Source organism: Marmota flaviventris, chromosome X (genome assembly GCF_047511675.1).
Source record: "Marmota flaviventris isolate mMarFla1 chromosome X, mMarFla1.hap1, whole genome shotgun sequence".
Lineage (NCBI taxonomy): Eukaryota > Metazoa > Chordata > Mammalia > Rodentia > Sciuridae > Marmota > Marmota flaviventris.
Window position 1 is genome coordinate 5,101,636 of NC_092518.1, and position 144,179 is coordinate 5,245,814.

Below are 144,179 nucleotides of genomic sequence, written 5' to 3' on the forward strand. Positions count from 1 at the left end.
GTAGAATCTCTCCTTGTTGATTCCTGGGTCTTTTTGTTATGACCCCCAAGGATCTGAGATGGATTCCTTATCATCCTGTATGACCAGAAGTTTGTGACCTGGAACTGGTCGTTTTCTCAGGGTGACTCAGTTTCTTGTTGCTAGATGTCCTTGTTACTGCTCGAGTGGCCATTTTTAATGGATACACAATATTTTCTAAGGATAAAAAAAGGATGGTAGAAATAGAACATCACAGCATAACCCATTTGCTTTCTCCCATATCACATACATATACAACAGTTTCAGAATAACATTACCAACAGTGCCAACAATAATAGAATTACTGGAAACTGAAATTTTTCTTGCAACTCTTTTAGTACTTAAGGAATATATAGCCAAATTACTGTGATGGGGACTAGGTGTATAGCTCAGTGGTAGAATCTTGTGTTCAATCCCCAGTATAAAAAAAATAATATGATATAAAACAACTTGGAATATTTCCTGTTTGGCCTTTTTGGGATTTTTATGATTTGGTCTTTTAAATTTTATCTTATAACTATATAAAATATTGACATGGTTCCAAGGATAAATATACAAAAGAAGGTATATTCAAATGAGTCTAGTGTTTATTCTTGCCATTCTACCTTGTTCTTTAACTCACCTTGACAGTAAACCATTTAAGAAATATTGTTTTCCCAGGCATTGTTTTTTTAATGTTTATTTTTTTAGTTATAGGTGGACACAATATCTTTATTTTTTATGTGGTGCTGAGGATTGAACCCAGTGCCTCAGAATGCGAGGCAAATGCTCTCCCTCTGAGCCACAATCTCAGCCTCTGGGCATTGTTATTTAATATAAACAGACATATAAGCATATATGTGCATATATACAAATATACGTACATATGTGCATGTATGCAGATATGTACACATATATACATGTGAGTGTCCATACACACATATGTATTCGTGTTTTTCTCCTTTCTTGGATAAATGATAGCACAATAAACACACTTTTTTCCACCTGCTTTTTCATTTAAAAATATATCTTGGGGGGCCAGGTGTGGTGCAGTACAGGGTCAGAGTACTTGTCTAACTTGTATCACAAATATACACTATATGATATATATATATATATGCATATATACATATATATGTATATATATGCATATGGGTATATATGTATATGTATGTGTGTGTGTATATATATATATATATATATATATATATATATATATATATATATATTTGCATCCATTCTAAAGGCCACCAGAATCTGTATTGGCTACTATAATAATTTCCCTCTAATATCTGCCCCCATCTTTGTATCACCCACTCTTCTGTGTTCCTCTCCATCTTCTCCTCTCTCTTATAAGACCTGTCTTTGGATTTAGCTCCCACCTGGTTAATCCAGGATAAGCTCATCTTGAGATTTTAATTTAATTACCACTGCAAATACTTTTCAAATAAGGTCACACCCCAAATTTCAGGTTATCATATCTTTTGGGTTACTAAAAGGGCCACCACTCAACCCATTAAGAACTACCTTGTCCCTGCACCCAAATTCACATCCATTGTACATGCAGAATACATTTCTCCTATTCCCACACCCTCCAAAGTGGTATAGGTAGGTATTCTTCATTTCCTTTTTCCCTTGCACACTGCATTATTGGCTGTATGACAGTTTATTCAGCCGTCTTCTGATTGGTTCTAGTTTATGCTATTAAAAATAATATGTTCATCTTCTGCAGACATCTTTTCACATTTTTGCCTTTATTTCTGTGGAGTAGATCACTAGACATGGGATCTCAGGACCAAAGGGTAAATGCATATGGAATTTTGCTAGGTCTGACTGCCTCTCCCTTCTACCGGGTGTGCCACTTGTGTTCTCACCAGTAATGTATAAGATAGTGTCCCTGCAGCCTTACTAATAGAATGTCACATTTGTGAGTCCTTGCCTTGCAGAAGTGAGAAAACAGAACAGTCTGAATCTATGTTCATATGAGAGAGTCTGCTTTCATTACAGAGGCTTGTAGGTAGCTTTCAGCATCTGTCAGCACTAGTCTTTCTTCCTTTCTTTTTCAGTGCTGTCTTGGCTATTCTTGTTCATTTGTTCTTCCAAATGAATTTTATAATCAACTTGTCTAGCTCCAGGGAAAAAAATAAAGAAGTCTTTACTGGAATTGCATTAAACTTAAAAATTTGGGAGGATTGACACCTTTATGATGTTGAATCCTCTTATCCAAGAATGTGTTGTGTATTTCCATTTGTTTAAGACTACTTTTGTGTCTTTCAGGAATGCTTTCCAGTTTTACTCATACACATTTCAGATATTTCTTGATAGGTTCTTCCCTATTTTGTTTTCTGTATTTTTACAAAAAACAATATATATATATATATATATATATATATATATATATATATATATATATATACACACACACACACACACAAAAGGCTATTTTTCTTTTTTTTCCAGACTTCAGTGAGAAAGCTATGTCTCAGTCTGTTTTCTGTTGCTATAAGAAAATACCTGTCACTTGATAATTTATAAAGAATAGAGATTTATTTAGCTCATGGTCTTGGAGGCCAGAAAGTCCAAGAACATGGTGAAAGCATCTGCTTGACTTCTGGTGAGGGCCTTGTGCTGTGCCACAACATGGCAGAAAATTGAACAAGCAGAGGGGTGCAGAAGAGAAAAATGAGGGACAACCTCACTTTATAATAGCTTGCCCTGACTTGTCCCTTTAGAGATGCACTAATCCCTCTTTACAACCTAATTACTTTCTAAAGCCTACCTCCCAACACTGCCACAGTAACAAATTCCAATATAACTTTTGGAGGGCACAAACCTTATTGACTTTAGGGGGTGAATCATGCACACACACACTTATAAAGGAAACATCTATCAATTTGTATTTTCTTGAGTGTTTTTAACATGAATGTTACTGACTTTCAAAATTGTCTTCTATATCTACTGAGAGGAACATATGATTGATTTGTAGTTGGTTTGCCAGTGTTTATGATTTCTGCATTTATATACTATAATAAATTTTTAGTGAAATCTTTGCCAGGTAGAGAATCAATTTCATACTCCATAAAACAACGTGAAAGTTTTTATTTTTTTCTCTGGACTCAGTGGATAACTTTGAGAGAATTCTACTAAGAAGCCGTCTGGGCCTGCTCTGTGCTTATTATTTTAATGTTTTCAAGGGTGCTCTTTAAATCACTTTCTCTATTTCTTTTGTAGACATTGGTCTTTTAAAACTTGTCCCAAACTTCTTTAAAGAAGTTATTTTACCTATGTTTTCCAATTTATCTGTAAAGAGCTGTAGAGAGCAATCTTTTTAAAATTTAATTTTGTTTATTTTTGTGCTGGGTATTGAAATTGGGGCACACTATCACTGAGTTATATCCCCATTCCTTTAATTATTTACTTTGAGACAGGATCTTGATAAGTTGCTGAGGCTGGCCTTTAATTTGTAATCCTCTTGCCTCAGCCTCCTAAGCTGCTGGAGTTACAGGCATGTGCCACTGCACCCAGCCTTTTTTTTTTTTTATAATTTTCTTCCTCTTGCTGCTGCTTTTCCTCTTCTTATTTCCACTTTCTGTACTGTATTTTCTTCTTGTTTTTACTTGATTAGGTTAGTTATTGAATTAAAAAAAAACTTTTCTTCCTGTTTTTCGAAGAGAACCAGCTTTTGGTTTTTTTTTCCTATAGTTTTTCTTTTTATGACTCACAAAATACTGCTTTTATTTTTGTTAATCCTTCTTTGTTTTCTTGTGTCTTATATAGTTGCCTTTTTGTAGTTGTTTGAGTTGAATGTGTTTATTTTTTACTTTAAAATCTATATCATTAGTGCTAGGGTTGAAGCTGAGTTTTAGAGTACTTGCCTACCATATATGAAGCCCTGAGTTCAATCCCCATTACCACAAAAAGGAAAATTTACATCATGAAACCAATTTAGTATGGCAAATTTTTCTCTGTCAACTGATATGTTGAGTTTTCATTATCATTATTCCTAAGAAATTCTATTTAACTTCAGACTAATTCTTCAAGCCAAGAGATGTTTATTGCCATGTCTTTAAAATGTTTTTCCAGATGTAAAGATCCATACAAATTTTTGTTAATGTCTAGTTACTGCCATCTAGTCAGACAATCCTATTCATTATTTTTATTCTTTGGAATCTACTGAATTTTTCTTTGTGGCCTATGATATAGTCAGATTTTGTGTCTATTTTCTGTGACAAGAAAGTGCATTCTGTATAATTAGGGCTCAGAGATTGATTGATTTATACATAGATCTGTACATATATACATAAAGGATTATTTTCCAGGCCTGCCATTGAAAATTATCACAATATTGGTGACTTAAAACAACAGGAATGTATTCTCTCACAGTTATGGAGGCCTGCAGTCTGAAATCAAGGTGTAGGCACAGCCATTTCCCCCCAAATGGCTCTAGGGTAGGATCCCTCATGCCTCTTGCAGCTCCCAATGGCTCCAGAAATTCCTTGGCCTATGGCCACATCACTCCCATCTTTGCTTCTGTGATCATGTGACTTCTTCCCATGTCTGTCTCTCTCTTTCTCTCTCCAAATCTTACTCTCTGTTCTCTTATGAATAGATAACCGATCATTGGATTTACAGCCCACCCCAAGTTTCATCTTGAAGATAATTAATTATATTTGCAAAGATGTTATTTCCAAATAAGGTCATATTTTGAGGTTTTGAGTGGACATGAATTTGGGGAGCAGAGCACACATGAATTTCAGCCCTCCCTGCATACCTAACTGTACATCTCCAAGCTCTACTTTGCTGATTAGTGGTCATGTTGACTGGGTGTTCTACATCTTGCTCAGGTCTTGTCTACTTGAGCCATCCCAGGTGCATCGACCGATGTGTTAGTGTTTCTATTTTCCCTCGTATCTCCAGTAGCTCCTGCTTTTGAAAGCTGTTGCTGTGTAATTAGATGCAAAAGCATTAATGAATCTTAAGTATTTGTTACACATTTTAGCCTAGAGCATTGTGAAGCATCCCTCTTCATCCCTCTCCATGCTTTTTGGTCTCAATCCCATCCCAGATATCAAGAGTGTGATAATAGCTGCTTTTGATTTAATTTTTTTCCTTGTGAATCTTTGTAAGTCATCTATATTTGGTACTTTTGTTTTAGTTACACCTTTTTCTCCAACAGATTAATATTATATTGTGCTTTTTTAGATATTCTCAAAATGTTTTCTTTTAGCAGATGGTTTAGTTTAGCAATTTACATTTATTAATATTGTTATTATATAAAAATACTCTTATATCTGATCTGGGGGATATTTTCCAACTTTTGCTTGGCCCTGCTGCTGGCAGTTGTGGGAATTTGTCCCAAGACCTGGTTCATTCTTTTTGGCTCTCTTCTATAATCTTGATAAACCCTTTTATTTCAGAGATCCCCTGGTCTCAAGGGCTTTGTTTTAACACTGTTGTGACAAATGATAACAAACTTAATGGCTTAAAATACATATAGTTATCCTTTTATATTTGTTTCTAGAGGTCAGAGTTTAAAATGTGTCATACTGGGTGAACATCCACGTGTAGACAGGGCTGTGTTCCTTCTGCAGGCTCTCAAGGAGATCTATTCGCTTGCCCTTCTAGCGTCTAGAGGCTGCTTATGTTTGTACATTTATGACCCCATCCTCCATCTTCAAGGCCAGCAATGTAGCATTTTCAATTCCATCTTTCTGATCACTTTTCACATTGTCACACTTCCTTCTCGAACTGACCCTCCTGCCTCCTTCTTATAAGGACCCCTATGATGATAGTGAACCCATTTGGATAATCCAGGGCAACCTCATCATCTCAGGATTTCTAATTTAATCACAGTTGCCTTTTGTCATAAAAAGCAACATATTCACAGGTCTGTGATGAGGGGTGAACATCTTTGGAGTTCACTGTCCAACCTACCTCAGAAATATCCACCTCTGAAGTATTTGTGTTTGTATTCTAGTATGTATGCTCTCTTGCATGCATCTCAATTTTTGCTTTGGAACAAATGACCAGATAGTCCCTTTCCCTCTTAAGACAGGATTTGTAGGCTCCTGAAGAAGTCCGAAGGCAGAGGCTCCCTATTTTGTGGCATTTAGAAGCATCTTGCCTGAGACCTTTTGCTGGAGGCACACAGTCTTGTGGAATCCATGCTATTTCATCATTCCCACCAATAGCCACTCTGGCTACACTGCTTTTTCTACCCTGCAATTATAGGCAGAATCCCAAGGGTAATAAACACAAATTGTTTTACTGCAATGGAATTAGTTTAACAGAGATGATTTTGCAGTACTGTCTAATAGAATTATCTGGGATGATGGAATTATTCTCTATTTGCACCAAAATATTATAAGCACTAGCCACATGTGGCTCTTAACACTTGACAGGTGTCTAGCATGACCGGGGAACTGAATTTGAACTTTAAATTAATTTCAACATAAGTAGCAACTGTAGCTGGTGGCTATCCTATTAGGAGAGTGTAATTTGAGAAAAATCATATTTCCAATCCAAAGCCTTGGCACAAATTAACAACTCTTTTTGAAGGCCAGGCCAAGAATGACAAAAGCAGTTCCTTATCTAGGTGCAACAAAACAAATTACATCTATGGCCCATGTACAGTGAGGAGGCTATATAATGAATATCATCATGCCTCACTTTCCAACTCTCCATTCAGTGTCGTGAAGCCAGCTATGGTGGGAGAATTTATACCATGGGAACACAGCAAATGTTATAAATCAAGGCTCTGTCTGCTCTCCCCTTGGATAACTGGGTTGCTTGACGTTGACCTGCACACCACTGTGCACATGACAATTTGAAAAGGCAGTCCTACTGAGTTGCCCTAGTGCAATCTGAGTTTCTGGCACCCTAAGAAAGAAAGGAGATGCTGTGAGGCACAGGTTTCTTGCCAGAGAGGAAAAATTGAATTATTTCTTGGGAGAAGCAAGATTTCCCTCAGCCCTGAGAGCTACACAGGATCTTTTCTCAGTCTTCCTAGATGGGCAATGTCCTTGACAACAACTCCACTGCAAACTACAGAGGGATTTTAAAAGTTTTGTTTGTCACATCAATCAAGGCTATCCTTTTAGACAGATGTCAGTGTAGTATAGTGTGAGCTTTACAGCTTTCTGATGTCTGTTGTGATCTATAAATGCAGCTTGGAATGCCTGGGGAAGGCTAGATTGCATATTTTTGTATTCCATGTCATTTACTTCTTCCCCACATCTTTAATTTTTTTTAAGTTGTAGATGGACATAATACCTCTTTCCTTCTTTCCTTCCTTCCTTCTTTCCTTCCTTCTTTCTTTCTCTCTCTCTCTCTCTCATCCAGTGCCCTTACATGTGACAGGCAAACGCTCCACCATTTAACAACGAGCCCAGTGCTTCCCCCCACACACCCACCTCCCTGCAGGCAAATCTTTTATGATGTTGGCCATATGCACAGCACCAAGCTAGATGTGGAATTCATTAATTCATTCATTCATTTCTTTGGGACAATGTATTCAGGTGTAAAAGCTCAGGACACAAAGACAGATGAAATAGTGATCCTTACCTCTAGGATTTATAGACTCACCATTTATATAATATTTTTTTGTGTGATGCTGGGGATTGAACACAGGACCTTGTGTGTGTGTGAGGCAAGCATTCTACTGACTGAGCTATATCCCCAGCTCCCTATAGAATAATTTACCAGATACTCAGAGCTGAAATTTGAAAGAGTTAAGATAGGCACTTGTCTTGGGTGCAAAATTTAAGAGGGCACCAAAAAAACATCAGTAATCAAGATAAAATACTATTTTTTAAATCCAAAATTGATACAAAAATTCATGAGGCATAAAATATCAAATTTAAAAATAAAGACAGGTTGTTGTTTGAGAACCATGCATTGTTGTACAAACATAACAGTCATTCCCAACCAGCCTGGGCTTATAGGGCCCACATGTCCCTTAAGGGTGGGTTTACATGAATTAACAATGGCATGCAAATAAATTGGGCAACATGGAGCTTTATATATAGTTTGTGTGTTTTGATTTTACAGTCTATTAACTTTTTCCACTTGGTTCAAGGTATGGGAGATTATTTCAATAAATGTATATAGGGGTACACAATTTTCCTTGTATCTTAAGTTCCAACAAGGCACAGCTTGCTCTTTCCAGATAGTTTACTTAAGCCTCATGATGCCCCCAAATGATGAATACAATTATTCTTCCTCTTCTCCCCTATTTTGCAGAAAGAAAAATGAAGTTTTACAGAAGCCTGGCAAAATAGCATACAGTAATATTCTATAACAGTCATGTCACAAGTCAAGGTGGTACATCATTAAAGGAGCTAATATTTGGCTGAGAACATTTTGGGATAATTTTGTTTCTGGTGTAACAAACATTGGGTCCCCAAGGCAGTGCTAAATGCTGGACTTTCAAAAACCGGTAAATTCAGCTCCCTCCAACAGCTTGAGGATTGATATGAGCAAGTGATTGGGGTATAAAATGGTGAGAGTTGGTGATGAACCTTTTTCCCCCAAGGAAAAAACCCAGGCACCCAGTGTAGAACCCAGTTTAACCACAGCATGCTCCTGCCAGGGAGCAGGAGGCTGATGTCAGGGCTGTTTCTGAGCCTGTCCGCAAAATGGGGACAGAGCATCAACCCTGCAGTATTGCTGTTAACATAATCTTGAGATAATCAAATAATCCTGAAGATGAATGGTGCTTTGTACACTATACATTTGCTGTATGAATACGGGGGGGGGGGTGTTGAAAAATGTCTGTTTTAAACATATGTGGTGCATTACAAACATAGGAAAGTTTCCCACCTGCCTCTGAGGCCCAGAGCTAGTGTATGTACAGACAGGTAATTATCCTTCTCAAGTGCCAATAAAACTATATTAAAAGGATTTATGATGAAGCAGAGCTTCCAGCATATTATACAATGGGGAACCGTTTAAAATGGCTGGGAAATGAAATATTTGGGGCATCAAATTATACTTCATAACCAATTTTAAACCAGGCCTTCTCAGCCTCAGCCCTATTGATAGTTTGGACTGGATCATTCACCATCATGGGGCAGTCAGTTCTGGGCATGTTTAGTAACATGTTTAAGAATGTCCCTGCTCTCCACTCACTGGATGCCAGGAGCCAGGCACTGTGCCCCCCCCCCCCCACACACACACACCAGCAGTTCCTGAGGGTGGCAGCTGAAAATGTCCCTAGAGGAAAGGGAGCAACATCACTCCCCATTAAGAAATGCTGTTCTACTAACATCATTAAAATGGCGATATTACCAAAAGTACTCTATAGGTTTAATGCAATGCCAATCAAAATTCCAATGGCATTTCTTGCAGAAATAGAAAAAGCAATCATAAAATTCATCTGGAAAAATAGGAGACCCAGAATAGCAAAAGCAATCCTAAGCAGGAAGAGTAAAACAGGCAGTATAGCAATACCAGATTTTAAACTATACTACAGAGCAATAGTAACAAAAACAGCATGGTACTGGTACCAAAACAGGCAGGTAGACCAATGGTACAGAATAGAGGACACAGAGACCAATCCACAAAATTACAACTACCTTATATTAGACAAAGGTGCTAAAAGCATGCAATGGAGAAAGGATAGCATCTTCAACAAATGGTGCTGGGAAAACTGGAAAGCCATATGCAACAAAATGAAATTGAATCCCTGTCTCTCACCATGCACAAAAGTCAACTCAAAATGGATTAAGGAGCTAGGAATCAAACCAGAAACTCTGCATCTAATAGAAGAAAAAGTTGGCTCTAATCTCCACCTCGTGTGGTCGGGCTCCAAATTCCTCAATAGGACACCTATAGCACAAGAGTTAAAATCAAGAATCAACAAATGGGACTTACTCAAACTAAAAAGTTTTTTCTCAGCAAGAGAAATAATAAGAGAGGTAAATAGGGAGCCTACATCCTGGGAACAAATTTTTACCCCTCACACTTCAGATAGAGCCCTAATCTCCAGAGTATACAAAGAACTCAAAAAATTAAATGATAAGAAAACAAATAACCCAATCAACAAATGGGCCAAGGACCTGAACAGACACTTCTTAGAGGAGGATATATAATCAATCAACAAATACATGAAAAAATGCTCACCATCTCTAGCAATCAGAGAAATGCAAATTAAAACCACTCTAAGGTACCATCTCACCCCAGTAAGAAAGGCAGCCATTATGAAGTCAAACAACATCAAGTGCTGGCGAGGATGTGGGGAAAAGGGTACACTTGTACATTGTTGGTGGGACTGCAAATTGGTGCAGCCAATTTGGAAATCAGTATAGAGATTCCTTGGAAAGCTGGGAATGGAACCACCATTTGACCCAGCTATTCCCCTTCTCAGACTATTCCCAAAAGACCTAAAAAGAGCATACTACAGGGATACAGCGTCATCAATGTTCATAGCAGCATGATCCACAATAGCTAGACTGTGGAACCAACCTAGATGCCCTTCAATAGATGAATGGATAAAAAAATGTGGCATATATACACAATGGAATATTACTCAGCACTAAAAAATAACAAAATCATGGCATTTGCAGGGAAATGAATGGCATTAGAGAAGATTATGCCAAGTGAAATCAGCCAATCCCTAAAAAACAAATGTCCAATGTCTTCTTTGATATAAAGGGGGCGACTCAAAACAGAGCAGGGAGGAAGAGCATGAGAAGAAGATTACCATCAAACAGGGACAAGAGGTGGGAGGGAATGGGAGAGAGAGGGGGAATTGCACGGAAGATGGAAGGAGACCCACACTGTTATACAAAAAATACATATAAGAGGATGTGAGGCGAAGGGGAGAAAAAAAATAAGAGAGAGAGAGAGAGAAATGAGTTACGGTAGATGGGGTAGAGGGAGGCGAGGGGGGATAGGAAGGGCAGCAGAATACAACAGACACTAGTATGGCAGTATGTATAAACATGGCTGTATAATCAATGTGATCCTGCAATCTGTACACGTGGGAATAATAAGAATTCATACCCCATTTGAAACAAATATATGATATATGATATGTTAAGATCAATGTAATGTTTTGAACAACTAATAAATTTCTGATGTTTAAAAAAAAAAAAAAAGAAATTCTCTTCTAGGGGCTGGGTATGTGACTCAGGAGATTGTATGCTTTGCTGCATAAGGCCCGGGGTTCCATCCTTAGCACTGCAAAGGTAAAACAACATAAAGAAACAAACACTATTCTAATCTTAGAATTTAACATATTTTCTGTTTTTGAAGATTTAACTTGCTTCCAGTGCTTTGAGATCATAAATAATTGCAGCAAACTTTTCCTAGTTGATTCTTTCCCACCTGTCTCCTCTCTGCTCCCAAACAAGGCAAATTCTTGGCCATAAATTGCTGGAGCAAATGATGTCAAAAGCTGTCTGGGACCCAGAATAATTGGTCAAATTATGCATACTTGTAGGCTTTGGGAAGGAATTATTAAACTGGCCTACCAGAAAGATGGTTCAATTTACCTCTTCAAGGGTGGTGTTAGGTTTGTTTTTGTTCCTATTTGTTGTATTAAACTTTTCCAATTTGATAGGCAAGGGTGGGGTTTTAGAAGAGTTATTTCATTCTGTTCAAAATTGCATGGCCTAGTTTAGGCTTTTTCTAAACTATTTGTTGTGACTTTTTTTTTTTTTTTTTTTAAATAGTTGAGCAATCACCTGGAAAAAGAGAAGGTGAAACAAACCTGTTGGGGAAAGCAAAAACAAAAACCCCAACCGCCCTGGATGAGGAAGGTGCCTGTATTTAGTCATTTCAGCCAAGTGGAACACAAAGCAAGGCTGTAAATACAGTTTCGAGGTCCTCTTCTGGCCTCAGGGGGGCATATTGTATATCCCCATCCCCCAGGGATTCAGGGAATTGGTGTCCCAGTCGTTCACGCAGCCCAGCCTCTGGCGTGGGGCGGGGGCGCGTCTTGTATGGGAAGACTAAATTCTCTTTGGATACAAATGCAGCAAGGGTGGGGGGCGAATGACACTGGCACTAGGGAGCTGCGGAGTCAAGAGGTGACCAAGGCCGGCTGGGCTGGGCTGGGCTCTGTGGTTGGGTAGAGCACGTGATGCTCCCAGCCTGCCTCCCGGGCCCTCTGGGCGCCTGAGGCTGAAAGCGACATTTGCCTCTGGCAGGAAAATGAACTTGTCAGTTTCCGCTGGCATCAGACCGTCTACCCAAAGGAGCGACGGATCGGGGTAGCATTTTAGCTTTCTATCTCAGGGATCTGACAGCGAAAGGTAAGTTGTTTGTTACTCAGAAAAACAAACACGAGAGGAGTGACTGAGAAAGCCACACTGCCACTTTGTCGATTAAAAAAAAAATCTAGTCTTGAAAATAATATAGATCGCTGCGAGAAGCAAGGGCTGTATTTATTCCCAAATTAAAGATTGAACGACCGAAGAGAAAGTTGGTTAATCTGGAGCGAATAGTGGGAAAGGGGCCGAGGTTAAATATAGAAGGACACGAAAGCTGCTGGAATAAATAGCAAGTTAACTTAGCTCTTTAACTCTAGCCTGCTTGTAAAACAATTTATTTCACATTTCTCTCAGGGGTGTGGGAGAAGGGAATGTTAAAATTATGATTTAAACTCAAGTGAAAGCAAATTAATTTACATGAAACTGGAATATAAATAACAATTTCTGCTTTTGTCCTTTTACATTTCAAAAATGTTTATGTGGTTTGGAGAAAGAAAAGATTGTGTACTGCTTAAGTTTGAAATATGCTATTTCAACTTTATGAAATGATCACAGTTGGAATCTTTTAAAGCTTCCTAGGCAAGGCTGTTTCAGTTGTGAATGGGAAATATTGACATTGTACATATTTTTTTGTAATTGTAAAATGAATCACTTCAGAATGTGATAAAAATTAGAAAATGTGAAATAATCCACTATTGTGAATTAAATTTTTCATACCTGAGAAATTAAATGCCTTACCAGAAGATTTAAGGAAATAAACAGATATAATTCTGCTCATGCAATATTGTTTTATTTTAAATAATCAATTATTTTAGTAAATAGTATTAATATGTGGTGTCACTATTTTCCCTTTGCAAATACAAATTAATATTGGAATGCAGCTATTGAGAGTAATTAAAGCATCATTCATAATTGCATTTAGTATAATATTCCTTAAGGAAATGCTTTGATAGTGTTTGATGTAATACTTGATATATGATTTGAATTATTGAACCTCTACATAAAGTATGTTCATGCATATTATATCTTAAGTATCATTTTGATTTGCACAAAATATCTCCCTACTGCATTTGATAAATGCCGGTTTTTAAAATGAAACACTAAATTGTATTTCCTTTCACTATAATCTCCTATTGCTAGTTATTTCGAAATCCTTTTACAGGTTTGGAGCCTGTGATAATTTGGGTGTCTCCTTCTGTGTGGTTTGTTTTCCATAATTCCTCGTTAAAGGTTAGGGAAGCAGCACACTTAAAGCAGAATGCCCTGAGGGTGGTCAGAGCGAGGCTTTCAAGCCACCGCTCCTTGCTTTCCCCAGGCGTTCAAGGTCTTTCCCTCTTCGGATCTCCCCTCCTAGCTTCTAAGGCGTCACGTGGCAGCGTGGAGCCCTCCTCCCGGTGACGTCACGGCGCTCACAGCCGTCGCGCTGAAGAAAGGATGCTCTAGGATGCTGTCCAGGTGGGCGGCCGCGCTGCGCGATGCGGCACTGCAGGTAAGGGGCGCTCGGCGCCCGGACGCGCTCCCCGGGGCTCCCGGTGGTGCGGACTCTGCAGTCGGAGTCCCAGCGGGTTGGCCTAAAGCCTGGCAGCGTCCCCAGAAACAGAAAGTGGGGCCTCTGCCCGCTGTGGCGCCTGCTGCCCACAGCTACAAGCTGCTGCTGCATGCATCAGGCAGGGAGTGGCCTGGTGCAAGTCCACGCGTGACTTTGAGTCTTGGCGTGCCCACACTGAGAAAAAAGGGTAGGGGCCAGACAGAAAGACAGGACCTCATGTTCAGGAGGGGAAAAAATCTGGAATGACCACAATATATGCATTCTAAGGAAGAGATGGGCTTTTAAAAGATAACCATCAACTATTTTTTCACTGTCATTGTGCTTAAATAATGACACATTTATTAATTCTCTTTAAAGGGGATGTTCTCAGTAATTAGACTCATGTCTTTTAAAACAAAAGCTTGCTGGGAAATGGCAGCTTCTTGGTTAACAATTTAAGGGCCAAATGTGCTAAGTTGTTTTGCATTTTGCAGTGTTCCAGTATTTAAATGTGTTTTTTCTTCCAGTGTTTTCAGTAGATTTAAAAATAACAAGATCCAGTAAAATAGAATAAAATAAAACGCAGTTTCCAAAGGTAGCATGCCAGTGCCTGTAAGAGATGGCTACATCTCTAAGAACAAAGTGGTCTTTAGCAGAGGGTGAGGGTGGAGATGACACCAAACCCTAAGGATTTCCAGCATTCTTTTGAATCCCCTTGCTGAATAATCAGCTTGCTGAAGGCAGGGACCTGATGACTCAGCAACAAATGCAGTGGGTCAGGTGACTTCAGTTCCAGCATGAGCGTTGTGGGGGGATTTTAATGGACTTTTCCCTACCCTGTTTACATTCCTTTCTCCTGGTCTGTAGCCAGAACATGCGTGGGCTCCCTTAGGAGGAGAATGTGCCATTCTTTCCTGAAAACCAGACCCCTCTGGAAGCTGAGGCATCAGTAAATGGTATTGGAACTCACACCATGAATAATTTGCCCCATAGGCAACTTTGGGGGACTGCTAAAACAGTGCTATTTTCATTGATAATTGAAGAAGTTTGAGTTCTTTTAGAGTTTGTGTTACTGCAGTAATTCAGTAATTTGTTTATTGCACTTTTTTTTTCTTTGGTTCAGTTGGCTATAAGAATAAAGGTCGGTGGAGGGTGTAGCTCAGTGGTGGAGCATGTGTGGAGCCTGTGCAAAACCCTGGATTTAATCCACAGCATAATTAAAAGGAAAAAGAAGAAAAAAAAAACAATGAAGTTTCCTCAGGTCCCCACCATGGCTTCTCCCCAGCAGAACAAAGCAGGTGATGCAAGTAGATTTAATAGAGATCTGGACTCCACTTCTGGCTTTTTGACTATGTAACCTTGAACAAGTCACCTGGTGTGTTCATGCCTGTTTTCTCATCTTGAGAGTAACAAAGGAATTGGGATTAGGTTTTCTCAACCTTAGCACAGTTGGCATTTGGGGCTGGGGCTGATAACTCTGTCATGGGGACTTTCCTGTGCATTGTAGGATGTTAAGCAGCATCTGTGTTCCCCACCCACTAGATGCCAGTATCAATTCCCTCCTGTCAGTTGTGACAACCCAAAATGTCACCAGACATTGCTACATGCCACCTGAGGACTCCATTGCCCCCAGGTTAAGAACCTCTGATTTAGATGATTTTTTGTTTGTTTGTTTTGTGATGCTGGAGAGTGAACTTAGGGCCTCACATGTGCTAGGCAAGTGTTTTGCCACTGAACCACACCACCAGTCTCTAGGTAATCTTTAAATGTTTTTTGGCTACAATAAATCAGAATTTATTTTTCTATGATTTGTTCAATGTGGAATCCTCTGTCAAAAATCTGATTCCCTTTCATAATATTAAACATATTGAAAATGCAGTGTGAAGTGAAGACGTTTTTGTACTGAGGGTTTCCAGAAACAGTCAAAAGAGGAGGAGGAGGCTATTGGTATGCCATTTGTAGTTGGAGGTCCAGCCTATTAGAAAAGGAGAGTGTTGGAGGAAAAAAAAAACCTCTAGACAAGGTGTGCTGAAACTGTGACCCTGCATGCATCCCCATGCAGGTTAAATCTCAATCTGGGGTAGACCCAGCAGCTGAGAGGCCACATCTTCGTCTGCAAGATTGGCAGTAACAGTCTGCACTCAGAAGTGTCCTGAGGATGAAATGAGAAGAGATGACATATTGTGCTGGTGTCAGATGTGGTGAGGACAGGATGGTAGTGATGTCCATAGAGATAGGAAGAGGCAAACACAAACTGCCCATAGAACCGGCAACCTGGAGAGTTCCTCAGTGTGGTGATGGTCACATGCTTTAGGCTTTAGTACAGAGCCTGTGTCTAAAGGATGTCTGTGTCTGTATTATTGAATCTCTCAGAGCAGTTGCCAAATCTATAAAATAGGACCACTGTTCTTGGTCATCCTGATTCCTTGGCATTTGGAGAAGACTGGAAGGTGGTAAGAGGATCTGCAAGTTGGGAAACTCCCTGGAGACAAGCAGCAGTGATGACAGAAGTGTTGCAAGGTGTGGGATGTGTTTACTATAGGGCGAGGGGATGATGAATTTAAAAGGGCCAGAAAATATTTCCTTATCCCTCAGGCCTGGGACCACAGTGTGCCTCTCCCCTGCATCTCCTTGCTGCAAGGTCACTCACTGTCTGGCTCTTCCTTCCTTGCCCCATAAAAATAGTCTCCTGTGAGGATTAGAAAAGCCCTCCTGCGATAATGTTGGCCTTTAGTGAGAAAAGGCTGCTGCACCTTAGGCTCAGGCAATATAGCAGCTGGTCCTGTTCACTTTATAGGCCATTTTCCCCCAGGCTTCTGCCCTTAGCATTCAGGCTGCTTCTCCTATATCCAAAGCAGCCCTTCCAAACTCTTGTGGCCCTCAGAATGGCTTGGCACTCTCTCTCTCAGTGCCATCTGGCCTTGTCTCTTCAACAAGTCAGTATCATGAAAGAAAATTAGAACAAGGAGGAGGGATATTCTTTATCAGATGACACTTCAGAGATTGAATAGTCAAATATAACTTGTAGCCCTTGATTGGAACCTGGTCTGAACAAACATGTGTAAGAGGCATTTGGGGGAACACGTGGGAACTGTTTTATGTGACTGGCTCTTAGATGATACTAGGAAACTAGTGTTGATTTTATTAGGTGTGGTGATTTGTGGTGTGGTAGGCAGCTTCTGAGATGAACCTGTGACCTCTGCCCCTGGCAGCCACAACTTTGCATAATTCTCTCCCTTTGAGTTTGGGCTGCACCTGGCACACAAGTCACATGAATATGATATAGCTGGCGTGAAGGGATGGCACTTATGAGATTAGGGTATAAAGAATCTATGACTTCCGCCTTGGGTATGTTTTTCTCTATTGGACCAAAGGAAGGAGCTGCCATATTATGAGCAGCCCTATGGTGTGGGAACCCAAGGTCTTCTGTCCAACAGTTTCCACACTCATCCCCAAACCAAGACCTGTCAGTGGCATAAGTGTCCTTAGCAGCAGATCCCTCAGCCTCTGCTGAGCCTTGAGATGGCTGCTAGCCTCTCCTGGATTCTTGACACAGAAACAGTGAGATAAGCCTCTTTACTTCCTGCTGCTAGGTTTTGAGGTAATTCATTCCACAGCAATAGCTAATACATGTCTTTGTGGAAAAGAGTCTTATTTTTTGAAAATGTGTGTTGAAATTGAGATGAAATATCATGATAGCAATAATTGGCTTTTTTCTTACATTTTTTGAAAATCTTTATAATATATGGCTGAAGACAAGTGAATTACTCTCACACGTCATGCTTTTACATTTAGACTGCACATATCATGTAGCCTCTGGAAAGTTCCACTGCACACTCATGAAAGAATGGGCTTGAAAGAAGACAAAGATTATTATAATAATATTTTGACATCATGGACCCTGTGAGGTGTCTTGGCAACCCCAAGGAGTCCCTAGACCATACTTTGAGACCCACTGCTCTAGATCAGTAATTTACTTTTTATTAAAGGATTTTAAATCTCTAATTCTTCAGTTGCTTAGCCAACCATCAGAGGCAATAGGGGCAAGCCTTGACTTAGAGGCTTTACCCACACAGAATTCAGAACACAAGCACTGCTGTAGACACAGTGCTGTAGACACACAATAAGCTTGCAGTGAACACAGGAATAAAGTTATATAAGGAGTAGTCTTTTTCCTGGTCTGACATTTTCAGGTTGACCTTTTTTTTGTCCTTTTTTTTTTATCTCCTAAAAAAGCATGTATAAATTTTTTAAGGGAGTTGGGGTACTAGGAATTGAACCCAGGGGTACTTTACCACTGAGCCACATCCCCAGCCCTTTTTAGTTTTTATTTTGAGACAGGGTCTTGCTAAGTTGCTTAGTGCCTTGCTGATTTGCTGATGCTGCTCTTGAACTTGTGATCCTCTTGTCTCAGCCTCCCAAGTCGCTGGCATTACAGGCATGTGCCATTGCAAGAAGCATGTATAAGATCTACAAAAAATTGTACCAAAACCACACATACACACATGGGTGGGTGTCCATACACATATAATCTAAGAGAATAAGAAAATATACTAATAAAATATTTTACAAATGCTCAATGGGAGAAGTGATCAAAACACCTTCCCTAAGTAAAATTCAGCATTAATTGGAAAAAAAATTGTATTCTTTCTTCTCTTGGTTTGGTATAAAATGTAGTTAAAGCTTTTATATGCCTGTGATAAAACTATTTTTCCATATTTTATGTAAAATAGTAAGGAAAGCTAGGCAGTTATGAGGACTTAAAATCATAAAACAAGTTTAGTCATTCCTCACCTGAATTTTTTTTCATTTTCTTTTTTGGCACTGAGGGTTAAACCCAGGTCCACTGTACCACTGAGCTACATCCCCAGCCCTTTTTATTTTTATTTTGAGATAGGATGTTGCTGAGTTGCTGAGACTGGCCCCAACTTGTGATCCTTGACTTGATTATGACAAATGAAGACAGAATATTACTGGTACCCCAGAGGATCCTACCCTATCCCACTGTAGTCAAATCATCTTGCAAGTGGCAGTCATCATTCTGATTTCTGTCAGCATAGGTTTTGTCTATTCTTTACCTTCACATAGATGGAATCATACAACATGTTCTTTCATATCTGGCTTCTTTCATTCAACATGATTTTGAGATTTATCCATGTTGTTTTGTGTAGTAGTAATTCACTAATTTTATTGTAAATAGTGCTTTTAGAGATAAAATGGGAGCATTTGATACATCATGCTTCTCTTACTACTATTTTTTGGAGACTGTTTTGTGTCAGCATGCCCACAGTATGTTCCACTGTGGGACAGTACAGTAATTTATTCAACCAGTTCTTGATTGATAGACATGTGGATTAAGGCATTCTTTTGTAATCAGTAATAATGGTATTATATGAATGTAAAAACTCTCAAGAGGAAGAGATTCACTAAGATTAATTAAATGAATAGAATTCAGTTGTTAGAAGTGAGCTTTAAAATCAAAGCAACCCTTATATTTTACATATGAGGAATAGATATCCAGAGAAATCAAGTGACTGGCCCAAGGTCACATGACTGATCTGACAGAGCTGTGGAATAACCATGGTGTCTCATGTCCTTACAGAATGATCTTTTTTCTACTCTACACTCTGTGAGGACAGAAGCCATATTTATCTTATTTAATTCTATAAGCACAGTATGTAGCACATAGCAGGTGCTCATTAAATATTTACTGAATGAAAAAATAAGTGATATATTAGTGTTCTGAGAAAGACCATCCATATCATGAGAACTACTAAAGGATTTCCATAGGTCATGAGCCTCAATATTCATCCAATCATTTGCTCATTCACTACCTTAATTACTTTTTAATTCAGCAAATATTCCTTGGATCCTTGCTGTGTGTCCAGGTCAGTATTTCTCAAGCTTGATCTATGGACATTTGGGGCTGGATGATTCTTTGTAGTGGGGGCTATCCTGTGCACTGTAGGGTATTTATCAGTAACCCTGAGTTCTATGCACATAACAACAGCCCTACAGTTGTGACAACCAAAAATTCTAGTCATTGCCAGGTGTCCTCTGGCAGGCAAAATTGTTCCCCACTGGAGACAGTGATAAGTCTAGGAGGTGGGGGTACCTGTAGAAGCAAATGGACAAGGCTCATGACCTTGAGGAACTGTCATTGGAGTTCATGAAAGAGGAAGTTTCTGTTTCATAGGTTGTGCTATTCAGTGGGAAGAGTAGGAGGCCAAGGAGGCAGTTCTTGAAAATAGGGTGACCTGTTGTTGTCTGAATTGAATGTAAGTTTGAGAGCAGAACCTTCCCCAGTGGAGGTAACTTTAAGTCCTCCTGAAGTTACAGAAAAGGGGAGTCCTGGAGGGATCAGGTCAGGCCCTTTGACCCATGCCAGGCACAGTCCAGCAGTGAGAGTCAAAGTGGTGAGCAGGAAGTTGCTTGGGGTGCCTCTGCCTGAGGACAGTGTCCACATCTGACCCCTCAACGGTAGCTTGTATGCCTGGGGTTGCACTTGGGGATTGGCTGATGCAAGGTCAGTACAGTGAGGACTGTTATGCCCATTCCTTGGGGCCTGCTTCTCACCTGGCCACGGGGACACGTTGACTCATCTCTTGGTGGTCGATGCTGCCTGTACTTGTGCCTGCCCAGCAGTTTCACAGGGCTCTGTGGCCTGACCATGTTTGTGTGCTTCTCAGTTCCTAGCTTCCTTTCTGGTTGCTTTGGCTAAATGTGAAACTTGTTTTCTTCCTCCAGTGTCACCCTTGGAGGCGCTGGTTGGACTGAGGCTTTGTGGTCAGGATAGAGGAGGTCAAACCACAATGAATTATTTTTCTTCTTAGCTCAGTTATGCCTCTCATCAGTGACCCTTTCTCCTCAAACCTGTGAAATGACTGAAATTTCAGCCTCTATCTTGGCTCCAATGGCCTTGTTCTTTTCTCTGAGGCTAGCCTGAGGACAGGAAGGACACATCACAACTGTGTTTAATGCTTCCTGGTGTAACCTTTACAAACTTGCCAGCCGTGAGTGTCTACTTACACTTTTTTAAATCTCTGAGGGGGTGCGTACAGGTAAGCAGCAAATAGATTGTAGTGGAGGAAAACTTGTCAGAAAATGGTCAACAGTCTGAGGAGGTCCCAGGAGAGGAGGAACATGGGTGATATTTCCCTCCAGCACCATCTTTGGAAGCCATTATGGGTCAAATTATGCCCCCCTCCAAATTAATATGTTGAAGTCCTAACCCTCAGTATTTCAGAAAGTGACCTGACTTGGAGACAGGGTATTTACAGAAGTAACCAACCAAGTTGAAATAGGGTGGACCTCTAATCTACTATGACAGATGTCCTTACAAGAAGAGGAAATTAGGGCACAGACACACACACACACACACACACACAGAGGGATGACTATGCAAGGACACAAAGATGCCATTGGTAAGCCAAGGAGAGAGGCTTAGAACAGATTCTTCCCCTTAGAACCCTCAGAAAGAAATGATCCAAATGATCCTACTGAGACCCCCATCTTTTACTTCCAGCCTCCAGAATTGTGAGACAATAGTTTCTGTCATCTGAGGCACCAATATGTGGTACTTTGTTGTGGATGTCCTAGAAAATGAATACAGCAGTGTTGTTTGTGGATGTGTGAACCTTTGCCCACTTGGGAGATTAGAAGGTAACCAAGATGACTTGCATAAGCTCTTTTACACAGTATAGGAGAGATGTGGCCCTCCAATGCCTTCTCAGTGGAAGCAGGTGGCTTCCAAGTCTAAAGGTCTGAGGTCTCTTAGGTCCTTGTAGAAGAAGGCCCTTGGGGTCTGGGCTTGATCCAGCTCCCCACTCACCATCTGTGACACTTATCCTCTCTTCTGCCTTAGTTTGCTTATTTGTAACATGGGCTTGAGGGTGACAATATTTGATTCACAGGGTGTGAGGAGCCCTACTGACTTAATCCATGTGAAGTGCTTAGAACAGCACCTGGCATCCTGCTGTCGATGTTGTTATTGGAAGGGGTGTCTGGGGAAGTTCTACATTGTTGGCTCTTGGCACTGGAAATACAGAGACCTCATGCCCCCATCCTCTGTGGAGTGAGGGTGTGAGAACACTGAGTTGATTGTGTCACCCGAGGCCACATGAGGTTGGCCTCATCTCCTTTCCAACAAGCAGGCTGGGTTTCAAAATGGGACAAATAGCTGTGTGAGCCTGGGGCCATGGGAAGCCTGCCATGGCCCACAATAGCTCACCCAGTTCATATGAGGAAGACTATAGTAGAAGGGGCACAGAGAGTGCTGGAGGGGGACAGGGAAGTGGGCCAGGGAGGAAGGAGAAAGAGGAAAAAGGAAGTGACTGTCTTTCCACTTTGTGGCTACAGGCAAAATTATGAAACAGGCCAAGTTTAATTCTCCCATGCCTTTCTGGATATTTGTTTGCTCCAAGCCTTCCTCCCTATTGAAACTGTCTTTGGTCCTGTGGCCCTTGGCCCCTTGCCAGGTGGCCACCATGGGGCTCCTGTCATTGTCAATGCCTCATAATCTTATATCTGGGGAACCCAGCCTGGTGTTTGGAGGGTTGGCCCGAAAGGGCCAATAAACCTCCTCACCATCCTAAAGGTATCTGCATTTTTAAAAGCAAGACTCCATGATCTCAAATGAATTTGTCATTCCTGGGGTTTCAGGCAAGGCAGAAAAGTGGTGTCAGGCTTCTGCTGGTGTGGTTGCTGGCCTCCTAGATAGTCGCTGATGGCCTCACCTCCTGCCTCATGGCCTTGTGTAGTCCCTTCCTCATGCAATAGCTTGGGACTGACCTGTGCAGACTGGGTTTCATCCTTCTTTGTAGTTGTGTATAGTCTATAGTTTTCTCTGCATATGATGTGTTTTGTTTTCTCTCACTGCTTTAAGAGACCCTCTTTTTCACTAGCTTTAACAATTTGATTACAATCTGCCTGGGTGTGGGTGGGTGTGTGCATGTATGTGTGTGAGCATGCACACACATGTGGGCTTGGAGCTCAAAGAGTGTCTTTTTATTTTTTTAATTTAATTTCATTGTTTAGCTGTAGATAGACATGATACCTTTATTTTATTTATTTGTTTTTATGTGGTACTGAGGTTCAAACCCAGTGCCTCACATATGCTAGGCAAGTGCTCCCCCACTGAGCTGCAGCTCCAGCCCCAACAGAGCTTCTTGTATCTGTGAGATTATAGTCTAGTAGTTCAAATTCTTCTGTAGAACAGCATTTTCTATAGTGAATGTTCTGATTAGCTTATCAAAATTTATTTCAGAGAAACATCTTGAGAGAGTTTAAGGGATTTTGTAGGTGGGTGGAGATGGAACCCAGGGCCTTTGCATGCTAAGCCACATTCTACCACCTAGTTACACCCCTGGCCCCTTGAAAGGAATTAAAAACCAACTTCCCTCTTGATCCCCTCCCTCCACTTGCATGAGAACAACAAAGAGGGGTTTGTCTTGAGGACTGCTTGAGAAACTGGCAGGTTGTGGCGCTTATAGCCTCTGTTCCTGGTTCAGAGTCCATTCCCTTGGCCCCAGAAACTTTGTGTCAAATGCCTGCGGTGGGGTATCAGTCAGGATGCTTGGTTGCTGCACTTGGCAGGATGTTTGTATTTATCAGCTCAACTTTTTTTTCATGGGTGAAAAATAATAAGAGAAAACTCAAGATAAATTCAAAAATTAAAAAGCAAATGAAACAGAACCAGTAGGGGAGAGCAAGTTCTGCCTTTCACACATGCCTCGCTCAGATTATAAAACTCACGATGGTGCGTTTTACATGTCTCCTGACCCCAGTTGAGTTTCCATAGTAATTTTGTCCTCTCTGTGTGCACAGATAAAACATTGTTCTTATATCCACTCTTGAGTATGCCCATGCAGAGATGTCTAAAGCATCTGATTGACTACTTGATAGAGTTTCATATCTATAGGTTGATATAGTATTAATTATACTCTTTGTAGAATAGAGATAGTACATGTGGCTGGCTAAACTTTTTGGGTTTAGTAAATATTATTACTCCATAGCAGGGTTCAGCAAATGCTTCTTTAAAGGTCTGGATAGTAAATAGAGTTGAGTAAAACAGGCCTCAGCTCTCAAGGAGCTCACAGCCAAACAGAGCAGCAAGCAAGTTTGAAAATTATTATTCCAACAAAATGCAGTTTATGAATAAGATCAATATGAAAAATATTTGTCATTAAACACAGTGGACAGGATACAGGGCATGAAGTAGAACTAGAGGTAAGGAGGGAATAAAAGATTATACTAGACTACCAGTTTGCATGTGGGCCCCGGAGCAGCAACATCAGCTTCCCTGGGAGCTAAAATGCAGAATCTGAGGCCCTGCACAGCACTGCTGAAGCCAGGAGCTTGACATGTGGTGGGGCGGGGCCTGGAGCTGCCCCATCCTCCTGGTAGTGCTGACACAGGCTCAGGTTTGAAAACCACTGACCTGGGCAGTGATCTGCCACCAGTGTTCTGCTGGGGGGCTTGTGACAGGCCATTTTGGTACTTAGATTGTCCTTTAGATGCAGAGGCCTTGGCACAGCTTGGCTCTTTTTCTTGGGGGACTGATCATCCATTCCTATCAATAAAGTGTATCAGGGAGATTCTCTGAATTCTTACCTGGAGGAAAAGTTTTGCTTTGTCCATTAATACTGCATAACCATTCTTCTTTTTTAGGGTTTGTCCTTTTGGTGTCATTTGTTAAAACTCTTTGTCTGGCTCATAGTTATGAAGATTTGCCCATTTCTATGAGATAAAAAACCCCAAACAAAAAACCCACTCACATGGGTTTTACAAAGGCCAAGGTATAACTAACTGAAGAAATGTATGGTACTATGTGATGCTGCCTGTTTGGGTGGTCTCCCAAGTGGAACTTGAGGCCAAGTTTCTAGTGCAAGGACTGTTTGGGGGAGGTGCAGGGACTCCTAGGGGCAAAGCAGGGAAATGAGACCAGGAAGGGAAGGCAGCCATCAGCTATCAATGCTGTTCCTGCAACTATGACCAGAGCTTAACTCAGCATTTAGGAAACTCTAGGAAATGATGCTTGCTATTTCAAGACCCTCAAGATCACCTCTGGCCCAAGAACTCAGCATGTCATACTCATGGCTATGATTTATTACAGTGAAAGGATACAGAGCCAAATCAGCAAAGGGAAAAGTTCACAAGGCAAATCCAGGGGAAACCAGGCATGTGCTTCTGAGAATCCAGTTGGAGGTATGCAGGGCTTGCTTCATTCTTCCTGTGAGTTGACAGCCCTTGCAGAATGTTGTCCACCAGGAAAGCTAGTTAGAGACTCAGTATCCAGGGATTTTATTGGTAGCTGGTTACCTAGGCACACTCTGCCTAAAATGTATCAAAATTCCAGGCTCTTAGAAGGAAAGCAGGCATAAATCATATTTGGACAGTTTAGGCACAGTGATCCATTCTTATTGGTTCTGAGAATGGCAGGAACCCTTTCCAAACCCAAGTTCCCAGATGACAGCCAAGGGCAAGCAGACATCTTAAAGAGAGCAGCCTCAGGCCTGCTACATTGTCTTTTCTGCACAGGTACAAAACACAGGCCTGGAAATGACCCAATTCAGTGGGCAGGAGAGTGGAGATATTTTGACATGAGTTCTGCTTCCAATGATGCATTTCAGGCATGTTATGTGAATAAAGTTACTTTCTGTGGGTCTCAAACAATGCTGTCAGGCACAGGATACCATTGGAAACCAGCTGGAATTTATCAGAAGTTTTGGACTGATCTAAGTGTGCACTGGAAACATTAGGTGCAGTAGTCACTCTAGAAATTGGGTGAGGACACAAAGCCATGTATACAGAGTGATTTGTATGCATATGGTCATGTGGCAGTGTTACAACTGTGGGTGAAGTTATCAAGGTCAAGGCTTCCTACCTAACATCCTTAGGATGTGGCAGGAATCCCTGCTATAGGATATTGCTGAGCCAGGAGTTGTAGAAAGAGCCACAGGTATATACCTCCTTCTGTTGTCTGCCTATTAGCAAGGAAGGGAAAGTGTGTGTGTGTGTGTGTGTGTGTGTGTGTGTGTGTGTGTATGTCAGAGTGTGTGTAAGTACATGTGTGTATAAGAATGTGTGTGAGCATTTGTTTTTATTTTTTTTATTTTAGATAAAACACACGTTTATTCATTTACTTAAAATTTAGGGGGAAAAAAGAAAATACAAATAATATGGAGATTGTATGGAGATAATATGGAGTTTGCTCTGTCTTCCATAATAAAAGCCCATATACTAGGTGGCTTAAACAACAGAAATTCATTTTCTCACAATTATGGAGCCTGGGAGTCTGAGATCAAGGAGTTGGCAGAGTTGTTTTTTCCTGAGGCCTCTGTTATTTGCATGTAGGTCAATGTCTTCTTCTCATGTCTTCACATTGTATTCCCTTTTTGTGTACCTGTGTCCTATTTTCTCTTTTATTCTATGTTTTTCCAAGCAATAACCTTTGATCATTCTTTTTTAAATAATTATTTTATTGTTACGTATTCATTTTTCATTTATTTTATTTATTCATTTATTTTTATGTGGTGCTAAGGATCGAACCCAGTGCCTCACACATGCTAGGCAAGTGCTCTGCCACTGAGCAATAGCCCCAGTCCTCCTTGGATCATTCTTTAGTTGGCTATTTGGTTTCAAAGGTTTAGTCCATGGTCAGCTGACTCCATAGCTCTGGTCCCAGGTAAGGCAGAACATCATGGCAGAGGAAAGCTTCTCAGTTCATGACAGCCAGGAAGTAGAGCTCTTTTGTTTTATTTTTAAACTTCCACTTTTAATGTTTCAATTTTGAGCAGCACAAATAGGCAGATAAAGAAGTGTTTTGTTACATCCTCAAACATTGTGGCAATTTTTTTTGGCCTCCATCCACACAAGCAGATTAAGAGAACACAGCTCTGTTATATAATTTGAAGACAGTGATTAATTTGTCCTGGACTGTAGGGCTTAAGCATGGCTTATTGTATGCACAGAGACTAATGGTCTGAATAAAGGTAGGCCAGAGTATCCTCATTCTGTGCAAGCTCTGGTTTACTCCCTGTTTCAGAGAACTGAGTGGAAAATGAGGAGCTGGGGACCAGCTTGTCTGGCTGTTGGCAGCTCAGTGGGGGCACCTAACGCACCCATGTTTGACTGTGGAGCTTAGGTTCTCTGAACTCCCCCCACACCCCCGTGGCCTACTTTCAGCCATTTTGGGGTGTTTATTTTAGATATATCTTCCATATATGTTGCTGAATATCTTAAATAATTATAAAATAAACAACTGTGTCACCACCCTACCACCCAGGTCAGGACCAAATGTTTACATTGTTGGCATCTTCTCTCCCTATCCATCACTCCCCCTTCCTCCCTCAAACCACTCTTCTGACTTCTACTATGCTTGTATCTCTGATTTGCTTTGTAGATTTACCACTAATTATGCATTCCCGGAAAGTATAGTTTACTTCTGACTGTTTTTGAACGTTACATAAATGGAAACACATAGTGTATATTTTAATGTGTTTGGATTCTGTTGCTCAGTATTCTGTTTAAAAGTTGTCAGTTGCAGGTATCTTTGGTGATGTATACATAAATCAGAGCAGGCTAGAAGAGAAACCAATGAAGGTGTCAGAGAAACTGCCACAGGTTGGAGAGGGGATTATTCTGGTGATCATTTCTTGGGGTGGAACTGGAGTCTTGTGCTATGTGGCAACCTGAGGTAGGGGCTGCCCGGCAAGCCTAGGGGAGGAGCACAGATGAGAGGGCAGGGTAGGGAGGAGGAGCTAAAGGTTGGAGCCTAGATGCAGAAAGATGGAGGCAGTCCTCCTATAGGTTGTTGCTGACCTGTGGACTCTAGTGGAGCTCCCTCTGGTGGCCATATGCTACTATGACATTGCCTCTGAGCCCAGGGGCACCCAGCCTGGTGGCCTTTACAGGAGCCGCCAGCCAGCAGAAATCAGTCCTCAGCTCAGCACCTTGTGTGGTCCACTTAGGTTGCAAGAAAAGGAGCTTTGAAAGACTGCTTGTGAAGAGTTATTGGAGCTTCTAGAAAATATGTAAGAAATGAAAATTTTGGGGTGTTTATTTTTAGATGCCATCTGACCAATCCCTGCCTCTGAGCTTAATATTCTCAGGTCCTCTCCTGAGGTTAGTGGTTCTAAAATTCTTAGTGTTCTGTTCATTGTGTTCATCAGTACTACAGGCAAGCTCTAGTTGCAATGATCTTGAATACTTTGTTAGAGCCATGGTGTGATTATTTTTTAATTAAGGAGCTAAGGCACCTGGAATCTGGAAGCATTTGGATCGCTGATTAGTTGGAGAAATCTTTCAGATTGTAGGATCTCAGAAACCTCAGCATATATGTGTGTGTGTATGTATTAGGAATTGCCTTTTATTTTTCTAAAACTTCAAGGTTGAAATGTTGCTAATGATGTCCAGTAGTTGCATTTCGGGGATGCCATCCTTCCCTTAAATAATTCTATGAGGAATGACTATAGCTATTTATCTTTTAACTTGTCCCAGTGGATCAGGATGATTTTCTGGGTCCTATTGGTAGGTAAGAGTTGTAAGTGTACTGGTAGCTCGGGTTCCTCCAGGTAGGTAGCTGTGGTATAAACAAGGGGCCAACAACTCAGTCTGCACACAGAATCCAGTCCCTTAATTGTTTTTGTAAATAAAGTTGTATTAACACATAGCCACACCCCTGCATTTACATATTGATGGTGGCTGCTTTGTACTGTAATGGCAGAGTGCAGAAATTGCAACAGAGACCATAGGACCCACAGATCCAAAAATATTTCCCATCTGGCCCCTTATGGGAAACATTTACTAACCCCTGACTATCAGTTCAGCCTTTTTGAGAGGACAGGAAGGAGAAAGGTGGCCAGAAAGGCTCAGGAGACTCAGACGAGATTTTAGTGGCAGTTTCTCCCAGATTCACTCTGGTAGAGGACTCTGCTGATTGCCAGCTTTCCTTGCAGATTGAGACTTTTTCATCTTTGAATCTGAATTGTAACTTTCTGTTCAATTTGTCCAAGTTTTCTGGGGGTTAGTTAAATCAGCAAATAATATGACATGGTCTGATTTGGGAGAGGATTGCTGGCATAAAAATTGTCAGGTTCCTATGGCACCTGGCCACTGCTGGGCAGAGAGAGAAGGGGGGCAGGTAGAAGGTCACAATATGTTATGAGTGGGTGTAAAATATGTTGGCAGAATGCTGTGTAATGTCTCCAAATGGAAAACTACCCAAGTATCTATCAACGACAGAATGGAGTAGTACATTGAGGTTTATTACCATAGTCAAATAACACAGAATAGCCCAATCCAGGTTACCACCTACTTTTGTACAGCTCATGAGCTAAGAATGGTTTTTGTATTTTTATATGTTGAAAAAAAAAACCTAAAAAAGAATAATATGTTGTGACATGTGGAGATTATATAAGATTTGAATTTTAATGGCCATAAATAGTTTTACTGAAATATAGCTTCAGTCGTTAATCTGTATACTGTCTCGGCTGCTTTTTAATGACAACTCAGAGTTCAGTAGACCCAAAAAAGACTAAATGGCTTACAAAGCTTCAAATATTTCCTACCTGGCCCTTGGCCAGCCCACTATAAGGCAAAGAGAATGAACAAATAGTAATTACACTCAATAGCATGGGTAGATCTTACCACATAATGTAGAACACAAGAAGCTGGAAACAAAAGATTTCATTTATATAAAGTTCCAAAACAAGCAAGAGGAATGTATGATATGAGAGTCAGAATAGTGTTTACCATTAACAGTGGGACAGGAATTGGAGGACCATGAGAAGGCTTCTGGGGTCATGTTTTCTTCCTTGGCCTGAGTGCTGGTTTGTTGAGGGCCACAGCCAGTAGTGATGACGCATGGCATTTTTGCCAGAGTGGTTGAGAGGTGACACCAGCAAGCCATTGAGATGATGATGGTTATGTTAAGCTGTGTATTCAATTGTATATTAGACCCCTGCTGTCCGCCTCAGCCTGCTACTTTGGGATTCCTGGGGAGTTCCTGTTGGTTGGGGAAGTGCCGGAGGAGGGATTTCCGGTTGGTGTGTGGTGTGAAGGAGTTCCTGTTTTGAACCTACAAGGCTGTGTGGCGGCTCAGTTATTTTGTGCCCAGCCAGACTGAGGCACTGGTTAATTGGGTAAGTTTCCTTTGTGAAAATTTGTGGAGAGGTATACTTATAATTTTTGTATTTTTATGGATAGATATTTACTTCAATGAAAAGGTTACTAAAAATGTGATTTCCAGGACTGTGTATAGTTCAGTGGTAGAGCATGTGCTTTGCTTGCATAGGCCCTGGGTTTAACCACGAGCACAAAACAAACAAATCAGAAAACAGAAGTGATTTCCATCTGACAGCTCCTCCAGTGGTTAAACACCAGTTTCCTGTGGACCCAGAAGTTTCACTCCTAAGTGTATGCCCAAGAAAAATGAAAACATGTCCACGCAAAGACTCCACAAGAATGTTCATAATAGCATTATTCATATCAGCTTTAAAGTAGAAGTAACCCAAATAGCTAGCAACTGATGAATGGATAAACAAATGTGATATAGTTACACAATGGAATAGTATTTTACAATAAAAAGGAATGAAGTACTAACACAGACTACAGCATGGGTGAATCTTGAAAATGTTAAGTGAAGGAAGCCAGACACAAAAGGCCACATATTGCATGATTCTGTTTATGGGAAATGTCCAGAATAGGCAAATACATAGAGAGAAAATAGATCAGTGGTTGTCTGGTGATTGATTGGAGAAGGAAGTGGTATGGGGTTACTTTTAGGGAGATAAGAACATTCTGGAATTGGATAGTGGTGATGTTGTACAAGTTTATAATTATACCCCCAAAACCTCACTGAATCATAAACATTAAAAGTGAATGTTATAGTATATGAAATATATCTAAAAGAATGCTTAAAATAGATTGTGGCTGTACCTACCCTGTGCATCTATACAAGTCAGAAGGAAAAGATTCTGAGGCCACAGCCATCTTGTTTATGTTTCTGCTGCTATTTTAAGTGCAGATAACTTGAAGGAAGACCTGGATTTTCAACCAGGTAATACAGACCCATCCCCTGGATCCAGACCACTGGAGTAGCACAAAGCAGTGTTTCTAGGATTCAGCGAAAATGGGCATGTTAGATCTGCTACTTTTGTTTACTAAAACTGCAGTTCTCAGAAAAAAGCAGGACAAACTGAAAGATTGTAGATAACTCACTTCCCAGACATCTCCTGTGATTACATCCAACTCCACTCCCATTTCCCTGATCTCTGTTTTCCTTTGATCTGAGGGGAGAGAGGGGAGAATCTTTGCAGCAGCTACTGTTTTGGGTTCCTATTGTCCAGCAAGGACTGTTGCAGGTTACCACAAGACTCCACTGCCTACCTCTAGGTGTTTTTTTAATGTATATTTGTCACTCTCTTTTGGGTTACACTTTTTGGTTCTTGCTTGATTTTGAGGATAATCATCCAGATTATCTCAGAGTTTTAATTTCACAGACACTGAAGAGTTCAATCTTAGGATTTTCTGTTTTGTAATGACTGATAAAACAGCTGGCAATGAGATGACTCTGAGATTTCTGGATTTTCTGTTTTGTAATGACTGATAAAACAGCTGGCAATGAGATGACTCTGAGATTTCTGGAAAGTTCCACAGGCCTAAACATTATCTGTGTCAGAGACAAATAGTTTTGATGAAAGAAAAACAGGTTTGATTGTCCCAAAGCTGGTAAAAGAAGCAGGTACTAACTTTTAATCTCTGTTTCCTGTGCTAGGGAGGAGGTGGGGAGCACCTGAGAAACAGCCCACTCTAGGGCTCTGAGTTGAGAAAGGAGATGTGCTGAGGGCCAGGGAGGGTCATTGGAGGTCACACAGTCAGACTGGGGATATGTGTAAATCCCTCCTTAAGTGATCTTGCCACTTTGAATAGAGTTATATTAGATTTGAAAGATTTCCTTTCAAATAGGCCTCTAATGAATGAAAATACTTGGTAAAGTTTTAGGAAAAAGATTTTTAAAGTCTTAGGCATAGAGTCATGATTTAATGGCTTCAGTGATTACCTTAACTGCCTGTAGAAGAATTGGAGTTCATCAGGTCCCCCCCTGTCAGCTGCAGACTCCAGAGGAGTGATTAGATAAACTTTGGAAATGAGGCAATATGCAGGGCATAAGGAAAGTGTGTTTTCATGAAACACCTATGATTTTAGGTGAACACTTAAACAGAGCATTAACTACACTGAGTACAATGTGCTTTACAAATGTCAGCTCATTCAGCTTTGTAACAACACCTAAGGCAGGTGCTGCTACTATCCCCTTTTCATAGATGGGGAGGCTGAAGCATGGTAATGTTCAGTAACTTGCCCCAAATCACACAGCTAGGTAGTGGCACAGATGAAAGTTGGAGCTAGGTAGTGCTGTGTCAGAGTCTGTTTCTAGCCTCTCTGCAGTGCTGCTTCTCATGAAAAATGCTCAAAATATAGAGGGAAAAAGCACAACAATAAAGAAATAGCTATATCACACTGCCCATTTATTTTAAAATGCATCTATGAAAAATATAGTAATATGTTATAGTGATTCACTCTCTAGGGTATGTTGACAGATAATCATTGTTTTCTTCTGGATACTTTTCTGTATTTGTGAAGAGTTTTTATAAGTTGGGTGGTCAGTTTAATTTTTCAAAAATAGCCACAACAGAATGTCTGGTTCCTGGCTGCTCCTCCAGAGCCTTTCCATTTCCCCACCCAGAGGTAGTGTTTACTTTCTCTCTACTTGGACCTGGGTGGGCTTTTGTAATTGCCTCAATGGATGGCATGTGGCAGAAGGGCAATTGCCTGACTTCTGTGGCTAGGCCAGGTGGTACCATACAGCTTCTGCCTCATCTCTGTCTGGACAAAATTACTTTGGAGACCAGAGCCTGCAAGTGAGAATCCATGCCACCTAGTGCCACCATGCTGAGGTGGACACATGGAGGTCCCACATGGAGAGAGAGATGCCCAGGAAGCCCCAGTTGCTCTAATCCCCAACTGTTGAATCTTACAGACCAGACACAGAGGTGTGAGTAAACAGGTCTTCAGATGACTCCAGCCCTGTCTGGCCACAGCTTTAAGAGAGACCTCAGGTGATAACCATCTAGCAGAGCCCAGTCAAACCAAGGCAATATAAAGAGATGATTATTTCTAAGTTGTTGTGTTGGGGGATCTGCAATAGATTATTGATAGGGCTTTTTTTTTTTTTACTTTTATGGTTATATACAACAGTGATAGTGTAAAGGAAAAAGGACAGAGAGATTGCTCTTAGTCCTGCTGATTCAGGATGAGAGAAAAAAACCTGCCCAGCAGACTCCTAGGCTGCCATGCAGGGTGCACCTTCCTCCCTGTGTCCTGCTCTTTACATAGTAGCAGCAGGTCAAGGTTCTAACCCTGTTCTTTTTTCATATTTTTATTAGTGCAATATAATTATATATAATAATGGGAATTGTTGCTACCATTCATATATGCACATGATATAACAATATAATTTGGTCAGTATCATTCCCTAGTATTTCCCCTTTCCCTCTTCTCCTCCCTCCCCACTGGTCCCTTTCCTCTACTCTATTGGGCTTCCTTCTATTTTCCTGAGATCCTCACCACCACCTTTCTTTTCCTTGTCTTCCACACATGAAAGAAAACACATTACTCTTGACTTTCTGAGTTTGGCTTATTTCACTTAACATAATGCTTTTGAGTTCTATCTGTTTACCTGTAAATGACATAATTTCATTCTTTATGGCTAAGTGAACTCCATTATGTATATATAACACATTTTCTTTATCCATTCATCCACCGATGGACACCTGCCTCTTCTCACATGTGTTTCTTTTCTCTCTTTCCTGAGTCTTTTATCCTATTTGTGATGAAATTAGATCTTAGGCATTTTTGGTGAGTGCATAAATGGAATCTACAAAACTTCTGTAATGGGGCCTTGCCTCTGTCACCCCAGTGATTCAGAAATACACACACATTTAAATGAACTCAAGATATGTTATTGAACATGAACTCTGTACTGGGCCTGGCAATGGAGATGCAGCAGGTATGCAGTTGTTGATGACTACAGAGGGTCTCCCTGGAGTGGGAAGGTATTTGTTGCCATGATGTAATTGGGACTTCTGTGAAAGACTCTTTGAGGAGGCCAAGGAACGTGCCTTCAGCAATTTCTGGGAAAATTAATGCTAGTTGCATAGATGGGGATGAATAGAACAGAGTTCTGGAGGGTGAATGGGAGCTTTCCAGACAAAGGAGAGAAAAACTGTTCAAAGTGGAGAGAACAGCACATTCAAAGGAATGGGTTTCTGCCTGATATTTGGCGAGACATGCTGAGAACTATGAGAAGCCTGTGGTAGTGGGTTCTATATTTAGTCAAGCCTTGATTATACTTAGAATCTGTCCTGCTTGATCTTGATCTGGGTGATTTCCTGCTTTTTTTCATCTTCTAGAACCCATTACATTATTGCCAACAGTCAACTATACAAAGTCCAGGTTTCCCTGAAATGATACAGATCCCTGTTCTGAGGTTGAGCCAATACATTCAGAGTTGCTTTCAACGTCAAAGTCATAAATATATTATAGATGCTATCACAGTTAACACATGCTTCTTTTTGTTGGGCCTTGGTGGAGTGAATTTTACTGGCCAGATTCTGTTGTTATCACTTGCTGTTGAAGACTTTGATCTGGCATCTTGAGGTCTTCATGTTGAGAGACCAAACTGGCTGATACTTTCTTGCTTTGAGGGATGAAATAAAAGACTAGGTGTCTTGCAGGCCTCCCAAAGTCCCTTTGTAGGTAAATAATGGTTATGTAGGAGAGATGTTATCTTGTCAGGCAGGATAACACTAGCATGGATTAGGGCAAATTCTGTTCCATCCTTCTCTGCTGGTGGCTTTGTCATTTGTTGCTATTGTGACCCTTCTCCCCTGGAGTTGGTCTGCATTGCCACAGATAACTTGACTTGTCTTCCTTTTCCTCTTCCTTGGAGCCCAAGAAAATTCTCTCTCTTATCAGTTGTTATGATGCCCCTAGCTCCTCCTCACCTCCTTTGCTCCTCCCCCTGAAGCATAGAGACTCTGCAGATTAGATCATGTTTATTTTCCTCTACCAATTTTGTGCCTATTATCATGCCCATGACATGCTCCATCAAAGTTTAAGGATGTATTTGTTCTCCAGAATGACTTTCCATTTCAAGCATTATTGTCTGGAGTTGTTGCTTGTCTGAAGATTTGGTTTAGTTTCAGGTAGTATCAACTCCCTTTTTTTTCCCCATAAATTCTAAGTTTATTATAAAAAATCCTTAACCAGCTATGAACCACTAAAAGCATTCCTTAGATAAAAGTCCTCTTAGCAAATATCATTAGTCTATTTGCCAATAGGTCCCAGTTTTTAGCATGTTTACAAGGAATTTAGAACTAAAGTTTAGCTGTTAGCTTCTTTCCCATCTCCTTAGACAAGGTGAATGTGAACAGAGAAAAACATAAAGGAATGATCATTACAATATAGTTTTTAGCATAAAAATTAGAAATAACCTGAAAATCCATCAACAGGAAAGAATCTTCCAGTCCACTAAAAGGAAATTAATACCTTTCCCTCAAAACACCATGTATTGTCCAAGTTGGTCTTTTCCCTTCATAATCCAATATCCTGTAGTCTCTTTTTTTTTTTGAGGGTAAATTTTTTTTAATTGGTTGTTCAAAACATTACAAAGCTCTTGACATATCATATTTCATGCATTAGATTCAAGTTGGTTATGAACTCCCAATTTTACCCCAAATACAGATTGCAGAATCACATTGGTTACACATCCACATTTTTACATAATGCCCTATCAACTCCCTTTTAACAGAAGGTTCAAGTCTCTGCAATTCTTTTCTATGCTCTGAGCTTTTCCGACCAGGGCTCTGTCCATCATCTTATTTTTCCCATTAGAAATTTTCTTTACCACATATAATAGGAGATTATGACCATCTTGTTTCTGTAGAAATCAGAATGAAATCTCTGCTTTCTAATTTTATTTCTTCCCTTATCTTATTGGTTATGTTATTGGTTGCTACTGACTTATGCAATATGATTCTTCCCTGGGCCCTCATCAATGGGTGTAGTTTTCAACTTGACACAGCTCAGACCTCAAACTTTGAGAGTTTTAAAGTAGCTGAGTTGCACATATGGTCAATAAATCAATCACTGTGGCCACTTTATTGCTTGTAAGTTGATTACCCTACTTTGCCCATAGTGACTTTTCAATTTGATTAAAATGCAGTTTTATCAGGTGGTGGTTGAGTCCTCCAGATACATAAATACATAAAGCAATAGGAGAAGTGTGCAGTCAACTATTTTTATGACCACCTTCAAGTTTTTAACCAGCCATTCCAGCACTTTTGTGGTCCTCGTCTTACAATTCAAATTTCCATACTCTATGCCAAAGTCATTTTTTATTTAGTGCATATTCCAAGCTCTTGTGTCTGTAACAGTGTATTATTTCTTCTGCTAACTGGGGTGATCATCAGTCCTGCTGCAAAGCATTTTCTACATCTCAGATGAGCTCCTATGTGATCTGTAAAGCAGGCTCTGATGGCAGTGGAACAGGAAAGATGTGTTGGTTCATTCCTGATTGTTTTCTGGACCATAGGAGCCCAAATGTGGGAATGGAATTGTTATCTTAGAAAAGGAAGGGGACTTCAACTTTCCTTCTGTTCTAGCAGCAGGAGCCATTTTAACTGTATCTTAAGAAAAATTTAAAACGAGCATCTGCACTGGGGCTCCTTGCCCAGGAGAGTGTGCCCACAGCTCTGCATGGCTCCTGGCAGGTTCTCCTGCCTTTCTTTATCCATCTCCATATTGGCTCCCCTAGTGCAGAGGGTTGCTGCTATTTGCAGATTGCTTTGGCTCCTACCAGTGAATTAAATTCTCATCAGTATTTTCACTCTGCTGTTACTGTACATTTGGAATGTCAATGATGAAACTACGTGGACTACTACCTCAGAGGCCTCCTTTATCTCTCAGGGAAACCAGTTATCTGTTTGGTTACAATTTGGGGCCTCTTTATCCCTCACCTTTTGTGACCTTCCTTTTGCTTCACTTGAGGTTTTCCATAAATATGTGTAGTCGATCCTCAATTGCAGACTCCTTATTTGCAACTTTGCCTATTTGCGAAAATTTATTTGTAGCCCCTGTGTTAGTCAGTTTTCTGTCACTATAACAAAACACTTGAGATAATCCACTTTAAAGGAGAAAAGATTTATTTTGGTTTACAGTTCTGGAGTTCCAGTCCATAATCAATTGGTCCCCTTGCTTTGGGCCTGTGGTGAGGCAGCACATCATGGAGGGATTGTGTGGTGGAACAAAGCCACTCACTTCTTGCTCACTTCATGGCCAGGACAGGGGGGTTGGAGAAAGGAGCCATACCCCCAGTGTCCTAAGGATCTCCCACGAGGCCCCACCTCTTTTTATTTTATGGTGGTGGGGATTGAACCCAGGGCCTTTTGCATGTGAGTGACCTATATCCCCAGCCTCCCCCCCTTTAAAAATATATATTTATTTTAGTTGTAAATGGACCTTTATTTTATTTATACGTGGTGCTGAGACTCGAACCCAGGCCTCACACATGCTAGGCAAATGTTCTACCACTGAGCCACAACCCCAGCCCCAAGGCCCCACCTTTTAAGGATTCTACCAGGTCCCAAAAGCACCACCTTGGGGACCAAACCTTCAACACATAAGCTTTTAGAGGACATTTAAGATCCAAAATATAGCACCCCAAAGTCAATACTTGCATTGCTTTCAAGGTCATTCATAGACAGGCATATGTAGAGTGGCAAAAGGCTTGAGTTGCCAAAAGCACATGCTGTCAGTTGAGGTCAGAGAAGATGACCCTTTGCCTTTCTGATTCCACCCTCATACTTTTAGTGTTCTGTTTATTACCACATTTTCCACATTTCTCTGCTTTTTTTTTTTTTTTTGGTAATTTTGATGTTTAAAATGGCCCTGAAGTACAATACTGGAGTGCCATCTGGCATTTCTTATTGTGAGAAGATTCTGGTGTGCCTTGTGTAGAAAATATATGTTAGAGAAACTTTTTCAGGCATGAGTGATAGTGCTATTGGTTGTGAGTTCAATGTTAATTAACAATACATATTAAACAGAAACCCACATAAAACAAGGTTATGTATTGATCCAGGGAAGGCAGCTTTGGGGGAGGATGAGGAATGATGTGGAGAGTGCTCAGAGCAGGAAGAGATGTGTAGGAAGTGAGGCTCAGGCAAGAAGAGACTCTCAGGAACCTCTCCCAGAATTCTCCTAGGAGTGTTCATATTCCATGACAGCAGCAATGCCTATCCTGAAATAATATTTTCTTATATGAGAAAGCAGAGCCCATGATTCTTCTTCTGCAGTGTCCAAGTAGAAGTCCTGTTTATGTTTTTAATGGCCAGTTTTCTCTCATAGGTGTAACTTAGCATGGTCCATGCAGGAGCGATGAGTGGCTCTGGAAACCTGATGGATTTCCTTGACGAGCCATTCCCTGATGTGGGGACTTATGAGGACTTCCACACCATTGACTGGCTGAGGGAGAAGTCACGGGACACTGACAGACACAGAAAGGTAGGTGGCATTTGTAAGGGCCATGCCAAAGGGGATCTCTGCAATGGCTGTGCCATGTTTCATATGCAAGTTATGGAACTGGGGCTTAGGTCGCAGGTTAGGTTTGAAAAAAGAAAAAGGCTAATGGGAAAGCCAGAGATTTAAAAAGGGAATTATAATAGCAGGTGCTTTGGGTGGGAAACTATGTCAGACTGAGGGAATGTGGTGTGGAGGCAAGGAGGGGACCCTGGAACCACATAAATTTGGGACACATTCTTCCCTTGCCACCTCTAGGCTGGGTAACTTTGGGGGTGCCATTCCTTGGCTCAGTTTTCTTATTCATGAGAATGGAGGTAATTATACCTAAAGAATAAATGAAATTGTGCGTGTGTGTGAAAACACATTATCATGGTGCTTGGCATCCAGTTGGCTATCAGTATATATATGAATGGGCCACAATTCATTTATGTATCCAAGGGATCATTTAGGAGGGATGGTTAGGGAAGGGTTTTTCAGAGAGGGTGGCATATCGGTTGGATCCTGAAGGATGGCTAAGAGTTTGCTAGTCAGAGAGAGGGGAGAGGATTCTAAACATCACTAGTGAACTTTTTTTAAAAATAAGTTGCCAAGGCATGAAACAACATGGCCCATTTGGGCAATTGAGGGAGATGCTAGGGTCTGGTGAAGGATTTATGGAAGGGGAGGACTAGGGATGAGTCTGGAAATGTGGGCAATGGGGCCATGTTGGGAATGACCAAGTGGGCCATGGAGAGGGGTTGGTATTTTTTGTCGATGGCCACAGAATACAATAAAGATGCATTACAATAAGAGAAGCAGGACACTCTGAAGTTAGCTCAGGAGAAAGAAGGACTTCTAACTCAAAGCAGTGGAGTGCTAATGGAGGAAAGGAGATCATGGGCAAGAGACATTCTGAGGAGACATGGACAGACTTTACAGGAGGTATTGGGGTCAGGAGCAGAGTGGCATCAATGAACACCTGGCTGTGGCCAGACAGGTGCAGTGGTGCCTTTGATGAAGAGAAGAAGGGAAGGGGAGGGTGAATAGCAGAGGGAGGCCAGAGTTCTGCTTTTTATGCTTTGAGTCTGAGCTGCCTGGCTGGCCTGCAGGTGGGTCGGGGGTTGGGAAATAGAATTCTACAGTTCAAGGATGAGGCTAGGGCTGTGGAAAGAGAATGAAGGCCCTTGGCATGTAAGTGGATGCTGAAGCTTTAGAAATGGTCAAGGTAGCCAAGGTACATAGAGAGTAAAGAGGCAGTTGGGACCCTGGGAATGTCAAGATACAGTAGATGTGGGGGAGATAGGTGGGAGAACCAGAGACAGATGCTTAGAAGAAGTGGGTAGAAGAAAAGGAGGGGAACCAGCCAAGAGTGGTCCCAAGTGAGAGGAGGAGGCTGCTCACAAGGTCCTCTGCACAGAGATGTAAATTAGGTGTGTACCAGCAATATAGGAGCCATCAGTGACCTCAGGGAGAGCAGCTTCAGATGAGGAACAAATGATGTGGTGAGTGCTCAGAGGAGGAAGAGAGATGTGTAGGGAATATGTAACGTAATCTTGTTTAGGCACAAAAATGACGTAGCCTCTGGGTTTCAACATGGAAAAACATGGCAATGGGGCAGCCTTCACCCTAGAGCAAGAGTATCAAACTATGGCTCTCATACCAAAGCCAGCTGGCACCTTGTTTTATAAATAAAGTTTTATTGGAATTCATTTATATATTATCTGTGGCCACTTTTGTGCTACAGTGGCAAAATTGGGTAGATACAACAGATACCCTTTGACCTGCAGAGGCCAAAATATTTACTCTCTGACCCTTTACAGAAAATGTTTGCTGACCACTGATCTGAAGGTTTGTGAGGAGGATGATGATCTCAGAGGAATATAGGATTCTCTTAATACAGGAGGAAAGGGGGTGTTCTTACCATATGCAGAGATGTATCTATCTGCTGTGGCGACTGTGATCTACACTACCTGATTCAAAGTTCTAGCAATTAAAATTTAACCTTGAAAACGAAAGTAGGAAATGAAGCCTATTTCAATAGACTTTTTAATGAACAGACCTTAAAACATAAGTTAGAGTAGTAACTCACATTCAAATTGGTGACTCTGAATCAATGTCTCCCTTCAGAATGGATTTTAAATAATCAAAGAGCAAATCATATTTAGTATGTTTTTTTAATTAAGTGATTTTTTTGGTCCTCCAATTCTTTGGAGACTATTATGGCATCTTTATAGCTTTGTGAATTAGAAAGCCCATTCGATCACTGTGGTACATTACTGAAAGAATAATGTAACTGGGAATTTAGTTGCTTAATTACATTCATTTTCTCAATCACTCTGTTTCCCAAGGAAACTATTTTAGGGAAGAAGCATGGATTAGAAAATGTGTTCCAATCAACTGCTGTGTCTGCTTTGTTTCTAGATAACGAGCAAAAGCAAGGAGTCCATATGGGAGTTCATCAAGAGTTTGCTGGATGCATGGTCAGGATGGGTGGTGATGCTGCTCATTGGTCTGCTGGCAGGTACGTGGAAGAATATGCAGGACTTCCAGGGAAAGCTGGAGATGCTGAAACTCTAAACACCAACTCTTTGGGAAGATATTTGGGGTATGGAGTGTTTCTCTTTTACCCCCAACACAAGGGATTTATTACTTGAAATATCTATGAGCTAAGTACATGACCATATATTTAGCTTAAAATCTATCATCAAACCCAAGACATAGCTTCTGGAGAGCTGTGGATTTTAGCATTGATAGGCCCTTCCCACACAGAGCAGTGGGTGATTACCACACTATAGTTTTCTGAAAGTATACAGTTCATATCTGTTATACTTGGTTATGTAGAAGCAGCAAAATATGGAAATATTTTTATCTCTAGTCACCAAACACCATAGGAGACTGGCTTTTAATACTACTGGGTAAACCCTGAAATGAACTGTAAATGTCCTACTGCATTCAAAATAATACTAGATACCCACAATATCTGAGGTGGGCCCAGGCAGTGTACCTCCATCCCCTACATTGTTCTGACTCTCAGAGACACTGCGTCCTTCATTTTTGTAATCCCAGTGCCATGTTTGTGAGCAGTAGATGTTTCAAAGTAAATGGATGACTATTTGGAGGGAAAACCTGTCCTTTTCAAACCAAATGTACCAGCTCTCCATGGAAATTGTTGCCTGAAACTTATTTTCCTTTAAGAGGCTGTGAAGGTTAATGTCTAAGAATTTTTTTTAAATGAGGCCAACATATAGAAAGCCCCTTAATAAAAATCCTCTACATATAGCAACCTAATAATTATGATTTTAAAATTGACTATAATACAGGCAGAATATAGTAAGTTCTCTAAGAAAGAACACTAACAGGGCACAGATATAATTTTGTGATTACAGAGGATTTTGATTGCTGGGGAATCTTTCATTTATGCCAAAGGTAATTGTATGCAGGGCATGGTTGCTAGGCAAGAGGTCTGTCTGCTTGGGCTGCCTCCATGTTCCACAAAGAGCCTAGAAGAAATGTCTGGGGTAGGGAGGGGAGCTTGCTTTCCTACTAGTTACAGTGGCTGTCTATCCATCTCTTCAGTTCCATCCTTCTTCCCCTGGTGGTGTTTTCCAGTGTATGATGATTACAGCCACCAAGAAAGGGAATTGGTCTTGGGGACATAGTGTTCTGCTACCAATTTTACCTGACTGCTTCTATAAAGACCTTTGAAAGTGGGCAGAGTGGGAATTTGTTGTGAATTTTCATGCCTTTATGTAGAAGAAATTCATAAAACCTTGCAGTGTATCATTACTCTTGGCTCCTAGGAAGGAGAAATTAATAGGGGAAATGAAGAGACTCAGTATCGATATTCTGGCATCTTGCCGAAGTAAATGGCACAGCTTAGATTTATTGACTAATCTAGGGGCCCCATTGGGATATCTTTAATGTATCTGATTTTGACCAGCTGGCTTCACTTGTGATCTAATTTCCATCAGTTCTTTTAGGAGGAATCATCTGGGGAATTTAAAAGATATATATTGCTGCCTGGGCTTCAATTAAACAGCCTCTCCGGAGAGAACTTCCTGGCATTAAGTACAGACTCCATCCTTTTTCTTCCATGATTCTGATGTGAAGCCAGGGATGAGAGCCACAGAGGAAGCAGATCCCATGAGCAAATCAGCAGATGAATATAGGAGGGCAGGAATGGGAGGATATGGAGAACAAAGGTGGCTTAAATGTTCTTTTGATTTGGATGCACATCGAGGGGAAATATAGTGAGCTGTGCCTTTCCCCTACTGTTCTATTGGTGGAGAGGACTCAGGCATCGCAGTGCCTGGCCAGTCCTCCCCTCACAGGCACCCTGACCATTTTATTTGGACTCCCATGATGGGGAAGTGCAGCTGTATCTCTTCTGCAGAGCATTTGTCAGAAGACACCACTGGGTGTCGCTGTTGTATCATGCAACAAAGCTAAGGATCGACCAGAGCACAGTCAGAACCAGGACTGGCAAGAAAGATTGGGTGTGGAATAATGTGATTATAAATGAATGAAAAGTGATGCAATTTGGGCTGATCATTGAATTTTGACTCTGCATCTCTGAAGTACCCTCCCCTCGCCTTCTTTACACCTTTGTTCAAATATCATTTTCCATTTGAAACTTTTTCTGATCTCTTTAAAAATCACATCCTTCCCTCTCTGAGCCTATCCTATCCCCCTTACTTGCTGTATGTATGTATGTAACTACTATATTGAAATACAATTCACATACCATACAGTTAACCCATTTATGTGTAGAATTTTGGTTTTAGTGTATTCACAGAGTTGTGTAACCACCACTATGAGCAATTTTAAAATGATTTTATTGCCCCTAAAAGACCCTTGAACTATCAAGTACCAGCCTCCCCTCTCATCCCTGGTCATCTCTAATCTTCTTTCTGTCTCTATATATTTGCCTATTCTGAAAATTTCATATAAATGGAATCACACAAAGTGATCTTTTGTGATTAACTTCTTTCACACAGCATAATCTTTAAAGGTTAATCCATGTCATAACATGTATCAGTACTTCATTCCTTTTTATCTCCAAATATTTATTCCAATGTATGGATAGACCACATTTTGTTTACCTTTCATCCACTGATGAATAATTGCATTATTTCTGCTTTCTGGCTATTTTGAACATTGATATGAATATTTGTATACCAGTCTTTGTGTGGATGAATGTTTTCATTTCTCTTGAGCATATCCCTAGGAATGGAATTGCTTAGTCAAATGGTAACTCTTTGTTTAATATTATGTGTAACAGCCTGATTGTTTCCTGAAGTGGCTACTCCATTTTAGGGTGTTATATTTTCTCTCTAGTACTTATCACTTTTCCCCCACCTCATACTTGAGACTGAATCCAGGGCCTTACACATGCTAGGCCAGTGCTCTACCACTGAGTTACATCCCTACACTTTTTATTTTTCATTTTAAGGCAGGATCTTGCTAAATTGCTCAGGCTGGCCTTGAACTTAGGATCCTTTTGCCTCAGCCTCCCAAATTTCTGGGAGCCACTCACACCAGGTGCATTTATTGTCCTCTAATGGAGCCCCTGATGTACTTGTTTTTGCCTAGTGTCTTTCTCCCTCTACAAGGTGCAATTCCACGAAGACAGGGACTTGGCTCTGTTTTGTTTGCTGCTGTATCCACAGTGCATGGCCTAGTGACTGGCACATAGTAAGCAGATGATCAATAAACACTCTTTTAAGTGAATGAATGGATTTGAGGATTTTTAAAAAATGTTTCCATTCATTTACACATCACACTCATTCATTTAGCATGAATATATAGCTCCAACTGTGCACCTGACAGATATAACCATGAATAGGGCAGATAGGGTCTGTGCCCACTTGAAGTAGATAGAGGGTCTGGATGACTGACCTGACTTACCCTGTGACACAAAAACTATACAGCAAAACCTTTTCCTCCACCACTTATAAACTAGTGGAAGTACAAACACATGTGCTGCATGTGTGTGCGTGCGCGCATGCACACACACACACATCTAGCTAATCATGATATCAGGATGTGAGAAGTATGGTGATGGGGGAAGGACAGACTGCCACAGCAGTACTTGGGAAGTATATCTAACCCAGACTTAGGAAATCAGGGAAGAGTTCTGTGAGGAAGTGATATAAATTCTGGCATCTGGAAAATAAGCAGGAGATTGCTTGGTCAGGGGGATCGCAGTGCTTGCTGAGGTGGTGCAGAGAGGACAGCCTGGCATGGTTCAGGAACATTAAGTGGGCAGGTCATAGGGGGTTAGTGCTAGAAAAAAGATGAAGCTGGAGAGATGAGTGGCCAGCTGGCAGGTTCTGAGATCTGTTGAGGATTTAGGTGTTCTCCCAAGAATGATGGGAAACTATGGCAGGGTTTCCTCTATGTGGGAAGTGTGGTGGCATGGATTAGACTGGAGTTTTTGAAAGCCTGTCTGACCACAGTGTGGGGAACCTATTGGAGGGGAGCAAGGCTGGAGTAGGGAGACCAGAGAGCAAACCCTTGTACAGCCCAGCCAAAAATGATTCCAGAATGTTGGTCTGAATGGCTGCAGAAGTGGTGGAGAAGGAGGGAAATGGAACAATTTAAGAGAGATTTCAGAGGAGGAATTGTGAGGATGTGATGATTGCCTGGAAAGGGGATGTTTATTTAGGTTTTTAGTTGGCACAAGTCCCTGGGTGGAGGGATCTCCTCCCAGCTGGGAACAGAGCTGAGGCTGGGGAAAAGTTCCTTGATTTCAGCATTAGAAGCAGTGAGTTGGAGCAGAGATAGCCAATAGACCCAAAAGGCAATTATACTCTTGTCCTTTGATGATTCCTATTCATTGGTTTTGATTCCTGAGGCTCTATTAAAAAGGTCTGTGAGGATGAGTCCATAGAGTGGGTCATGATTAATTAGTGGTGTCTGCCATGGGCATGTCAAAAGGGTTGTGAAGGTGAATCCAGTGGAGTGTGTCACAATTGATTGGTGATGTCTGCTGTGTGCATTGGAGACTGGCAGCTGGGTTGTGTAGTTATTGTAGCTCAGTAGCAAATGGAAGGATGTGAATAAGGTTGCCAAGGTTGAGAGCACAGTATAAAAAGAGAAATGTTTAGAGTCAAGTTTTGAGGAAATGAACCTTTTAGAAGTTGCTTAGAGGAGTAGGAAAGATCAGGGGAGGTAGAGAAAAACAGATAACTAGGAGGAAACCAGGAGAGTTCAATATTGTGGGAGCCAAGGAAAGAGGCATTTCTAGAAGAATGGGGTGTTAGCATGTCAAATGATGCCGAGAGGTCTGAACCTGGGTTTAGCAAACTTTTTCTTTAAAAGGCCAGTGAGTAAATATTTTCAATTTTGTGGGCCATACAGTTCCTGCCTCAGCAATTCAATTCTGCCACTGTAGCCTGAAAGCAGCCACAGTCAGTACGTAATTGTATGGTATGGCTGTGTTGCAATAAAATTTTATTTGCAAAAACAGTCAGTGGGCCAGATCCAGCCTGTGGGTTGTAGTTTGTAGATTCTTTTCTAGAAGATAAAGACGAGCACAGGCCTTTGCCATTAGCTGCATAGGATTCTCCTGGTAGACGGAGGGAACGAATTAGGCTGAGGGGAAATGAGACTGAGAAAAGAAGGAACGAGATAGGATGATGGCTGGATGGGAAAGTGGGCCCAGGAAGGGATTGCTTTGTTTCTTAAAGCTGAAATGCTGATGAGAAGGAGCCATCAGAAAGGGAGGGGTGAAATGCAGGGGAAAGGGGAGGTGTTAAGAAGTGAGGAGGAAGGAGATCCAGGGCCTAAGCAGGGAAGGGTCCTAGAACTGAGTCAGGCAGCTTCCAGAGTTGGAGGAGGGAAGTGCTGGTGTGGATGCCTTTGGCAGTGATGTGAAACCAATTCTGTAATAAGGATCTAGTAAAAATTTGAAGTATTAAGAAGCCTGAAAACACGCACTGTTTTTATAACAGACTAGAATGGGTGATTCTGGAAAGTAACCTGAGGCAGCCTTTTGTGGGCCACTCAACTGCACATTCTATTTTATCCCATTTCCAACAGCCTTTGAAATAAGTTTTGACTTATATAGACCCACAATCCCTTATCCATAATTTTAAAAGTCCAGAAACTTCTAATAAATATGGTTTTCTCGAGTGCAGTTTGTATTTGGTGGCAAAGCCTTACTCATTTTAGGGTGTGAGGCTGGCATTGTTGCTGTGCCTCCAGTTTGTCTGAATTAGCATGCTTCTGTGAGAAATGTTACTGTGTGTGATTGTAAGGTCCTGCCCCAGCAGCCACCGAGAGGGTTGTATCTTTTATGGAGAATATTCCCTATTTGAAAATTTGGAAAGGGATGAATCCCCAAAGCCCCTTGACCCTGGTAATGTGAGATAAGAGTGTAACCTACCTGGTGTAAGCCAGTAAGTCCTCTGTATCTCCCATTGGGTGGGGGAACTGCCTTGCCCACACCACAGGTATTCAGGTGACTTGCTGATTAATGAAAGAGGTTTCCTATGTCAATGCCAGTGGCGGCCCTACAATATGCTCATGTTCTCTCTGGTACCTGGGCCTTTGTGGCTGCCATGTTTTTGGTTGCTGCCTGTTGCATGGTCCCCTTGCCCTGTGGAACAACTCCTTTCAATGGCTGTGCTGCTTCTTCTAGGCACTTTGGCTGGGGTCATCGATCTTGCAGTCGACTGGATGACGGACCTGAAGGAAGGAGTCTGCCTGTCTGCCTTCTGGTACAGCCATGAGCAGTGCTGCTGGACATCCAATGAAACTACTTTTGAGGACAGGGACAAGTGCCCTCTGTGGCAGAAGTGGTCAGAGTTGTTGGTGAATCAGTCAGAGGTGGGTGTCTGTGCAGGGGCCTGGCTGGGAATCCCCACCAGTCTGTGATACGTGAATGCGCGTGCTTTCTACCTTCTTTTTCCTTCTTTTTTCCACAGTGCTGGGAATGGGACCCAGGGCCCAGTGCATGCTAAGCAAGGATTCTACCATTGAGCTACACCCCAGCCCTTTTTATTTTATTTTGGGGTAGTTTCTTGCAAAGCTTCCCAGGCTGGCCTTGAATTTGCTATCCTCCTGTCTCATCTTTCCAAGTTTCTGGGGTTATAGGCACAGCCACTGTGCTTGCTTGCTTTCAGTTTTAAGATGTCCCTGGTATAATTCTAGGATGGCTTGTTTTCTTCTAGCTCTAATGCTACTTCTGAAACTTCACTTGGAAGAAAATACTTCTCTACTGTTTTATGTACATGGTGTGTGTGTGTGTGTGTGTGTGTGTGTGTATGTGTGTGTCTATGTGTGTCTATTTATGTATGTAAAAGCCTTTTGTCTGCCTTTTTCTTACCAAGGGTGGTTTTTGATCATGCTAAAGAACCAGTGTTGATTTTTATGCCTTCTAATAGAGGAGAAAAGATGTTACATTTTAAAAAATAACAGCTTTAATGAGATACTTTACAGTTCATATGGTTCTTTCATTTAAAATGTACAATCCAATGGCCTTTAGTATATTTACAGATTATGTGACTATCACCATAATCGAATTTTAGAACATTTTCATAACCTCTCCCCTCAAAACCCTGTACCCATGAGTAGTCACTCTCATGTTCCCCCAACCTGCCAGTCTGAGGTAACCACTAATCTACTAGCTATCTATAGATTTGCCTCTTCTATACATTTCACATAAGTGGAATCACGTATAATGTGCCCTTTGTGTCCCTTGAGTATAATGTTCTCCAGGTTCCTTCATGTTGTAGCATGAACCAGTACTTCCTTTTCATGACTGGACAACATTTCATTGTATGGATAGACTACTTTTTATTTATCAATTCATCAGTTGATGAACATGAGTTGCTTCCACTTTCTTGGCTACTCTGAATGATGCTGTTATGAACATCTGTGTGCAAATTTTTGCATGGACATACATTTTATTTCTCTTGGGTATGAGTGGAACTTCTGGGTCAGATGGGAACTCTATGTTGAATCTTTTGAGGAACTTCCAGAATGTTTTCCAAAGTGGCTGCATCATTTTACATTCCCACCAGCAGTGTATGAGGGTTCCAGTTTGTCTACCTTCTTGCCAACACTTGCTAATATTTTTTTTTATTATTCCTAGCCTAGCACGTGGGAAGTGGTATCTCACTGTGGTTTCAGTTATCATCCTCCATTGCATTTTATGACTGCATTACAGAGGATGTTTCTGGACCTTCTATGAAGAAAATGTCTAGGCATAGAGAATTTTGTGGTAATGCACAGATCCAGTGCTTATCTTCTTGGCAATTATGGCCTCAGATCTTTATAAAAATCTTAGCTCTGGAAAGCGTTAACTTCTTACTAAATTCAGTGGTTACCACAATGAATAGGGGTCATTGATGAATCAGAAAGCCAGGTGACGGCACTTGGTGGCCAAGCTTCACATTAGTGGTATTGGGAGGACTCTACAAGGTAGAACTATGCTTGGAAGATATATGTATTGTATTTGTACATCTCCTTCCTCCCCCACTTTTTTGTTCTTGTCTGACTCACTTACCACAGCTGAAGACATTTGGAATGCACTTTGCCATTTTGCTAAACCTCTGTCTCAGAGGAATTGAAAATTTATTCTTTCACATCTCATAAGTAGACAGGGATCTTGAAATCTCACACATTCTCAATGCTCTCCATTACTTTCAAGAAGAAATTCTCTACCTGGTTTGGTGGTAGTGGGCAGGCAGGATTGGCTGGCTTCCATATTTTATTTCTTCTCTCATAGTCACAATATACATTTGAGGGGAAATATGGCTGTCGATCTTTTCAACTGATTTTCAGATTTATACTTTGATTCAAAGAATTACTGTTTGCAAGAGTGAGAAGTTATTTTTAGCTTCCCCAAAAAGTCCATATTTAAGTGGGTGAAAGGTATTCCTCAGTCTGATTGCTCACCACATAGGGTGTGAATATGTGCTTGCAGTGCAGCTTCCAGGAATGTGTTGTTGCTTTTAATAGGCACACATGTGGCTGTGGCCGTGGCCAAACTTGTAGGTGATCTCTCTTTCTTTTCCCCCTCACTTGAGTAATCCAGATGGTGATAGAAGCTGAGGCCTAAAAAAAATGAGGTCTCCACTCAGCAGATCAGGTCCTTGACCCAAAGACCCCAGACTGTGTTTTTGGTTGAGAAACCATTCTCCACACATCAGATAATTTGGAGTAAATGGCTCAGTGAATTATTCTGAAGGAGATGATCAAGCATTTCCACTCAAATTGTGCCTCTCAAATGTTCGTGTGCATGAGAATCGCCCAGAGAGCTTGTTAAACCACACAGAGCTGAGTTCCAGCCCATAGTGTCTGATTCAGCAGCTCTGGGGTGGGGCCGCTCTAATAAGCTCCCAGGTGATGCTGATGCTGCTGGTCCATGAACCATACTTAGAGGAGCCGTCTTCCAAAACACAGTTCTGAAGCTTACTCATTGGCAATGCAGTGTCTTGCTGTGGTATGGGTGTGGCTGTAATGAAAGCTAGGAGAGGCCAACCCACCACAGACAAGACAAAACAAATCTTCCCAAGTCTTGGAGGCAGAGTTTTCTGTGTCACGCCTTTTATTAACTGTAGTGCAAGTGGTAATTACAACTCAGCAGCATTCATGGTTTCCATTACTGCAAAGATTTCACCCAGTGGAAGGTAGGTGTAAACAACTCCTGGAGGAACACTGGGTGCTGTTTGCGCGTAGTGACTGTAGCAATAGCAAAAAATGACAAATCCAACACTGGCCCCTTTGTTTATGTGGGACAGGGTAAACCAGTTCAGTCCCATCTCAAGATGGAGGGTGTGGGGTTGAGTAGTTGCTCAGATCTGCTGTGGCTCATGTTTTCTTTCTTGTTTTATGTCTGTTGTTTAGGGTGCCAGCGCTTACATTTTGAACTACTTAATGTACATTCTGTGGGCATTGCTGTTTGCATTTTTGGCAGTCTCCCTGGTGCGTGTATTTGCGCCATATGCCTGTGGTTCTGGTATACCAGAGGTGAGTTGTGGTTGAATTTATTTTGTACCAATAATAAGAGTAGCAAATAATTGTGTAGCACTGTAGTGCCAAGCACAGTTTCAAGTATCTAGCATCTGTCAACACATTTATTCCTCACAATAAGCCTATGAGGTAAGTACTATCAGTCTTCATTTAACAGTCAATGAAACTAAAGGCTAGACAGGTTAAGTAACATGCCCAAGGTCACTAAAGCTGGTAAACTGTGAGTTGAACTCAGAAATTTGACTTCAGGATTAATACTTTATCTTCAGGATTTTTGCTCTGTTGGGTCTTAGATGATTAAATGTCTATCTTTATAAAACAGACTGAACTTCTGTAGCATATGAGATCAGAGTTCATTAATCATCTACATAAATGTGGCACTGTAATAACTCATAAGTGCATTTATGTTGTAATGTGAAAACAGACAATACTGGAGGATCATTGCTGAGAACATTTACTGAACATCAGACTCCTTTGCCACATTTTGCTCTTCTGGTGACAAGGTAATAGCAATCTTGAAAAAATTAATTCTTCTTTCAGTGCATGCACTAGGAATGTAGCCCTGTGAACTTAGAGTTCTTGTAAAATGTTTTCAGCACTTTTATGTGACCAGGGTAGGAGGGAAGTGACCTCATCCATCAAGGAGAATACCTGAGACTGAACTTGAAAGCTAGGAGGATTGACTGGGCAGAACAATGATAACTGAGCTGATTCCCAAAAAAGCCCAGACAATGAAAATTTTCACCAGAAATAATGTTTGAAGTTCTTATATTTTCATTTAATCAATGCAATTCAGTTCTGCTTTGGCTTGGCACTTCAGCAGTGCCCACAGGCAGTGGAGATAGTGAGTTTAGAGATGGAGTTATGGGCTAGTCATGGCAATGGATCCATACCCTTCTGGGTGCCTTCCCATATTGACTATTGTCCAGCTAGTTTACAGAAAGAGGTGGAGTGATTAAAAGATGGTCACAGGAAAAATTCAACATGGTCTTATTTCAGAAAAGAGAAGAAACAGTCAATATGCCACACTGAATTTTGATGGTTTATTTTAACATATTGCTTCAGGAACTAAAAAAACAAGATGTATTACCATCCTGTTTCCTCAGTGCAGCCAATTCTGCTATAATGAGACATATGTACTCTGAAAAATTACTGCTGTGCAGAATGGCACAGTAGAAACCATGGGTTTATGGGAAAAATGGGCTAGAAGGGCAAAACACTCAAAAACTTCCCCAGTGGAAGACAACCATTAGACTTTTCCACTCTACTTTTTGGGTCCATTTTGAGTTTTAAATGAGATAATGTGTGTAAAGCTCACAGAGCAATGCGTAGCAATTAGGAAAAAGAATTTAACAAATTTGTATCATGAAGGACATTATTAAAATAACAGCATTAAAAAAAAAAAAAAAACTTCCCCAGTGACACAGATTTAAAAATTAGGACCCAAATAAAAATAGTAGTAATGCAGTGGTACACATGTCAAATGGCTAAAAAATATGTAAATTCTACAATACATATGTCACTTATTTTTTTATTTGTTGTAATTAGTTATACATGACAGCAGAATGCATTTTGACACATTGTACACAAATGGAGCACAACTTCTTCCATTAGCTGTACATGATGCAGAGTCACACTGGTCATGCAATCATACATGTACATAGGATAATAATGTCGGTCTCATTCCACCATCCTTTCTACCCCCACCCTCCCTCCCCTCCCCTCACTCCCCTCTACCCAATCCAAAGTTCTCCATTCTTCCCTACTGGCTGCATTATGGATCAGCATCCACTTATCAGAGAAAACATTCGGCTTTTGTTTTTTTTCAGATTGGCTTATTTTGCTCAGCACCAGCTCCATCCATTTACCTGCAAATGCCATAATTTCATTCTTCTTTAAGGCTGAGTAATATTCCATTGGGTATATATGCCATGTTTTCCTTATCCATTCATCTGTTGAAGAGTACCTAGTTTGGTTCCATAGCTTAGCTATTGTGAATTGAGCTGTGCTATAAACATTGATGTGGCTGTGTCACTGTAGTATGCTGATTTTAAGTCCTTTGGATATAGACCGAGGAGTGGAATAGCTGGGACAAATGGTGGTTGCATTTCAAGTTTTCTGAGGAATCTCCATACTGCTTTCCATAGTGGATGTACCAATTTGCAGTCCTACCAGCAATGTATGAGTGTACCTTTTCCCCACATCCTTGCCAACACTTATTGTTGCTTGTATTCTTGATTGCCATTCTGACTGGAGTAAGATAAAATCTTAGAGTAGTTTTGATTTGCATTTCTCTAATTGCTAGAGATGTTGAATATTGTTTCATATATTTGTTGATCGATTGTGTTTCACTCTTGAAAAAACTTGATGTGTGTTTATGGAAGTGGGTATCAGAAGGGATGCAGCTTATGAGTTCCTATGAAGGGGTGGAAGGAGGGTATGTTAGTCAGCTTTTCATCACTGTGACTTGAGGAAAACAACTTAAAGGAGTAAATATTTATTTTGGTTCATAGTTTCAGAAGTTTCAGTGCATGGTAAGCTGACTCTGTTCCTTTGGGCTTGTGGTGAGACAGTGCATTATGGCAGAAGGGCATGGCAGAGAAGCTGCTTAGCTCATGGCAGCTGGGAATCAAAGAGAAAGAAAGAAGCTGGGGACAAGATATAGTCCTCAAGGGTTTGCTTTCATGGATCCATTCCCTCCAAGTAGGTCCCACCTCCTACAGTTTCCACCACCTCCCATTCAGCTATCAATCTGCCAATGGATTAATCCATTGATAAGGTTAGAAGCCTTATGATCCAATCACTTCCCAAAGACCCCTGCCTCTGAACATTGCTAAATTGGGGACCAAACTTAGAACAGTTAGCCTTTGGGGGACATTCCAGATCCAAACCGTAACTGAGGATGATCTGAAATCAGAGGGGAAGTTGTGATGTCAGGTATAGACAGTCATGGCTAGCACATGGACTGGTACATGTGTGAAATATGTGCAATTTTTGTTTTTCTACATGGCTCTGTTCAACTGGGTGCAGTTTTCTGCATTCACCTCATATTTTTTTTTTCTGGAGGAAATTGTGTATTAACAGGCACAAACTTTCCTTTATGCTCAAGTTTCTCTCTAATATATGAATAGCATTGGGACCAATTTGCATTTTCAAATCAGGTGTTATATAAAAGTGACTGTATTTTATGTGGTGCCCAAAGCCTAAGGCACCCTGGACAATAAAAAGGACAGATCATTATTGGCATCCCATTTTATGAACCCACTGCCCACCAGTCAGTGTTTTGACTCAGGCCTTTCCAAAATAAGGAGATGGTCAGTGGGGAATTGGAAAATCTAAAGCAGCAACATAAGACACCATGGGCAGGCTCCTCCCCCACACCAGAGATGTGTGGCTCAGCTGGTGATCTCATGGAGAGAGAAAGCTCAAATGTGAGCTCTGTCTTTGAGGGTTCTGTGACTTTTTCTTCTCTAAAGTGGGCATCATTATCGGAGATAGCTGAACTCAAAAGGAGTCAAATACTGAGTTGAGCATTTAAGTTTCTTGTGACAAAGTACAGGAAACATTGACAAAAATATGACATCATGTGAAGAAAGTAAGTTTCAGAAGAATATGTAAAATATGATTCTAGTCATATAAAGTCCACAAACAAACAAATTGAAACAACATATGTGCTAACGTGGTCAAGAAAGGAAGAGAGGGAATCCCTTTTTTGGGACCCCTCCCTCTTTGGTAGCTCTGCTTTCTTTCTATTACTCTAATAAATCCTGTTACTCTGTTACTTTGCTCTCAAAAAGAGAAAATAAAGGCAGAGAAAAGATTGGAAGTGGTGAGGGGAAGGAGGAAGGTTCCATTTGGGAGGCAAACAGGGTATTCACTCTTTTATCTCTTCTACTTGGTAGTGGGTTTGTGGGTGCTTCTTTTATCAACATTCTTTTAAGCATAGGTAAGTATGTAATAGATTCATTTTTCTATTTATAAAAGTGTTCACCTCAATCTTTTCAAGTATCAGGAACCAATGGAAGTTTTGTAATTAAGTATGGTTATAACTCATCAGTAGCAAAGTTTTCACTATTATCATTACAAAGCTGGAAATCCTTCGCATAAGGCTGCAGTGCTCTAACGCTGAGCTATGCCCCAACCCAAGGCATGTTTCTAAAAGTGCTCATCCTCCCTCTCAGAAACTTACTCTGAGTTGATGTTTCTGTTCCTTACAAAACATGAACACTTGTGCAAATATTGATCAACCAGAAAGGGTTCTGGTTTTAAGGGTAACATCACCCAGTCACAAATCCACTGCATTAAAGCCCTGCTTGCTTCAGTCTCTACGAATTCAAATTAAAGAAGGTGATTGGATTTTGGCATCTACTGGGAATGAATTTGCCTTCTTTAGCTCCTAATTTGATCATGACAATTTTATAAAATCATTTTAGAGAATTATAAAATACCTATTACACTGTTCAATTCGCCACATGTCATGGCTGGCAAAGGCTCAGGTAATTTAGATGCTTGTAATTTTCTAAATGGTATTATGCTTTTAAACTGTACCCTGGGGTCCAAATCCACATTAACTAACTGACAAAAAATTACAGATAATTTTATTCGAGGCAACACAAAAGGGCAGGATTGTGGCAGGCATAATAAAACATCCCTTAAATAAAGGGATCTCAGATTCCCTAGAGCACAAGCTCAATCAGGCCAACTACCACTAGTTAGATACTAGTTTAACCACTACTAGTTGGTCTGCTAGTAGTTCAAGGCTAGTTCAAAAAATACTATCTGATTATGGCTCAGAGATCTCATGTAAGTTCTAGAGGAAGGAGCTCTCAGAGTTTTTTGGGAATGCACAAGTGTGTGCATGTGTGCAAGTGTGTTCTCTCTCCTTTCCCTTCCCCTCACTCTCTCCTTGTTCTCCTTGAATTAAGAAAGATATCTCTATCAATAATTTCTGAGGTGAAAATGGTCCTGTCCGCAGACCTTTAAAATTAGAGGATTCATTCAATAACCTTTCCAAAATCACCAAAGTTGACCTGATGTTCAGTAGAAAAAGCTAGTGAAAAAATAGAGTGTTTCAGGGCTGTCCCTGAAATATCAAGAAATTAGGAATAGCTGTATTACTCTTTTCAGGAATGAAGCACTTTAGAATCACCTGGGGAGGCTATAAAACTTCCTATACTTGGATGCACCCCAGATCAACTATAGCAGATCTCTGCAGTGAGAGCCAATTCTCAATATTTCCTAACTTGCTGGGTAATTCTGATGAGCATCAAGGTTGAGAAGGATTTTAATAGCTATTTGAGGAATTGCTTAGATGGCAGAGCACTGCTCAGAAGGAGGCATTTTGAAGTTATGTAAATGACACTGATAAGAGATAACATTGTACCATCATGTATTACACAATGGGAAAACAAAATTGACCAGCAATTTCACTGAATTCTTATCTAATTAACCTATGATTAGAGGTTTGCAAATTGCTACCTTAGCAGTGAACACTCACTCCATTTTAGCCAAGTATGAGAGAGATTGGAGGTAGAAGTTATTTTGCTATTGGTGATGCTTCTATCTATGCAAAAGAATACCATTTAGTGGCTAAATGTTTTCTCTGATATAAGGTGACTGACTCATAGTGGGTTAGGGAGAGGGAACATGGGAGGAATAGATGAACTCTAGATAGGGCAGAGGGGTGGGAGGGGAAGGGAGGGGGCAGAGGGTTAGCAATGATGGTGGAATGTGATGGACATCATTATCCAAAGTACATGTATGAAGACATGATTGGTGTGAACATACTTTATATACAGAGATAGGAAAAATTGTGTTCTATATGTGTAATAAGAATTGGGATGTATTCCGCTGTCATGTATTTAAAAAATAAAAGCAGTTAAAAAATACCATTTAGGGAAGTGGACTTCAGTATACAAAGTTAATCACCAAGATTAGTATCCAGTTGAATTCTAAATGTATTACACAAAGGCTCATATGTGCCTATAGGAAGAAAGTCATTATTTGGCGAAGTGGAGCAAGTCTGAAAATGGAGCAGGATGTTTCCCTGTATTCAGTCTTTTCCAATACAAGAGGGTAGGATTTGATGGAAGGGAAAAATTTGGAGAGCAGATTGTACACTGTCCTAGATAGTATTATTAAAACTCCTATCCTCCTCCTCCATTCTGTCTGGAGCATAAATCATCCAGTCTATCTATGCTGGGTACACTACACTCGCATTAGTCAATAGCTATCTTGGTTATCAGATTAATTGCAGTGCTTCTGTTCAAGTAACCCTCATTTTACTTAAAAATGGCCCCAAAGCATAAGAGTAGTGATGCTGGCAATTTGCATATTCCAAAGAGAAGTTGTAAAGTCCTTCCTTTAAGTGAAAAGGTGAATGTTCTTGACTTATGGAAAGAAAAAGTATTGTATGCTGAGGTTGTTAAACTCGATGGTAAGAATGAATCTTCTCCCCATGAAATTATGAAGAGGAAAGAAACATTTCATGCTGATTTTGCTGTTGCTCCTAGAACTGCAAAAGTTATGGTCATAAGTTGTAGATGAATGCTTAGTTAAAATAGAAAAGCCATTACATTTTTTGGGTGGGAGACATGAACAGAAAATGTATTCTAATTGATATAATTGTTCTATTTTATTATTAGTTATTGTTAAATTCTTATGTGCCTAATTTATAAATTAAACTTTATCATAGGTATGTGTGCATAGAGAAAAACATAGTATATATAGGACTTGGTACTATCTGAGGTTTCAGACATGCACTGGGGGTCTTGGAATATATCCCTGTGGGTAAGTGTGGGGACTACTATTATTCAAACTTTTGTTAATATAATATCAAATTGAAGACACATCAAAAACTAAGATAGCTTCTCTTCATGTTCTTTAGTGAATCTAGCTCAGATGCATTACAGTTCTTTTTCTACCCATGGCTGGAAGCTTTTCATTCTCCCTTACTCTCTGTCCTCTGTTTCAGATAAAGACCATTTTGAGTGGCTTTATCATCAGGGGCTACTTGGGGAAGTGGACCCTGCTAATCAAGACAGTCACCCTGGTGCTGGTTGTATCATCTGGCCTGAGCCTTGGGAAAGAAGGGCCACTGGTACATGTGGCTTGTTGCTGTGGCAACTTCTTCAGTAGCCTGTTCTCCAAGTACAGCAAAAATGAGGGCAAAAGGCGTGAGGTGAGCCAGCTCAGCTTCCATCTGTGGGGAAGGATTCTTCTCAGGGCCCTGGATTCCCTGACCCCTGCCTTTGGCTCACCTGCACAGAGCATACTTATAATGATTTGCTTTGCAGGTGCTTTCAGCTGCTGCTGCTGCTGGAGTGTCTGTGGCCTTTGGTGCTCCCATCGGAGGTGTGCTGTTCAGTCTAGAGGAGGTGAGAAGGGGCAGTGAGGGCATTTGTGGTTTTGAGTGGCAAGGCATATGTGGGTGGTTGGCAGAGCAGAAAGCCTTCATCTACCCTTGGGAGATTAGACTCACAGAAGTACTGAATAAGGTTCCTTCAGTTAACTGAGGAGCCACAATTTCCACCATTAGATATGTTTTCAAGTATTTTTTAAAGAGTGATATAAACTCAAAGTTTGAATGTTTTTTTTTTCCACATGCAGAAGCGAGAGTAAAATAAAGGAAAGGGGGAGGGAAGGATAAGAATACATGAACAACCAATCAAATTCAAATTAATAGCTGAGTGAAAAGAAGGCTAGTAAAGGAAGGAGAAGGGAGATGGGAGGGAGATTGGGAGGGAAAAGGGAAGGATCATGAACTGAAATTGATTTTCATGCATGTATGAGTTTGTCATAATGAACCCAACTACTATGTATCCATAAAGCTACAATAAAAAATATTGCCAATATAATTTTGGGGGAGATTTATAGTATCTTCTCTCTCATAACCAAATTGGGTTCTATTTTGTTTTTGAAACCTGAGTGGATCAATCATATGATTGGCAAATGTTTTTTGAAAAGGGCTAAACAATAACTATTTTAGGCTATGTTGGCCACACCGTTTCTGCTACAGCCAGTCAACTCTGCTGATGTAGCAGGAAAGCAGCCAGACAGTGCCTCCATGAGTGGGCATGGCTATGTGCCCCGAAAGCTTTCCTTGTGGACACCAAAATTTGAATTTCATGTAATTCTCAAATGGCACAAAAACTGTTCTTCTTTTGAATAGATATTTCATGTCATAAGTTGCTTTTTTTCTTTTCTGACTATTAAAAAGGTAAAAACCATTCACAATTCGTGTGCCATATATATATTGCTGGCCAGAATTTTCCAATCCTTCATCTTTCTGTTGTCTGTAGAATCAAATCCAGAGTTTTATTTGCATTTTGGAGGACCTATGTGCTGTGAACACTATTGGCAATATTATGAGTAAATAGTTTTGTTTCTCTCTCTCTCAGTGATGGGAATATAACCCTGGGTGGGTGTCGAGCATGCTGAGTGTTCCCTCAACCACTGAGCTACACCCCTAGCTCTTTACTTCTCTTAAAACATAGCTCAAGCCAGGCATAGTGCTGTATGCTTGTAATTCTAGCAGCTCAGGAGGCTGAAGCAGGAGGATTGCAAGTTTGAGGTCAGCCTTGGCAACTAGTGAGACCCTGTCTCAAAATTTTAAAAGACTGGGGATGTAGCTTCATGGTAGAGCACCGCTGGGTTCAATGTCCAATACCCCGACAAAGAAAAAAGAAAGAAAAATATTAACTCAAACATATATTGATTAGTATCTAATCAATATAGTATCTATGCCACTTTTCCACATAGATTCCCTAAATATCTTTATTGGTGCATTTTTGTCACAGTTAAACCTAGACTGATGAAATATGTGCCACTTACCTTTTGTCTTAGATTGTATTTTTCCTGCTAAGTGCCAACAGGTAGATACTGACACAAGGGGAAGGGATCTGAGCTGCTTTTTCTCTAGCCAGTCTCCAATTTTCTTCTTGTTTGTCCCAGGTCAGTTACTATTTTCCTTTGAAGACCCTGTGGAGGTCATTTTTTGCAGCCTTGGTGGCAGCCTTCACACTGCGATCCATCAACCCGTTTGGAAATAGCCGCCTTGTTCTCTTTTACGTGGAATACCACACACCTTGGTACATGGCTGAACTGTTTCCCTTCATCCTGCTTGGGGTCTTTGGGGGCTTGTGGGGAACCCTCTTCACCCGCTGCAACATTGCCTGGTGCAGGAGGCGCAAGACCACCAGGCTGGGGAAGTACCCGGTACTGGAGGTCATCGTGGTGACAGCTATCACTGCCATCATTGCCTACCCCAACCCCTACACGCGCCAGAGCACCAGTGAGCTAATTTCTGAGCTGTTCAATGACTGTGGGGCCCTTGAGTCCTCCCAGCTCTGCGACTACATCAATGACCCCAACATGACTCGGCCTGTGGATGACATTCCAGACCGGCCAGCCGGGGTTGGGGTTTACACAGCCATGTGGCAGCTGGCCCTGGCACTGATCTTCAAAATCGTCATTACAATATTTACCTTTGGCATGAAGGTAAGTGAAGGGGAGGGTCGATGTGGAGGGGGGGTTCTGTGTCTTTCTGGGGAAAGCACCCACTTCTCCAAAATAAAATTGTGATCTGAGAAGGAGGGGAACTGAACTTTCTTGTATGTTCTCATGTGGTTGACATTCTTTTAATCAACAGGAAACAATTCTCTTAATAACCGACAACCCTGTGGAGTTGAAATTTTAATCTCATTTTATAATCAAGGGTAGTTAAGGCCCAGAGGCCATAGATGGCTTTGTGAGACCCACAGTTTATGGGAGACAGAGCTAGGCATCAAATTCGCCTCATCACCTTCACAGACCAGGGGTAAGCAGAAGTTTATCTGTCAGCTGGGTGATAGCAGGGAGTGGAAGAAGCCCAGGTTTGGCCTGAAGGGATCAGCAAACATGCCTTGAGCTTCAGCTATATCCTGAGCACTGTGCTAAGTCCCAGGAACACAGAGCCTGATACAGAATGCTGCCCTTAAAGAACATACCACTCTAAGAGAGACACATGCAAACCCAGTGTTTGGAGATGGCGTGATGAGCACCCTATATACCAGGACCACAGGATGAGAACATAGAGTAAGCGTGTCCCTGGCCTGGGTGGGGCTGGGGCTAGCAGGAGCTCCTTGTATATGTCCTCTCTTCATGGAAAGTGTTCCTGTGAGCTGTTATTATTGTTCCTAGAATCAGAGGACAGATCAGCTTTCATTCTTTTTAAAACACTCTGCTAAATCAGTTCAGATATACTTTGATAATCCTTCCTAAAGAGCTTTCTTTCATGGACTCTGGCATTTGAGTTATTTTTGCCTTTTAAATTTTGGGAAAATGGAGGACAAGTTCATACAATATAAAAATGGATCATTTTAAAGTATACAAGTCATTGGCTCCTGAAGCTGCTCATTTGGTCTTTGTCTCAATGGATTTACCTATTTTAGACTTTTCATATAAATGGAATGTGTAGCCATTTGTATCTGGCCTCTTTCACTGAGCATGGTGTTTTCAAGGTTCCTCTGTGATGTAGTAGGTGTCAGTGCTTCATTCCTTTTTTGTGGCTGAATACTATTCCATTCTATGGCTATTCCACATTTTGTTTATCCTCTCATCCTTTGATGGACATTTGTGTTGTTTCCACTTTTTGGCTATTATGAATAGTTCTATTATTGCTTATTTTAAAAAAATATTAGAATATATCATTCATACAGAGATGTGCACAGCTTGATGAATTTTCACAAAGCACACATGCTGTATAAACAGCACCCAGGACCAGAAACAGAGCATTACTCACCCTCCAAAGCCCCTTGTTATGTTCTATTACTCTTGCTTTTTATGTGATATTTCTGTGAATTTTCTCTTCAAAAAGTCTAAAAACTGGTGAACTTGAGTATATAGTAAACAAACACAAACCAGAATTTGTGCCTTAAGAACAAGGATGGACATCATTAAACAACTGACTGGTTCTAATCCATCAGCTCCTAGCAAAGGGATTTATTTTCATGTCTGAGGAAGATGCTAGAAGCATCTTTGGTGCTTGCTGAGAGAAGTTTACTTTGAAGTGTCAGGGGATTAAATTACTGTGGAATAAGAGGAAGTTCAGAAAGAACAATTTCCTAAGGAATGTTTCAAATTCCAATAATTGCACACAAGGACCCAAACTGAACTTCTGAGGTTGAAGACGTACTTCCATCCTCAGATTGATGACCACCTGGGGCAGGCAAAAATGTGCCCAGGATCAGCAGTTGTATGGGATCCCCAAGAATGTGGGGAGTCAGGCATGTTCTGTAGCACGTGTATGGTCACTAGATAAACCAACATGTATTTTCATTCAGCTAAGTAGGTAGCATTCTGCTACCAACATCATTTTGGTTACATAGTCTGTTTCTTTGCTGCCTCTACCCTGGCTGGAAAAATATCAGAATGCCTCTTGGAAAATGTACTTCGTTAGGAAAAGGGTACTTTCCCTCATCTGTCTCTGACGAGTGTCCAGCAATCATCCTTTAAAGAGGGCAGTGAGCCCTTGAAAAGCCTTTTGGAAGACCCAGGCAGCTGCAACGATGCATTCAGCTTCTCTATTTTACCTGGGAGCAATTGCAGACCCTTCTATTCCATTTTCATGCTGTGACTTGACATTTAATTTTCAAAGCCAATCTGAATGACACAGCAAGAGGAGCAAGAAAGTGGTGAGTCTCAGGTGACAGATGCTCACTTTGAATGTTATTTGCAGTGAGGCTTATCATTCTTTAATCCACAGCAGGCAAACTGGCCAGCTTTTGAAGGAGAGGAAATGAAAGTGTCAAATTGCATTCTCTCCAAGTTGCAGTAGACTCACTTACTAAGCAGGTCAAATCGCTTGTCCCACCTCTTCCCAGCTGACTTGTTTTGAAGAGTTGCACCTCCTTTGAAGGCTAAAGCCAAAAGAGTGCTTGTTGAAGGGGGATTTCATTTCCTGGGGGTTAGGAGGCAGGAACTCGGCTTCCTTTCCTAGTCTGCTTTTCTCTGTGTGCTCCCTCCAGATCCCCTCAGGCCTCTTTATCCCCAGCATGGCTGTGGGAGCCATGGCAGGCAGGATGGTGGGAATTGGTGTGGAGCAGCTGGCCTACCATCACCATGATTGGATAATCTTCAGGAACTGGTGCAGACCTGGGGCAGACTGTGTCACACCAGGACTTTATGCAATGGTGGGAGCTGCTGCCTGCCTAGGTATGTCTACAAGTGGGGAGGGAGGGAGTGGCATGCTGATCTGACTTAGAGGACCAGCATGAAGGAAGACAGGGACTTGGTCATTGGGATTACTCAGGATAGGCTAGGTTATGCTGCAGTAACAAGTAAGCTACATCTCAGTGGCTTAACACAGTGTTATATATCTTGCTCACAGCATTTATATACACACACACACACACACACACACACATAGATAACATATATATTATATATACATGTATGTGTGTTCATAAGAGTCTTTTCCACCCAGTCATTCAGAGGACCAGGCTGATGGAGCTTCGATTCTTTTAAAGCTGTACTAGCTAGAACAATGATTCTCAGCCAGTAATTCTGATGTCTTGGGACACCTGGCAATGCCTAGAGACATTTTTGGTTATCACAAATGGGGGTGCCACTCATATATAGTGAATAAAGGCCAAAGATACTGCTAAACTTGCTTTAGTGCATGGGACAATCCTGATAACAAGGAATGTCCTTAGTATTGAATTCAAAAAACACTGGTTTAAGTTTATTGGATTAGTTGTTGGTTTGGATTGTCTCTTTAAATACCAAGGGATACAAAGTTGGGTCTGTCCCTAGTTTGATAACCCTAAGAATTTCTACAGTTTTCCAGATTATGGGTGCTTGCTCAATTGGAAGCCTATATAGCCCATGTAGGATCCACTCACCAAAAACCCAAGCATGTGCCCCTAGTCAGGTTACTTCCAGTTCCCTGATGCCAGGCCAAATTAGAATAAATATGAGGAGAACTGGAGTCTTATTTCTCTTAAGGAAAACTTGGAGACTTGGATTGAGCTGCATTTGGGGGTTGTGAGCCTGTCAGTTTTCACAAATTGTGCCCTAATAAGGGCTTTGGATTGAGTCCAAGAATTGCACTCCTCTCCTCTTCCATTGCAGGTGGAGTTACCAGGATGACAGTGTCACTGGTGGTCATCATGTTTGAATTAACTGGTGGTCTGGAGTACATCGTGCCCTTGATGGCAGCAGCTGTGACCAGCAAGTGGGTGGCCGATGCTTTTGGGAAAGAAGGCATCTATGAGGCCCACATCCACCTGAATGGGTACCCATTTCTTGACGTGAAGGATGAGTTCACCCACCGCACCCTGGCCACTGACGTGATGCGGCCCCGGCGGGGAGAGCCACCACTGTCGGTGCTCACCCAGGACAGCATGACCGTGGAGGATGTGGAGACACTGATTAAGGAGACAGACTACAATGGCTTCCCAGTGGTGGTCTCCAGAGACTCTGAGCGTCTCATTGGGTTCGCCCAGAGGAGGGAGCTGATCCTGGCCATAAGTGAGTAAGGAGAGGGAAGATCACTTTTTACTGAGATGATTGGATGGCAGCGTTTGTACCCCTAGAAGTATTAAAGGAGTTTGAGTGAGTGTTCTTTAAGCCAGGGGCTGTGAAGCTTCAGTGCAGATCTGGCACCTGGGATCTGGTTAAAATGCAGATTCTGATTGAGCAGGCCTGGGTAGGGCCTGAGACTCTGCATTCCTCCAGAGCTCCCCAAGTCACACTGTGAGGAGCAAAGGTTTAAGCCCACACCCTGGGATAGACATACTTGGTTGGAAATTGACTTCCATGTGTGCAGGCAGCCATCAGGGCCCCATTACTACTAGGAGGCAAGCTGTTTGCCACTGCATTTTAAAGAAGTTATTTGGATGAAGTTGAGCAGGAAGTGATAATGTGAGAGCCTGGAGTTGCCCAGGCCAAGCTGATCTCAAAGATGGGCTTTCAGGCAGGCTACCCAGCTGACTTAGGTGCTGAGTACTCTGCCTCTGATACCTGGCTGGCCCCTGCTCAAGTCTTTGCTACAGTGTATAACATATGTCCCACTCCACCAGTTAGAAGTCCATGTGGTTTAACTAGTAATATCATTAGAAATCAGTTCTATGTAATCATTTTCTCCTCATGTTTGAACTGATATTAGCTGCCCTAAGAGGTAGGCTGTGGAACTGGGGTAGGAGAGAAAGGGATGATTCATGGCCAGGTGGAGTGTCCAAAGACAGGCACCTCAGAGAACCAATCTGTGGGCCTCAAGTAGCCTAAGGATGGCTGCAGTAGAGAGGGAGCAGAAGGTGGGAGGATTCCAAAGACAGAGGGAACTGAAGGCCAGAGACTTGGGAGAGAATTGTAGGGAGCCCAAGGCAAGTAGGGGTAGTGAGCCTTGGAGGGGTGGAGTCCTGTCAACCTCAAGATGCAGCAGGGTGAGGGATCAGCATAGTGCATCTCCTGCATAAGGTGAGCACCATGCCCCCACACTCAGCATCCTTGCTCCATGATCTGCACAGCTTCCCTACATCCCATGATAGACTGGGGCCCATGGCATGGCTCATGTTACTCTCCCTTACACCTTCTAGAGTGTTCCTTATAGTCACTGGGACTTTCTTTCCCCAATTGCCCCACTGAGAATACGTCTTCACCAGACAATTGCTTCCCCCCAACCCGCCCTTTGTTCCTGTTTCTAAGGCACTTCCCTTCAATTTCTAAAACCTCTTCCCTATGTTAAATAGCTTTAAAGTATCTTCCTCAAAGGCTTTATAAAAATTAGTTTAGATAAGCTATACCCTCTAATTTTAGTGTGCCGCTCAAGCATGTTTAGCTCCCCCAAACCAAAGATTGATTTTACATTTTAGACACCATAGCAAGTTTGTGCTCGAAAGCTCAGTGATGCTTCTCTTTATTATAGGTCCTGTCACAGAACAGGTAGTGCCTTTAGGGGTAAATATTGCCTTACAAATAGTGAATTTTTTAAAGTTGTTTAAGTAGGGCTGGGTTTGTTTTAAAATAATGTAATCAGCAGCCTTTAAAAATTTATTCAATCCCTAAAATCTTTTAAGCAAAGGTTGAAATTTAGAAACTAAAGCAATAAATGTCACAGAATCCATTACCTATTGTGTAGCCCCAGGCACACCTGCTAAGAGACAGCTTACTAATTTTGCTGAAATCCATTACTGTAATCAAGTGGGAAGCAGTAATTGGCATCAACCAGTTAGAGAAGAAATTGAAGCTTTGCAAGCGAGCACTCTCTCACAAGCTATGTTTGGAATGTCTGAAGAGGCACCATGCAGTGTAAATAATACCTCTATGCTTTCAATCAGTCCCATAATAGTGTAGAAGCTGTTATTTACACAGTTTGTGGAAAGGCGAGGGGTGTTTTGCTCTGAGGAATCAGAGAAGCTGTTTTCCTGATCTGTGGAAATAGAAGAGTCACTGTATTTTCATGGAGAAATTCATGAGACCTATATTTGAGGAATTATGTGCTCTCTTATGAATATAGAAATATGACATTAGCACTCAGTTAAAAACTATTCCATGTCAATTTCATTTTTAGGGGAATTGGGGGCAAAGGTTATGGCAGGATAGATCCAAGGTAATTATGATAAGGAAAGAATGCTAAATGAGGAAAATAAGGATTTTTCTTACTTGTCATATTTTAAGTTGTAGCAGCTGCTCATGTGGAGCCGAAAATCTTTTGCCAGTTTTTAGTCCATCTGTGGAATGCCAAGGTGCAGCCATTGTCTTTGTTAGTGAGTGATAGTTAGCATCACCTGGGCAAGGTGGCTGTCTTTGGCATCACAAATTACTAACAGGCAGGACCGTAGGTGACCCTTGTTCAAATTCCTGGTAAATGGGCCTTTACCTTGCCTTACTCTTTGCAGATATGAGGCTCTTTCTGTCTTGAATTTTGCAATTAAGCCAGTAAGGGTTCAGAGAGGCCTCAATGGGAAGCCACAATGATGATTAAAGGGATGGAAAGCTGGAGTTACGGGGAAGAATTGAGGGACCTCTCAATTTTTTCGTCTGGTGGATGACTTAATAATTATTCTCCAACATATGGAAGATGCTTACTTGCAGAAAGGGATCTCCATCCAGGACTGAACCAGAAGATAAGTGTCAGATCTGTCTGATGAGCTATTTAGGGTTAAAGAGGTTTTTGCCTGGGAGGGCTGTTAATTATTCTAATGGGTCATAGAGAAAAGTGGTGTCAACTACTCTCTGCAGAGGATGTTAAAATATAATGCAGAGGGTCTTTTTCATGCCTTAGTAGATAATAACTTGTCAAATATTCTACTTTTTCTTCTCTATAGCCTTTATATTTTTTATATCATCTTTGTACTAACCAGCATAGTGGTTGCTTCCAGCTTTCTATTTTAGCCTTTCTCATTAATTGCATCTGTCTTATGGAAGCATTTATTTTATTTTATTTATTCTAATTTGTTATATATGACAGAAGAATGCAATTTAATTCATACTACACAAATAGAGCACAATTTTCAAGTCTCTGGTTGTACACAAAGTAGAGTCACACCATTTGTGTTTTCGTATATGTACTTAGGGTAATGATGTCTGTATTATTCCACCATCTTTCCTACCCCCAGGCTGCCTCCCTTCCCCTCCCTCCCCTTTTCCTTATCTAAAGTTCATCTATTCCTCCCATGCTGCCTCCTAATCCCCACTATGAATCAGCATCCTTATATCAGAGAAGACATTCAGCATTTGGTTTTTTGGGATTGGCTTACTTCACTTAGCATTATATTCTCCAACTCCATCCATTCACCTGCAAATGCCATGATTTTATTCTCTTTTAATGCTGAGTAATATTCTATTGTGTATATATACTGCATTTTCTTTATCCATTCATCTACTGAAGGGCATCTAGGTTGGTTCCACAATTTAGCTATTGTGAATTATGCTGCTATAAACATTGATGTGGCTGTGTCCCTGTAGTATGTTGTTTTTAAGTCCTTTGGGTATAAACCAAGGAGTGGGATAGCTGGGTCAAATGGTGGTTTCATTCCAAGTTTTCCAAGGAATCTCCATACTGCTTTCCTTTTTGGCTACCCCAATTTGCTGTCCCACCAGTAATGTATGAGTGTGCCTTTTTCCCTACATTCTCACCAACACTTATTGTTGTTTGTATTCTTAATAGCTGCCATTCTGACTGGGGTGAGATGAAATCTTAGAGTGGTTTTGATTCCCATTTCTCTAATTGCTAGAGGTGTTGAACATTTTTTTAAATATATTTGTTGATTGATAGTATGCCATCTTCTGAGAAGTGTCTGTTCAGTTCCTTGGCCCACTTATTAATTGGGTTATTTGTTTTTTTGGTGTTAAGATTTTTTGATTCTTTATATATACTAGAGATTGTGCTCTATCTGATGTGAATGTGGTAAAAATTTGCTCCTTATGGAAGCATTTTTAATGAATGGAATGATAGAGCATTTCCTCCCTAAAAACATATGTACTCTAGAGGTCCTCAGCCTTAACACTATTGACATTTGGAGCCGGATCTTTCTCTATGGTGGGGACTGTCCTGTTTATTATAGGATGTTGAGCAACATCCTTGATCTCAACCCATTAGATACCAGTAGTTTCCCAACTGTGACAACCAAAAATGTCTCCAGATATTTTCAAAAGTCCCCTGAGGGTAGGGGTAGAGTTGCTCCCAGTTGAGAACCATTGCTCTAAAGCCACTTAATAACTTCCAGTATGTGTGAAGATTGTTTCCAATTTTCAAAAATTTCTTGACCTATCATAGTTTATGAAATCCATCTCACTAGCATTTTATCAACTACTTTCTTTGCCTCTGGTGTTACTGCTGCTAGAAACTGGAATGGGAAGTTGAATAACCTTAGTGGGAGCTCATTAAATGTATATCATTTTTCGGGAAATGTGGCCACTGAGGCTAGTTCTAGCACAATATATTATAAGTCTTTCAACTAAAAACATTTAAAAAATAATTGATCTACTTGAACTTTAAAATATTTTAAAATAATGTATTACATTTTTAATGTAAAAGTAATACACACTCATAGACTATTAGAAACATTTTAAAAAGATACTATGTTAGTTTTTGTTACTGTGACAATACCTGACATGAACATTAGGGGAGAAAAGGTTTATTGTGGCTCATAGTTTCAGTCTATGGTCCGTTAGCCATTTCTTTGGACTTGAAGTGAGACAGAATATCATGGTGGAAGAAAGCTTTCAGCTCATGGCAACCAGGAAGGAGTAGGGGTGGGCAAGGGCCAGGGACAAGATATAGTCCCAAGGGCATGCCTCCAGTAACCAACTTCCTCCAACTAGGCCCCACCTCTCAATCATTTCTGAATTATTAATTCATCAAATGGATTAATCCACCAATAAATTTAGAGCCCTCATGATCTAATCATTTCATAAAAGTCTCACCTGTGGGCATGAAGTTTTTAAGTCCCTGGGCCTTTTGGGGGACATTCTAGATTCAAACCCTAATTGGCACCAACATTCTCACCTCTCTAGAGGCCATGGTTCATATTCAGTACATTCTTCCTTGTCTTTCAGGTCTTTTAAAAATGTGTATTTTGTGTTATATTTTTAAAAATTCTTTCCCAACTTGGGCTCCCCAAAGTTTCTGGGGTCTGTGAGTCTGTTTTCTCATGGCACTGGCTTATCCCCTGGGTGAGGAGTTGGTTTATTTTTTCATGCAGGAGATATATATTGAGCATTCATGGCTTTTGCAAGTGTTTGGTGACTGATGAATATTTCTGATGCAAACTAGGAGTTGACTCCAATAGAGAGTTGCATAGAGCTTTCTTGCTGGTTTTTCTTCCATTCATCAGCTTTTATTTTGTATGTAGCACCTCCACCTCCAATATTTGAAGGCTTAATATAAGTCTTTATAATACAGTTCCAAAGAAACCTAGCAAAGCCCTTCTGCAGAGAGTAGCAGTTGTCACTTAAAGTAGCCATCTTAGATCTCCAACTCTGACCCTAGCTGATGCCTGTGATCTTTGCTTGGTAGTAAATAGCTCATGGGCTTTCTTTCCTAATGAATGTTCCATGAAATAGGCTCTGTTCTCCATGATATAAGAACCAGATACACTGATATTTAGGAGACTGACTCATTCATGCATGCATGCATGTGACAAATATTTGTTTGTGTCTCCCATGTGCTAGGCATTGTTCAGGCAGTGGGAGTTCACTGGCATGTAAGAGTTCACTGAGTGGAGTGGCTGCTAGAATCAAGGTTTCTGGCCCAATCCGTAGATTCAGAAGAAATATAACTTTGTTGTCTATTTTAGCAACTGGATATATGTCTTGCTAAGTTGTATTTGGTTTTATAAGGGGTTGAGCAAATCCATGTGATCAGTTCTTGATTGGGGTTTGTGGCTTGATTCAATCCTGTTGTTCAGTCTGATCATTGAAATAGATAAAAATCCTGTTATGTGGAACTTTAAGAGAATCAACTGGTCTATGGAAAGAAGCATGTAAATATGTGTTGGCTGTTGCCTCCCTGCCCTGGTGTGGAGGATAGAACCCTCTTGATTTAGGAGAGCATGCAGAGTGTGTCAGGCAGGATCTGCATTTGAAAACATGTGCGTCAGTGTCGTCTGGTATTTGTGGTTGAATCATATCCCACTTGATGTAACTAGATTTAACCTGACCCATATAATGTGCAGGCATTTGCCCAGCAGGCTCTCTATTCCTCTTTTCAACAGAGACCCTTTTTCAGACTCAGCCTGACCCCAAATGCTGCCAGCTTTCCATTAGAGTGCTCTATTGCACTAAATGGCCTTAGAGGAGGTAGTTCGAATTTTATTTTTGAAAGAACAATATAGGTGAATAGTAGTCTTTGACAAGGCAAGAAATGTATTATAGAAACCAGGATTCATTTTAAAGCAGGCCCTGCTGTACATTTTCCCTAACCTTTTCCCACGAACCAAAAGAAAGATTAAAATTCCAACAGAAGGAAAATCGCCTTGGAGAAATATCTTGAGACCGATGGATTTGTTTCATGTGTGACTTAAAATAGCCTGGGTTTCTAGCACTGCATTAAGCTGTATTTCTAATGAGTTCCTGTTACCCTACTTTTCTTCAGCTTCACATGGCTTTGCCTACAGACAGAAATAGACTAATTGCTACCATAACAGTTTTACTATCTTTCTTTGAGAAATCTACAAAATGGCCCATTTTTAAGAGAGGAGATCCAAGGAGTGGGGGGGATGCAGCTTTTCTGGGGTTGTTTCTTTGGTCCCAAGGGTCATATTTGGGATTGAGCTGCATTTCTGGGCTGTGAGCCTGGGCTGGTCTTATTGGTTTCTTGTTCCTCTTAGGATTCATAATGCCATTTAGGCCAGTTGTAAGTTAGTTTGTAAAAAATGGTGTTTTAAGGTCACTGGGTAGCTAAATGTGGTTTCTTGTCATGACAAACTTTAGTCCATGATGAGGTGAAGGAGTGTTTGGAAAGCAAGAATGAAGGGTTCTGGGCTGTTTGGGGTGCTCTGGAGTGCAGGAGAAAGCAGTGAATATCCCCAAAGGAACCATGTTGGTCAGGCCCATCTTGTAAGGCATCGGCAATGAATGGTCTGGTCACAGCAGGGGGGGCCTCACACAGCATTAGCTTACAGAAATGCCAATTTCACAGATGTTTGGCTGAATCCCCTCATTAAGAATGTGTCATTTGCCCTTGAACCCCTTTTCTGTGGGATTCTGGGATGCTGTGTGGGGGATGGTAGGAGGGTAGTTAAGAGAAGAATTTACATGTGGCTTATTGTTCCTACTTACCCCATTCTAGAGAATGCCAGGCAGAGGCAGGAGGGCATCGTGAGCAATTCCATCATGTACTTCACGGAGGAGCCCCCTGAGCTGCCAGCCAACAGTCCACACCCCCTGAAGCTGCGTCGCATCCTGAACCTCAGCCCTTTCACGGTTACAGATCATACACCCATGGAGACAGTGGTGGACATTTTCCGGAAACTGGGGCTCCGGCAGTGCCTGGTGACTCGGAGTGGGTGAGTAGGTGGACCAGTATAAACAGAACATGTACTGTGGCCAGACTTGGGAGAAAAAGATGACTAAGACCTGGTCTCTACCTTTAAGGAACTCAACCATCCACTGGGACAGACTTGTCCTTGACAGGAGATGCCAATAAGCTGTGATGAATGTATGGAGAAGTAAATGTAGAGGGAGCTTTGGAACTTAGAGCAAGGTGGCCAGTGCAGCCTGGAAAGGTAGAGGAAACTTCCAGGTTAGACTACTCTCTGGGCTCAGCCTGAGGGTTGAGTCAAAAGGGGAGGAGCCAGAGGAGAAGGGCTTGGTGTTGCTTTTTCTACTGCCATATGACATTTGGGTTATGGAAGAAGGTACAGCTAGTTCTGTTGTAATGTAACATATGTTCCTCAAAACCACAGAGCTATCCAAAATAGAGCAGTGAAAACCATAGGACCTATGGGAAAAATGGAATTAGATACATGATATTCAAAAATTTCATTAGTAATATACTTTTTAAAAATGAGCTAGGAATGGTGGCACATGCCTGTAATCTCAGTGACTCAGGAGGCTGAGGCAGGAGGATCATGAGTTCAAACCCAGCCTTGGCAACTTAGTGAGGCCCTAAGCAACTCAGCAAGACTCTGTCTCTAATAAAATACAAAAAAGGAAAAAATATATAAAAGGGCTGGGGATGTAGCTCCATGGTTAAGTGCCCATGGGTTCAATCCCTGGTACCAAAAACAAAACAAAACAAAACAACCCCCCCAAAAAAACTGAGATAAGAACACAATAAAAATGGTAGTTTTACAACATTTTGCACATGTTAAATGGTTACGAAATATTTGAATATGACAATATGTCACTTAACCTTGAAAAAGACCTGAACTTGACTGTGGAACAGACATCTGAAGGACTACATCTTGTGACTTGGAATAGGGGCAGTTATCACAGCTAGATGGATGGCTGTGGCTTCTCACATTCACGTGAACTGAAACAGTGTGTTCAAGGGGTGTGCATATGTGCACTTTGTGTCCTCCAATGCTGCTGGGTTCAGCTGGGTGCTACTGTCTGTGCTCTCCTGGTTTCTCATGGATGAAATCACACACGAGCAAATGCAAAGTCCATGTTATACTCAGGTCATTCCCAGTGTGAAACAATGTCATCTTTGCCAAACAAATGGTATTGGAGAATGAGATATTAGATAGCCTCTTGGCATTGTTTCTGCTATCATGCTCTATAGTGTGTGTGTGTGTATGTGTGTGTGTGTATGCGCACGTGCATGTACATGTGCTACTGGGGATTGAATCCAGGGGTGCTTTACCACAAAACTACATCCCCAGCTCTTTTTATTTTGAGGCAGGGTCTCACTAAGTTGCCTAAGCTGGCCTTGAACTTGAGATTCTCTTGCCTCAGCCTCCCAAGTCACAAAGATTATAGGTGTGCACCATTGTACCCAGCCATGCAATTACTTTTGTTTTGTATTATTACAAACCAGTAAAGTATCAATAAAAAAGTCAAAGCACTACAACAGTGCTGGAGGTGCAGTTCTCCAAGGGCCATTCTTTTGTCTCAACATGTACCCCAAGTTCCATAGTTTCAGAAGCTTGGGTAGAGAAAGGGACTGGCTTGCTCTGCATGTCCTGGAACCTAAGTTATCAGTCTATTTCATTCCTTCTAAGCTGGGTGCTGGCAATGAGGGAATGGGTTTTGGTGATGATGATTTAGGCCTTTATAGAACCAAGAGGCTTAACTAAAGTAGTTTACATTTCTGAAGGCAGTACACTCTAGTTTAACTTAGTAGTTCTCAACAGGGGTGGTTTTGTCCCCTAGAGATGTGGGACAATGACTAGGGGCAATGTCAGATATCACAACTAGAGCGAGAGGTGCTATTGTCATCTGGTAGGTAGGGAACAAGGATGCTGCTAAACATCTGGAATGCCAAGGCAGCCCTCATCATCATCAACAACAACAACACAATGTGGCCCAAAAAGTTCACTTGATATTGTGGTTGAGTGACCCTGATCCTGGACTGGATGTTATGGCTAAGCAAATAAGCAATCCTATCCATTCAGCTTTTTGCCTGCTGTGTTAGTAACAGGGATATAGGCTCTGCAAGAGATGAAATGTGCACAATCACCCAGAGAACTCCTAGCTGGCAGGAAGTATGTCCTTAGCTCTAACTGCAGCCAGAAGGGCATCTTGTACATGGGAGGTGCAATTAATAGGGAACAAACAAATTGGTCCTTGTATTTGAAGCTAGAGGTCATTTCTGCCAGAGAATGTTAAAGGAGCTTTGTAATTTCTCAAAGTTGAGCCTGTCCTAAGAATGGCCTGGCAGATTAAACCTCCAGGTTAAACCCAGTTTGCTGGGGTCCACTGCAGAGCTGCTGATCCCTGAGGTCTCAGGTAAGACCTGAGAATGTGCATTTCTAACAAACTCTCAGATAAGGCTGCTGGTCTAAGGACCCCAGTTTGAGAACTGCTGAAGTTGATTTCTGCATTTAGATTTCCAGCTCTTGGCATAAATACCACTGTGATCACCCTTGCCATCTCAAGTGTATCGCAGTTTCTTCTTTCCTTTAAAATAATAATCCAATGTCAGTTTTCATTGGAATTTCCAGTGTGGGCAGGAAATTCTGCCTTAACACCCACTCTCACCTCACAGAGCCCCATGAGGCTTTCCTGAGAAGATCTGGGTGCCGAAGTTGGCTCCGAATGTTCTGTGAGAAAGCAAAATCATTCTCTCTGGCTCTACATATTTTAAACAAACACAGATGCTGCTACGTTAGTGCTGGCAAGGGATCCTTGTTTGCGGGGCCTTTCATCTTCATCTCCTCGGGCTTTCAGCCAGAGTGAGCCCATCTCAAGCCAGCTCGCGTTTTTGATGCGTTCCCTCACCATGTGCCTTCCCTGCTCAAGATGGCTGAAAGCCTGGGCCTGTTCCTTGACCTGGTTCATCTTCAGGATTTCTCAGGGCCTGGGGCCTAAAATAATCATGAAACCAGACCAGAATCCAGAGGAGTTTTGTCCCCAAAATGCAGGAGTCTAGGAAGCCTCCAGTGACTAAGAGCAAATTTGGGTAAGATTTGCCCTGTGAAGGTTCTAGAAAGGAAAAGCAACTAGAGGAGATGGTGGCAGATTTCCCCCAAACCCTACTAGGGGTACATTGGGTCTGGTTAGGTTAGATTTCTCAGAAGAGCCTAGCTGCTCAAATCTGAATTATGTTCTTGGTCGTTATCTAGCCATTTATGATTCACTGAATTCACTTGATCTAAATTTAAATCAAAGAGAACACTTCAAACCACTAATGAAGTCAACAGGATTTGATGTTGCCTCTTTTTGGGTTGATGTTTAGCTTTCTTCTATTGTAATAATTACTCTTGTAGGCCCCTGGCACAATTTATGCCCACACCCAAGTCAGCACCTGAATTAATAGTTTCTCAATGTCATTGTACCTAACATAACTTTCAGACGAGGAAGTGAAAAGGTTTTTGGAATTGTAAATGCTTGGTTTTTGGTTTTTGATGTGAGGTCTCTGTGTTGCCTGGTTGGGCCTGAACTTCTGGACTCAAATGATTCTCCTGCTTTAGCCTCCTGAGTAGCCAGGAGAACAGGCCTCTGCCACAGCATCTGGCTATGCCTCATCTTTTGATACTGTCTCCAGAATAAAGACAAGGAAATGAAACCCAGGCTTTATAGATATGGGAGGGGGATGTGTGGATGCATGTTGTATTTTAGTAGAGTTCTTATCTTTGCAAATATGACACTAGTAGTCATTTTTTTTGAAGAGACATTGGTGTAATCAATATTAACTGAGCATCTATTTTGGCTGAGGGTTGGGGAGGATCAGGAAGTGTTTTTAAAAGAAGTCAAGGAACCTGTTATCTGCTAAGGAACATGGACACAATTCAATGTAATTGATGCTACCCAAAGCAGGTGTTCCTGAGGAGAGTGTCCTAAAGCAGGCTTTCCAGTAGAAAATAGATGGCAGAAGCTGAATGAGTGGTTTTAAATTGAGGGTCTGTCCGTTAGTCCATCAGCTGCAGAGCCCCTCCCACTGCCTAACAACCCCTGTGGGTGCTCTGTGTGTGAGCTGATCTGTTTGTATCTGCTTATTTCACTCCTGATCACATCTTGCTTAGCAGCATATTATAAGTATAAGCTGCTGGCCTTATAACTGCCACTTTTTTTAATTTTGAAAAAACTATCAAAATCCCAAACCTTGTGAATGCCCGCATTTTTACACTTCCATTTACTGTTCTCTTGCCCTTCATTTTTATGCATTCTGCAAGAGGTCAGAGAATTCTTTGACCTTCCCTGTGTTTCTGTCATCTAGCATCTGAAGGGTCATTGTATAGCCTCTGCGGTCCTGCCTTTATTTTTATACTGATTTATTTATTTTACAGCTTATTGAGATAATTCACATACCATACAATTCACCTATGTAAAATGTTTAAGTCAGTAGTTTTAGTAAAAAATGAATTATGTATCCATTGCTACCATCAACTTTAGAATATTTCTATTACACTATAAAGAAACCCTGTACGCCTTAGCTGTCACCTCCTGTACCCCAGCCCTAGGCAACAACTAACCTACTCTCTGTCTCTGTGGATTGTTCCCTATTGGATCTTGTGAGTAAATGCAGTCATCTCCTATGTGGTCTTGTGGCTGGCCTCTTTTACTCAGCAGAGTATTTTCACAGTTCATCCATGTTGAAGCCTGTAACAGTACTTCATTCTGATTATGGCTGAATATCATTTGTTGTATGGATAGACCACATTTTGTTTATTCATTCTTCTATTGATGGACATTTGGGTTGTTTCTACTTCTTGGCTGTTATAAATAATACTGTTACGAATAAGACTTGTGTGCAGGTTTTTGTGTGAACATATATTTTCATTTCTCTCAGAGTGGAATTGCAGAGTCATGTGGTAAGTCTATGTTTAACTTTGTTTCCTTCCTTCCTTCTTTCCTTCCTTCCTTCAGAGATATAATTCATATACCATATAATTTGCCATCTTAAAGTATATAATTCAAGGGTTTTTGATACATTCTCAAAGTTGTGTTAACAATTGCTTTGTTGTAAATCCAGAACATTTTCATCACCCCCTAAACCCTTTTCCCATTAGCAGTTACTTCCTATTCCACCCTTCCCCCAGCCACTGCCAACCACTAATCTACTTTCTGCCTCCATGGATTTGTCTATTCTGGATACTCATGATATATGTGGCATTACATGATATGTCACCTTTTGTGATTGATCCTTTTATTTAGCATAGCTTTTTCAAGGTTCACCCAAGTTGTAGCATGTGTCAGTACTTTTTATGGTTAAATAGCACTCCAATGTATGGATGTTTATCAATTCATTAGGAGATGGACATTTAGGTTCTCTTTACTTTTTGAATGAGAATATGAGACCCTAAGAAGTAAAACACTTAAGATCAAAGGGAATTGGGTACAGAGCCAGTCCTATCTGGAGATCTACCAAGGACCTTTGGTGGAGGACCCTGCCAGTCAAACCAGAACCCAGAGGACATAAATGTTCTCTACACAACAGCAGAGGGGAAGTAGACTGGGGGCAATTTGAAGATACCCAACATCATCTGTGAAGATGCACAATCCTGAACTATTGGAATACCTGTTCAGTGAAATGTTGAGAATGTAGGGCCAAGTCCTGGGGTTTCTACTTTCAATACCGATGGCTTATTATATATTCAGCCCCAGAGGGCCTCTCTTATTTGAAAGATCCCAGCTAGGGGTGATATTGTAAGTGTTTAAGAGTTGGTGCCAGATAGTAACACTTGGGATGAGATTAGAGGAGTTACAGAAGTAAGATGAGTGTATTAGGGTATATTTTAGGGGATTTGCTTCATTGTCTATAAACCAATGGGTATGGAAATATTTCAGTACTTTTTAAATTTGGGCAGTGGTTCTTGACAAGAGGTGATTTTGACTTCCATCTGTACAATGCATTTGGCAGTGTCTGGAGAAATTTTGGATGTTACAACTGGGGAGCAATGGTACTGATGACATGTTGTGAGTAGAGGCCTGGGTATTATAAAGGACAGCCCACCCCCAACAAAGATTGATCCAATCCCAACTGTCACTAGTGTCAAGGCAGAGAAACCTTGAGTAAATACTTCCTAGGGCACAGAGAGAGAGCATCCTATAGAACCAGATTAGGACTCATTTGGCTGCTGTCACATAGGAATCCTTACTAGGGACTCTCATTTGTCTTTAAATAAGGCCCCTTCCCAGTATTAGAGTCACCTTTCCTTGCTATCACTGCTCCATTAAAATTAATTATTTTCATGAGAACAAGAACAGAATGTATCTGTCCCCAAGAATAAACCTCCTTTATTTACCTGGACCTCCAAGCCTTTGCCATGCCTTGGATCTGGAGGCCTGGGCAACTCTTCTCAGCAGCCATATGTGGCTGCCAAGGCAAAAGGGAAGCTCTGATGAGATAGAGGCTCACTAAAGCTTCCATAGAAGCCAGGTGAATTGACAAAGTATTGGGTAATAGTGCCCTTGAGAAAATGTTTAGCTCTCTTTGAATGAATGCAGTGGACCCTTATTATGGCAGTTGACCCCCAAGTAACTAAGACAAATCAGGATGGAAAAAGGGGGGTTTTGGAACCACCAGCTCGACCCAGCATTATTCCAGTGCATGAAGACCAGATCCCTTATTGGGTCCTGATCCCCTCAGATGGGTTTTCCTGGAGGAACCCAGCATCTCACTACAGAGAATGATAATGTTCATTTCTTTTGGGGTCATCTTATTCAGGATTATACCAACATTTGGGGGGAACAAACTAGGTCTATTTAAATCAGTTGTATACATCTTACATGTTTTAGAATTTCTCATGGTCTAGAAAGAGAAATATTCTAAGGGAGCTGTTTTACAACTGTTTAATGCAGAGGCAGCTGAACAGCTGTTATGGGCTGAATTGTGCCCCCCACTTCTAAATTCCTATGTCGAAGCTGTAAGCCCCAGCATGATTGTATTGGGACACAAGTCCTTTAAGGAGGTAATTAAAGTTAAATGAGGCCATTGGGGCAGGACCCTAATCCAGTAGGACTGGTGTCCTTGTAAGGAGAGGAAGAGACACAAGGAGTCTATGTGCACAAAGAGGCCATGTGAAGACACAGAAGATGACTATGTTCATCTCTAAGCCAAAGAGAGAGAGAAACTGGCCCTGCTGGCACCTTGATCTGACACTTTGAAAAAATAAATTCTTTTGTTTAAGCCACCTCATCTGTGGTATTTTGTTACAGCAGCCCAGGCTGACCAACACAGAAATGCAGTTTGGCAGATTTGGTGGAACAGCATCTTGTTTTATGGGGCATCTTCAATTTTACTGCATTGTGATACATTTTAGAGATGTATTTAAAATAATGCATTATGACCATAAAGTCAAGAAGCCCTAAAGAGCTTGAGTGAAAACCCACAATTCCTGGCTCTATCCACCTTCACCACCCCTCCACTTGTTTTAGGTGACCCGTGGTGTTTAGCATGCTTTTAAAGACCCCTCTTGCTATTTCCTCTGTCCTAAAGATGTTCCTGTGGGATGAATGGGGAAGGGCCAGTGTTTCTTGTCTTCCCTAGTGTGACAGATGGAAAAACTCACCTAAGAAATGAATCCCATTTTCAAGATTGTTTAAGGTTCAATGTAGTCAGAGTCAAACAAGTCCGAATTCTAGCCTGTTTCTCTCCAGGTGTAACTGATTTGAACACCCCTTTGAATCATTTTATCTCTTCTTCATAGTCACTGTCTATAAGCGAAAGGTGACTCTGGCTAACTGGACCTTAATTAAAGAAATGATGTTAGATTACACTTGTGTTTTCTGATTCTTTTTTGGTATGCCATCATTTTACAAAGACATAGAATAGAAACCTGTCATTTTAATAGCTATACAGTATTCCAAGGTGAGACTGCCATGGCTTTCTTCCTCATTACTCCCTCCTTTTGGGGTGTATATGTGTGATAGAGACACAGTGAGCAGTAATTTGCAAACTTATTTGGCAATGGAAATTTTTCTCCAAAGAAGTTGTGCACATTCTCTTCTGTCAAACCTTTTACTGTATCCACGGTGCATAATTTATTCCTTCAGGTTGTCCTTTAAATTTTTAATGAAATAACAAAACAAGGGTTGCTGTTAATGGTTGTACAAATGGGCACTGCCTGATATAGGGAGTACTGTTTACATTGTGGTGTGTGTGAGAGTGCTCCCCGGGATTGTGTGATGTACAGTTGAGGTGACCCTAATCAAGGGACCCTGGTAAGTGCCATTCTTTTGATCAGTTGAAAGCAGTGGATTTTGGAAGGGGAGGCAATTTCCATACAGGGTCAGAGATGAATGTTATTCTTTACCCTTCTAGTAAGATAAAATTAAAAATATAATAATTTATCTCATTCCTAACATTTCTTTTACTTAAAATGTCTTACACTTGGAATTTCTGTGGTGTGGTCAGCTTTCAACAATGGCTTTCATGAGCACTTTTAAAATTGATTATATTATTGAAATTTAAGAGAGTGTATTAGTCATTGTAGTTTTATTGTAACAACAAACAAGCTTGCAATCTCAGTGGTGTAATGAAATAAAGGTTATTTTTATCACAAGTCACATCTTACCATATTTCAGTGCATAATCATTGTGGATTTTATGCAAACATATTTTGCAAAAAAGTGGGGGTGACCTTTAAGAAAAAATTGTGCCAGTATTACTTAAAAATCATTTATTATTAAACTTCCTTTGGTGCAATATTAGGATGCCCAGAATACTCGTGAATATGTGTTAATGTGGTAGCAATGATTATGCACTGCAATATGGTAAGCAATTTGCAGGTGTGGGCTCAACCACATAGTCACTCATGCCCCCAGGTCTTTGAATCTGGTGGCTCTTAAGTCAGACCTCTGTTCTCCAGAGTCTTTTCACTGGCTCCTTTGCCTCTGACTACCAGATGAGAAGGAATGAGGAGAAATGTGTAGGAGACCTGGGAGTGGCATCTGTTACCTTCACCCATTGACCAAGGGTCAGACAGAGCTCACTCCATTGGCCCTACCCAACCACAAGGGAGACTGGTAGGCTGGTAAACTTTACCTATCCTTGTCCCTCAGTGAAAATGGCACTAGGGATTAGGGACAGGGATGAGTCCATATTGTAATGCTGACCTCTTTTTTTAAATTTTCTTTCCATTTCAGGAGACTTCTTGGCATCATCACAAAAAAGGATGTTCTGAGACACATGGCCCAGATGGCAAACCAGGACCCCGAATCTATCATGTTTAATTAGCAACAAGAGAGCAATTTTGAGAACACACTGATAATATCATTTTAAAAGAAATAAACAAATGATATGTTACTATCCCCAATGAAAGATCTTGCATTAGGGCTAGCAGAAGCAAAAGCTTTGCTTGAAAGGAGGGGAAGAAGGATGAAACTTTTATAAAAAACAATAAAACAACAACAAAAAAAAGCAAAACCACCAATGAATAGACATTTTATAGCTTTGAGCCCCTTACAAGTTTTGAGCTGTGTTTCTCCATGGGTGTGCTAACTGCTGTTGGGGCAAGTGGGTGGCATAAGAACCACGTGCTTCATATGAGGAGACAGAACACAAATGCCAAATGAAGAAGCTCTGACCCCACTGCTCAAGGCTGATGTTTGTAACTTCAGAACACATGTGAAGCTTTGAGTCCAAAAGACAAAGGGGTATTGGCATGTCAACATTCTTATTTATTATGATTCCTGATAATTTGCTGCTATGTTGCTAAAATCATACTAAAGACATTTGCACTTACTTCATTGGAGGAGAAAAAGAAATGAAAGTTGAACAGTGAAAGCTGCAAGTGTGCTCCAGTGGGGTCTCCTCATGACTGGTTTCTTGCTCCTCTTCTCAGCCTGTTATTTTGCTTATTTATCAGTTTCTGAACCAACATCAGGGGAGCCACGATGAGTGTGAAGAAACCATTTCTCTCCACAATACTGGCACTTTGGGTCTGAATGATGAACTGTGGGAGCATGTAGTGCTCTGTGTAGTTTCCCCTTGTGCAAGCGGACACATACTTATTTTGAGGGAACACACACTTGATTGTTGATTTGCACCCCCATTGCATTTGCTTCATTTATTTATTGCTGTTGCCTGTGCTTTCTTAAATATTGATCAGTCTAGCACTTTCCATGTGTCATGGCCTATATGCTCCCAGCTTGTGATAAGTGTGTTTTAATTCCCAACTAGCATATGCAAGAGTCAAAATGGGCTACTGAGTATTACTACTTATTTTTCCTCTCAGGTCTTTTTGGATATGGCTGTGAAGAGGGTGAAGCACACGAGTTCTCAGTGGGAACTCTACCAAATGGATTGCAAGAGAACTACTAAATTGATTCTAAATCTATTCCATTCTCTGTGGGATGCAAAGTGTCCAGTTTTAATGTCTAAGCATGCACTTTCATACTAGCAATCATAGCACAGAAGGAGAGAGTTAAATTTTATATAGCCAATTTAAACATTGGGCATCTTTGTATTAGAATTTAACGACACATTTATTCTTTTAGCCAGGATGTCTGTCTTTTCTGTGAGAATGAATTAAGCTATGTTTTAGGTCCCCACTGTATGATCTGTGTAAAATTTATCCCACTTGTCCCCTTACTTTTACCTTTTTTCTTCCCTTTTCATTGAATCTTTCTCATCCTTTTCAATCTCATTGTCATTGGATCTTGATGTATGAAGTATGTGTGCTCTTGACTGCAAATAACAGTGAAGGACTGAATAAGAAACCTGGGAGATACACACCCCAGGATTGTCTGCATCATTTCACCAAGGATCAAACTCCTTTGGTAGTTTCCACTACCTTATCCTCTCTCCTTTGGTTTATTGCCTCATAGTTGCAAGATGGTTGCTGAACCATCAGGTAGCATGTCTGTTTTCTAAGTGGGAAGAGGGGAAGAAGAGGCAAGTAACAAGGTGCAATGTCTATATCCAGAAAGCAAAGCTTTCTGTAACTTGGCTCCCCCTAGTGCATGAGAGTCTGGGAAGGAAAATTTTAGCTAGGCACATTACTCTGTGAATGAAATTTAGAGTCTCTCTCTTTTGTTGTTTTATTTTATTTTTTGCTGTGTGAGGGGTGGAACCCAGGGCCTCATGCATGCTAAGCAAGTGCTCTACCTGAGCCACATTCCCAACCCTAGAGTCTCTTAATGAGGAAGGGGGATTAAGTTTTGGAGGGGGATTGTCTCTGCCACAGTTTCCTCATATCCCTATCATTGCCCTTCAATGTCTTTTTTACTCTCTCATTCTTGACAAACTCTTGCAAACATTCTTCGAACCTTCTTGCTTCCTACTCCTTTTCTTAGATTTGACCTAGAATTCCTAACCAGAATCCATCATTTCTTAGCCCCAGTAAGAATTTTTATTTTGGATAAAAACCTAGCTACAAGTGGGTTTCTATGAAACGTTTTATTGTTATAAGAAAATACATCTTCTGTGGATTAAAATTTTCAAGTCACATCATGCTGACAACTATGGAAAATTTGTTTCTGCAATTAATGCCCCCTCTCCAAAATAACGTCTAATAGCCACTTCAGTGTGGAAATATCCAGTTAATAGCAGAGAATTTAGACTGTGGTCTTAGAATGAAATGCATTGTCTCATCCACAGCATGTAAATATTAAGAACAGATCTTAATCTTGGTGTTGTTACTGGGATTTCCACGGAACATTTGCAAGTGAAGCTGGCTTCTCCTGACTTCAGATCCTGAATTCTTAAAGATTGCTTCATGTAGTCCCCTTTTATTCTCTTGTGGTATCACTCAGAGACAACCTGTAATAGGAAAGAGGATTAGTCACAGCCCAGCCCTATATAATCCAGAAGGCCCTTGTAGCTGAAACAGGTAGCTTCAAAAAGAACATGAATCAGTGGAAAGAGAGCCAAAGGTCAGTGAGACCACAGAATTGCCTTCCAACCCAGCTGAGGCTGTGGAGGGACTGAGGGCATGGTTTAGATTGGGCCAAGGTTATCAAGAGGAAACTTGAGAGTTGTTTCCTTCTCCCAGTGCTTAGCACAGAGATGTTGGTGACTCATGGAAACTATTGGAAGAGTTATTGGCTGAAATAACCAAGGCTTCTTTTCCTTTACAAGTTGACCCTCCAATCTGTTGTGGGGTTCAGACTCCTCAACAGAATGTCAGGGTCAGACAGGCAGGTTAAGGTCAAGGGTGGGGAGTGTAGTGGGGTTGATAACAAATGACCTTTCTCCCAGGGAGCCCACCTCAGCCATGTGGTCCATTTGCCCACTGGCCAAGGTTTCACACAAGCTCTGTGGGGACCATACTGCCCTGCTCTTTGTCACTTTTTCTTAGAAAAGTACTCAGCTAGGGACTCTGAGGGTATTCATGGTATCCCAATGCAGAACTTCAATCTACTTTCTCTAGTTATCTGATGTAGAGAACTGGGACATGAAGTTGAAATGTACATCTTTTAGAATAATATATTTTTTTCTTTTCCAAAACCAAAGGCTTTGGGCATTTGCCGAACTTTCTGGATCAGTTTTTATTGTAAAAATCATAAACACATGATAGAAAAGGAGTTATCTAATGAGACACATCACCTACTTCTTGCTCTCCCTTCTGATTACTAAGGGAATGGGTTGTAGGACACCAAAATAAAGGGAATCCCGAAAATGATATGTGAATTTTTTTCTAAGTGTTTTTCAGTGCATCTCTTGGGAATGCTGATGTCCCTGTGGCTTTTAGGGAAAGGTAAATGTGCTAGAAGTAAAGCATCCAATATTAAGTGCTTGCTGTTACATAGACATGCAGTCTCAAGGTTCTCTATTCAGTAATTCCTAAAGGCCTTGTAAAAAAGAAGACTTGTAAATATACATTTTGAGCCCTAATAAGTCACAGACACCAAAAATTTTAGGCCAGTTTGTTTCACTTAGGTGAGAACTGATTACTTTAAATTATTAACATGTGCAAATTCTGCTTGGAATTCATCATCAGGTGCTGAGCTGGAAAAGACGAGAAACTCAAGGAAGAGAACTATTGAATTTCCATGTAACTGTAATATTATGCTTTCATTTTAATTTTGTGTATTATCAAACTGGGCTTTTAACCTTTGAAATGATTTGCACGAAGAGGGAGCCTGTATATCTGACCTAGGAAACATTAACCAGATCCCATTTTCACTGGTGCAGAAATAACTATTTATTTGCCGTCCTTAGGTGTTCTGGGAATGAGCCTATGTGTGACTTTTATGAGATATATTCACATTTGGTGTCGGAACAACCACATGGCAACATGTTGGCTCTTTTTTATTGTACCACTCTGCATAAATGTTGGCACCTTATTACAAATTAAATGTTTGAACTCTATTTTTAAAAATAAAACAAGCACAGAGTCCTCAAAAAAATTGTTGTAAATGAAGAGATACTGATTTCATAGCATGTTTCTGCCCAAAAGATCCTCTTGAAACCTGGTCCTGCTGACCAAGCGTCCAGCAGAGTTAAAGACACATCCTTAAGATTGTCAACAGATTGTGACATCAATTTGGTTGGCTTTACAATCCCTTGCTCTTGGCTGCATGGGCAAGGAGCAAATAAAAATTCAGACTGGCGCCAGGCACAGAGACGGGTGCCTGTAATCCCAACTACTTGGGAGGTGGAAGCAAGAATATTATAAGTTCAAGGCCAGCCTGGGCAACTTTGTAAAACCTAGTCTCAAAACAACAACAACAAAATAACTCAGACTGTGGCTTTAAATTTCTAAGGGTGGAATAGGACCCTTGTCCTTAGATCATTTTTGTGTCTTCTCTTTGTTGGAGGCTGGGGAGTACAACTGAGTGTAACATTCATTCATTCTTTCACCCTTGAAACAGAACTTTTTCTATTGATTACCTTGAGGATTACAAGGATTTGAATTATGTCCTTCCCCACTAGTTTTTTATTTAGAAAACTTTAAGGAAGATTAGAAAAAGAAAAAGAAAGGAAAGAAAGAAGGAAGGAAGGAAAAAAGGAAGACTACATACCCTTGACTTTGCCTTGCAGTTACAGAAGTCTCCTGTGATAAGGGAGGGAACAAGCTGTGGGGACAGCTGGGTGAAGGATAGCCTCAGCAGAAGGGACAGCACTTGTGAATAAACTGAGATGCAAATGGGCCTATCCTTCTGGGCCCTACTAGGGGTGAATGGCTACAAGATATGTGGGGGCTCTGGAAGGGAATGGGTGGATTTTAATTTGGTTTTGTTTTCCCTTTGGGAGGAGGGTAGACATAAGCAGATGCCTTAGGATCTTGAAGAGCCACATGAATATCTGGACTCACAAGCCTTTCTGGCAGTTGGACAGTAAGTCTGGAATCCAGAAGTCTTGTAAGGAGGCTGTTGCAGAAGATGAGCAATAGGGAGATTGCTCCAGAGAAGTTCTTGAATTCTGCACATATTTCTAAGGAAGAACCAACAGATTTGCTGGTGGATTGGAGGTAAAGTGGTACAGCCAAATTGACATTTACTGATATGGGCTAGGTGAAGTAAGGAGCTCCATCTTGGACATGCTGCATGAGGGATATCCAACAGACATCTGTCCCCAGAGTTCAGGGGGATCAATAGTGTTGGAAGGAGAAACCAAACCATTGACATATCGGTTGCATTAAAAGCCATGCCTAGAAACTTCTTAGGTCTAATGATATCCTAACAGCAAACAAAACCAACATTCGAATGGAATTTCAATATTGAGTTTTCAGGGAATCTCACCAACGTTAGATGACAGCAATGTTGCATTTGAGTTACAGCTCTGTTGAGTTTTGATTGTTTGACATTGTCAAGGCACTGAACCTCTCTGAGCCTGGGTTTCCCCATTTCTGTGGAGCGGGCTACTGCTCTTGACCCCAGCATGGATGTAAGAATTAAACTAGATAATCACTGTAAAGTACTTGGCATGGAATATGACCATGCAAATGGTAGCTATTATCATTTTCTCCCACTATGAAGCCCTCTCATTACCTTTAATTAGAAATTAAGTTTGTGTTGTTAAAGGACATATAAAAATTTAGTTTAATTATAAGAGCCCCAAAATAATCAGATTGGGTTTGCTAATGCCTCTCTTAACTCCTGCAGTCATTTTTCCAAAACACAAACAAAACAAAATGAATAACACACACACACACACACACACACCTCAGATCTCAAGGGTTGTGAAAAAAATTTGCCAACTCCAAATTAATGGAAAGTTATAGAAACAATTTGGAGGAAAATTCCATTTTTTCTGTAGTTTCATATTGTCCTGGAGAGAAGAAAAGAATAAACAAGTATGAACGCTGCACTAGCCATTGATTAATTTAAAATTTGGAGCAAGAGTTCATGAAACACAAGAATGTATGTAACTTGCTCGTTTTTTAGACAGCATAAAACTCAATACTCACCCACTACACTTTCAGACAAACAACAACAAAAAAATCTCTCCAGCATGGTGTTTATGTGGAAATGAGTCTGTGAGTAAAGCTCATGGAAAAACAGCCTTTTGTGAGCGTTGTGTATTTCCCTTTAACATGATATAGCTATATCCCAAAGGGGGATGATGATCAAACAGGATTTGTCCCCAAAGTGACAACCCATCAGTCTTAATTCTTGGGGGCTTAGCTAAAGCTAACCAGAATGGCCTTGCAAATAAGTCTGGGGCATGCGCGGGCTTCCTGGGCTTTCATGGGTTGATGCAGGACCAGGAACTTCCATCTCTGCCCCGGGGCTGTGTGTGCGCGGGATGTGCACAGGCGCCTGGTGTGCTGTGATTACAGCTCTTCCTCAGTTCATTGGTAGTTAATTGGCTAGAAAGAAGCTACCATATGTGAAAGCAGATAGGGAGCATCTATTTTTGGCAGTTCTTCCACATCGCATTTCATTAAAGAAATGGTTTTTTCTTTCCGAATGAGCAATAAGCAAAGAGCACCTTGTGGGGATTTCCAAACCCCTTTAGTCAGGGTTTGGCTCACAGAACGAAGGGAGCAATTTATATGTGATTCCAGCGTTTGTTATGGAACACATATTTCAAAGATTAAACAGCCATCCTCAATCCAAACAGATTCTGTCAGAGAAATTGAAAACACATCCATAAATTCTCGGCCCACAGGCTGCCTGACAGGTTGGGTCCAGAGGATGCTTGCTGTAGAATATTCCTTCCTTCTACCAGGCTCCATGTTCATTTCACACACTCACACTCTCAGGGTTTCCACCTGTTTCCAGCCAATACAAACTGAAGCGGAAATTGGAGCTAGCTCCCTTTTGATGAACAGGTTTCCTTTTCTGCCATTTCTCAAACTTCAGCCTGTTCCCCAAAAGACATTTCCAGGAATGGCTGCTGGGTGGCTTATATGATCAACAAGGAACTTTGTCCAGGGAGTTGCCAAGCCCAAGTTACTGCCTGGGGCAGGAGTCTCCACTGGGTATTAGAGAGCTGGGGGAAAGGGCAGAGCTGCATGCATTGGAGATGCTCCACTGCTCATGGCTCCTGCAGGATACTACTGTTTGTGCTGGATGCTTTCAGGTACCAGAGGACTAATGGGTTGTGTGGTTCACTAATTGGTGACAGGTGTGTGAGAGTCCAGGCAGTCTCTTTTTCAGTTTCCAGCTGAATGCCCTCGGAGAAGTTAATTTACTTTAGTGAACTGCAACCTGTCATCTGTAGGGCAGGGATGTAGGACCTTTCCTTACACTTCATCACCAGAAAGTGACTAGGGCCCACCCTGACCTGCAGTACTGCAGAGGAAGTACCAGTCTGAAATGCAGAACCCCAGCCCCACCCAGGTCTGTAGGGGCTGAATTTACATCTTAACCACCCCAGGTGATTTGTGTGCTGAGTGAAGTCTGAGAAGAGCTGCCTTAAGTGACAGGGGTCCAAATGAGATCACCCTCTAAGTTCATGCCCAGCTCTAAGATACAATGTTCTCCAAGATTCTCTCACTTCCAAAGGAAGAGGGAATGATGGCTGCAGTCATCAGGTCACTGAAGGAGCCTGTCCTAAGAAACAAGGTAGAGAGAAACTTGGCAGAAGATCTTGACATCTCACGTCTCAGCTCCGAAACTTTCCCTGCCACAACTGCCCTGTTGCATGAAGCTCTCTTGGAGATTCTCAACCTTAGCTCCAGCGACATCAGGGGTCAGGTGAGTCTTCATGGTGGCGATTGTATGAACTGTAGGACATTGAGCAATTTTCCTGGCCTCTACCCAGCAGATGCCAGTAGCTGTTCCCTGAGTTGTGACAACTCAAAAATGTCTCCAGACATCACCAAGTGTTCAGGTGGAGTGATTACAATTTCCCCTTTCCTTGTTCTAATTGCACAGAAGGAACATTGTGGTTTATAAAGTGTGGGGAAAGGGACCTCTCCTTTTGCTGTTTTATAGGTTTTTTTTTTGTTTTGTTTTGTTTTTGTAAAACTAGCTGAAAATCCCTATTGTCAAGCAAAGACTGAGAACCCCCTGCCTGTCTTGGTGCATCTGCGTGGCTGTGGAGGAAAGCGTCCCCTCAGCTTTTAAGCAGAGAGCAGTACTCTAAGAAAAGCAGGTTCTTTTGCTTCTTTTTGAGAATCCAATGGTGAACCCAAGAAGATTTTCTCTGGGTCTAAGTCTCATGCCAATTAAGAATTTTGATACAATTAACTTCATTTTCTCAGGTCTGGGTAATCACCCCTGTCTTCCCTCTTCAGTTACCCCACTCCCCCCATACATGCAAGCAGGGAGAGAAATCACTCTTGTCATTAGAAAGAATACCAGCTGATAGCCAGGCACAGTGGTGCATGCCTTTAATCCCAGAGACTTGGGAGGCTGAGACAGGAGGTTTGCAAATTCAAGGCCAGCCTCAGCAACTTAGCAAGACCCTGTCTCAAAATGAGCAATAAAAAGGGCTGGGGATGTAACTCAGTGGTAAAGCAGCCCTAGGTTAAATCCCAAATACCAAACCAAACCAAACCAAAACAAAACAAAAACAAAAACAAAAAAAAAAAAAAAAACCCAAACAAAAGAACAGCTGCTTCCTTGAGTCAACTTTGAAAAATGTTGTCTTTATTGGAAGCTTAGAGGTAACCAAACTATAGCACATGGCTGAATTCAGTTTACCACTTGTTATTGTAGGAGAAGCTTTTTGGAAAACAGCCACACCCAACTGTTTATGTATGTCTAGGGCTATTTGTTTTTGTCTATGGCTGCTTTTGCACTAAAATGGCACACGTAAGTAATTGCAACAAACATCTGGCCTGCAAAACCTAAAATATTTACCATCAGGCCCTGTAAGGAAAAAGTTTGCTGGCCCCTGACTTAGAGTAAATTAGGGTCACCAGACCATTGGATAGCTACCAAGAGTAATTTAACTTTCTTACCAGTGGAAAATATGAATAAATGCTTTCAAAACAAAAGCAAGGAGAGACATGTATGTGTTTTAAAAGATGGATTTGTTAAAATGCCTTTTCATCCTCTAAGTATGCAAGAAATATCAGTCTTTACTTAGATATTAAGAGAGGTATTAATGGCCTCTGCTAAATTTAAATGTTTTCTGTGAGGGAAAATGGGCAATTTGAGTAACTTTGTGTCATTTACAAATATTTTAGCATTTACTTCTGTTTATTAATCTCAATAGTCCTGTGAAGAAAATTGATTATACCCATTATTCAGAAGGTGATACTGAGGCCCAGAAAGGTTAAAGCACAGGCAAATCATTTACCTATGGAGATTTTACAAAATATTGATGTCCTGGAGCCATACCCTGAGATTTTGATTAAGTAAATCTTAGGTGGGGTCTGCTGTCAACTTTATAAAAGGTAGATGTGTGATTCTGATGTGGGCTCAACATTGAGAACCTCTGGGCTCCTTGGAGATGCCCAAGTTGATATAGCTAGGAGGTGGTCTGCTTGGAGGAAACTCAAGGCTCTTGGTGACTTGCAAATTCAGGAACATTTTCCTTCCAAATGACAACCCACGTGAGCTCTAACATTCTCTCAGTCCAACTTGTTGGTCTAACCTTGTGGTTCTCCAAGCATGGTCCTTGGACTAGCAACATCAGGATCACTGGGAAATTGATTAGAAATACAAATTCTCTGCCCTACCCTGTATCCAGTGAGTCAGCAAGTGCAGGGGCTGGGCCTATCTATCTGTGTTTTAACAAGCCCTCCATCTGACTCTGAGGCAGCTACAGCTTGAGACCCACAGGCCTATGGAAGTGGGATAAGGGATAGATGAGTTTTCATGGCAATAATGTGCTAAAACCAGCACACATGCGCGCACACACACACACACACATGCTGTGCACACTTGCACACACACACCTGGAAAAGACCCTGCCTCTGGGAAATTAGTACTAGGTGTGGAGGGGCAGAATGAGTGTGAGAAGTAATGGGAAAAGGAAGAGTCCACAGGCGTCTGGGAAAGTATGAAGAAGCCAGGGCAGCACAGAAGAAAATGGACCTCACCAGCATCCCAATATGAGCATCTGCAAACTTAATTTGCCCATGGGCAGCCCTGAAGTTGTTAGCGGAAATTTGTGCATTCCTTCACTGTGCTGGCAAGTCAGAGGGGTTTGTTGTTGTTGTTTGTTTGGCTATTTCATTTTTTGCTTTTAAAAGTTTTTTGTTTTTTTTCTGAATCAAGCACTTTGTAGAGATGAACATTCTTGTGTGATTAAATGAGCCCCCTTCTGCTTAGAGCCAGTCACATTCTTCGCTTTGATTTGATCCCAGGTGCTCCTTTTTAATTGCATTTCGTATTCAACTGTGTAGCCATCCCCTTCCAGGAGAGGGCTGGCCCCCTAATCACCACAGTTCTTTTGCCCCTGCAGCTGGGACTTCAAAGGCCCCAGAAGTCATATTGTAATGCGAGCTCCAAATTGTCCCTGAGAAGGAACCCAGACAGGCATCCTCAGTCAAGACTCATCAAGGGGAAGGGATACCTCAGTGTGGCATGGGGTGAAAGAATGCAGCCTTATCCTCAGTCCCTCTGGGAGCCCCCCCCCCCAAAGTACCACCATTCCTAGTCTGGAAACCGCAGTAAGATATATGTAATTCAAGGCTGCCCAACAGTTTCCCAGAGACAGAGGGACAGACATGTATGCCCAGGAAAAAATGTTTGTTTCAAGCAAAGGTTCATAGCGCCAGCTGCCAATGGGAGAAGAAAAATAGAGAGGAGGATGCCCACAGGCTGATATGGGAAAGTATAAACAACCGTTCCAGGCTCTGCTGAAAGGCTCGTTAGGTGAGATCACATCATCTGATTTGGGTGTGTTTTTTTTATATATATAATTACTGGACCTATAGACTGTAACTGCAAAGCACATCCTGTTTCTAGAATGGGTGGGACCATGTGAGCTCATGACAGTTTCAAGTCGGCATTTTGACATTCAAGTTGGACTCCAAGAGTTAACAAGAGCAGGCCCTGCTTTAAATAGGAATTTAATTTTAACTTCCAAAGTACGGTCCCTGGAAGCAGATGGGGTAACTTGTGTCTCTATTTTCTTTATTTAGCATGGAGTTAATATAGAATATTGATTCCTAATGTGGGAATTCTGTGGGTGAAAAACTGGGGTTAGCTTTCTTGGTCAAATCCACAAATTTCTCAAAGTCAGGGAACTATGTCTCCATGATCTTTCTTTAGTGTAAGTTCTAGTTTCTTGAATATTGAGGACAATCAATGCATATTTTGAAGAATAGATAAATGCTGAAAGCCTACTCTTTAGCAGTGACCTTTTAGAGTAAATTAGGAAAGTCATCCCAGCAGAGTTTTCTGGAGATGTAGAGCATTTCCCCCCCAAAAGCCCATCTGCCATTGTGTAAAATGTCACATAAAACACTAGATGTCAAAAGAAAATGGCAATCGGCTTGCTGCTGCATGGCCTGAGAGGGGTTGCTTAGTTTAGAGACCCTGAACTTCCACAAAGTGAATATGAAAGTGGAGTCTGAAGACCGTCCATGCCCTGGCATATCTTTGATCAAACTGAACCTGCAAAGAAGTGTGGCAGGCTCTAAATGCCACAGGGACTAACTGCTCAGGAAATCCACGCCAGTGACTTCACTGAACATGTCACATCAAAGGACAGAAATGTCCCGCTGGCTGGAAAGTTCTTTTGGTGTTCAATGTTGAGAGAGAATAGAAATGAGATTAAATTTCAGTATTTCTGGATTTGGTTAATAGATTCTCTCTTTCAAATATAAGAACTTTAACTGATTCTGTTGCTTTAGTAGAAAAAGATCCAAAAGGTGCATCTAATAATAAGGTCTGAAAGGGAATAAAAATGTAGCTGTAGATAGAGCATCATAATTTTAGAGAAGTTTTTTAAAAATTATTTTCAGCTACCACAGTGAAGATGGCTGCAATTCAGTGCACACACTTCCAAAGGGAGACTCCAGGTTCATGGGAAAATCCAAGGATACTATTTGCAATGTGATTGAAAGACTTAAGCCCACCTCAAAATATACTGCTCTGGAATACTGGCTATTTTTAATTAAAGTCACTTAGGAAACATCAGGTGCAGCCTGGGGATGTGGCTCAGTGTTAGAGAACTTGCCCTAGAAATGTGCAAGACTCTGGGATCCATCCCCAGTCCCCCCACCACATACATAAACACACAAAGAAAATGCCCCCAATCCCAGCAAGTCCAGGGGTGCAGAAAGATCAATTTGATCTTCATTCTGTTTCTTAAAAGAAGGAGGTAGGGCTGGGGTTGTGGCTTAGTGGTAGAGCACTTGCCTGGCACATGTGAGGCACTAGGTTCCATTCTCAGTACCACATAGAAATAAATAAATAAATAAATAAATAAATAAATAAATAAATAAATAAATAAATAAATAAAAGGTATTTTGACCCTCTACAACTAAAAGAGAAATTTTTTTAAAAAGAAGGAGGTAAAATTCCCATGTGAAAAATGTCCTTCTTATATGAAATGCAATAACCTTATTATCATCAATGATGTGAACTTGAAACTGAGAGAGCACTGTGCAGACCTTGTTATAGTAACTCTAATCTTTCAAGCCTCCCTACATAATTAGTTGCTTTTCACAAATCACTATTCTTTGTCCAATTCAGTATATAAGAGATTGACTCTTAACTGCTTTTCTTTATGAGGGTTCTTCATTCTTTATGAGGGCTCACGTGTCTCATAAAACTTGTATTAGATAAATTTGTATGCTTTTCTCCTCTGAATATATCTTATGTAAATTTAATTCTCAGGCACAGCCAGAACCCTAAGAGGATGGAGGTGGAATTTTGCTACATCGATAGCTCCTTTCTTTAGGATTCAAGGAGTCTAAAGCAAAATGTTAGAGAATGATATTGGAGGAATAAAAATACTAATTTGTGTTTTATAAAAAGGAAGAATATGGCTGGGTGCAGTGGCTCACACCTGTAATCCCAGCGGCTTGGGAGGTGGAGGCAGGAGGATCGCGAGTTCAAAGCCAGCCTCAGCAATTTAGCGAGGCGCCGAGCAACTCAGTGAGACCCTGTCTCTAATAAAATACAAAATAGGGCTAGGAATGTGGCTCAGTGGTGGAGTGCCCCTGAGTTCAATCCCTGGTACCTCCTCCCAAAAGGAAGAATATTATGTACTTTTGAATATTTCATGTCATTAACAAACCACTTAGACCCCGCTTTGCAGCTACTGATGCAGAGCTGCCTTGGTGGATATCAGCTCTTGTACCCTGCGATGGCCATGAAAGTTCATGGCAGCCTCATCTTGGACCCAGAAGAATCCATAATTAAGGCCCCAAAGGACTAAGATAGTGCAAACATTTCATTTATGTTCCCTTTAGTTGTCCTGGGCCAAAAGGTCAAGATGTCGTCTCCATGTTTTCTCCTTCATTCCAAGTGCCTGGCTGATTCTATCACCTCTCCTATGCTTGAGATAAAAAATGCCATTTCACTTTGGTTTGTTCCCAGCCACCTTGAGTCTTTTGTGTTTTGGAGGGAAGCAACTACAAGTTAAATCATTCTCTAGTCACTAACATCCATCAATTTTCACAATCAGGGTAGACAGATTTTTATTTGCTAAAACTCAGCTTCACCCACTTGGAACTAATGGTCTGAAAAAGCCAGATTGGGGACCATGTGTTGCCAAAGCAGAATTACTTTAGCTGGGATATGCCAGACAAGCGCTCTACCACTAAGCCACAACCCCAGCCCTATCTCCTGCTTTTAAGAAACAGACAGGTTCATATTATTCTGACAATCATCTTTATGTAGGCAAAGCCAGGTGAAACTTACCTGTTGAAGAGCTTTGCCTTTGGCATAGAATGGACGTGATTTTGAGTCTAAGCTCTGCTGCTTCCTACCTGTGTAATCTTCAGCAAATTACTTGACCTAAGATTTAGTTTTCTCATTTATAAAATTTGTTAATTCATCTATGCATACATACTTGTTGAGCATGAACTGGCATACATAGCATAAATGCTCACAAATATGATTGTGGCAGGGAAAGCTGATGCTTACCAAATCCATGTTCTCCCTCTCTTCTAGGCTCAGAGCTAGACTACATTTCCCAACTTTCCTTGCAGGTAAGTGTGGTCATGTACTAGTTTAGCCAATAGAATTTGAGTAGAGAGGAGGTTCATAAGCACCACGTGTGATCTTCCACTTTCTTTCTCTCTGCTGGATTAGAATGAAGATGGCCCAGGGTGACCATGGAAACCCTGTGTTGGAGATGGCAGTTCTGCTGTCAGCCTGAGCCTCTGAAGGACTGTGGAGGAGGACATGCTAGTGGTTTGTTTACCTGCCCAGTACTATCATGTGAGTAAGAAATAAAACTCTGTGGCAATGAGTCATTTTCCATTTTGGGATCGGTTTGATAAAGCAAATAGTCTAATCAGACTAAGCAGTTATTACCATTATAAATTTGTATAAGGCTGCAATTTTATGAAGAAGTCAGCTTGTACCAGCTCACAAGAGCTAATGGTTAAATTTGCAGTAGTTTCATGAGCCATTCAATGTCGTATTCCTAGTTTAAAGGCAGCCATGATGGAAATGGTTATACCACAGATATTGCCAGATACTACAAACCAGACCCCCTTTTCCCCACTGGAACATTTATCAGCATACTACATACAGGGAATAGATCATTTTCCTTTTTCGTTGTTCCAAAGCTTAACAACCTAGCACATTTTATATTTGTGTGACCCAAAAAGTGTTTGTGGCTATGAATCAGGATTAAACTTGAATAAATTACGAGAGGAAACATAAAAGGATAAAAGCTAATAGTTAGGATTAAATGAAATGTGGAGAAGGGGGAAGAACAGTCTAGTCTTTGCCCTTCTAAAATAAGAATATCTTGGGCTAGGGATATATTTTTATGTCTTGATTCTCTTTAGAAATTTCAGGTCTTCAACCTCCTTTACCTCCCCTATACCTTGATTGGTTGTCACTGGTTTCTATCTGCAAGTGAGTGTCTTCTGAAGCACACTCATTCTCCCCTCACTCCCAAGCACTCCATAATGACAAGTGCTGGTAAGGTGTCTTCATGCTCCTATAATAAGACAGCTGGGCTCCCCAGATAGCAGACCTTGAGTTGAAGAGTCAAATGCAAATTATTTATCTGGAATGTGATGCCAGGAAATGGCCTGAAGGAATAGGAAAGAAGGGGAGCAGGGAAGGGGAGGCAATCAATGAAAGAGATGTTAGCCAGCTGTGGGCAGCTGGAGGAACTGTCAGGCAATATAGAACATGCATTTCAGAGTTCATGCTCCAAAATGGGATAAGGGACATCTTTCAGTCATCGGTCAGTGTAGTGCCATATGCCTAAGACTCCCATAACCTCTTCAGACAACCAGACTGTCTCTGTTCTTTCACAACCTAACCCTAAGAATCTCCTTACTCTGCCAAGTCTTCCTTGGTTTATCAGAAGTGATTTAACTCCTTTATTCTGGACTTCCATGTATTTTCTTAGCAGGCCTTGACTGTGACTTCCAATCTCATATCATCCAGACTTCTGTATGCACCTAGTTCCCTTTGGTACATTCTTGTACAAGAAAAATTTAAATCACAATGTCAAAACTTAAATGAGGATCCTTCTGTTATAGTACAACATGATTATGATTGTCTTGGGTTAAATATATGTTTTATTAGAATTTCTGCACTGTGGTAGACACAAAAACTGGCCCTAGTGAATATGTTGTCCTACATGGCTAAAGGGACTTTATAGATGTGATTAAAGATTTTCCTGGATTATTCAGGTGGGCCCAATATGATCATAAGAGTTCTCATAAGAGGAAAGTAGAAGGGTCAGAGTCAGAGAAGGGGATATAACCACAGAAGCAGATCTAAGTAATGAAGAGCCATGAGAGAAAATGGGGGCAACTTCTAAAAGTTGGAAAAGTTCTAAATCCTACAGAAAGAATGCAGCTGTGCCAACGCCTTTATATCAGCCTGTAAGGTCCATTCAGACTTCTTCCCCCTATAACTGTAAAAGAGTAAATTTATGTTGTTTTTAAGCCACCAAGTTTGTGATAATTTGTTGTGATAGCAATGTGAAACTAATACATGTTTAAGTTTTTAAAGTTATCTATTTTCAAATTGCTTTTTGGAGATCCAGCATAATTGTGATGGTTGTCCTTTTTCAGTTGATTTCAGGAATCAACTTTGTGGATTAACTGAAACCAAATCAGGATTCCAAATCAAGGCTACTATCTGAGGTCCACTTTCATTATTGGCTGGAGGCTTCTCAGGGCATAAGCCCTCGCCTCACACATAGATAGGTAGGCTACATGGTGGGCTATTGCCCCAGGGAAATTGGTTGTTGATGGCGCCTGCAGATTGTGGTTCAGTTATTCTGGATTAACTGCTGCCTTTGATTACCTGCACATTTGTGTGTGTGTGTGTGTGTGTGTGTGTGTGTGGATAATCCTTCATCCAGATAATTAAAACTTCTCCTGAACATGCTGTGTTCTTGGGCACTTGAAATCCTATGGTTTTACTCCTCTGTTTCTTGGGGAGTGCCTTTAAAGCACCAATAACTTTTGTGCTTGCCAAATCACTTGGCTAATTCATGAATGTGCTTCATTCTGGATAATAAAAGCGAATGTTTCCTGAACACTTCACTATGCCAAACTCTAGGTTGAGCACTTTTTATTTTCATTGCACTTTTGAATACTCACTCTGAGCTGCGTGCACTATGGCTCCCCACATTTTACAGATGAGGACATGAGGCTTGGAGAGGTTTTGTGGCTTGTGGACACTCCTATGGCTCAGGCATGGCAGAATTCTACCCAGAAGCCAAGCAGCTCAATTCTCAAACCCACACTTCTAATCAGCAATGATATTATTACACTTTTTTGGAAATGACTTAAGTTTTTTTCCCCCCAGAATTAGAGCTGAAGTTAGCATCTTGCTTTAACTGGGAGTAAAAAAGGCCAAGAGTCAGGAAGCCAAAATGACTCCTTTATTAACTATTGCATTTTTCTCCTGGACACATGCTTGTGATGCATAAGAAGGACTCTGTGTGTGGTGGTCCTATTCTCCTTTCTATTTCAGGATACTGAACTTGACCTCCACCATGCAAAGAAGTGAAGATTAGGATTCTTTATTAATGTTTAGTGATCAAAATGGATTAAAAAGGGTTCTTGTTTGTGTCCATTGGTGTCTCAAAGAAAAGGCCTAATTAATAAAAAAGTCAGTTACTGTTTTTTTCTGCATTTCAGCTCCTGTAGTTCAGTTGTATTTCCCATCTGCTTTGCCTGTCGATGGCACTACCCTGCTGTTCAGTTGGACTGATGGCTAGCTAGCCTTCAAATACTTGAGCGTTCCTTCCTTTTATATTAGAGGCCAAAATGCCAACACAGGGCTTGATGAGGGGTGATTTTTCTCCTCATGGGACATTTGGCAATATCTGTAGACATTTTTGATTATCACAACCTGGGGGAGGATGCTACTGGTATCTAGAGTGTTGTATTAGTTTGGTGTATGCATCAAAATGCCACAAACTTGGTGGCCTAAACGAACAGAAATTTATCCTCTCACACTTCTCGAGATCAGAACTCTAAAATGGAGGTGCCAGCATGGTTGATAACTCTAGAGGCTCTCCAAGGGAGAGTCCTTTCCATGCTTCTCTCCTAGATTCTGGTGGCTGCTGCTATGGTTGGTATTTTGTGGCTTGTGCCTACATCACTCCAGTCTCTGCCTCAGACTTTATATGGCATTCTTCTCTGTCTTTCATCTCAAATCTCCCTTTCCTTTCTCTTATAAGGACACCTGTCATTGCATTTAAGGCCTGCCCTGAACTAGGGTGAGCTCATTCTGAGATCCTTAACTTGATTACATCTGCAAAGACAAATGCTATTTCCAAATAAGGTCACATTCACAGATGCTGCAGGTTAGGACTTGGACATATCTTTGAGGGAGATGCTACTTAACTTGTTACATGGATAGAGGCCAGGGATGCTGAGAAACACTCCACAATGCCTGGGACAGCTTTAAAACAAAGAGATTGAGAAACACTGCTCTGCCCTGAATGAAAAATTTTACTGAAGCAGAGAACACCTCTCCCCATGTCTCAAGCCCTTCAACCAGCCATGACACCCAGTGCCACCCAGTGTAGGCTATGCAGCCAGTTGCCAAGTGGCACCTCCATGTTCTGCAGTGTGAACCATCATTTCCAATATGTGGAGGCCATTTGTGCCCAGTAGGTGGCATTCAAATACCCCATATAACTAAGCCTAGCAAGCAGATAGCACAAAGGGTAAAAGATTAATGCAACTTTCAGAAATGTGTGGATTCAGGTATATAAATCTATAATTTGCATCTCTCTCTTCAATGCAACTTAAGAATCTCTGGTTTCCTAACATAGATTCTCAAGATTTCTGCCTTCTCTATCCCCCTTATGTACCTTAATGATTAGTCTATTTGGAGAAAGTGGGAATTTATACCAGGGTGTCCCAAAGTTTTCTATACAGGGCTAGATAATAAACATTATAGACTTTGTAGACCAAGAGGCAAAACTGAGAATATCATGTAGGTACTGATATAATAAGGGAGACAAATCCTGCCACACCCTGCCAGGGTGGCTGGTGCTGGGTGGTGGACTTTGTGTCCAGTTACCATTTGTTGCAGACTTTCTCAGGAGGAAGAGAGGCTGACTCTAATGTTGGAGCCTGGCTCTAGGGATGACAGGGAGGCAGGTGGTGAGTGGGATTGGAGGAGGCTTGCTACCTTGATCAGTTTTCTCTTTACCTTTTGACACCCAGGTCCTGGTGTACCCTTCTGTACTCCTGGAGAGCTGGGCCATTTGACTTTGTAGCTGGCCAGAAGGCTCCTAGACTGCTCTGTGCTTAGCAGTTGTTAACAGCAGAGGCCTCAATGTGTAGATGTTGGCCAGAATAGCTCCGGAGTAGTAGCTACTGACCTGGGAGGCAGATTCTGGAAGCAGAGGCAGAAATAGGAGTGGAGGATGGTGCCCTGGCTGGTATCCCAGCTCATAGTGCCAGTCTGTTCCTGCAATGTCTTCCAGCTACACAGACACAGGCTGTGGGCTGGATTTGGCCCACAGGCTATAGATTGCCAGACCCTGGCTTGACCATATGACAAATACTCAATTAGTCCTTTTTGGATTCACAAACTGAATGTTTCATTTGTGAAAGCATGATGTCGAAAGCAGTGAGAACCATCTGATTCCCTTTTGTTAAGCCAGTCCCTGGGTTTTTATAGATAATATGTCAAGGTTTAGAAAAATGGGCACTGCAATTTCTCTTTGCAAATTAATAGACAGGCCAAAAGGTACATGGGATATGGATGCTGAAAGAGATGTTTTTGCCTTTTGTGTTTTGAAGTTTAGCTTCTTTCCTTGTAAACCCCCAATCATCTTATTGGAGTACATAATCCTGCAAAAATTCAGGCACTGGAGATCAGATCCTATTTATTCTTGTGATATATAGTTTAGTTCTGGCAAACTAATGTTTTGGGAATGATGACCAATGAATTTATCTTGTCTTTTACTATATAATCCTCAAAGACAAATATTAGAAGCAGTGTGTTTGGAAAGAATAAAAGAGCAGCACACTCCAACATCCAAAGTTTTAAATGTCATGAACTGCATGCCGCATGAGCCAACCATCTGGCATTTGCAATGTGGATGCACTGGGTAAGACAAAATGCCTTCATAGTCAAACCCCAGAAAATCGTCTGTTATCACAGTAGCGACTGCTGTCTGCCAGAAAGTATTCTTCCCTTGCTTAGAAACATCATCAAAATGTGTTCTAAAAAATGAGATGCCACTTCCCATTTTATTTCTCTGACCTCATCCTCCTTTGGATATGAACTTCCCAGTCCTAAGTAGATTAGATCAGGCTTGTGGAATGTCATCTCTTGAACTCCTTCTTTTTGATCAAAAAGCCTGGCGACCTTTATACCACCAATAATTATGCACAAATTCAGGACTTACTAAAATTCTGGCCTGCTACTCTGCCATGGAAGAGATCAACAATCACCAGAAGCAGAAGTTTAGGAAAGAGGGCAGAAATTGGTTTTGGACTTCCCAAACTGTTCCTGCTTCAGTATATAATCAGGTTTAGGGATCTGATTGGCAATGACAAGGAAAATATCTTGGAGGAGAGCTTGATATTCAGAGACATGGCCAGAGATGCTATAATGATTCACTTGTACCCCCAGAGTCAAATCCTTGCCAATGCCCTCACAGATGGAGTCTGTGTGTGAGGAGGAGGGCACTCAGAGAGGGTCTGTCTGCCTTCTGGATCCTTCTTCACTTCTGCGGCACCTGCTATTTCTCTACTGAGGTTTCTTCTAGGCCTTTGCAACATGTCTATAACTTTGGGAAGAGTAAGAATAATCAATATCCTCCTTGCAGCCTTAAATATCAGGCCCTCAGAGTCCCAATTGTGGTAGGCTCGTCTATACAAGCTCTTTCAGTGACCTTATCCAGGCTCTTGGTTTTAACCATCTCTCTCTAATCCCTGACTTGGGTCTATCTCCAAAATCAGACTGGCTCCAGTAACTTCTAGTTTGCATGCAGTTGAAGGCCCCCAGAGGCACTTCAGACTCAATGTGCTGTCTACAAGAGACACCCTTTACATTCAAAGACACCAATAGATTTAGAGATTTGGTATCTCTAAGGAGATTTGGCATTTGCCAAAGATTGGCATCCCCATATATGTGGGAGGATGTGGATGAGGAGGAGTCAGTGAGGACACTTCATCTTACTGGAGCCGACTGGGAGGACAAAGAGATGGTGAGAGATGGACATAGTGGTGACTGTGATGATGGTGCTGATGGTGATCAAAGAGGAAAATGGGGTGTGTTGGTAAGTTATTTTTTGGTTGCAAATTACAAAGATCCAACTCAAACTAGCTTAAAAATGCACACACAATTTTTTAAAAAAAGAAAAAGAGAGATTTTATACTTTTACTGGCTCAAGGAACTAGGAAGTTGTTTCAGGAGTAGTAGGATCCAGGTATTCCAATGGTGCCATCTGTTATAGACCGAGTTCCTTCATAAAGGATACCGAAGGTAACAGCTTGTGTGTAGGTAGTTTATTGGGGAGCAGCATTGAAAGGGGATGCAGGAAAGCTGAGAAAGATGCAAATGAGTTAGCTGACACTGTGAGAAACCAGAGCTTAATGCTATGGTCTCTTCAGGGGAGCTTTGTAGAATACATTTCAGGATGGACCTTCTAGGAGACATAAGGGGGAAGCATTTAATTATCAGTACTGTGCCCCACTTATCAAGTGTGGCCCCATGTGTGTTGATGCCCCCCACATTTACAGGTTGCACATTTGAATGCTGAACAGGTTCCACAGGCATCTCACAAGAGGGTAGCCTTAGGGTAGAAAGTGAATTCATTGCAGTCTCAGAGAAGTCTAAGGTGGAGAACACTGCCAGGTTGCACCTGCAGAAGGCCCATCAAAGCCAGCATGGAAGTGATCTCAGCAGCAGTGGGTGGACTAAGGGAAGAGGCCAAGAGGATTTGAAGTAGACCATAAAGCTTTCTTATCCACCATCAATGTATCTCATCTCCCTGGCTCTTGCTCCATCTCGGACTCTGCTTGCCTCTGCCTGACTCTCAGACAGTGTTATCCATGTGGTGACAAGACATCCCCAAGAAGCTCCAAACTTATGTGGTACTTAGAGTTCATCATTGCAGAGAAAGAGACAGACCTGGTCAGTCCATGTTTAATGTTCAAAACAGATTCTGATTCTACTTGGAGCATGTGCACAACACTGTAGGGGGGAGTCTAGGAAAGCAAAAGGTTTTTAGTCTGTCCTGCTTGGATCACTTGGAGTTGGGGATGGGCTATTTCCCAATGGAAGGTGTCTGGTTGTGGTGCATGGAGTATTGCTTGGATCCACCTTCAAGATTAAAGAGAAAACTTGATGCCTTATTGGCAATTTATTATTGCCTCAGCTTTACAGCCAGAGTCATAATCTCCTTAGGGCAATTCCTGGCCAAGGACCAAATGAGGCAATGCTAAAAAGGCCCTGGTTATTTGTGCCCAAAATAAGACTCCTCTAAGGGAAATCTTTGTTCTGGCACTTGCAGAACATGGGTTGATGGAAAAATGACCAGATCAATGTTACAGTCTGGAAGCTTCCCGTGCCAAATCCTGCTTCCTCCCTTTTCTTTCTCAGGTGTTATCCTCCAATCAACCTGTTGCATTCATAACCTATCTTAGTGCCTGCTTCCTGTTGAATCCAGTTGACACATAGGAAAATAAATAAGTAGCTGATGTTCTCAGAGGACTTAAAAGATGAAGAAAGGGAGGAGGAAGGAGAAAATACTAACTATGCTTTGGAGAAAAGCACAGCTGCAGCCAGGCCTGCCTGTCCTCATGGTGGCTTTGACTCTATGTAGACCCTCTCGTAGAACTACATGAATTCCAGAGATGACCTCCCACGCCAGTTGCCTTTTTCCAAGTGGCATGCCAGGGAAGGCGCTGAGGGTCCTTTGTGCATGGGTTGGCCTTCCTAAACTGGAAATCCAGGGACCAAGGAAATGCAAGGAACCATGTTATTAACCTAGACTTGTGTGTTCTCATTTTTCTGAGACTACTCTGTCTAATGTGTCTCCAAACACCTGGTTTGTGCATCATTGGCCTTAGGTTTACAAATTGGGAGTGAATTTTATGAGAAGGTGGCACATAAAATTATGGGTCTATAAATGGCCATCGTAAGCCAGCCAAGTAAAAGGCATAAATTCCAAGTCATGTGGTATGATGAAACAGAGCTGAAATTGCTATTATTTTCACTGGCAGGCAAACAAAAATGAACAAAATCCTTATTCTTTGGAGTGTAGAGGAATCTAAATGCATTCTCATTGTGCCCTACATGCAGGGGAGCAACATAGAAGTTATAGTTCATCAATCTGACCTTCTAATCTTGGATTTGATATGAATACCAATAATAATAGTTTTCTGTGGTGTCTTCATCCTGGAAACCCAATGTGCATCACTCATTACTAGCAGTGTCATAAAGCTTTTTCTGTGTCACTAAGGGGCAAATAAGATAACACTATTTCAATCATGTTTGTAGCTGGTTAAATTTAGCAAGCACAAGATAATACAATTGCTACCTTGTCATTTCAAGAATTGAGCTCTTTTTATATCCATCTTGTTAAATCACAAACTTCAAGAAAGGTGTGTGACTTTAGCTAGTAAAATAACTGTACTGATCTTGTAAGAATCCAAAATTACATGGGCATCATCTTAGACAGTTAGGTCTAGAAAGTGAGAGCAAACTATTCCATTATGTTACATTTTTTTAAAAGAAGGGCCATTTTTTTTTCTTTAGAAATAGAAATAATTTCCACATGCCTGTGAGGGAGTGTGGGGACATCCAGGGCAGAAGTATCTCCTGGTGCAGTTAGAGAGCTGCAAGAACTGACATGACATAGTAGGATAATAGTGTAGGCACTGCAGGGCTGTTGCCAGGTTTGGAGTTTACTAGAACAGACAGCCAGTTTTATAAAAGTCACAGAGTATGTTTAGTTCTTTGATCATTTCCCGGATTTTTGGTTCTCATGTGGAGTTCTTAGAAACTGACTCAAACTAGTCAAACACCTAAAAGACTGAGGAATAACCCAGAATACAAATACAAGCACTAACTTTGTGCAGGGCTATAGTATTGTGTCAGCCACCCTGAAACTTTCTGTCCTGATCTCCAGACATTGGGTAGGTTGTGTAGAAATGGGAAGACTTGGATGGATAGCAGAAAATTAGAATTGAGACTGGTGGATGGGTCTACACCCGGGTCAGGATTACTCTGATAAATCACACAGCTTGAAGGAATAAGAGTACAGTACTTGTATTTATCAGATTCAGTGCCTGCCTCTCTCCTAGATAATCATCAACGTATTTTGCTTCTGTTATATGCATTTTCAGTGTATAGGTAGATCATCATCAAAAAGCCTGTTATGGGGAAGAATGTAACAAAATGGGATAATTTACAATCACTTCCTTTTTTAAAAAAACTATTTGTGTAGTTGTAGATGGATAGTATGCCTATATTGTATCTGTTAATTTTTTTATGTGGTGCTAAGGATTGAACCCAGTGCCTCACACGTGCTAGGCAAGCACTCTGCCACCAAGCTATAACTGCAGCCCCAATTTACAATCACTTTCTAGACCTGCCTCTCTGAGATAATGCTGGTGTAATTCTGGATCTTGCAAAGATCAGGGATGACTTCCTCTTCTTGATGGTACTAATTATTTCATTGACTTTTGAAAGTTTTGGGATGGACATTTCAGAATATCAAGAGACAGGCATACCCCAAAATCGTTTTTCTAGTTTCTTTTATTATCTTCATAATGGCATCAAGTAATAATCACATATTAACTACAGTAGGTTTTTAAAAATCCTCTATTGGTGATATTTCCCCCTACTTTTCAAATGTTGAAGCTGGGAGTGCCCATTTTAATATGGAGGGCTGGACAAATGGAGGCATGCCCACATTCAAGCTTGACCATTATGACCTAGTCACTTTTGTTTCACCTGAGGCAAAAATAATGTGAATTGGTGATATCAGCTAATGATATTACTTTTCTCATTGGAATTGCAAAAGGGCAGACTTCCTCCCCCCTTTCTCTAATAACATCATTAAGATAGCAAGTCATAATTTTGTAAAAAAAAAAAAAAAAGCTTTATCTCAGTAATTTTACACTTTTATTTCCAGTTCTCTTCTTTTTTGGCAGCATGTATAAATTATACTTTGGTTAAAATCAGAGTCTTGTAACACCTTACAACAATGACAGAAGTATCAGTTTAAGAATCCCTTCTTGAGCCAGGCACAGTAGCACATACCTATAATCCCAGTGGCTCAGGAGGCTGAGGCAGGAGGATCATGAGCTCAAAGCCAGCTGCAGCAACTTAGTGAGGCACTAAGCAACTCAGTGGGACCCTGTTTCTAAATAAAATACAAAAATGGGCTGGTATGTGGCTAGGTAGTTAAGTGCTCCTGAGTTCAATCTCCAATACCAAAACAAACAAATAAAACAAAACAAAAGAATCTCTTCTTTCCCAGGAGAAAGAAAGATGGATGCACTGCTAGCCTCCATGCCTGTTAATCTCTAGGTCAGCCAATGATTTTCCAGAGCAGCGCTGTGTTCATAATTTTGGATATATACCAAACTCTTTCATTACCCACTTACATGCACATCCTTCTGACTTCTTAATTTCATCCATGATATATGAATGTTGCTTATTTAGCTTTTGTGAATAATCTTATTTTGCTTATAAGGCAAAGATTGTTCATATTCATTAAACTTACTCTATGATCCCCTATATTTCCAATTTCCTTTGCAGTTAATTGTAGGCCATCTGACCACTTCTAGTGAATGAATTTTGTGTGGAAATGTATTACTTATGGGGCACAGAAGTCAAGAACTGGTGTGCCTCTTCCATTCTTCTCCTTGCCAACCATGATAACCTGATAATTAATCTATTAAGATGCCAGCATCAACAGATAGAAGAAACTTGGATTCCTGAGTCACCAGTTGGAGATGAACTCTGGCCAACTTGCATTGAACTTCATATAAGTAAGAAGTAAGAGAAGTAAAAGATTTTTGTTACTGCAGCATAGCTAATGCTATACTCAGTATTCTTATTTCCATGTCCTTGTAAAATATAGTGTTTTCTCTATGAACTAATCACAAATATATTATAGATATGGAGATTCCAGACTCATATATGTGAAATATAAGAATAGTGGAGAAATATTCTGGTTAGCCTCTTTTAGGACTTAAGTTTTCTGCTCAAATAACATCCTCTTCCAAACTACCCAGGATTTCAGAAGTTATGTAGTTTGCCAGTGTAGAACTGAGGAACAATCTCTCTTCAGAACTATTATTACAAGATGGGTCACAGCTATCCTGAATGTAATGTTGAGGAGTATCTTCAGTGGGGTGGGAATGGAGAGATCTATGGAAAATTGTGCATTTGCAAAAGTTTTCTGTATTCTTATCCTTCATCTTCTGGCATTCATTCTTTAGGTCCTGGCGTAGACTTGATTTTGTAACAAGCAGACTGTGTATGCACACAAAAATCATTCCGTGGGAAAGGAAATATATTTTGAAAATAAAAATAAAAATATTATCAAGGGAAAAATCAGAAATTTGTTCAACTTCGTTACCTATTATTTGTTTGTTCTTAGCTCAGTTTTTTAAAAATGTAGATAGACATTGGGAAAGGGGGCTGGATGTGGATAAAGTTTATGTCATATCTTTCAGAGATTAGGGCATCTAAATTTCTTCATAGAACTCTACTTAGACATTTTTTTTTCAAAATTATATCTTCTATCCAATTCCTCCCAAATGGTTTGCTAGCAGGCATTAAATAGAAATTAAACCTTTTTTTGATAATGAGGGTGTTTATGTTTTAGAAAGATTGGGATGGGTGAGTAAGAATTTGTGGCAGAAGTGAACTAATTGATCCCCAAACCATTTTGCTTTCTTTCTAGGGCATACAGCTTGACTACATTTCCCAAATCTCCTTACAGTTAGGTAGGGAACATGTTGTATACTACCTCCAGACCTGGCTCATCAACAGTCTCCATGTGATTCTTCATATTTTTTCTTTTCCTTTGTTATGATTTAGATGTGGTACCCCCCAAAAGCTCACATGTGAGACAGTGCACAATCTGGGGGAGAAATGATTGGGTTAAGCCTTAACCTAATCAGCAAACTGATCCCTAATGGGATTAACTGAGTGATAACTGGAGGCAGGTGGAGTGTGGCTGGAGGAGGTGGTTTATTGTGAGTGTGATTATGGGGTATATATTTTGTATCTGGAGAATGGACTCTCTCTCTCTCTCTCTCCTTTCTGATCACCATGTGAGCTGCTTCCCTCTGCCACATTCTTCTGCCATGATGTTCAGTCTTGCTTGGGGCCCCTGGGGAAAGGAGCTGGACTTCTATGGAAGACCTCTGAAACCATGAGCCCTCAAATAAACTTTTCATCCTCTACAGTTTTTCTGGTCGGGTCTTTTAGTCATAGTAGAGAAAAAGATGACTAAAACATCCCTTGAGGCATGCCCTAATGTAGAGCATCTAGTGGAGTAGGCCACGTAGATGGTAGAGGCCTGTATCCTTGAATGACTGTGTAGAGCAGAGCCTACCTGATGGGCTGCATTTAACTGTAATATGTAAGAGAAGTAAACCTTTAATGTGTGAGACAACTAAGATTTGGGAGTCGTTTGCTGCATTAGTTAACCTGCCCTAACTAATACAGACTTCTTAGTCAATCATAGTTTATTATTTAAGAAATGTGCACTGTATGAAGCAGTTCCTTAGGTGTCCTAAACACCTTTGTTAAAGCACAAGGGTTTGAGGGTTACATGAAGGATTAATACATTTGTGAAATATTGCCAGTTATATCCTTCCAAAAGTAATATTGATGATTTCCTCCTTTCTGACAACATGGTAACAAACTGTCATGTAATATATCACAGAGTTTTGAAATTATTAGTGGTGTAATTTGACAACCTTAGGCAAAGAGGGGAATTTATTTCACATTAGGAAGTGGGGTTGATAGCCTTCAAAGATGATTACCATCATTTCCTATGTTCCATGTTCCACTCATCAAAGAGTAAAGTCTATTTTTTTCTTCCCAGATGTTTGGATTGGGCTTGTGACTTGCTTTGACTAATAGATGGTAGAGAATATGACATTCTAAAGCCCAAGAACCATATGCAGAGACCATGTGAAGAAGCAATGAGGCACCAGATGTGAGTAAAGCTTCTTGAACCTTCTTATCCAGCCCAGATGCTAGCTGACTACAGCTAGTAAGGTGACTTCAGTAAATGCAAAATGGATCAGAAGAATCATCAAGCTGAATCAACTCAGAATCATGAAAAAAAGTTATTTAAGTCATTAAGTTTTGGAGTAGTTTGTTACATAGCAATAGGTAACTGAAACCAGAGGGATTCTAGGTGTGAAGTTCTGACTGGTTAAGGAAAAGAATTGTAAAGTTTTGCTTAAGATTATTTATTGTTGTTTTAAATCATGAAGGTAGACACATGACTTTCAAAGAGGTCTGAGAAAAGCCATTATTCTCAGGGGCATACCGTGGCCACTTTGTCATATTCACACTTGGGCCTTGATAAATATTTGTTTTAACGAAATTTTTTTGAATGAAAGTAAGTATTCACTTACTTCTCTGTTCTTTATTTTAGGTCATGAGCTTTTTTATAGGAGCAATCATGCATTTCCTGGGCATATAAGAGTACTTCAATAAGGTAGCAGGCTTTAAAGATTTATTGATTGAATTAATCCTAAGCATGGTAGGGGGTGGGGATATCACCCTTTTGTTGCTGAAAGCTTGGTCCTTGACCCAATGCCAATCCAATAATGAGAATACGGTTTTGAGAAAAAGGAAAAAGACAGTTTATTGCTTTGCTAGCAAAGGAGAGATATAGGGGACTCCTGTCCCAAAGGCTGTGATTCTGCCCATTGGAAGGAACAGGGGTTTTTTAAAGAGGTGATTCACAGAAAATGAGATTAGGGAGGAGAGATTGGGGGGGGGGTGGAAAGAAGATCAGGGAGGCTTAGAAGGTTAGGGAAAAGAAGATCAGGGAGAAGGTCAGGGAGAAGAAGGTTGGAAAAAAGAAAAAAAAAACATGTAAGTTTCAAAGCCACAAGGGATATAGTCAAAGCGTGAATCCCTGTTACACTTTGAGGGAATGAGTAAGCTATGAGAAGGAGCCTGTGTTTTATTCCATTATCTCACCTAAAGTTCAAAGATGGCTAAATGAAAGTTTCTGTGCCTCTTAATGATTCAGTAGATCAATAGATATATCACCAAATGTTGCAAAGGAGAATTTAGTTGTCACTCAATAGAAAAAGGAAGAAATCTTTATCTTTAGATTAGAAACCACTATCTGAGGATAAAGATCAATCAAATTGCATTTGAAACACTCTCTGTATTATTCTTAGAAAGGGTTCTTTCCTTGAGAAATGAATTAGCACTCACAATAGATAGTATGTTGATCATGAGTTATAAATAGAGATGGTCCTGCACTAGGAAAGGTGGATGTCTGGACAGAAATAAACCTGATGGAAACAAAATATGCAAGGTGTTTGTTACCTTTTTACGTGTACTCTGGTTATAGCTATTTTTATTTCAATAGCCAAGTAGAGATCATTCAATTCACATTTCAATTTATAACATAGCCAGAGGGATTATTTCACCTCTTTGAAAGCCATGTGTCTACCTTCATGATTTTAAACAACAATAAATAATCTTAAGCAAAACTTTACAAAAATTATTTAATAATTTTTGTAAAGTAAGAATATGAAAGGATTAGCTGAGAAGAGTTGAACCATATTATAGAAAGAGAACTTCATCCATTTTAATACTGAGTTGAATAAATATTTATCACAAACTCCAAAGAATATACTGTAGATTTATATTATAACTTCTAGTTACTACTTTTTTAGGAGCTACTAAAAACTTTTAATTTGATTCACTAAGCGATCCAGGGTGTTGAACTTAGGCTTACCTTCCATCTGTCCATCCATCCATCCATCCATCCATCCATCCATCCATCCATCCATCTATCCATCCATCCATTTCTGGAGCTATTTGTGTAGCACTTGATATTTTCCTGGTTTTGTGCATGCCATTGGGAATATTAACTAACATGTAATACTACCAGAGTGTGACAAATGGTTTTCATATGGTAGTTCATGGTAGCATCACTATGCTGCTCTTCTGATTGAGCCCCAAACTGTTTTGACCCTTCCCTATTTGTACTTGGACATGAATTTTTTCTTGTTTGAAGACCTAGTCTATTAAATTTAGAATCTTATTTTTCACTTTCTCAGTTGACCAAAGTTTTCTTGAAGCATGAAATCTTTATCACTATATTGTTAAGGTTGTTTGATTTCACTAATATGCTCAGACAAATGCTGACAGCCTGCTTCAGTCCTTAATCTAGTGCAACATGACAGACATTAAATAAGATGTTTCTTGTTTTTTGTTTCAGTTGATGCTTCAACACTGAGAAAATGTGGCAATTCCTACATCCAGAGAGAAGAATACTTCATGTCTGTAGGATAAAAATGTGTTAGCTTTCTGGCAATATAACAAAATAACTGAGGTAGTTAACTTATAAAGAGAAAAGGTTTATTTTGGCTCACAGTTTTGGAAGTTCCAGTCCAAAATAAGGTGTAGCCATTGCTTTGGTCCTCTGGTTGACATGCTGGATGGCCATGGTAGGGAGTGTGTTGTAGCCCAAACTGCTCACCTCATGTCTAGAAACAAAAGAGGATGAGAATGAGACCAGTGTTTCATGATCCCCCCTTCAAGGGCACACTTCTAATGACCTAAAAACCTCCACTAAGCCTTACCTCCTAATGGTCCCACCATTTCCCATTTTCCCAGGGGACCAAGCCTTTAATATGTGGTTCTTTGGGGGACACTCAACATCCAAAGAATAGCAAAGTGATTGTGTTTTTCCAAGTCTTTAGCTTGGCACTCATCTGAAAGATGTGAGGGAGGCTGAGGGCTGACTGAAGAAACTGAAGAGGGTGTGTGGTGGGTGGAGCTTACCTCTGCTCCATACTTCCCTCTGGATGCTTGTTGAGAGGTAGAAATACATCATCCAGTTATAGCAATAAGAACAGAAGAGAGCTTGGAGTGAAAGTTTATGGAAAATCTGGGCAAAGGACCCCAGAGTTCAGAAGGTACACAGACTACTATCTGACACTTACCTGGATGTGTTTGAAGTCTGGGCACTGGAAATTTCTGGAAGGAGAGAGAGAGAGAGAGAGACAGAGAGAGAGAGAGAGAGAGAGAGAGAGAGAGAGAACGAGAGAACATGAGAGCGCTGATAGGAATTACTTGAAAGTTGAACATTCAGTTCAGTGAAGGGGCTAATTTTCAGTGGGTCAACTCAGGAAGGGATCTTTCTCAAGAAGACTCCCCGCCTAGGAGAGAGGTTCCAGATAGAAGAAGCCTGGGAGGGGTGATTGCCAGAAGTAAAAGATGGCCTCTGCAAACTGCATATCTGCAGCAGGGGAGGGAAAAGTGGAAAGTTCCTAAAGGAGAGTGAGTGCTATAGTCTGAATGTGTTCCCTAAAATTCATATATTGAAACCTAATCAGCAATATGATAACATTAAGAGGTGGGCCCTTTAAGAGGGTTATAAAACAATATGTGAAGACTGATCTGTTCCTGCCATCTTTTCTGCTATATGAGGACACAGTGTTCCTACCCTCTGTAGGAAGCAGCATTCAAGGTGGCATCTTAGAAGCAGAAACTGGGCTATCACCAGACACCAACCTGCCAGCACGTTGATCTTAGACTTCCAAGCCTCTATAACAATGAGAAATAATTTTCTTTTGTTTGTAAATGACTCAGACTCTGGTATTTTGTCATAGCAGCATGGGTCACTAAAAGACACAGCAAAGCATTCTGTGAGAGAAAGAGCTGGTTGGTATACCTCTGCTGTACCAACAGATTCTAAGTACACAAGCAGGTAAGACCTTTATCCCCTAACTTTACTCCTTTGCTCTTATCCATCCTGGAGTAACCAGAGGCAAGAGGAAGTGAGGGGAAAGGGAAAAATAATACAAGGGGGACAAATGAATGTCAGTAGAGGGGGCAGAGAGAGAAGAGGGGAGGGGAGGGGAGGGGAGGGGGGATAGTAGAGGATAGGAAAGGCAGCAGAACACAACAGACACTAGTATGGCAATATGTAAATCAATGGATGTGTAACTGATGTGATTCTGCAATCTGTATATGGGGTAAAAATGGGAGCTCATAACCCACTTGAATCAAAGTGTGAAATATGATATATCAAGAACTATGTAATGTTTTGAACAGCCAACAATAAAAAATAAAAAAAAAGAACTAGGAATGGAAGGGAAAAGTGCAGAAAAATCAAAGAAGCCCATGCTCCAACCCTCTCTATTAGCTTCCTAGTCTGTGTCATGTGCATGCTTTGAGACAGTGGGCATTTTTGAATTAGATGAGTGATGGGAGGTTTGCTCTTAGGCCATACTGGACTCTGTGATCTGCAGGTTCATCAGTAGAAATGAGTAAAGCTAGGGCCACATTAAGAGTGGTTCATTCAGTATACTGTGTATATCAGACAATATGATTTATTGTCTTAGTCTCAGAGCTCTATTAGCCTTGTCTGCTGGCTCCTTTGCTGTCATTGGTATTTAATATGGAGTAAACATGGGTTATGTACGCTAAATTCCTTTCATTGCAAAGAGTTGGCTAAATTCAGAGCTTAAAATGGATTTAACTATGGGGTATAAATGTGGGCACCATGATATATCCTGAAATCCTTCTCTCATAAGGTAGGTGACAGGTTGCTTTCTTTTAGCCATTTCATGGACAATATTTAGGAGGCTTCATAGACCTGCAAGAAAGACCAGGTTGTCTGATATTTTAGAAATGGAAAGATTTCAAAGAAAACTGAATTATGTGAGGACTCTCATGAGGGAAATCATGACAAAGGATATCAAGAATGTGAACTAGGATTGTGGCAGAGTGGACAAATAACGGGATGGATTTTAAGTTAAAAATAGATAATGATATGAAAGGAAGACTGGAGGGATGCAACCTTCTATCTCACTTTGTGCCAACATTATCCACCTACTAACCAAACCTGCTTCCTTGGAATCATCCTAGACTCTTTAATTTTTTCTTAGAACTTCATATTCTATTTTGTCAAAAGGGTCTGATAATGAAATGCCTCTCAAGTCTGTCCTCTTATTTCTAGTTTCCCCTGTTCCTGATGAACTTCATCACTATTTGATGATCTTTTTCAAGTCATCTCCTAATCGAACACCCCAATACTTGCCCCATTTTCTCCAGGCTATACTACATGGAAGCTATAGTAGTCCTAAAATCCTTCCAGAATGTCAGAGCTGAAGACTGTGGTCTGAGCTACAGGGTTCCTGCCCACTGTGGTAAGTAGAACCACCTACTACCAGTATCTATGCCCTAATCCCTGAAACCTGTGAGTATATTACATGAGAAAAAGGACCTTGTAGATGTAATTAAGGTTACAGACCTTAAATTAGGAAGAGTGGTCTGGATGATCCAGCTGGTCCCAATCTAATCACATGACCTCTTAAGAACAGAAAACTTCCTTAGGGCAGTGGAGGCAGAGAGATATAGCAAAAGCATAGGATGAAGAAATTCAAAGTATTTTGAGGACTCAAGTCAGGGTGGCTGAAGGAGGCCACAGGGAAAGCATGAGGGGGCATGTGGGCAGCCTCTCGAAATTAAGGCTGAATTCTAAGCCAACAGCCAGCAAGGAAACCTGAAGAACTGAATTTGGCCAACAACCTGAAGGAGCTTGGAAGTGAATTCATCCTCAGAGCCTGGAGAAAAAAATTAAACCTTGACTTTTGTCTTGTGAGACTCTAGGTAGAGGATCTATTGAGCCACATACTGCCCAAGCTCCTGACCTGCAGAACTGTAAGCTAATAAATGGGTATTGTTGCAAACCAGTAAATTTGTGGCTCTTTGTTATGACAGCAATTGAAAGTGAATACATCCACCCACTCATCTCAGCCAAAAGGGATGAACAGAGAAGGACTGACTGGGATGGGAGGGCTCTTCAGAGAATGAACTATTTCACCAAATATCTGGGAGATGTAAAGCAGAACCTACAAAACTGATTGACAAATGAAAGAGAAGAGAGGTGCCACACCCTAGACTCTCTGGGCAGAGTAGCAGTGGAGAAGGTAGCCAAATTGTCTCATAAACCTGAATTGACTTTTTGGCTCAAGTGGGCAGGAGGTGGGAAGAGGGAACACAGCAGGAAATGAGGTTCCAATTGGAGTGGGAAGAAACTGAAGCTGCACTATTTCATCTCCACTTGGAGCAGTAGCCTGGGTAGTACTTCTATCTGGGCCCAACAGTGAAAATCCTCTAAAGAAGTAAGCCTGCCACTCAAAGGATCTACAGCTTATCCAGTGGTTGTTCACACATGGGTCATCACAAGTGGCATCAAAGATAGGGTTCTGCAAGTGGAGGAGTGTGTATCTGAACACAGCATTCATCTTTCAGAGTCAGGTCAATATGCAACACATTAAGTTGATTAGGCAACAGAAGATTGAAATACCTTATTTCCTTCTAGTCTTTCAACCTCCAGCCTAACTAGCCCTGGAGGTTAGAATTCCCAATCAGAATGTCTCCTTTCTGACTGTGTGTGTGTGTGTGTGTGTGTGTGTGTGTGTGTGTGTGTTTGTTTGGGGATTAAACCACTGAGCTACACTCCCAGCTTTTTTATTTTTTATTTTGAGACAGGATCTTGCTAAGCTTCCCAGGCTGGCCTCAAACTTGCCATCCTTCTGCCTCAGGCTTTTGAGTAGCTGGGATTACAGACATGTGGCACCATGCCCAGCCTTTCTGACATTTTTCTATGAGTTATTATGTAGAGATCTAGTGAGAAATGCCAGAGGAACTGAAAACAAGAGATTGCCTGTGAGACAGAGGCAGGGAAGGGGGTGGGTGGCAACTGGGGTAAAGCACTGCTTTTCATTTTACTAGTCCTTACTATTCAATTTTTCATCATTTTAAATCATTATATTAATGCCAAAGAGCAAGGTGTAATAAAGAACCACAGAGCTGATCTGCATTATTTTCCTTTTGAAAATTCCATAGTGTCCCTCACCACCAATCTGGAGAGCTTTTCTAGAATTTAGTCTCATAATTCCTTTACCTACATGTGTAATGACTTTTTTCTTCTGCCTCAGAAAACTGTACAGGCCGTGTCAACTGTCATCACCCCTGTGAAGGCCTGCATGACCCTTGGGCTTTCTAGCACTTAAGTAGAGACCCATTCACGTTATATGCAGTTTTCACATACATTTCCATTGCCATTTTGTGAGTTTCTCAAAATATACTGCAGTGACTTTTTCATTATTGAATCCCCATCCTCTGGAATAGCACTGGGTGTTAGTAGAGACACAATAATCCTTTGCAAACAAATCATTGAATTCTGCCCTTTGTGACTTTCCCCATCTCATGGTGACTTATTGTATTTTAATCACAATTTTACCTTCTCTGATTCTGACATTTAAGCTCTGGTTTCTCTAGATCTGAGAGGGCTTTGAAGTTCATTTTAACCCAATTTTGCCTGAGGAAATATATTTCAATGATGGAGGACTCAGTTATCCCATGTGACTTGCCCCAGTCCCCTGAGCACTCTGGAGATAGTCCTAGTTCTTTGTGTACACAAACAGAATTTTAATGCACATTTAACTGGAACTCTTTACCAATATTTCATCCTTTTACTTGCTCAGATAACAAAGCATTTACTATAGAAGATAATATTTAAAAGCTGGCACAATTAAAAATTTGGTTGACTAGTCATAAACTTTTGCTAAAAGTCTTTATTTCTGAACAAGATTAAAAAAAACCTCCTGAATGTACATATTCAGTTTTTCAATTCACCGACCTTACAAAAGATTTAGGCAGCCTGTAAGAAATGGAAGCTATTCTGAAATGTTAGTGTGACCAGTGTGAAAAAGAACAAGGACTTAGCAATAAAATAGAGGATCATTGGCCATGACCTTTATTGTTCATTCCAGTTGTTCATTCTCATTGCATATTTTAGATATGCCTCCACACCCGGAAATTGATTTCACTCACAATTTTTCTAGACTCTTCCTATTGCATAAAGTGAGACACACCTGTAGATGATAAAAAGAGAACCAGACTCTCTTTAACTGACCTGGCAATCAAAAACATGTTCAATGGAAACCACAAGAAAGGAAAAACCTGCTTTCTTTCTGGGTGGGAAAATAATGAGTCATCATATCCTTGTGATAAATAGAATTATCAATTCATATATTCCAAGTGATAGGTTTTCACTTGTCAGGGACTAATGACCCATTATTTTACTGATGGGAATAGCACCTTCCAGTTCCTGGTACACACAGCTGCCAAATTAGATGTGTTGGCACCTGCTGGTCTTTGATCATGTCTAATGAATGTATTCTGCTCATTCTGATGTTGCCTCTGAAATGGAAGAAATAGTAATACCTTAAACCAACTGCTGTGAAGGCTGATGTCTTTTTCAAGGGAAAAACGAACTTAGAAAGCCTCTTTCCAGCACAATTTGTACATGATAAGCTGCCAGACTGATACAGACTGTCTGACCTTCTTAAAATAGAAAAGGCCATTGCAGCCTGACTCTCCAAAAGCTGGTCTGGCCACAGTCTATCACAATTGGAAAGGTCTTTTGTTTTTTCCATTCTCTCTGCAGGATGTGGACCATGTTCCAGGTCACAATTTGTTTGGGGTCATAGCCTGAGAGATGAAAATATTTAATGATGCTGAACCTCCTGATCTCTCATGCAAGGAGTTTACTTTGGCCTTATAGTTCATGAAAATCTGTCATGTGAACCAATTTCTTTTTTAATTTTTTTTGCCTATATTTGCCATAATAATGAATCATCAGGCAAATATGACAACATAAAATGCACATTGACAAAAAGAAATCTATGTACATAGATTCTTAGCTAATATCTGTTACAAATTGCTTTTTCTGTGTTTGTGTAATCTATAAGCTCATTCTTTAAGGGTCACTGTTTCAACATTAGTGAAATTTTTCAGCCTATGAATCACCTGCATTTCTTCTTACCTCCTGTTTCCTGTATGTTATAGCCCTATACAGAGACTGGACATACAGGCCCCAGGTCTCATCTCCAGGCTGGAATCCCACTACTAACCTGGTGTGGGTGTTGGTGTGCTAGCTTTGTCTCTTAGACAAATATATGCCTGGAAAATCTGTCTAGAGAGCTGGACAGAAGCCTTAAGGACAGAATTGAGAGAAATGATACACAGGGGCAAACTGGCAGGAGACCTGAGTTCTAATCATTCCTCTGGTAATTGTTTTCTTTGTGACCTTGGACAAGTCACATAAAACAATCTGGCCCCCACTTTTTCCTCTGTAAAGCAAAAGGACTGGCTCAGAGTTCTTGAAGAGCTCATAATTCTATGATTCTGGTTTGTAGAATTGCACTAGTCTGTAGTCACCTAAACTAGAAAGTTTATTTGTCTAGAACTTTGCAGTGGTAATTCAGGGGTCCTGCCTCTTCATAGCATTATTTTTTAATTTAGAATACTTGACAAATTATGTATTTCCCAACTATCAGTCATTCCTTATGAACTTCAGATTTGTGCCACAGGAATTCATTAGACTGAAAGGAAATGACACCAGATTACAACTTGGATTTTCAAGAAGGAATGAAGATCAGTTCCTGGTGTGTTATCTGCTCTCCTGTTATAAGGACCCTTGGGTTTAGATTGAGATTACCTAGATAATTAAGGATCACCTCCATTTCAAGGTCCTTAAATAAGGCACACTTGCAAAATCTGTACTGTCATCCATATTAGAGTTCTCCAGAGAAAAAGAACTAATCAAATATAGATGGATAGATAGATAGATAGGTAAAGAGGAGATTTATTATGGAAACTGGCTTACAAAATTATGGAGGCTGAGAAGTCCCACAATATGCAATCTGCAAGGGTAAGAACCAGAAAAGCAGGTGGTACCATTCAAGCCTGAGTCATAAAAAGCCTGAGAACCAGAAACTATGAAGGCCAAGGGAAAAAGATGGACATCCCAGTTCAATAAGAGTTTGAGAGAATTGATCCTTCCTCCACCTTTTTTTTTTTCCCTATCTTGGCCCTAGATTGAACGATGCCAACCCACACTTATGGGGTCAGAACTACTTTACTCAGTCTACTGATTAAAATGCCCTTCCTGGAAATATCTCATGGACACACCTGGAAATTATATTTCACCAACTATCTGGGCATCCCTTAACCCAGTCAAATTGATCATCATATTATCTAAAATTAATCATCACATCATCTAATGTAGTATCTTTACAGGTTCCAGGGATTAGCCATGGATATCTTTGGAGATCATTACTATGCCTACCACAAAGTGGTATGCAAATAACAATCCATCATGGAGTTCATTAATTCAGGACCTCAGGAATATGAAAGAAGCATAGTGTAATGCAACTATCAAAACTACTCCCCAAAACCTCTTCAACAATGATCACCAGAGCAGCTGTGAGAATGTCCTCCATTTTGATCTGCTTTGGACTTCTCTTGTTATGTTCTCTTCTGGCTGCTTAAGAAAGGGAATGCATGCATAGCAATAAGCAAGGATGCTGGATTATTTGATTTCTTTGTGTTCTATCATGTTCAGAGCCTAGATGTGCTTAATAAATTGGCATTGTTGGTAGTTTCATTTTTTATATTTACTTTATTTATTTTTATGTGGTGCTGAGGATCAAACCCAGTGCCTCTCATGTGAGGGGACAAGTGCTCTACCACTGAGCCATAACCCCAGCTCCTCATTCTTTTTTTAAAAAAATTTTAGTTGTAGATGGACACAATATCTTTATTTATTTTTATGTGGTGCTGAGGATCAAACCAGTGCTTCACATGTGTGAGGCAAGTGTTCTACCACTGAGCCACAACCCCAGCCCTAGTAGTTTTATTCTTACTGCTTTTGTGACACATATTGGTGGGGCTTCTCCTAAACCAAACTCCCAGATGGAAGTGAATGTGCAACCCCTAGGGGTCAGTGACTGACAACTGCCTTTTTTAATCTCCCTGTAGCCAGTTGTGCCTAAGGGAATGGTCAGAACTAGAGGTGTCAAGTTCTGCTGTTACTCTTAAGGACTGGAAACAGCATACAGGGTACAGTAGAAAATACAAGAGAGAACGAGCTACATCTAATAGAAGGAGGAATATTTAGGTTAGGGTTCTTAACCAGAGCTTCATATTGGAATCCCCTGGGGAGATTTAAACAGTGCTCTTGCTCAGCCTGAACTGCTAGAGATTCTAATTTACTTTGTCTGGGCATTGGAATTTTTAAAGCTCTTCAGATGATTCTAATGTTCAGCCAGTGCAGAGAAACACTGTGTAAGGAATAAGAACCAGGCTGTGTGTGGAGTCCCAGATGAAGTACCCTTGTATTCACAGGAGCCATCTATCTCAGGGCCTCACCAATTTTGCCTGGAGGTCTTGTTTAAAACAGTCAGATGGGGCCTTTGATTTTTGCATTTCTAGCAAGCTTCCAGGTGCTGCTGGTTCACAGACTACACTCTAAGTAGTAAGGATCTCCTAACCCAATTTTCAGAGCAACAGTGGAGGCCCAGGGAGCATGGGTGATTTGTCAAAGGTTTGTGGCTGATTTGGAACCAGAATCAAATTATCTTCCTCACAGTCCAGAGAACATCCCATACCACATGCTTTTCTCAGGTCCGAAGGAGTCAACTGTGTTAGCCATCAGTGAAAAGAAAGCCTTAACATATTTATACAAAATTATCAAGATTTAACAACCTGAAAAGAGAAAAATGATTGTGCTAATCAATTATATTAATTCCTTATTAGCAAAATGAGCATAAATTATGTATTTGCTAAAGGTGCCACACTATACATATTCAAGATATATATTTATCTATACCTATATAAACTGTTCCTCCCTGACCTAGGATGGTTTGATTTATGATTTTTCAACTTTATGATGGTATATAAGTGGTATATATTCATTAGAAATTGTACTTCTAATTCTAAATTTGGATATTTTCCCTGGGCTACTGATATGCTGATCACACATCCTTCCTCTCTGGTGATGCTAGGAAGTGGCAAAGTGGTAGCAAACCACAGCTCTCAGTCAGCCATGTGATCAAGAGGAGGCCAACCCATACTCTACAGTGTAGAGTGTTGCTAAGATGGGATGTTTGGTAGGATAGGACTATTCAATGCATTTTTGACTTAATGATAATTTTTAATTTACCATGGGTTTATTGGGATGTAACACCATTTGAAGTAGAGGGGCAGCTGCATAAACCTGACCTTGGCTCAAGGAGTGAGATCAAATTTCTTCTAGCTGAAGATGGTCACTTAAAGCCAGGAGCACTCTGATGGATACTGGGTGACTGCACTGCCCCGGCTTATCTCTGCTTGTCTGTTACCAGCAGCAACACATTTCTATTTTGTTCTTTTTCAGTAGTATGGATTGAACCTGGGGGTGTTCTACCAACGAGCTACATCCCAGCCTTTTTTATTATTTATTTATTTAAAACATTTTTTTAGTTGTAGATGGACACAATACCTTTATTTTATTTATTTTATGTGGTGCTGAGGATGGAACCCAGTGCCTCTCATATGCCAGGCAAGCGCTCTACCACTGAGCTACAACCCCAGCTCCATTTTTTATTTTATATATATATATATTTTAATTTTTTATTGTTGGCTGTTCAAAACATTACATAGTTCTTGATATATCATATTTCACACTTTGATTCAAGTGGGTTATGAGCGTCCATTTTTACCCCATATACAGATTGCAGAATCACATCAGTTACACATCCATTGATTTACATATTGCCATACTCGTGTCTGTTGTGTTCTGCTGCCTTTCCTATCCTCTACTATCCCCCCTCCCCTTTATTTTATATTTTGAGATAGGGTCTCCATAAGTTGCCCAGCCTGGCCTTGAACTTGTGATCCTCTGACTCAGCCACTGGAGTCACTGAGATTACAGGTGTGCACTGTGGTGCCTGGCAACACATTTCTTCCTCTTTCTTCTCTCTTCCATTCTTCCTCTTTCTTTTTCTCTTCTCTTCTCCCCCCCATATCCTCCCTTTTTTCTCCTCCTCTTTTCCTCTTTCCCTATTTTCTTCTTATTTTTTATCCCCCCATGCCTGTCCCTCTTTTCCCTGCTTCCTCCTTTTCATAAACATTTGGTGGAGTCCCTTAAAAGTCTTCAATCTCTAAGAATCCCCTCTCCCCAAATCAGTGCAAATATTTTATTTGTTTATTTTTTGCAAATACTTTAGAATGATGAACTCTTGAAGCTGGGCAGTGGAAAGGTGTCCAAAATCAATGTCAGCTATTTTACCCATTTGTAACATGGCTGAGTGGAAGAAGGTGGTCTCTGTTCTACATCCTGGGAGAGTACTGGCCTTTCCACCCTTAGCTCTTTGCCCTTGGACCTTTATTAACTTCACTTTCCTGGCTGGCTAAAAGGGGTAATAATATTATTTTAGGTTATAGATAATATAACCTAAAGATAATACAGGCAAAATGGAGAATTCTTACTGAATGGTGGTGTTGTTATTGTTTGCCTTAAACAAACTCTGATCAGGAGGCTCCTTAAACTTTGGGGAGACAAAGATGTAAAATGACTCTATGAGAGAGCAAGCAAAGTGAAAGGAGGGCTGTAGCTTTGTTTTTTCATTATATCTGACCCCCTGGGAATATCAAGATGGCCTGGCAAGACGGTGTACTAGCACTGCCAGGTCCTTTCTAGCAAGTATAGTCCTGGTGTTTGTGAGCTGCAACTGGTCCCACACAGATGGCTATTTGTCATCTGCTGTGACTGTGGGCACAGGCTTTTAGTGATGTACCCTGTCTGATCTGTCTTTGGAATACAATTTCTATCGCCGGTCTGTCTGCTTGGTACAATGCAACTTTATGAAAAGCAAAATGAAAACTCACATTGCTTGAAAAATTACCACCCAGGGACAGCATTTATTCTGACAGAATGGCTAGAAAGAGGTTGGTATTGAAGAGAAATAATGAGGGTGAACAGGACCCCCAAACCCTGTCATGTCAGTGGCCACCATCCTCAATGGCTGTGACATCTGAGGAAGCTCTGCTGTTTGATTTTTTTCTTCTAGCTTTTATTGACTTTAAAGGCCCTCTTTTATTTTAAAATACTAACGGCAAGAAAACATGACATTAACTTGAGGATTACAAAATTGAATGCAGTTCATTACAGTGGCATTTGGTAGTGTATACTTCTTGTGGGTTTTTCTTTTTGAGTGGGGGAGTGGTCTTCTAAAAAGGTGAAATTTAGACATAATATAGAGGTGTGAGAAGAATTTTTGGATTATGAGTGAGAATTATTCATGACCTTGATTATGAATCTTACTACATGAGCGACAACTAGGCAAGCTCTGTATATGATCATGGGTCACGTAGTTAAGAGATGCTAATGGGGGAGGCTTGCTAAAAATGTAGATTCTAAAAGGGAGGAAACCATATGGACACACAAGGGGCAGGGGGCACTTCAGGGCTGAGGGAGGCAGCCAGGACTGTTGTGCTACTGCACTGTTGCTGGGTCCCGATCCCCAGCAAAGTTGCTGTGTCTCTGCAGAGGGTGTGCATGTGAAAACCTGGTGCATTCCCTTGGCCATGTGGGGTGCAACTTCTTTTTTTAAAAAATATTTTTAGTTGTAGATGGACGCAATACCTTCAGTTTATTTATTTATTTTTATGTGGTGTTGAGGATCGAACCTAGTGCCTCACACTTGCTAGGCAAGCGCCCTCCCACTGAACCACAACCTCAACTCAGGGTGCTACTTCTCATGCCATTGTCTGGTGTGGTCCACCCTGAGCAGGCACCATGTCAAAATCTAAAGGATTCAACCCAGGCCTCTGAGATTCTGAAGTCAGCTTCAGAATCTAATTGAAATGAATCAAACAGGAATGACCTTAATTTATCAGCTAGGTGTCTTGTACAGTGGATCTGTGGCATACAACTGAAGTGTCCTTTGCAGCATTGGTTATTACCTGGGGAGTTTTATTTGTTTGTTTGGTAGGGGATTTAACCCCAGAGATGCTTAACCACTAAGCCACATCCCCACACTTTTTATTTTATTTTATTTTTTTATTTTGACATAGGGTCTTGCCAAGTTGCTTAGGGCCTTGCTAAGTTGCTGAGGCTGGACTCACACTTGAGATCCTCCTGCCTCAGCCCCCTTAGTCGCTGGAAGTATAGGTATGCAACATAGCACTGAGCTTGAGATTGATTGAATTATGTCATATGCATGTACAAATATGGCCTAAGCACTAATAATATTTTTTAAATGTATATTCTAGGGCTCTGTCCTTGAACATTACAACTCAGTTGGACTGTGTTTTGGCCTGAAATTATATTTTTAAAGTTCCCCAGGTCGGGGGAGTGTTCTATAGTGAAGCTAGATTTAACACATATTAGACCATACAAGGATGTGTGAACTTCTCAGAGTAAACCAAATAGGTTTGGCTAAATATAATTGATTGACAATTAAATTGGATCAAGGGGGCAGCAGATTTTGGGGAATAATTAGTGTTTCCAGAGATAAGTAGCTAGAAATTCTTAAATAACTTATTATGGGTCCACCCCTGGGCTAAATACTTAGATTAATCCTTAGCATTTATTTACTTATTTATTTGGTTTTAGCAAATGAGGAAACTGAAGCTTTAACAGCTCAGGCAACTTGCCTAAGGTCAAATAGTTACAAGTGTTAGAATAATGGTTGGATTCCACGTCTGTGTAATTCCATAGTTCTAAGCCCAACGAGAGAGATGCTGCCTCTTCCCCACAAAAGACATATACATTTTTTTTGAAAGGAGTTAGATTTATTTATATTCAACCATTGCAAATGTCTGAAAAAAGAAAATAAAATGAATTTTAGTTGCTGTGAAAATTCTCATCATGTTGTGGAGATGAATCTTGTTATGTGGTTCAAACAAAGAAACTTACACTTAGGGAAAAATTATAATCAGATATTAAGGATCTGTGTGATTAATTTTGTTTGGTTGACATCAAAGTCCAGTATATTTTCTGGGTATAGCCTTAAGTGTTACAAATCTATGTTTTAAATATAATATGAGCTGTATAATTTTATTCTGTTTTATTAGCTTATATTAGCCTAATAAAACCTGACAGTGGAACAAAAAACCCTCCTTAGAGTGATATTTTAATTGTCATAAAAATGTCCTATAGATTAACAGGCCAGCTGAGCCCTCATAGTTTCTCAGGGACTAGAGAAATCATGAAAAAAAAAGGCACTAGTTATTTCTGAGATAAAACACTGGCCACAATTCTCTCCATAATGTTCTTTTCATGTGAATTTGGCAAATGCAAAGCCATGAATTACCCTAATTCCAATAAACTGTCTTCCAAAAGCTTGCATATGGCTGCATCTCCTCCTGAGTTCTATCTCCTAGCAGACAGCACCTCTCTTCTTCCTGGACCTCATCTTCCAGGCTCCCACCTGGCTGCCACAGCTTCTGGGCCCTGGCAATACCACCTCCTTACTTTGATCCTTCAGTCTCAAGGAGGGAGAAGCCTTCTTAACTGAATCTTGGACTACTTTCCTGATTTTCCTTGTTCTAACCCGACTTCTATAGATTACATTTCCCAGGTTTCTTTTCCTACTGGTTTCCATTAGTTTCAAACCGTGGGAGGCCATACTGGACACCAGAGGATGGGAAAGATACCACAGTACTTCTCCTTGTTCCACTGCTTTAGTTGTGTTTTCTTATCTCTACTGTGTTTAAACGTAGCCCCATCTACCTACCAGTTGCAGGGTCCCTGATTTTCTTTTCTGTCTTCTTCCTTCCTTTAACGTCTAAAATCCTGAAAATGTTGATATTTGTCAGCTTTTCCTTCCTCACCAGCCACTCTGCCAGTTGATCCTCTTATTGAATGTTCCCTGAGCAAAATCCTTGGCAACTTCCTTGTCACTCAATTCTAGGATGTTTACTCAGATTTCCAAAGTGTTCCACAATGTCAACCATAATCACTTTTTAAAAAATACCTCCTTTTCATTTCCCCCGATTCTCCTGTACCTGTGATAATTCCTCTGTGGGAATGGCTTTTCAATCTTTGGGTTGTTTCTGGAGTGCTGGATATTTTATCTAAATGTTCCACACACATCTCACACTTGAATTCTTTAAAAAGTGAATCTACAAGTTCTCAAAGACAGCTAATTAGTCAAACTTCACTGGCACTCCAGTGCCAGACAGAGAGGACATTCAAAAAATAATTTGTTGAATGATTAATAAAATAATTATATCTACATAAGATTATAAATGTTCACATGTACTAACTGATATAAAAATGTAGCAAAATATCTGGCATATATCATCTGATCAATAAATATTAGGACAACCATGAGGTATGCAAGATGGAGAAGAAGGAGCAGAAATTTGGATCTAGAAAATGTAGGTTAGCAATGGACATGAAAGATCTTATAAAGAGGGCATGTTAGGCTGGGCTGTGTCTCAGTGGTAGAGCGCCTGCCTCATATGTGTGAGGCACTGGGTTTGATCCTTAGCACCACATAAAAATAAATAAATAAAGATATTGTGTCCATCTACAACTAAAAAATATTTTTTTAAAAGAGGATAAATTAGTCCAATTTTTCTTGCTGTAAGAAAATACATGAGCTGGGTAATTTGTGAATAAAAAGAGGTTTATTTAGCTCATAGTTCTGGAGATTCAAGGGCCTGGCACAACATCTTCTTAGTTCTGGTGGGGTCCCCTTAGCTGTGTCATAACGTGGCAGATGGTATCATGGTGGGAGGTTAAGTGAGAGGGAGCGATCATTTGACAAGACATGAAGACACAGAGTGGGAGTGACCAAACCTGCTCTTTTTATTCAAATCTAGTCTCATGAGAAGTAACCAGGATTCCCACAAGAACTGCATTGAACTGCATTGCCCTTCAAAGGACAATGTCAACAGTGACCTAATACCTCCCACTGGGCACCATCTTTTAAAGTTTTCCACCATCTCACAACATGTTCACAGTGGGGACCATGCTGCCAGCATAGGAACCACTGGAGGACACACTCAAAGTAGATACAAACCATAGCAGAGGTTAACCATATAATTTGTTATATAACTAGTATTTAAGAAATTGACAGAAGTACTATTAATAATTATGCTCAAAGGGGCTGCAGTGGGCAAAGCAGGATATGAGGGCCTCCTAGTGAGACTACCTCAAGTAGCTTTGATGTTGTTTTGTAGATCTGGGAGACTTCAAGGGGCTCACTGCAGTCTCTGGAGCCAATTTTCATCATCAGTAGCTTGTTTTATACCATAATATCATCTCTCTCTGTTATTTACTAAAGAATTCTCCAGAATATTTCCCCAGCTCTTTTAAACTACACTTTTCCAACCCTTTTCTTTTCTTTTTTTTTTTTTTTTGGTGTTAACATAACTTATTTTTTTATTGGTTGTTCAAAACATTACAAAACTCTTGACATATCATATTTCATACATTAGATTCAAGTGGGTTATGAACTCCCATTTTTACCCCAAATACAGATTGCAGAATCACATCGGTTACACATCCACATTTTTACATAATGCCATATTAGTAACTGTTGTATTCTACTACCTTTCCTATCCTCTATTATCCCCCCCTCCCCTCCCCTCCCATCTTCTCTCTCTACCCCATCTACTGTAATTCATTTCTCTCCTTGTTTTTTTCCCCATTCCCCTCATAACCTCTTATATGTAATTTTGTATAACAATGAGGGTCTCCTTCCATTTCCATGCAATTTCCCTTTTCTCTACCTTTCCCTCCCACCTCATGTCTCTGTTTAATGTTAATCTTTTCCTCCTGCTCTTCCTCCCTGCTCTGTTCTTAGTTGCTCTCATTATATCAAAGAAGACATTTGGCATTTGTTTTTTAGGGATTGGCTAGCTTCACTTAGCATAATCTGCTCTAGTGCCATCCATTTCCCTGCAAATTCCATGATTTTGTCATTTTTTAGTGCTGCGTAATACTCCATGGTGTATAAATGCCACATTTTTTTTTTTTATCCATTCATCTATTGAAGGGCATCTGGGTTGGTTCCACAGTCTAGCTATTGTGAATTGTGCTGCTATGAACATCGATGTGGCAGTATCCCTGTAGTACGCTCTTTTAAGGTCTTCAGGGAATAGTCCGAGAAGAGCAATAACTGGGTCAAATGGTGGTTCCATTCCCAGCTTTCCCAGGAATCTCCATACTGCTTTCCAAATTGGCTGCACCAATTTGCAGTCCCACCAGCAATGTACAAGATTACCCTTTTCCCCACATCCTCGCCAGCACTTGTTGTTGTTTGACTTCATAATGGCTGCCAATCTTACTGGAGTGAGATGGTATCTTAGGGTGGTTTTGATTTGCATTTCTCTGACTGCTAGAGATGGTGAGCATTTTTTCATGTACTTGTTGATTGATTGTATGTCCTCCTCTGAGAAGTGTCTGTTCAGGTCCTTGGCCCATTTGTTGATCGGGTTATTTGTTATCTTATTGTTTAATTTTTTGAGTTCTTTGTATACTCTGGATATTAGGGCAATGAGGAAAAACACCCCATTCACAATATCCTCAAAAAAAAAATACTTGGGAATCAACCTAACAAAAGAGGTGAAAGATTTATACAATGAAAACTACAGAACCCTAAAGAGAGAAATAGAAGAAGATCTTAGAAGATGGAAAAATATACCCTGTTCATGGATAGGCAGAACTAACATCATCAAAAATGGTGATATTACCAAAAGTTCTCTATAGGTTTAATGCAATGCTAATCAAAATCCCAACGGCATTTCTTGTAGAAATAGATAAAGCAATCATGAAATTCATATGGAAAAATAAAAGACCCAGAATAGCAAAAGCAACTCTAAGCAGGAAGTGTGAATCAGGCGGTATAGCGATACCAGATTTCAAACTATACTATAGAGCAATAGTAACAAAAACAGCATGGTACTGGTACCAAAACAGGCGGGTGGACCAATGATACAGAATAGAGGACACAGAGACCAATCCACAAAGTTACAACTATCTTATATTTGATAAAGGGGCTAAAAGCATGCAATGGAGGAAGGATAGCATCTTCAACAAATTGTGCTGGGAAAACTGGAAATCCATATGCAACAAAATGAAACTGAATACCCTCCTCTCACCATGCACAAAAGTTAACTCAAAATGGATCAAGGAGCTTGATATCAAATCAGAGACTCTGCGTCTGATAGAAGAAAAAGTTGGCTCCGATCTACATATTGTGGGGTCAGGCTCCAAATTCCTTAATAGGACACCCATAGCACAAGAGTTAATAACAAGAATCAACAAATGGGACTTACTTAAACTAAAAAGTTTTTTCTCAGCAAGAGAAACAATAAGAGAGGTAAATAGGGAGCCTACATCCTGGGAACAAATTTTTTACTCCTCCACCCTTTTCTTAACTCAGTCTCGGCTCACCAATCTTCAAAAAGTATGAGCAAAAGGGCCACGTACTCACTGCCTTCAGGTACAAGGCAGGTGACATAATGAGTGATGTCACACACTGGGGGAGAATTTTAAATTATGATTATATCACTAAATTTGTGTTTAGAAGGGTCACTTTGATGTTGCTATGGGATCTTTATTAGTGTGCAGTCATAAATCCAACTAAAAAAATAAATATTTTTTAAAAACAAAGCATAAGGAGAGTTTGAAGTGACAGCAGAGTTGGAGAGGAGACCACATATTTGGGAGATATTTAGCACACAGAACCAGGGATCTTAGTGACCAATTGGGCAAGAAAAAGTCAATATTCACTTCCAATTTTACAGCTTTGGCAGAAGAGACAAGATAAGAGGAAGAGCAGGTTTGGAGAAGGTGAGGGGTTTAGTTATGAACATGCAAAGATTGAGAGTCCTGTGAGTAAAGAGGTCCAGGAGAAAGGATTCCAGAATTGAGAATCCAGCCCTCAGGAGAAAGATCTGCATATAAACCACAATTTTAGAGAAGGGTGTGGCTGACACCCCAGGAGTGTGTGAGATCACTTAATGGGGTAGGTACCTTGAAGTCTCAGCTCAAGAATCACCTCCTCCTGGAAGCCTTCCTTGGTTACTCCAGGCTAATTTCAGTAGCTTGCTTTTATGGTCTACATAATACCTCAAGGCTGTCACTACTATGATACCACCCCCATCCTGGGCTGCAGCCATGAATGTTTGTAATTTTCACCTTCAGAAAATGGTGAGCTCAGGGATTCTCCAAACACACTGTTCATGTGATATCTGACATCTCATGGGTACCTAAAGATGTTGAATAAATGAAGGAGAACAAAAGATTGGTTTGTACTATTTTATTTGTATTGGGTTTTTCTGGACAACTCAATACTGCATTTTGCAGTAGCCTTTATATCATTACCACTCTCTACTCTAGCTCCTGGGATCTATGTCCATCATAGATAACACCACCGGTCTTTTTCTTTGTGGACATGTTTCCTTCTGGTGGGTCTGTGTACCACAAACTCTGTCACCATACCTGCTATATGTCAGAAGATGGGTAGGTCCTGTCTTGGCATTACTTGTAACAGTGTTCTTGGTTCTCCTACAGCCATAACTCTGGAAATGAAATCACTTACAGACCTGTCTTTTTACAAATCTCTGGCTATTGCACCTTCACAATCATTTTATCTCAATCTCTGATTTCTGGATGAGCAAAGCAGATTTTGTCACCTCAAGCCTACCACTTCTTTTCTTGACTCTTCCTTAGTAATACTGGGCTAAGAGAGATTAGGGGTAAGTGCAGAGTGTAATCTGAGTGGGGGGAGCACTGTTGTAAATATTTTTTGTGATCTTCCTGCCTCAGCTTTCTGAGTAGCTGGGATTACAGGAATGTACGACAATGCTCAGCTTATTCTAAATCTTAATATATTCATCCATTCATTTTAAGTGACTAGATATTAGTCATGACTTTCATTTTCTGTCTTTCCAGACTGTCTGGGTTTATGATGAATCACTCATGGTGCTATTGTCAATTCTGTTGAATGGTTTCCATTTTGAAGCATGGAGAAAACAAGATGCCAACACTTTGCTCATGTGTTTGTTGTGGCTTCTCTGTCTGCCCCATTCTTATGACTTGTGGTGAACTGTCAGCTCATAATCCATTGAAAGAGAAATGGCCCAGAGGAGGGGCCACAGAATGTATACCCTTAAGAATTTTAAATTTAAAATTGGACAACTTAAGTGTTTAAGGCTTCTGTAGCATTTAACACATTAGAATAATAAAGTATTATTAAACATTTCCTATTGATGATTTGCTTAATTGATTGTGTAAAAAGATTTAAACTCAGCAGGCTCTCTGCCAATTCTGCTTTCTTTCCATTAACCTACTTTCGGTTTCTAACATCTGCTCTCAGTGACTGATTCTCTCATCATGTGCCTACTAGCCTTTTCCTCACCACCTGGCCCCAACTATCTGCCCCATTATATGGCTTCTTGTCAAATATTGCTTATGCCCTGGCACTCTTAGGCACACATGTGTGTACCTATATTTCAGACTCAGAATCTTCTGTTCAGAAGCCATGCATATGGCAGGCAGATATCCTTTTCAAGAGGATCAGGTTCAATGCCATTGTTGCATGAAGTTCACTGGATGATACTATGGATCAAAGACTAGTTTTCCTGGCCACTGATAGCAATTCCTCCATTGTTTGGAATCATGTTTAGCCAACCTGGAATTCTCTTCAGCAGTTGGGGCCAAAGAGAATTAGGATAAATAAAATGCTCAGACAATTCGTCAATCCCCATATCTTAAGCAGTAGAAAAAAATACTTTCGCTAAATTCTCAGCCTGGTGACTGATAGATGGCTTGAGCAACAATTTGCATGTATTTCTCAATAATGATCACAATCATAACTAATAATAATTAATATTATTTAGTCTGAACATTCTGGAGGAAGGTCCTTGACCTGGGTTATCCCATTAGTTCATCCTTGGAAGCCGTACTGTGGCCAAAGCAGCCATGTGAGGGAGAAGAAAGGGAAAAGCTGACTGAATCCTTCCTGCTCTCCTCTTCTCTTTGCTCTCTTTTTTTGACATTTGCCATTTTAAAATACACTTCGATTTTCTAAGTTTTCAAATTTTGAAATAGGTTAAAAAGTTGGAAAATAGTGCATAGAGTTTTTGTGTACCTTCAGTTTTCCCCAATGCTAATGTCTTCTGTGTAGATAAGTACATTTTCAAGACTAGACAATTGACTCTGCTACAGCACTAACAATATTTTTTGAGAGAGAGAGAGAGAGAGAGAGAGAGAATTTTTTAATATTTATTTTTTAGTTTTCCGTGGACACAACATCTTTATTTTATTTTTATGTGGTGCTGAGGATCGAACCCAGCGCCCCACACATGCCAGGCGAGCGTGCTTCTGCTTGAGCCACATCCCAGCCCAATATTTTTAATGTATTCTTGTGTATGTGTGTATTTTTTTGTAATGCTGGGGATCAAACCCCAGGGCCTTACACGTGCTAGACATACCACTGAGCTACATCTCCAGTCCATGTGTGTATAGTTTTAGGAAATTTCATCAGGTGTATAGATTCAAATGACCATCAAAATCAAACTCCAGATTTATTCCATCATCAAAAAACTCCCTCAGGTTACCTACCCGTTGATAGTTCCACCCTTCCCCTAGCCCTCTAACAACTAGTAATCTGTTTTCCCTTACTATAATTTTGTCTCTGTAAGATAGTGATAGAAACGGAAGCATACAGTTGTAACCTTTTGAGATTGTTATTTTCACTCATCATACTCTTGAGGTGCATCCAGATGGTGTGTATTGATAGTTATTACTTTTTTGTTCATTTTAGTTATACATGACAGTAGAGTTTATTTAGTTATTACTTTTATATCCTTTATTTAAAAGATAATTTCTTGAAGAGTGTCCTAACTGGAATGCTCCAATTCCCACTAAGTTTTGCTCATTTCTTTAGTATGTAAGGGGCTGGGTCATCTTTAGGCAAGTTCATCCATGGGGCAATCTGGAATTTGTCTTTGAAGAGATCCTTCTAGTTCCAATTAACCTCTCACTTTTCCTCAAGGTGCATGATCTTCCTTCAGTTGCTCATCTTTTCTTACCCTCAGTTTCTAGCTCTCTTTTGTTCTTAGTCTCAGAGAGTAGATTGATAAGGACTTAGGTGCAGGGTTTTTTTTGGGGGGGGAGGTTTGGAGAGGTGACTGTAGGAAGCAGGAGTGAGGAAGTCAGTAGGAAGAGGGAGGAAGTGAGAGTGCAAAACCTAAAAGTGCACTAATGGGTGGGTGACAGTTGTGGGCAACTCAGCTGCCATCCCCCCCCCAGGGACTCCTAGGGAACTGTGTAGAATGTACCTCATAATTGCCACTCAGAAACTTGGGAGGTGGAGGCATTTATCTACCAACTCTCATCTGTCCTTAGTTGAAAGTTGTTTCAAGCACATTGACTCCTTGTTCTTCTAGGTGGTGCCTACACAGGTGGATTTAGTGATCTCTGGGCTCTAAACCTAAGCAAACCAAATGGAGAGACCCAGTGTGGGGCTGAGGTGAGATACCATGCTTAGGAGCTGGTCACCATGGAGGTTCCAAGGTCAGACAGGGCTGAAAAGGTGTATACAATGCATCCTTGAATGGTAAGAGCTCTTGCCATCCAGTAGCCAACTCACTTGCTTTGTGTGAGAGTAGCTGGCCCTTATTTCTACATTCTCTGACAACAAGCCCAAGATCCCACAAGAGATTCTCTTCTTGATTACACTCTGACTCTTCTGCTTTCGAGGATTGTACATGGAACTGACTTTGAAATCTTATAATTATATTGGGAGGAATTTCATGTATGTAATTAATCTAGATGTGTTTTAACTCTAGATGTGTTTTAACTCTCAAATAATTTAAATAATCATGTATCTTAATAAGATTAATCCTTAGAGTTGTGAATCTTTCCTTTTTTATTAGAGAAATCTAAGTCATTCTCCTTGGACTCTAGCTCATTCTTCTGCCTCCAAGAGTGATCACTCTACTAAGCTCAATGTCTTATGTGTCTGGGGCCTCCATGCTCTTCCACTAGGGACCTCTCTCCCCTGACTCAATTCTCTTTCACACACTTACACGTACACTTTTGATCTGTTTCTATGTCTGGTCTTCCTTGAAACATGGTGTCAAGGCTTGGGGTACTTCCAATTGGGGTAGTCAGGCTTCTAACATGGTGACTGGTTTCTATAGGAGGAAGGAAAACAGAGGCTGTCACTACCAAGCTTGAAGTCACAGAAAGTGTCTTTTTTATCATATATATTGTTCAAAGCAAATCACAAGTCCAGCCCAGATTCGAGGGGAGGAGAAAGATTCATCTCTTGCTGGGGATTTGGCAAGTACATATGGGGCTGGAAGAACTATTTGGAGCCCTCTCTGAAGACTAGTTGGCACACTCATAAAATTGGTCAAGTCATAAGGATGGGTTTGACCAAGGGAAGGGGATGGTCTGCCTGGGGGACTACAGGCAGACCTGATGTGGTAGACCTGATCAGGTGTGGCCTGATGAGACAGAGACACCAGCCATTTTCTGGAGAATTTGAATTTAAAAGGAGAGAGTGTGCACACACTCCAGAGCTATAGAACAAAGCTCTATGGGACAGGATTAGAAGCCATTAAAAGCAACAAATAATCTGGAGGCTCAGGTCAGGCAAGGGAGATTCTGGGAGCACACACTGTGATGTGGCTGAGAAAGGAGAGAAGATTCTCATTCCTGGTGCTGACCAGAGGCTTTTAAGATCCAGGGTTAGTTCCAGTCAGTCCATGTACATGAAGAGATCCTCTGTTTTACCTGAGATAACCTAGTGAATCTCTTTTCTTTCATTCCAGCAAAATGATTCAAGAAATGAATTTGAATCCCAGATCTGCCACTGCCTGGTTTTGTGCTTTTGGGAAAGTAACTTCTGTAATCGGTTTTCTCATCTGTGAATGAGAGTAGTAATTATGGCCATATATGTATGGCTGTTTTGAATATTAAGTGGTATATAGTATAAGGATTAATATACTTACAAGACCCTGGAACAATGCCTGATGTGTAGTAAGCACCATATAAGTAATTGTTAAATTAAAAAAATTAGCTAGTGTAGGAATATTGGGTTGAGAGAACACACAATGATTCTGCTTTGGAAAACAAATAAAACATTTTATTGGGGAAAATACATTATTTTCTTGAGCAATCAAGGCAGATCAGTCCTACCATGCTGTTACTGCATGCCACTGAGCTAAAAACATATATCCTGAAAAACCTGGAGCCAAGTTGTCTACAAGGATAGACGAAACTGTGGGTATAGTAAATCACATGAACTGAGGCGTCTTGATCCTTATCAGGAATTTAAAGCTTCTTTGAGCTTGCTCTGTTCTTTTTTCCCATTCTTTTTCTTCTTGCTCACTTCTCCCCTTCCCCAGATAACCCAATTTATGGCATTGCCTCAATATGTGCTGGTTGGCGTGACATTCTGAGTAGAGAAGAATGCCAGAGAGACCCAGTTGTAACCTGTTGATTTATGGTCAGTTCGCTTCACTGTCACTTTCTGATTTAACATCAAAAGCATGGCTTATGAATGCAATCACACAGGGCAAACAAATATACTGTTGCAAATGACTTTGCAGAATTTTTTTATTCGGTCCACGTAGAAAATGAACTAAAAGTGACTCTTGGTGCAATCATTCAAATACTCTTGGCCCCTTGCACCATATGTTTCCTACGTTTTCTTTTATCACATGTGATTGTATATTATAATACACAGTAATTCCAAAGGGGAACCAGATGGCTGCATGTTTTCCAGTTCAGGATTCTCAGGCAGAAAGGAAGACAGAATCTGGGGCTATATTTGGTTCTGATGAACCTGACAGGCCATCAGAGGTGATAAGCAGAGGTATTTAAACAGGGCTCACATTTACCATAAAGAATTTAAGTGCTCAATCACGTCTGAATGTGTCTTTAATGGGCATATCTTTTAAAAACAGATTTAATGTATTCCTTTACCACAGCTCAATTTGAATATGTTGAGACAGCAATATTTTTTTAAAGAGAGAGAGAGAGAGAGAGAGAGAGAGAATTTTTAAATATTTATTTATTTATTTTAGTTATTGGCGGACACAACATCTTTGTTTGTATGTGGTGCTGAGGATTGAACCCGGGCCGCACGCATGCCAGGCGAGCGCACTACTGCTTGAGCCACATCCCCAGCCCGAGACAGCAATATTTTAAACTAGTTTTTCTTTTGAAATATACACGTTTCAGAAAAGTCAAATAATTGCTTGGAAAGACAGTCCAAATTATGGACAGTTTTCAACTCTTGCTTCCTTATTGTTTAGGATGCTAGAGGATCATTAGCTCAATAAAAAAGGGCAGTTTAACTGAAAAGTAAGGAGGGAGGTGATTCATTTCCTCAACACTATTGAAGGGTCCTTATACAAGTTGCTTATGTCCTGCTTTCAGCTTCATTTTGTCCTTAGAATTGAGGTAGGACAATCACAATTATATGTATCTGGGTATGCAAACTCCACAATATGTGCTACTTGTGTTAGTTTCTTGCAACAGTGTAAAAATAGCTAAATTTTCAAACTGAAATCAAAATAAGCAACCTCTATGAACATTTTGGTGAACTAGACTGCCTGCATGGCAATCAAATTATTTATAGGTCTACACCCACCTGCCCAGCTTGATGCTTGTAATGTTCTCAGTACTATAGGGGTAAAATACACATGTGAGAAGACTGCTCATAACTTTACCAAAAAACAAATAAAAATGGACAGATGGGAAGTGGAGGAGCTGGGCTTTGAACACCAGATTCTAATAACAGTGGCTGTTAACAGGTACTCTGAGCCAAGCACCTGCTGTACTCTCTTCATCTTCAAATGCTAACAATTGCTAGAATTCTCTTCAGCCCATTTTGTGTACCCCTTAGTCCCTCTCCCTTGAAGATCTCAACTGTAGTCATGCTTCCTCTAGCACCTGATGGTGCTCCCTCTAATGCCCCAAATTTAGTCATCCAGCCCCCTTGGAAAGCTCCATCTTCAGTCTCATGGGCATATCAACTTAAAATGACCCAAACTGGACTCAGCATTGCCCACCATCTTCCCCTGCCTACCCCACCCTTGAATTCCTTTCTTTCTTGATGAACTTATTACTTGTTCCATGATGTAAGGATATTTTTTTCTAAAACAAAATTCTAGTGATTGTGTTCCTTCAATCAAGTCCTTCCTGAGAGTGCTGTGATATTCAGGATGAAATCTGAACCTCATTGCAGGGCCTAGGAGACCCATCACCATCTTACTCATGCTTGTCCTTCATTTCTTCCCTCCATGGAGATCTCCTGTGCTAGCCTTATTTGGTTTCTTTGTAATTTTTCAAATATAGCTTGCACTTACTTTGATTTTCACATTTTCTCTGAGAGAGGAGTGCTTTTCTTTCTCCTCATCTTTAGTCACTTGTTAAGAACCCCATATGTCCTGGCATTTCTCACATGTACCTTTCCTCCAGGCTGTGAGTTCTTATGTCCAGTTGGCAGTGCTATTTGAAGTTGCAAGGAGGGAAACACATTCCTGAACAAAGAGCATACGGAGACTGTCCTGCTTTGCTCTCACCGGGGGAAGATAGGGGAAGCAAGAGAGGTGAAGGGAGTGTTGGTGGGTCAGGAGGCAATGGGGAGAGTGACAAAAGGTACGGGATGGGCCTGAGAGGGTGTGTACCTCTAAGTCTCATGGACAGACAGGTGAGCAAGGAGCAATGTGTGTGTGTATGTGTGAAGTGCTCTATCCACTGTAAGGTTGTAGCCACCCATACCACCTAGTCTATGACATTTCTAAGCCAACATTTGGTATAGGCTTTGATGTGGTGCTAAACTGTAGCAAGCACTTTCCTGGAATTGCTTCATTTAATCTTCACAAAAATGCTAGGTAATTATATTAGCTACTTATTTGTTTTGTTATTTTTGAAAAATAATTCATGTTCTATAAAATCTACCATTTAAGGGCTGGGATTGTGACTCAGTGGTGGAGTGCTTGCCTCACACATGAGGCACTGGGTTTGATCCTCAGCACCACATAAAAATAAATAAATAAAAGTATTGTGTCCATCTACAACTAAAAATATTTTTTAAAAAATCCACCATTTAAAGTGTACAATTCAAGCTGGGTGCAGTGGCATATGCTTGTAATTTCAGGTGCTTGGGAGGCTGAGAAAGGAGGAACATAAGGTCAAAGTCAGCCTCAGAAACTTAGTGAGACCCGGTCTCAAAGTAAAAAAAAAATTAAGAAAAGGGTTGGGGATATGACTCAGTGGTTAAGTGCCCTGTGTTCAATCCCTGGTACTAAAAAATAAACAAAGTATATAATTCAATATTTTAAAATATATTCACAAGATTGTCCAAACATCATCACTACCAAATTCCAAAATATTTTTATCATCTCTAAAAGAACTCCTGTTACAGTCATTTCCCCTTGTCCCCGATCCATAGCCTCTGGCAGCCAACACTCTACTTTCTATCTCTATGATTCTAGGCATTTCTATAATGGAAATATAAATTTTTGGTCTTTTATGTCTGACTTCTTCCATATAGCATAATGTTTTCAAGGTTCATGTGTATTGTAGCATGTGTTGGTTTTTTATTTCTTTTTAATGGCTGAATAATATTCCATTATGTGGATAAAACACATTTTGTTTATGTATTAATCACTTGATTGACATTGAAGTTATTTCCACCTTTTGGTTATTTGTGAGTAGAGCTGTTATGGACCATATTATATAGGCAAAGAAACTGAAACTCCAAGAATGTCTTAGTCAGTTTGGGCTGCTAAAACAGAGCAGCATAGACTGAGTGGTTAACAGATATTTTTTTTCCTTACAATTCTGAGGTCCAGGATGAAGGGAAAGTGAGAAAGCAAGAGATGAGCAAGCAAGAAATGATGGAGACCAGGCAGAGATCCACACAAAAGTTTATTTGTCAAAGCTGACAAATAAAGGCCATCCCTCTATAGAATGGAGAGAGGCACCCAAGATATTCGTGTGTTCAGCTTTTATGGCATAGGGGTTTGGAGTTGTAGTTGTGACGCTATGGGATATGCTTGAGGGTGCTTGCTTCAGAGCTAGGCGGGTGGGGAATAGCATGGGATTGGCTTAGGTTGATGGCACCATGGGGCTTTCCAGAGTCAAGGGTCATGTCCTTCTGGGATTAGCTTAGGGTTATGGTACCATGGGGTAGGTCACTAATGGGGGTTGGAGGAATTTGGGTAAGAGGAAGTACAGGAAAGCGAAACTTATAAGATGGCAGTTAACATTTAAGATGGCTGCTCAGATATTAAATCAAGACCCTATACAGGAAATCCAAGATCAAGATGTTCACAGATCCTGCATGTAGTGAGGGCTTACTTCCTGTTTTGCAGAAGGATTTCTTCTAGATGCATCCTCACATGGTGAAGAACAGAGGGTGAAAGCAAGATCTCCCCTGACTCAAAAAGGTATTAATCATATTCACAAGGCCTTCACCCTCATCATTTCATTTAATCTCAATTACCTTCCAAAGACCCTACATCCTTATAACACATCAGGGTATAATGTTTCAACATAAGAATTTTAGGAGACACAAACATTCAGTCCACAACAGAGAGGTTAATTAAAAATACAATAATTGAAAGCTGCTTTCGAACCAAACAGAGCTAGATTAAAAATTGCTTCTTTCCTTACTATCCATGTGACTTTGGACAAGTCATTCATTCTTTTTAGTTTATATTGCTGATACAAAGATAGTAATATCACCTGAGTATCCAGATCGATATGAGGACCTCTGATAATTTATATAAAGGAGTGTTTTACACATATCAGGACTTCCATGAAGAGTTATGATGGGACCCTCTGCACTTGGCCCTTTGAAGGTGCCTACTAACTAATTTTAAATGAACAAATGAACAAAAAAACATGATTTGAATCCTGATTTGGTCATTTATTGATTATGTGACCTTGAGAAAGTTATTTATCCTAAAATTGGGAGATAATGGCTGTTGCAATTGTAGTAAATGAGGTCAACCACCAGATCTAGCAGCATTCCCAGTGCATATTAGGAACTCAGTAAATGTCTGTTATTCCCCAGAATGTCAGCTTAGTATTTCCTCTTTTGTTACAATATGACATATAACTTTACCCCAGGACTAAACTTCCAAGTTTGCATTTATAGTTACCAATATGTTTCATGTTTGACTTACCATCATCAATACAAATAATATTAATCAACTACATGTTTAGGGAAAGGAAAATACAGGATATAAATGTATATTTGGGAGCTTCTTATTTGGACATACATACATTGTGTTTATGAAACAGTATTTAGCTTTCATTGGAACATTCATTTTTCAATTTTTTCATAAGGTAGACTTTACTAAAATCAATAATATAAAAATTAAATGCATCAAAACCTTCCACTTTTGCAGAAAGGACTAAGTTCAAATTGATTATCTGGTGTGCTCAAGGTTTCTGCTTAGACAGGCCAAGTCTTAATGGAAAAGTGACTACGATGGGCCCCATTCATTTTGCAAGGAATGAACTATAGGTCAGGGGTCAGGGCAGGGTGAAGGAAAATGTCTTTGAAAGAACTCATCGGATGTCACTCAGGGATTATTAATTTACTGAAAACTTTACCTTTGGCCTGGGGATTTACTAAAGTTAGAATGTGCTAGACATTTCCTTTGAACTCTGCATCCAGGCATCCAGAGGAATGCTGGCTCACTCCTGAGCTGCGACCTCAAAACCTGGCCTATGTTATCTGCCAGCTTGGGCCTGTTGCAGATTTTTTTTTTCTGTACCTGATGCTGATGACATGATTATGCTCAGACTCTTCAGTAATGTCAGCATTTCAAAGATGAAGAGAAAAGAAAGAAGAAAGGGGAAAAAATGATGGACTTCATAGTATTTTGGTATTCTGCTGCTCTTCCGGATCATTAGAGGTCTTAAGTTTAAGGAGAAGAATGATACAAAGACCACTTACTACCTGGGGAGAAATGAGATGTGCCAAGTGAGAAGAGGGATAGAAAGGAAGAGGATGTTAGGGTAGATTACTTAGCAACAATATCACTTAGTAGGAAATTTCCATCAGCCTTTGACAAATCCTCTATTCATCCATTTATTCTCCTGCAAGTGGTTTATAGGTATTTCTTTTTGCTAGTTTAAAATTTCAGTTGGTTTTGCATTTATCCACTTAGGCACTCCATGAAATTTCAGCAAAATTGGGGCTGGGTTGTGGCTCAGAGATAGAGTGCTCGCCTGGCATGTATGAGGCACTGGGTTCAATCCTCAGCACCACATAAAGTAAGATAAAGACATTGTGTCCACCTATAACTAAAAAAATAAATATTTTTTTAAAAAGAAATTTTAGCAAATTCATAGAGACAGAAAGTAGGATGGTAGATTCCTGGCACCAGGGCAGGAGAGAATGGAGACTTATTGTTTAATGGGGACAGAGTTCTAGTTTTACAAGATGAAAATGGTTTTGGAAATAGATGATAATGGTTGCACAACAATGTGACTGTACCTCCTGCCACCAAATTGTATATTTTAAGATGGTAAATTCTAGGCTATCTGTATTTTACCACAATTAAAGGTAATTTTTAAATTATACTGCCAATCCTAAAGCTGTTAAAAAAATTAAATTCAGAAACACCAGTTTGGAAAGGAAGTATGTCAATTTGATGCTGTTTATTACCATTGTTGCTACCTTTTATCATTTTAAAACACAAGTTACATAAGAATGCTATAGTTTCTTTCTCAAAGATATAATTATATTTGCATGAAATGTGAATGTAGGATTTTTGCACTAATTAAAGGGTAGTGAAAATTTTCTTGAATATTCATTCAAGAGATCTATAGTTGATGTGACTAGCCATACATTTTTATGGATTTCATGGATGATGAATTCATCTGACCAACTGAAAATAAGTTTAGCAGAATGTGCTATGACATAATTGTTATTGCTGATGGCATAGCTAGTCACCTTTAAGCCCTTCACGTTTCAACAAGCACTTTAGAGGAGATCTAAGGTAAATGGTTTTCAAAAGCATAGCTCTGGACTGGAGCATGTGTATCACCTGGGAACTTGTTGGAAATACAAATTCTGAGGTCCATCCTAAATCTTCTGATTCAGAAACTCTGGGGGTGAAGCCTAGGAATCTGTGATTTAACAAGACTTCCAAATGTTTCTGATGCATACTTAAGTTTGAGAATCAGTTATCTAAGCAAAGATTCTGAAACATACCAATCTAAGGTGTTTTTTTTTTCTAGTGCTTTATGGTGAGATTAAAAGGACATCTAGGGCTGAGGATATAGCTTATTTGGAAGAGTGCTTGTGCCTTGCATGCACAAGGCCCTGAGTACAATCCCCAGCATCACCCCCACCCCCCAAGGACATCTCTACCAAACTTGCAGAACGAGAGCTTGGTAGACAGAAAATACTCAAAATAACTAAGAACTGAACATAATAAATGATAGTGTGTTGTAAGAGGAATCTTACAATTCTTATCCTAGTATGGTTCTGAGAAAATGGAAAAGGTCTAGACTAAAACATAAATGAAGAAAGAAAGTATTTAAGTCTAGGAACAATTACATATTATGATTGGTTAATTTAAAAAAAGAAATTTTAGCGCCTTCCAAGACAGTTTTAAGGAGTGATTTTTAGGGACTATTGCTTGGGTGCAAATTTGATGCATACTACCCTTCTGAAGGAGAGTTGCAAATATTTTAAGTCTTCGAGTAGGACCCAACCCCAAATCCCAGTCCAAAGACTGAATGGTTGAGATCTTTATAATAATTGTGAAGGATTAAGGAGCACCGACTACACTTTTCTCCCCAGAAGGATTCCCCCCAGAAGGATGATAGAGGTTAGAGGGCATTTCCAATGGGAATTTAATGGCACATCATTAAAACAAAACTCAAGACCCCATAGTTTCCAACACAGCTAATATGTACCATGTACTTGGGATTTAATTGTATTCTGTCTAGTACCTTTTCTAGAAAAAGTTAGAGCAACACAAAATTACATTTACAGTCCTTCTTGGCCCTGAGTTGAATGAACCTTCTTGTTCCTTGGTTTCACAGTATTTCCCACATACATGTTTGACTTTGCACCTTAGTAAATGTCTTGCTGAGATTCATTCATAAATATTGGTGCCCCCATAGGCAACTTAAGTTTTTAGTTAGTACTGAAAGACAGTTGGATTCTGAGTGTTCTTGAATGGTAATATTTAAATTGAGGATCTTTAAGGTTATGTATGACTAAATTTAAATTTATATATAAATACACAAACACACACAAACCTTTTTATGCCTCCTTTTTTTTTGTTTTTGTTCCCACATACTTTCTATGAAAAACCCTGCAAATACTCCTTCTTCCTAAACCAACTCATTTGATTTTTGCCACATGTAACCAAACACTATTGATCAATATACTGTCATCATAACTCATTCTTCTTCCTTAGGTATTTCAACATTAGTGAGATTTAAAAATCACTCTAGTAAATATTTGTGTTAATTTGAATTGATTCTCATTTTCTTGGGCTTCAGTTATTTTGAAATGCTGACTTGGCCCCCTTCCATTGTTTGAAAAGCAAACCAAAGCAAAAGGAATCATGAACCACCAGCTGATGTGGACTCTTAAGCTCTGTGTATAAATTATGCCTTTCAAACACTTGGAATCTTCCTGGGAAACCATTTCTCAGCAGGGGAAGAAAAACTAACAAGTTTCAGAAGTAAACTGAAAATATTATGTATTGCTATGGAAAAGCACAGCTTTGAAATAACCAAAGAAAAGAAAACAAGCAAATTATCTTTATTGGCAGGATACATTGTAGTCAAGAGTGGGGACCTGGGGCCAGATGACATATTCATAGGCCACAATCCCCCAAATGGAGGGCATATATTATAAAACTAGTGTCTGGGTCTTCTCTTTGCCCTTCAGCATCCAGCATAGGTTCTCACCTGAGAAAGTATTTCATAGGTGTTTGTTGAAAACACACTGAGGGATAGAATAAAGGATAGTGATGAAGTTTAGACATCAGAATCTTAGGGCACTTGTCTGGTTCCAGCATCCCTGTCTTCCTGGACTTGGCTGTGCTATATTAATTGTTCATCTCTTGTCTTTCATAACACTAAAATAGGGGGTTGTAGTAGAGTAGAGCTTCTTTATAGTGTGGAGGTGAATATTAAATGAGTTAATTTATGCAAAACATAGCTCAATGTCTGCAAAAGAGGTGGTAGGCAAGAAAGTTCACTTGTTAATCATTATGTTAGAGAGTAGCTTTTCACTGTCACATTTCTCCTTCTTTTAAATTTTATGAAAGTGCTAGAAGTAAGAGTATTAGGGACATTTAATTTGGCCTTTATAACAAAAATGTTAAAGAAATATATCCCTGGTAAAGTACATTAAAAAGGCTTTACTTGTTCCAAAGGGAGTGAAAATTCAAAGTATAATATAGATGTAAACATGATGTACAGCACAATATTTCATACCTCAAAACTAGCTACATTTAAACAGCTCATAGGATGGGCCAAATAAGCGGGAAGTTTTGGTGCTATATTCTATCATCCATTTCACAGCTAGAAGGTCTGGTTAGTCTTTTTATCTCAAGGGGATAGGCCTGGGCTGGACTAGTTCTGGCAGATGTAGCAGGAGATATTGTTCTAGTGTCAAGTAGACTAGGTCCTCTCCCTGTGCCTCATTCTTGCCATGTGTGATGCAAATCCAAGGAGCACTTTCTACCTTCCCTATGAGTTCCTGAATAATCTGCTAAGAAATACTGCTTTCAATCACCCTCCCTTGCATTGAACAAATTCATCTTGAATTACTTTTA

At 40.6% G+C, this 144,179-nt stretch overlaps 1 protein-coding gene across 1 annotated transcript; it reads left to right on the forward strand.

The window, feature by feature from the left end:
- The first annotated feature begins 12,118 nt into the window (after positions 1-12,118).
- Positions 12,119-82,405, forward strand: Clcn4 (chloride voltage-gated channel 4). The gene is made up of 13 exons (XM_071606183.1): positions 12,119-12,254; positions 13,567-13,701; positions 38,209-38,364; positions 40,783-40,882; positions 47,006-47,193; positions 50,218-50,340; positions 57,317-57,523; positions 57,639-57,719; positions 59,296-59,841; positions 62,349-62,535; positions 63,454-63,852; positions 71,117-71,333; positions 80,520-82,405. Exons 3-13 carry the CDS (start codon positions 38,221-38,223, stop codon positions 80,608-80,610), a joined length of 2,283 nt encoding a protein of 760 aa, XP_071462284.1. The 5' UTR covers positions 12,119-12,254; positions 13,567-13,701; positions 38,209-38,220; the 3' UTR covers positions 80,611-82,405.
- The last annotated feature ends 61,774 nt before the right edge of the window (positions 82,406-144,179 follow it).

Excerpts from the sequence above, each read along its gene's own strand:
- Clcn4 (XM_071606183.1), top strand. The coding sequence starts at position 38,221 with ATGGTCCATGCAGGAGCGATGAGTGGCTCTGGAAACCTGATGGATTTC. Across the intron at positions 57,720-59,295 it reads TGCTGTTCAGTCTAGAGGAG|GTCAGTTACTATTTTCCTTT; the intron begins GTGAGAAGGGGC and ends TGTTTGTCCCAG. Across the intron at positions 63,853-71,116 it reads GGAGCTGATCCTGGCCATAA|AGAATGCCAGGCAGAGGCAG; the intron begins GTGAGTAAGGAG and ends ACCCCATTCTAG.